The sequence below is a fragment of the Megascapheus bottae genome, chromosome 9, assembly GCF_031878675.1.
Source record: "Megascapheus bottae isolate mThoBot1 chromosome 9, mThoBot2.hap1, whole genome shotgun sequence".
NCBI classification, from domain to species: Eukaryota; Metazoa; Chordata; class Mammalia; order Rodentia; family Geomyidae; genus Megascapheus; species Megascapheus bottae.
Window position 1 is genome coordinate 5498707 of NC_143517.1, and position 144179 is coordinate 5642885.

The window sequence follows — 144179 nt, forward strand, 5'->3', positions numbered from 1 at the left end:
AAATAGGCTTAATAGAATATTTTGGGTAAATTTTTCTTTATGGGGAATTTAACTTTTTTTTGCCTTACTGAATTTTCTTGACTATTTTCATTTTTGAAAAGCGTAGCTTAAAAAGCTCCTATTTATAAGTAAAATTGTGTAGTTAAGTCTTTTTATCAGTTTGTATGTATTTATATTTTTGTGCTGGCACTAGGGCTTGAAGTCAGAGCCCCTTTAGGTTTTTTTTGTTGTTGTTATTTGTTTGTTTTTTGTTTTTTCATTCAAGGATCTTCCAGCTCTACTTTCAGCTTTTTCCTAAATAGAGATAAGAGCGTCGGGGACTTTTCTGCCAGGGCTGGCTTTGAACTGTGGTACTCATCCTCCTAATAGCCTTATGATTATAGGCATTAGCCGTTGGGGGCTGGTGAGATAACAGTTATTCTGAAAGTCACCTGTCTGACAGTAAGTAGTCAAGTAAGATCATTGGATTAACTCATCCCAGCATGCTACAACTAGCTATAGAAACAAAAGCAGAGCTTTGGCAAGGTCAGTGTCAGATATGGTGAGGAATATCCCAGAAGTCTCCAAATCTGAGTTAGGAAGCAGCCAGGCTCCCTTATGGCTTGATATCTGAGGGCCTCCTGTGTCTGATCCAGCGTTGGATACAGTAGTCCAGGAGGCTGGATGATGAAATGGTGAATGTACATCTTCTTTGGAGAAGTCTTTGAGTAGAACAGGATAGAAATGTCTAGTAAATAAATCTCAACAGCTAGATACTTATCCAGCATGCAAAAAGGGAAAGCTTAATGAGTTGTTCTTAGAGACAAACCTTGCCCATAAGGACAGTTATTTGCTCTGGTTGAACTTAATTATAAACAATATTTAAAACAAAATTATAAGTGCTCTTCGATATTGTATTGATTGTATATGCCTTTAAAATATGGTTTTTATAGTCTGTCATTATAAAGTGGTCCAATTTAAGTTTGTAACGATTTTGAAAATAATTTCCTTTTCAGAGGAGTGATGTTTTAGCTCATGGTAGTGCTTTTTTTTAAATTGGAAATAGGCTTACCTATTCTGCCACATAAATTAAATATTTATTAGAAGAACATTTCTAAAACTTAAGGATCTTCCAGTTATTTTCATGACAAACTGTCTCCTGAGACTGTCAGGTAAATGTGAAATCTCAGTGACAGAAATGTGAAAAACCAACTATTCTTGTTGGAATTGCTTAACAAGTTCAGGTAGAAAGCACTGTAACACTGACACTTTTCTTTCCATTGTAATGTGAAACAGACAAGACAGTGAAAATGGTTTATGTCACCAAATTGGACTGAGAAATTATTGGTTGTCTTTCATTAGGATGTGAAAATATTCAGATCTTATAATTTTCATCTAAATTTCACAGAAATAAAGCTTATTTGGTTACACTGAAATGACTCTGTCAGGCGACTTCATCTATGTTTGTGTGACTCTGATGTGTATGCAGTAAGAAGATTCATTTTCTGTTTCTTAACCAGAGGTGTGCTGACATGCAGGGTGATTGGAGTTTGAGGTTCCAAAGATAACCCAATCCAGCAATGTTTGATTAAGTAGTAGATCTTATTTCTATTTTTAATATGCCTATGATGATTACCAAAGGTTGGAGAATGACAGGATGATAGTTTGGAAGAATGCATCAGATTCAATATGGGGCATTTGTAAAATTATTCCCATCCTCTTCTCCAAGCACTTCCCCTTAGATCTTTCATGTGTGAATCTCTAGCTGTTGGTCAGGGAGTTTGCTTGCTTACCTCTTCCTTCCTTCCTTCCTTCCTTCCTTCCTTCCTTCCTTCCTTCCTTCCTTCCTTCCTTCCTTCTTCTTTTTTTTCTTTTTTTTGCCAATTCTGGGGATTGAATTCAGGGCCAAGGCACTGTCCCTGAGCTTCTTTTGCTCAAGGTCAGCACTCTAGCACTTGAGCCACAGTGCTGCTTTTGGAATCAACCCAGGGCTTCATGCAAACACTCTGCCACTAAGCTACATTCCCAACCTGGACTCTGCTTTCTTCTTTTTTTTTTCTTGAGTCCTGGACCTTGAACTCAGGGCCTGATCACTGTCCTTGGGCTTTCTCAAGGCTAGATCTGCTCTACCACTTGAGCCACACCACTACTTCTGACTTTTTTCTATGTATATGGTACCGAGAAATCGAACCCAGGTCTTTGTGCATGCTAGGCAAGCACTCTACCACTAGGCCAAACTCCCAGCCTATTGGACTACTTTGAAGGGTTAGCTAGTTTGGAAATGACTGGCCTTGCCCAGTCTCTATTTTTTCAAAGAGAGAACAAGGGTCAGCCAGGGCTAAGGCACACTTGTTGTAATCTTTCACTGTAAGAAAATGGGGCAGATGTTTACAGAGCTATGCTAAGTCCTAGCATTGCTATAGAATGTTTGTTTGGTTTAGCATACTCTGTGGTGTTCATACAGCAATGAAGTCACTTTTGATGTGTTTCTTGAAATGCATCCCAGTTGTTAAGTGACAAAGGACTGAACATCTTTGCTTATCTAGAAACAATCAACTACAATGGCAAAATAGCTCACAGAACAACAACTATGCATTGCATTGAGATTGCAATTTGTCTCTGGCTTCTGGGAGCTCATGCCTATAATTGTGGCTCCTTAGGAGGCTGAGATCTATGGATCATAGTTTGAAACCAGTCCACATAGTAAAGTTCATGAAGCTCTTATCTTCAATTAACCCCACCACTACCACAAAAAAAAGGAAAAAGAAATAAAAAAGGTGGAAGAGCTGTGACTGAAGTGGTAGAGCCCTAACCTGAACAAAAAAGCTCAGGGACAGCTCCTAAGTCCTAAGACTGGCCCAGACAGACAGACAGACACACACACACACACACATACACACACACACACACAATTTGTACGAATGTTATACATTCTTAGGTATAGTATTTGTTATAGCTGAATTACAGTTAATACCCAGTAATTTTTAGAAAATGACTCTAAAAGGTTAATTCTTCCACAGATATTTAATATACGTTGGAGGATAGGCTGACTTTGAAAATGTTCCCAGCAGAAAAGTTCCATAAATGCTAGGACAGTTATAGATATTTAAAAATCTACCTAAAGTCACCTTTAAGATAAAAGGTAAAGTTGCCTAGTAATTATGTAAAAAAATTGATTATCCAGATACTTAAAATATCAGTTAGAAAGCTGGTCAAGAAGGCTCACGCCTGTAATCCTAGCTTTTCAGGAGGCTGAGATCTGAGGATCAAGGTTCAAAGCCAGCCCGGGCACAAAAAGACCTGAGACTCTTACCTCCACTTAACTCCTAGAAAGCTGGAAGTGGGGCTTGGCTCAAGGGTAGGGCTGTAGTTTTCAGCTGAAGTGCTCAGATACAGTGGTCAGGCCAAGTTTAAGTGCATGACACACAAAAAAATCTGTTAGAAGGACTAGGAACGTGGCCTAGTGGTAGAGTGCTTGCCTAGCATGCATAAAGTCCTGGGTTTGATTTCTCAGTATCACGCACACACACAAAATCCGGAAGTGATGCTGTGGCTCAAGTGATAGAGTGCTAGCCTTGAGAAAGCCCAAGAACAGTTCCCAGGCCCTAAGTTCAAGCCCCAGGACTGGCCAAAAATTATGTTAGAACATAGCACTGAGATTTTGTTTTTTTCCCTTGAATGAACAATTGCATTTCTCTAAACATGAAAATGCAGAAGCAACCAAGTTGGGGCCATTGGCATCTGAATTTAGGACCTTGAGCTTCATAGGCAGGTGCTGTATCACTTAAGCATTTCTTGTTTCACTTAGGTTTCAGAGAAAGGCCCCACATTTTTGCCTTGGGACAGCCTGAGACTTCAATCCATCTACCTGTACTTTCTGCTTACTTAGAATGACAGGTGCATGGCACCATATACAGCTTATTGGTTAAAATGTGATCTCCCTAACTTTTTGCCTGGGTTGTCCTTTAACTGTGATTTTCCAATGTCTACATCCCAAGTAGTTGGGATTACAGTTTTGTGTGGTCATAACTGGCCAGATTAAAAAAAAACATCTCAAGGAAAGAATTTATCTGTATCCACCTACCTTTCAGATGATCCATCTGTAGATAGCTCATTTAACCCGAAAGCTCTATATACAAAGTATATTCGTGTGTGTGTGTGTGTGTGTGTGTGTGTAAATTTCATTAGACTTTTCAATTTTCTTCCATGATAACACATGTTTTAGCTTTCTGGTATTTATTTTGTTAAACTATATGCTATTGCAATCCTCCCCTTTGGATACCATACTTTAGTCATTACGTTCGCACATTTATGCAGTTGATGCTATGTGTGTTTCAAGGCACCTATCTTGCCACTTTCTTTCAACCAAACTTAGTGAAATTCTAGTACAGAGTAGGTGCACATAGATTTTGTTAAATAAATAAATTTGGAGAATTTAAGTTATTAAAACCACTAAATATCACTAGCATGCATAGTTGTACAAAAGTGTTTCAATTCAACAGGTCAGTTGAATTGTGATAGAAATGACTTCATATTGAAGAAATGAAAGTAGATCTCTCTTACTCTGTACAAAAAACTCAAAATTGGGCCAGGAGTTTGGCCTAGTGGTTAAAGTGCTTGCCTAGCATGCACAAAGACCCGGGTTCGATTCCTTGGTACCACATACATAGAAAAAAAAAGCCAGAGGTGGTGCTAAGGTTCAAGTGGTAGAGCTCTAACCTTGAGAAAGTCCAAGGACAGTGCTCAGGCCCTGAGCTCAAGCCCAGGACCGGCAAAAAAAAAAAAAAAAAACAAAAAACCTCAAAATTAATAGAAGAAACTTTGAAACCACCATGAGAAAATAGATAAAAACCATTTGAAAATATAGGCATAGCTACTGTCTTTCTGACTAGCATTTCAATTACTCAGGAGATAAGAATAAGAATCGACAAGAAAGTATTTAGTTAGAAGTTTCTTTGTAGCTAAGGAAACAACGACCAGAATCCTGAGATAATCTATAAAATGGGAGAAAATCTCTGGCAACTATTCACTGAATAAAGCATTAACATCTAGAATAATGAAATTATGTTGCTTGCAGGAAACGGGATAAAACTGGAAATCATCATGTTAAGTGAAATAAACCAGATGGAAAAAGACAAATACAGCATCTTATATGTGAAATCTAAACTCAAGAAAAAAGAACAAAAGAAAGAATAAGTGTAAAATGGGGAAAGATGATGAGACAGTTTGGGGATGAGAATCAGCAGAAGGGAGTGGAGGAATGGGTGAAAAGGACAAATATGATTGAAGAACTTATGCATATGAAAAGAGAATAATGAAACCAACTAAAGTTGTTTTGAAAAGGGGAAAGGGAATCTAAACATATTTGAAGTAGGCGAGAATTTGATCAAATGTATAGAAACAATCACAATGAAACTCCTTTATACAATTAATACATACTAATTCAGAAATGAAAACCAGTAGGAAATTTACAAAAGGCAGATTCCAGCAGCATTGAGAAACGTGTTGTGGTTTTGGGTTTTCTTTAAAGCACCTGAGTTGGAAGAGAAATGACAAATGAAAATGAAATGTGGGATGATTGATTGCACATTTTAGAGCACATTTATATTTACTCAAAAAATGATCAGTTTTCTTTTAGGTTCCAACTTTTTTATTGTAATATATAGAGTGGTTACAGTTACATTCGCCAGGCAGAGGGTACATCTCATACTTTGGCACCCCTTCTCATGTTTTTGCCCCCACTTCCCTCCCCCCACCCCCTCCCAATCATCTTGTTGTTCCCCCTTCCCTTTCCTATTTCAAATACATAAATAAATAAATAAACATATATACAATATCACTAGGTAACAAAGTCAGATACTGTAACAATATGAGATTAGGGGCCAAAGGGCAACAAAAGAGAAGAGAGGTAACATAATACATTAAGAACAACAATCACATAATACAAAGCTCTTGTTTCTACATCCTGAAGATCCTTTCATTTAGGCTTATCTTATATGGTCTTATGTATCTAGGTTTTGAGCTATTGTAATCCTGTGCTAGGAGAGTCTAAGGTTTGTACTAATTATGACAAATGAGGGAAACCACTGAGCCTATGTTCCTTTGAGTCTGGCTTGCTTCCCTTAATATGATTGTTTTCCAAGAATAAATGATCAGTTTGATCAAGTCAAAACTGAATGTCGAACCAGACGCTGGTGGCTCACACTTGTATCCTAACTACTGGGGAGGATAAGACCTAAGTTAGGATCTAAGTCGTCCTGGAGACTCTTACTCCAAAGAATCACAGACAAAGCCATAAGTGGTATTGTGGTTCAAGTGGTAGATACTGGCCTTGAGTAAAAGGAGCCCAGGGCCAGTGCTCAGGCTAAGAGCTGAAGTGGCAGGACCAACTAAAGCAAAATAAAAAGCAAAATAAGGGGGTGGAGGGGAGGGTAATGGGGACCAAGACATGTGAAAGGGTATCAATATATGTGAATTAATGCACCTTCTATCTGGCAAATATCATGTAACCCTTTTATTAATTACAATAAAAAATATTAAAAAAAGCAAAATAAGAAGACAATATTGACGGATGATCTATGATTTTTTCATTGATATTTATTTCTTAGGAATTTAAAAAGTAGCTTACATTAGTCATCTAGGGAGTAGATTTCATTAGTACATCTCCACACATGCTCCCACCAGAGACCAATCAAAGCAATCCATTGCTGTCATTTCGATCCTCTTCTTAGGTGGCTTTTCCCAATTGAGGAAAGTAAAATTCGTTCTCCTAAGCCATAGTGTGTTAGGTGAACAATCCTTAAACTTTCCTGTGATCCTTGGTTTCATTATACTCATCTGAAAAAGAGATGATTCTAATATTATTGGGCTATTAGGAATTTTAATGTTTTATGTGTAAAGAGTTTTCACCACTGGACAGGGATTTCTTTCATTGTATGCTAGAGAATGTAGACTGTGAGTCTTGGAATGTTTCCAGGAATTATGAAGGAAAGGGAAGGAAAGGAAAGGAAGGGAAAAAAAAGGAAAGGGCACAATTCTACATCTACTAGTCTTCTGGGTCCATCTCCTGTGAGAGAAAGCTGAGGAGGTAGGAAGGAAGACTGATTTCATCCACACAGGTTCCTACTGTCAAGCAGTTTTTTTCTTTCCTAACACTGTACCACACAGATGGAGTAGAGAGTTTTGGGTCTCTAAAACAAAAGGTGGCTTTCCTTTTGAGGGGCATCAAAGGCTAGGTTCCGTCCTAGGCATTATCCATCTGTATTGTCTAGATCACCACTTGTTGGTTTTACCAAGACCTAAGGATATCTCTGATGTTTGGGCTTGAAGAGCAAATGTGTCACTATGAACTCTAAGTGAAACCAAGCATTTTGTGCTTTGAACGCACTCAAAATCAATAGGCTACTTTAAATATATGACTTTTCTTATTAGTAGAAGTTTCACCAATAAATTCAACAGTGATAATTTTCCATCATTCATTACTGTCTCAAGTTTAATTAGTGACAGTACAGACTTTATCATCACTTCAAAACATATTGGCGAGTACTTTAGGCTTATTTACGAATCAGACCTCTATGTAGATGAGGCTAGTTAGTATTTCCAGTGTCAAACTTCTTAGGGTCATCTGGAATAATCAGTACTCACAGTGGGATTCAAATTTCCTGTTGCATGAAATAAATTTAATAAAATTACTGTTGAACAGTCTTCAGGCTTCATTGGACAGCTAGTTAAATAGCACTTCTTGCTTTCTCATTTTATTCAATTTTCACAAAGCTCCTAATTTGCATCAGTGGAACACTAAGCTGAATCAGATAGTCTCAGTAACTCCAATGTGAAATCATGGTTCAAACTCTCTCCAGGGCTAATTACACGGAACTGAGGTGCAGATCATGTCTGGTCTTCTAGGAGATGATAGCTGGTCAGGTCAGTCACCAGCACATTTGAAGCAAAAGAGTGATGAGGTAGAGACAGTTTTCTCTGTTGATGGTTCGAAATGACAGCCATAATTCTCCAGAAATACTAATGCTAATGAAAACTAAAATTAAGGAATGAGCAGGATGATAAATGAGCTGAATTAGCATCAGAGTGTAAGACGTAATAAGTTAGCATAAAGACTCAAAAATCAAGAGACAGTGTATCTGGTCTGCATACAAAAGAGACTCTTTTTCAGCCAATCTGTATAATGTTTGGGTTTCCCATTTCATTTTTCTACATAGGCTTATTCAGAAAATTTTCACTTACCTAAAAATATCTCTGATGAAACTGGAATTTAAAATTATTGCCTTTGAGATCATTAAGCTCAATTGAGGAAAGCAATAGTGACTACTAAGAATTTTCAAAGTTCAAGTTCATACTCATTTGACTTGGCAGTTTCAAAAGACAACAAAAGCCAATAGAAGGAATAATTCAGTAATGATGTTATCAGAACTAGAAAAATTTCCCTCAGGATTTTGTTAGAGACCTAAAGAGTATTGATGGAATCAGTGCTTCAGTTCTTTCCTAGCTTTGAACCACAATGATTATTCAGAAGATTAACTGTTCAGAGTAGCTATGGGTAATAGCAGGCCTTTCAAGCATATGGGACAATATTAATACAATCAATCACTCATAGGGGTTTTCAAGGATATGTCGGAGGTTCTCCAGAATCTTTTCTTAGTTATCACTTAATTATTCCAGAATTATTTAATGGGCAAAATTATAGTCTAGGCAAGTTGGGGGGCCAATTAAAAAAATGAAAGCTGGGCCAAGAGTGTGGCCTAGTGGTAGAGTGCTCACCCAGCATGCATGAAGCCCAGGCTTTGATTCCTTGATACCACATTCACAACAAATCTGGAAGTGGTGCTGTGGCTCAAGTGGTAGAGCACTGACCTTGAGAAAGCCCAGGAATAGTGTCCAGTCTCTGAGTTAAACCTCTAGGACTGGCAAGATAAAAATAAAAACTACATAAATAAATAAAAGCAGAAGCCATGGCTTCTAGCTTAAGGAAATTAGCACAAAGCTGTGAATGAAATCTTATCACACAAATTTGCTGAGACAACTAGGTAAGATCTGGTAGCCCCTCTCCAGAAGTAACAGTGATATTAAAGTAAAAAAGGGTGATATTGATTAAGAATCATTGTATTCCTCAGCTACTTTTTTGAGTGGTAACTCCTTTTCACAACTACTTAAAGATAGGAAAAAAAAATAAATTTTTAAGAAGCTAACAAAACAGGTATGACTAAAACTGCTCAGCTTTCAAAGGGATGAGACAAAATTTATGGAAAAAAGAAAAGTATAGAGAGAATCGATTATGAAACATTTTCCTAGAAGAGAAATGTAAAATATCAGTGCGTTTGAGGATACATTTAATGTAACAATAGCACATTTTCATCTTTGAAATTATCTTCTCTCAAAAGCATTAAGTCTCCATCTATGTTATCATGTTTTAGAAACTACATTTCATTTTTTCTTTTTTTTCTTTTTTGCCAGTTGTGGGACTTGAACTCTGGGCCTGGGCACTGTCCCTGAGCTCTTCAGCTCAAGCCTACTGCCCTGCCCCTGGGGCCACAGCACCACTTCCGGTTTTCTGGCAGTTAATTGGAGATAAGAGTCTCACCGACTTTAGTGTCTGGGCTGCCTTTGAACCCTGATGCTCAGATCTCAGCCTCCTGAGTAGCTAGAATTACAGGCGTGAGCCACTGCCCCTGGCCTACATTTCATTTTGAATGAAATTGTTCAATTATCAATTTTTCCCATGAGGAAGAATGGCAAACCTTGAGGACAAAGACTGGATAGTTGCTAGCTTGGAGCCCCCAAAGAGGCTTGTGCCTGCCAAAGGCTGCTCTGGAGTACTTATTCCATGAGTGGTTTTTAATTTTTTTTTCATACTCCATGGAAAGACTTTGGGCCAAAATAAAATAATAGCAAATAAATGCTTTTATTTTTAGCTTGAATTATTTAGATGATAGTTCCTACTGTCCTTTGAGTGCCAAGATATTCTTACTCATGCTTGTGTTTTGTGAAATAGGACTCAGAGACTTGTCCTTTACCCAGAATATCAGACACTAACAATTCACAAAATTTATGCAATTTAAGGTAATGATTTGCATTTTAAATTGTAGGAATTTAAGCACTGTACCAAACTGAATATTTTTCTTTCTTCTTCTTCTTCTTCTTTTTTTTTTTTCTGTCAGTCATCAGTCATGCGTCTTGAACTCTGGGCCTGGGCACTGTCCCTGAACTCTTCAGCTCAAGGTTATCATTCTACCACGTGAGCCACAGCTCCACTTCTGATTTTCTGGTGGTTAATTGGAGATAAGAGTCTTGTGATCTTTTGTGCCTGGGCTGGCTTTGAACTGTGATCCTTAGATCTCAGCCTCCAAAGTAGCTAGGATTGCTGGCATGAGCCACCAGCACCTGGCTCAAAATGAAGATTTTTCTAAGAGATACAGTGCATTATGTTTAGTTACATAATAAATCTCAGAAATAATTACTACAAGTCTCCTAGGAATGACATATAAAATAAACCACCATAGGGCTGGGTGTGTGGCCTAGTGGTATAGTGCTTGCCTAGCATGCACAAAGCCCTGTGTTCGATTCCTTGGTAGAAAAATTCTTGAGGAAATATTGACATACTGAATTCAAGAATTTTAACAAAAAATAAAACCACGACTGAGAGGAATTTGTTCCTAAAATGAACATTTGGCTCAGCATTAAAAAATAATTCATATAATTTACCTCATCAATACATTTAGAAAGGACGGGGTTACAGTTTTCTCAGTAAGTGTAGGAAGAAAATAATTTGATTCAACATCTGTCTATGTTACAAGCTCTCAACCATTAGAAATAAGAAAACTTCCCCAACCTGATAAAGTATATCTATGAAAACCTACATCTGGCATACATTTAATGGCAAAAGTTAAATGCTTTTTCTCTAAGAGAGAATAACTGTCCTTACACTTCTAGTCAATAGTTGTATTCAATAAACAAGTAAAAGAAATGAAAAAAATATTTCCTTATTTTTAGGCAAAATGACTATTTTGTAGAAGATTCTAACAAATTGAAGTTTTTTTCAAGTTGATAGAAAAGTCTTTTGTACCAGCAATAAATAATTTTAAATTGTAATATAAAACCATTTAAAAACAGCAATAAAATATGTCAATTATTTAGTGATTAAATTTAACAAAATATGTGTAAAGTTTTCATATAGAAATAAGGAACCATTACTGATGGGCATAAGATGGAGAAATATACTGTGATGATGATATGGAGGGCAAAATATTTTTAAGGAACATAAAAACTATATTCTACACAAAAAGATTCCAAATTTATCTCTAAAATTAAAGTAACCCAAGCAAAAATTCCAAAGGGCAAAAGTGTGAAATTACAGATCCTAGACTCCCTGATGCTAACTATAATGCTATCATAACTAAGCTCATGTTTTATTAATGTCTGATAATATATTAATGTCAAAATAGATATATGAATCTATGAAGAGTAAGAGAATTCAGAAACAGAGCCACAGAGTGTAGACAGCACATTTTTCATAAACATGACGTAGTGGTTAATAAGCAACAGAGTATATCATTCAACACACGTTATAGGTGCACTTAGATATTCTCTTGGAAAGAGTGAATCTTGACATCTATCTCACAACGTTTATATCTACTTTTTACACCTGCTTCTAAAAAACAAAAAAGAAAGAACCACAATCTAGTTACTTAAAATGGTTGAATTTCTTCTCTTAAGTTCTAGAAGCTTGAAGTACAGAGTCAGGGCAGATGTGCTCTAGGAATAGCTGTTCTGTGGAAATGCCAGCAGCATTTAGTGTTGCTTGACTTGCAGGTGTCTGACTTTAGTGTTTGCCTCTGTTGTCACATGACATTTTCTTTCGGGACTCCATGCCTTCTCATGATTAACTACCCTATGTCTGTGTCCTTTTATTTAAGGGCAACAGATTCCTGATTAAGGATCCACCCTATTTCAAAATGATTCATCTTAATGACATCTGCAACAACCTTATTTCCAAATGAAGTCACATTCTGAAGTATTGGAGTTATGACTTAAATATATCTTCTTTGGAGAGCACAAGACAACAACATGTAATTAGCTAAAATTAAATCACAGACCTATACCAAGAATTACAATTATACAACTTCTAGAAGAAAACATAAAGGAAAAGTTTTGTGATCATAACTATGACACCAAAGTATCACCAGTCAAATTACAAGTCTTTGATAGGTTGCATTTAAAAACTTTTATTAAAAAGTATTTTTTTGGTCAGTCCTAGGGCTTGAACTCAGGGTCTGGGCTCTGTTCTTGGACTTTCTCAAGGCTAGTGCTCTATTACTTTGAACCACAACCTTACTCCCCACCTTTTCTGTTTATGTGGTATCAGGGCATTGAATCTAGAGCTTCATGCATGTTAGGCAAGCACTCTACCACTAGGCCCAAAAAGTAATCTTTTAATGATACTGTGAAACAAATGAAAGGCAAGTTACACACTGAGAGTATATATTTGCGAAACATATACTTGAGAAATATATAAAGAACTCTTCTTGATATCAAGAAGGAAAATAATGCAATTTTTTGGTTGGCCATGGGGCTTGAACTTTGGGTCTGGGCCTGAGCTCTTCAGCTCAAGGCTATTACCCTAAATAATGCAGTTTTTAAATGTGCAAAAGCCTAAGCAAATGCTTCACCAATGGAGTTATACTAATGGAAATTATGATCATGAAAATACTCATTAGTCAGTAGAGAAATTTAAGTTGAAAAACATCAAATAGACATACAAGGAACACTCTACAATAGCTATAATCAAAAAGGTGACAAATACTAAATTAATGAAGGACATAGAATAACTGAAGCTGTAACGAAAAGCTGATGGAAATGAACAAAGCTACCATTATTTTGAAAAATATTTTGGCAGTTATAAAGCAAAACACTCACAAATTATGCAAGCCACTCTTACTTATCCCAGAAATCCTAAAATACGTATTTCCATAAAGATTAAAAATGAATATTCATAGCAAATTTTACATATAATATTGAAAAACTGGAAATGAACTAAATAAATGGTCATCGGACAGAAAATAGATAAGTAAATTCTGATACATTCATATGCTAGAATGCTGCTCAGTAATCCAAATGGATGAGATATTACTACAATATCAGTTCAAGCCATATCGAATCTTGAATTCATTATGCCAAGTGAAATACAGAAGACATTAAAAACACGGCACTCGCACAGGATTCCACTTACCTGACATTCTACAACATCCTAGACTGGCCAGAATTAAAATTTAACTCAAAAGCCCAAATCTGTGCTTGTCAGAGGTTATATGTATGTAGAAAAGTAATCTGGAAAGTAAAGGAAAATGAAGAAACATGTTAGAGTCTAAGGTGATGAGAATACTTTCATCTTGGTGGTGGCACAATGACACATGGTTGCTAAGATTTTTTTCCAATTGTACAATTAAATTTATTTATTTATTTACTTACCGCCAGTCCTGGGCTTGAACTCAGGGCCTGGCACTGTGCTCTGCCACTTGAGCCACATTGCCATTTCTGGTCTTTTCTTTGTATGTGGTACCAAGGAATTGAGCCCAGGGCTTCATGCATGCTAGCAGAGCATTCTTACCACTAGGCTATGCTCCCGGCCCAATAGTCAACCTTTTTCTGGACAACTCTCCTCTATGCAGTAATTTAGGGACTTTAACACCTATAAAATGTAATGGGGAAAGGAATAAGAAAGAATAAAGAATTTTATGGGCCATGATTCGTATTTGCACTTATCACCAAGTGCACAGTGAGTTCAATGTGTAGAATTCAGTCATTTGAACTGACATGGATTTAGGCAGGCAACTAATAGTATCTATGTATCTATTTGAAAGATCAATTTGTATCTGTTTATACCTTATATTTCACCTATATAAGGTAATCCTCTGTCTCTGTCTCTCTCTGTCTCTCTCTCTCTCCTTCTCCCTCTCCCCTCTCTCTCTTCCTCCCTCTCCCTCCCTCTCCCTCTTAGTCTCTCTTCCTCTCCCCCTGTATTCCCCCCCTCCCTCCAGTACTGGAGCTTGAACTCAGGGCCTGAGCACTGGCTTTGGGCTTTCTCAAGGCTAGAGCTCTACTACTTGAACCACAGCAGCACCACTTCTGGCTTTTTCTATGTATGTGGCACCAATGAATTGAACCCAGGTCTTTGTGCATGTTAGGCAAGCACTCTACCACCAGGCCAAACTTCTGGCCCACTCTCCTTTCTCTTTAAGAGAGAGGATTCAATTATTATACAATTGTTTTCCTCTGTTGCAATTCAAGGTGCTGTGTATGATGTGCAATCCTGAGGTACTTTCTTGCTTGCTTTGAACTGGAATCCTCAGATCTCAGCCTCCTGAGTAACTAGGATTACAGGTGTGAGCCACTACACCCAGACCAATAGTCACTTTTTTATGCATATTAAAAACATAGTATACCTTGCTAGTGCCTCATAACTGTAATCTTAGTTACTTAGGAAGTTGAGATCTGAGGATCTTACCCCAAAGCCAGTCTGGTTAAAAAAGTTAGTGAAGCTCTAATCTCCACTTCAACTTGTCTCATTCGTTTTTTAACCCTTCTCTCCAACTTTATTTTGTCTATTAATTCCTGATTGTTTGTGTCTGAGTTAATCTACATTTGGTTCCATTTGACTCAGCAAAAATAGCCCATCTTGTTATCCCTAAGGTTCAGACTATTTTATTTACTTGCTAACCATAGATCATTTCACTGGTCACAACTACATGTTATCTCCACTCCCAATCCACAACCTCCCTCTCCAAACAAAGAAAAAAGAGAGATAATTAGGGGAACACTTATCCAAGATTTCTCACCTCTAAAGTCTGTACAACTATAGGGGGTTGAGTTGGTTCCCATCCTAAAATAGCTTTCTCTCGTCATATTGGAGTGGCTTTTATTTCCAAATGGGCCGAACTAACCATAGAAGCATGAGAAACATGGCTAGCCAATGTATCTCAAGTATGACTCAAAATAAACAGGCCATCGTGCAGTCAGGGGATGACCTAGAGGATAGTTCTCAATGTAATTTAAAAACACTGCTCGTAAGTCTGCTGAATGAAAAGATTGAAACCCTGCAGAGGGCTATATATGAACTTGATAAGGCTAGCCAAAAATTAATAGAGGAATTCATGGAATCCACAAATCAAAGGATGAAGGAATTCCAACAGAAGGAAAGTGAGTCCAACAAAAATATGGATACCCAGTTAGAGGAATTGAGAGAGAACACCCCAAAACAAGTCAAGGAAGTAAACTAGTCCATACAAGTTCTAAAACAAAGCCTCAATAAAGAGATGGAAGCTATCAAAAATGACCATCAAGAAGGAAGTAAGATAAAAAGCAAAGTAGGAAGTCTAGATAGCAGATGGGATGACAAGAAGATCTAACCTTCAACATAGAAGACAGTTCAGACTTTATAGAAAAAGAACATATACTCATTCAAAAAAAATCCAAGAAACAAGTGATAGATCTCTGCAGGAGCTGTAAGATACAATCAGAAGGCTAGTAAGGCGAGTGAGTATTGATGAGGGCTTCCAGAACAAAGTAATACATCAGGTAATATATTTAATGTAATCCTAGCAGAGAACCTCCCCAATATCCAAAAGGATAGGCCCATTCAGATACAAGAAGCAGTTAGAACCCCAAACAGACCAGACTAGAACAGAACATGCCACCACCACAGTGTTATCCATACAGGATCAATAGTAATCAAGGAAAGAATCCTTAAACTCATCAGGGAGAAGAGAACAATCACCTATAAAGAAAAACTACAGAATAACTACAATCAGAATATAAATTTCTCAGCAGAGACCATGAAAGCAAGGAGAGCCTAGAATGAGGCATGCCGTGCCATAAAGTCAAATAACTGCCAAGAATAATTTACTCAGCTAAGTTCTCATTCATAGACAAGGGATAAATAGAAACTTTACACAGTAAGGAAAAATTGAATCTATATATTTCCACAAAAACAGCATTAAAGGAAATTCTCAGACATTCTACACATTGAAAACCAACAAGAACATGATCTTGGCAGTAAAACAGCCAATAAACAGAAAATCAGGCAATCATAACAAGATTTGACAAAGCACAGCCTCTAAAAATGATGGAGAAAATGGCAAGAACTAACAGATAGCTCTCAATCCTGACTCTTAAGATCCATGGTTTTAACTCTCTGCCACTGCAGCTGCCACCAATGGCATGTGCTCAAATCTGTCTTCTTAAGATGTCTGCCTGAAAAAAAAAAAGATGTCTGCCTGAATTTTTCCTCTCTGGCCAAAATTTCTGTACTATTACAGCTCATAGAGGACATATCTAAGAAGTTTTATGACTCTGAACCTCTTACTTGCTTGGATAGAAAAGCTCTGTATGACTTCTAGAAGTTAAATTTATTAGCTTATTAATTTATCAGGGAAGGCAAGCAACAAGTGTTGTTAAGCACAAATTTTAAGGCAGGTGAACTGGTGATTCACATTGATGTAATTGGTCAGAGCAAAACTAGGCCTAAATGTCCAAGACTGTTGTTTTTTTATTGTAATTAATAGAAGGGTTACATTATATTCACAAAATAGAAGGTGCATTACTTCACAAACATTGATACCCTTTCTCATGTCTTGGTCCCCATTTCCTTCCCCAAACGCCTGAGCCACATCTTGTTTTCCTTCTTCCCTATCCTATTTCAAATAAACAAATAAACATATATGCAATATACCAGATAACAAGATAAGATATTGTAACAATATGAGATAACCAAGGGACAACAAAAGAGATGAGAAATTACATAGTACATTCAGGACTTTGACTTCTGACATTTGTGAGACTGACACGCTGCATACTGCACTAAAGAGGCAGATGACTTCTGACATTTAGACTGCAATTTTTTCTTGTGATTTCTTTTCCTCTCTCTCTCTTCCCCCTTCCTCCCTCTCCCTCCCTTCCCCTTTCTCTCCATGTTCCTTTCTCTGTCTCTTTCTATCCTTTTTTTTTTGGTACCAATACTTGGGCTTGGACTCAGGCCCTCGTGTTCTCATTTTGCTTTTTTTTTTTTCTAAAGACTCGAGTTAATTGGAGATAAGAGTCTCATGGACTTTCATTCCTGGGCTGGGTTTGAACTGTGATCCTCAGATCTCAGCCTCCTGAATAGTTAGGATAATAGGTGTGAACCACAGACACTCAGCACAGATTGAAAGTCTTAAGTGGCATGGAACATTTTAATACCTACTAGCATCTGCAGATTTGAATGCAGTGAGTTGATTGCTTGTTCAATGAATTAAAACAAATCATTTATACAGTCTGGGCTGTGACTCAAGGGGCAGAGTGGGAGTCTTGAGCTCAGGGTCAGTGCCCAGACCCAGAGTTCAAGGCCCATGACAGACCAAAAAAAAGAAAAGAAAAGAAAAGAAAGTCATTTCTAAAATGGATTTTCATAAAAGTAGACATTGATAACTGCCTATATGAATTTCACAGAAAAGTACTTTTTTGAATAATATCAGAGAATAATTTACCACATGCAGTATTTCATGAATTAGGATTGAAACATTTTAATGAAAGATAAATAACATGCTCATGTGCATTATGCAGATTTTTGCATTTTATTCCACTTTGTAAAATGAATATTTCTACAAGCATTGAAATAGACTTTTAGCTTGATATGCTCACATTTCCAGGCTGGCTGTCAACACAGCTCAGCAGGCTTTCTTGCGGATATGTTATTATACACATGCAAGGGACAGAAACCCAAAGATGTAGTTACAATGTCAGGATATATTGACAACATAAATTAAAACATCAAAATAAATGTGAAAGCAATAATGAAGACCAGGATTTTATTTAATTTTTTTGCCAGCTGTGGAGCTTGAACTCAGGGCCTGAGCACTGTTCTGGGACTTTTCTCAAGGCTAGAGCTCTACCCTTGAGCCACAGCACCACTTCCAGCTATTTTCTATGTTTGTGGTGCTGAGGAATCAAGCCCTGGTCTTCATGCATGCTAGGCAAACACTCTACCACTAGGCTAATTTCCTGGCCTGAAAATGACTATTTTTATTATACACAAATCTGATTGATAAACATACTCAAGGATTCAATCTAAACATTAAAAGAAAAAGAGTATATCAAAAAAGTAAGCCATGGCTTTACCAACTTGAAACTCTGAAAATTTAAATCTTCAATGATTATGCAGTTTAATTAATTACTTAAATTAGATCGAAGGGTAACATTAGCCCATTCTTAATCCTAATTCTAAAGAATAATACCCATTATTTCCTTTTTAGTAGCACTGGGAATCAAATATAGGGATTTGTGTATATGAAATAAACTCATTACCAGTAAGCTACCTTGCCAGTTTATGTATGATTGTATTTTCTTATGTGCTTGTTTATCTACCTGTTTTCTTTAGAAGGAAAAACAGAGGCTCTATCAGGGAATTTTAAAATATTTTTATGCTGTATTTACTCAATCAAAACAAAAGTAATTTTCCTCAGTTATAATGTGAGGCCATTATAAATTTTAGCATCATGCCAAAGTGTTGACACCAAATTCATTGGAAGAAAATTAAACATTTTACTGCAAAGGACAGATTTTTGGAAGAAGTAAGATTTCCTCTATTGCTGTGGAGAAGTAATCTCTACTTTGCACCATTGTTTCTGCACCACACATACATTTTTGAAAATGTTGTTGTGTCCATATTCCTAGTTTTAGTGGGATTCCTGGAGGCAAATGGATATCACAAAGTGGAGAAATTCACACCGGGACAATAGGGCTCAGATAAAAGACATCAATAATCATTACAGGTGGCAGCTTCTCAGTTCCCCAATGAACAGAGTTTGAAAGAATGAATTCATTCTCTGTGAAACATATACTTGATCTTTCAAGAGGTAATTTGACAAGACATGATGATAATTTTCACTCTTGGCTATTTATTTGAGGATTGGCATTTCAAAGCCCTAATGTACCATTTCTAGAATATTTTAAAGTAGTGTTTTCACTTGAAATCAATAGAACTGCCTTTTTCTTGGAAACTAGCCTCCAATCCTCTTGAAGGTCTGCTCCTTATGAATCCCTGGTGATGACTGCTGACTCTGATCACACACTGTTTCTGACTGACTACTAAGTGTACTTTGCTCATTCTGGAAACCTCTAGCCAAGTGGAGTCAAATAGTTTTCCAAATAATTTGCCTGAAACAATTGCATTTGCACTCGGTGTTTCATGCAGTAAAAAGAAAAATCACCTCTGCCTGTCTGCAATGAACAATCTTTATTTTTATCTCAAGCAGAGAATTTCTGTCATTCAGTCTTAAATATATCAAGTTGTTTGCATAGCTACTGCATCATTAGACCCTGAATTTCTTAAGAATATGGGAGATCATCATTGTATCTCTGATATCTAGCACATAAGGCCTGATATGTGTTAAATATTGCTTAATTTCTGCATATTGTAGATGAAATGCCTTGGGTAATGTAAGAAGTCTGTATACATAGGCTGCTACATAGAGCTACATCAGAGTGCTTGCCTAGCATGTACGGATACCTGGGTTCAATTCCTTAGTACCACAAATATAGAAAAATCCAGAAGTGGTGTTGCGGCTCAAGTGGTAGAGCTCTAGCCTTGAGAAAGCCCAAGGACAGTACTCAGGCCCCGAGTTCAAGCCCCAGGACTGGTAAACAAAAATACATCCATCTTTTTCCTACATTATCTTGATTTTTAAAATACTTAGGATTAATGGTGTGAGTCACCAGTGCCTGACTGACAACTATTTTTCATACCATATTTCTCAAAGCTTTGAACACTGTAATTCTCTTAGCCAATATAGTGAACATGTGACATTGTGATATGAAGTATTTGCTTTTCTGTAACCAGGATTTACTAAGGATTGATGATAATGACAATGATATTTCACTTTGTAGGTAAAAAACTGAGTATGTTTTTATTTAAAATATTTTGTCTGTGTCTGTCTCTTTTTCCCCCTCTCGCGTCCTCTCTCTCTTTTTCTTTGGTGATACTGTATTTCTCTTTCACTTGAATTCAAGAATTCACTTTTGCTAGACAAGTGCTGTATCTAACATTCTGTTACTAATTGAACCAGACCCCAGTCTTTCTGCTTTTAGTTTGATGTTTCATCTAGGGCCTCAAGCTTCTGCCAAAGCTGACCTCTGATTGCAGTCTTCTTATCTCCAGCTCCTGGAGCTGAGATTATACTCATGTGCTACTATATCAGGCTTGTTTTTGTTGCAGAGTGTCTAACATTTTATGTCCAAGCTGACTTTGAGACTCAATCCTCTTATCTCTGCCTCCTATGCAGCTTTGTTATAGTCATGTACTGTGATACAAATAAATAAAACTATAAATAAAACTAAATACCTATGAATAAAACTATAGTCTCATGACCCCTACTCTGATTTCTGTTGCAATCTCTCTAGTATGTTCATTCTGTATTTCCAACATTGTACTAGGCACATTTATGGGGCAACTCCCATGTCTTAGTCTCCATCACAAAGCTCCTATCATCTTAGCTATTCAGGAAGCTGAGATCTGAGTTCAAACCCAGCTCAGGCAGACAATATTCATGACTTAGCGCCAATGAACTGGCACACAGAAACAAGACAAAGGAGAAGCAGAAAGGGGAAGAGAAACTATAGTTGTGGTTCCAGTGGTACAACAATTCCCTAGCTAGTCTAAGGTCCTGAGTTCAAATCCCAGTACCACAAAAATATAAAAAGAATGTAAATGGAAATATAAAATCAGCCCTAAATCTAAAACCAGACATCTTCTGTCTATGTCTTTCTTTCTCCTATCCTTCCTTCCTTCCTTCCTTCCTTCCTTCCTTCCTTCCTTCCTTGCTCCTTTCTCCCTCCCTCCCTCCCTCCCTCCCTTCCTCTCTCCCTCCCTCCCTCCCTCCCTCCCCCCTCCCTCCCCCTCCCTCCCCCCTCCCTCCCACTCTCTCTCTCTCTCTCTCTCTCTCTCTCTCTCTCTCTCTCTCTCTCTCTCTCTCTCTCTCTCTCTTCCCATCCATACTTCCTACTTTGGTAAGTATCTCTGCCTTTTCTCAGTTGTTTTCTGTTGTTTGTTATAAAAGTAGAAAGGTGGAGAAACTGCTGTTTAATGGATGAGAACACCTGCTATTTTCTCATCATAGCAAGACATGACAGGCTGTCTGATTTCAGAGTGAGTAAATCATTATGTACACATTTGTCTGCATCATTCACACCTCAGACTAGAAGTCAGAAAATAAATGTGGAACAGCTTCTAAAGCATCAGTCACAAGTGTTTGAAGACATTATTGTTTTATATATAAGCAGGAACAAATATTTTATGGAATATAGTAGAAACTTGAGATTATTTACGCCATATATACTTTTTATTTGTTACAGATCCTCAGGTTTATTCTAAAAGACAAGATGATTAGTCAGAAGTCAACATTTCCCAGCTTCCATCATAAGCTGAAGCTAGCATGCAAATAAATCTACTTAAAAACTCTTCAAATAGAGCATGTACAGGCTGTGTGGAGCTTGTGATTGGGTCTGGGGAAGTGCAGTGATCTTGAGAGTCGTGTAGTTCTTACTTATTAACCTCTGCACAACTCACTCCAGGTAGTGTCTTCCTTTCTCCTGTCTTGTAGGAGCAAGTACTGCTTTCCTTTTCTTTTTTTCTGAAGTTAATGGTACTTTTAGTTCATTTTAATTTTTATTTTATGGATAACGTATAGAGGGGTTACAGTTACATTCATCAGGTAATGGGTACATTACTTCTCAAACTTTGATACTTCTCATATTTTTGTCCCCCTTTCTCTCCCCTTACCTGCTCCTGATCATCTTGTTTTCCCATTTCCCTTCCCTATTCCTATTTCAAATAAACAAATAAACATATATATGACATACCAGGTAACGAAGTCAGATACAGTAACCACATGAGATGAACTATAAGTGGAAAAGAAAGATACAATGAACATGCTAGTGGATCTAGTATGTCCTTGTTTCTGGATGGTTGGGTAAATGCCAAGTAGTGGAATTGCTGGGTCATAGGGGAGTTCTATGTTTAGTCTTTTGAGGAACTGCCACACTGCTTTCCATAGTGATTGAACGAGTTTGCACTCCCACCAACAGTGTAGTAGTGATCCCTCCTGGCCACATCCCCTCCAGCATCTGTTGTTATTAATTTTCTGGATCCTGGACATTCTAACTGGAGTGAGGTGGAAACTTAGAGTTGTTTTGATTTGCATTTCTTTTATGACCAGAGATGTTGAGCATTTCTTCATGTGTCTATAGGCCATTTTTGTTTCTTCTTCAGAAAAGACTCTAAGTCTTTGGGCTATCTTTTAATGGGATGGTTGTTACTTTGGTGATTAGTTTTGGAGTGATTCAATTTTTTGAGCTGTTGATATATTTTAGATATGAGGCCTTTGTCCATTGTATGGTTGGTGAAGATCTTCTCCCACTATGTAGGCTTTCTAGTTCATTTGCTAGCTATGCCCTTTGTCATACAGAAGCTCTGCAGTTAATGCAGTCCCACTTATCCAGCCTTTCTCTGATTTGCTGTGATTCTTGGTCCTTATTAAGAAAGTTTCGACCTGTGCCAAGGAGGCCTAATGTATCTCGTATTCCTTCTTGTAAAGTTTTCAGTGTGTTGGCTTTTACCTCGAGGTCTTTGATCCATTTGGAGTTAATTTTAGTGAAGGGTTGAAATAGAATCGTAAACCCAATTTGCTGTTATATAAATATAGGTCATATTGTTGATCGATAAATCCTCTCTAGAAACTCTTCATTACTGTATGTCAATATGTTCTATTGTACATTGTATATTCAGTTGTAATGTCTTCTTGGTTTTCAGTGTTTACAAGACAATGATCCCATTCTGTATATTCAGACTTATTACTCAATATTTAGTATTTTTTCAAATAAATATGTATTGAATATTTCTATATATTCGGATCTGGGGAATCCTGGCTCCTTTCCTCAGGAAGCTTACAGCTTACATGAAATAGACATGAAGAAAGAATTACACTGAAATGGAATCGTCATTGTCTTGGTAGCACCTAAAATATTTACCAGGCCAGGTAACCTAGTTGAGTTCAGAAAGTGCTACTTAGTTACAGTGAGCTGATGCTTTATAGAAATATGTGTTTCCAGACTGGGGAGCAAAGTGTATGAGGCAGAGGAGAGTTTATGTGTAATCCCATGGTGAAAGGGCTTTCAGTGAGCTGGAAATCATCTGAACATCAGGAGTAGAGCAAGCTAGGCCCATTACTTGGCTGAGGTCAGGACCATAAGTCATATCACATGTGTAAGGCAGCGATTTCTCTGTCCTAGGATAGTATACTATTCATCCATCAGTACCCAGGATGACCTTACTTTTGTATTTCAACCTTCTATATGTTCAATAGATAGTAAGGACAGAGTTTCAAATGACAAAGATGTACAGAATTTCTTATCATCTATTTCTCATTTTCATATGGTTCTGACAAATGAGATGAAAATCTACTTAAAATGTCACAGGAACACTGTTTCTTGGACATATCAAAAGGGTGGTAAGAGTTTCTTTCCCTTGTTTTTCCTATTGAATTAGTTTGATTTTGTCATTTTTTTTGCCAGTCTTGGGCTTGGGCTCAGGGCCTGAGCACTGTCCTTGGACTTTCTCAAGGCTAGAGTTCTACTACTTAAGCCTCAGCACCACTTCCGGCTTTTTTCTATGTATGTGGTACTGAGGAATCGAACCCGGATATTCGTGCATGCTAGGCAAGCACGCTACCACTAAGCCAAACTCCCGGCTGATTTCGTCATTTTTTTTAAAAATGGTGATGTCAAAGGATACTATTCTTAGGAGAGGATCACAATCAATAGCTATGTGTATGTTATAACATAAAATAATATTTACAGAAATGAGCTCCGTTAAATGGAAATAAGAGTTTTTTTAAAAAATTCTTTGTTGCTGTTTTTGTTTTCTTTACCTTTTGTCTTGTTTGTAAGTTCATCTGTCTTTGGAAGGGTAAGGGGAGGCACAGAAAGGGTGAGACAAAGGGAGAACAAATGCAACAGTGATACTCACTAGACACTGTGTTAAAAATGAATTATCCAGCTTTTGTGTAAGGACAGGAAGGAAAACCTGGGAGAGAGCAAGGGAAGGGGTGATACTGTTCAAAAAGAAATATACTCTAGCTGACCTACTAACTGTAGCTCCTCTGAATATCACCTTTACAATAGCAATAAAATATATGTGGAAAATCTCAAAAATAATATACTCTCAAAAGCTTTCTGCAGGTTCTCCTCCAAATAAGTTAGATTGTTTGAAAATGGTATTGATTTTGCACTGACTGCAAAATCCATTTGTCTAAATAATTCCAAACCCAAACTGGACCTATTACAGGATTGATATATACTTTTACTTAATATTTTGCTTCTGAGTTTTGACAAAACTGATGCAGCTAAATAAGAAGATACCATGGTTTAACCAAGCTTTTGACAGGTAAAGTGTCAGGACTTCTAGTTCCTGAGCGTCCCTGGGGCCTGAGCTGTTTTGTCACGTATAAAGCTGAATATTAATTAAGATAATGAAAACAAACTACTCAGTCATTCTGATAGTGAGGAAAAGAATGGAGCTCTACTCTAATTTGCAACTGGTACAAAGGAGATCATGTGTTTCAAAGGAGAAGGAGACAGTAGGGAGGGGAGAGTAGTAGCTCAGTAGAGGTAGAGAAGTAAAAAAATTATGGAGGGATTGAGCCCTGGTGGCTCAATGTCTGTAATCCTAGCTACTCAGGAGGCAGAGATCTGAGGATCCCAGTTCAAAGCCAGCCAGGAGCACGGAAGTCCGTATGATTCTTATCGCCAATTAACCACTAGAAAACCAGAAGTGGCTCTGTGGCTCCAGGGGTAGGGCTTGAGCTGAAGAGCTCAGGGACAACGCTCAGGCCCAGAGTTCAAGCCCCACGACCTACCAAAAAAAAGTTATGAAGGGTCAGTCAGTGAAGATGTAATTAAGCAGCTGTTCCAACCAGCCAGTGTTACGATTCTATCTAGAAATTACGATTCTATCTTTTCCAGAGGCTAGAAGACCCTTCCTATTGGTGATTTTTTTTTGATGGGGGCGAGTTAGTAAGGTTCCATCTTAGAGCTTGATTGCTCAGCCAATGTTCTACCACTTGAACTATGCTTCCAGCTTGGCTTTTTGCTAGTTTATTAAGATGGAGTCTCATAGACCTTTTTGCTCCAAACTTTGATTCTCTGGATCTGAGCTTCATGAGTAGCTAGAAATCTTGGCAGAAGCCACTGACATTGAACTGATTCCACATATATATATAATGTATAATATAATTTATATGTGTGTGCATATATAAGTGAAATATATTTATATGTATATATCTATATGAGTGCTTATATTTAAGTTAATTTTAACTGATAGATAAAAACATAAAAGTTATATTTATGTATGAAAACCATGTGATGTTTCAATATTTGTAAACATTGGCCAATGTTATATCTCTGTCTCCTCACATGATAATCATGTGCTAGTAAAACCATTCAAAGGCTTTCTTCTAGTTTCTTGAAATATATAGTACCTATTCACAATTATGTAATAGCATACAAGACCTTCTAACTCCTACCTAACTGTAGCTTACTATCCATTGGTTACACTCTTATTTGGAAGAGCAGCCTTACGCCTAGAGTTATACAATTCTCCAGCTGGGAGTAGGGCCTAATGGTAGGGTCTTTGCCTAACACATACAAAGTCATGGGTTTGATTCCTCAGTATCATACACAGATAAAAAGCCAGCAGTGGTGCTGTGGCTCTAGTGGTAGAGCGCTAGCCTTGAGAGAAAGTCTAAGGACAGTGCTCAGGCCTTCAGTTCAAGTCCCAAGACTGGCCAAAGGAGAAAAAAAAAGAGTTATACAATTCTATATACCTTAAGCAAACCCTCATGGGTTTGCACTCATGGAAAAGAAAGCATTCTAATTTATTATAAATATAAGTTGCTTCTTATTTGAACTTAGTGTATATTATTGAGTTATCTTGATATTGTAAATAATATTGTAAGTAATATCAGTGTCTGAATACCTTTTATAAATTGCTTCTAAGAAAAGTATCTTTTTTCAGTGTTCTTATGAATGTTGAGAAAAACCACAATAAGAGTATTTTTTGCCCAGCAAATTTGCTTCCTGTGAATAATGATCCACAATGTTTATATAAAAATCCTAGTTCTTTTCATAATTTTTGATAGTCACATCAAGACCATTATTATTGGTTCAGTATACTCCTTTAAACTATTTCTTTGAAACCATTCTTCTGTCTTGTAAATTATGCTAGCCTACAAATGATTTGTAAGATTTTGTGATTAATTTTGCAGAAAACCAATCACCCCTGGAATTAGAGCAGCCCTTAGCCTGCTACCTCAGCATTATTTATTGCTCAATTAAAAGAGCCTGAGCTGGAGCCATTCTGAGCAAATGGCTCCAGAATTTTAAAATATGTTGATGATGAAAATGGTTCCCCCTGAGACAGGCTGTCAAAAGGATGACTACTACCTAAAATAAATGCTTCTCTGTGAGCATTTCAAATCACCAGACTGAGACATCGTTTCAGACATTGACTACTCCAGAGTGCAATGCTTTGGAAAAGCCATCTAGCTTCCATTTCAGGCAGCCAGAAGCTCCACATCATTTTCAGACAAGCCAAGTCTTAGGGCCCTGCCAATGATCTTTAAAGGTTCATTTGCAATCACAGACAGCAACAAATGACATTTATCTTGTAAATTAACTAGATGGTTTTATGGCCTTATGCAATGTGCCTTGAGTGTGTGTGTGTGTGTGTGTGTGTGTGTGTGTGTGGTTGTGTATTAAAGTGAAAATGAAGAAGGGGGAGGAGCAAGAGAAGAAAGAAGAAAGAAGAGGATAGGTAAGGAGGAAGAAGGAACAGTAAGAAGAAAACAAGTAAGCATTTGTGTCCTCTTTCCTACTCTCCACTTTTGTCTGCAGTTCTGCTTCCTACCTTTTTCACACTGTCCTGTTGCCCCCAACACTGATCTGTTTTCTTTCCGCTGGCTCTAGCTGAGCTAGCCATGTGCAATGCAGACAGACTAGAAGGCACTAGAAGAGAGAGATCTGTTTTCAAGCACCACCTCTGCATTAGCTGAATTTTCAGTGAAGGCCACAGCACCACTTGAGTAGCCCTCTCGTGCTGCTTCATAATTTTTCTGTCAATCCACATTTAGGATCTCACACTATGACCACAAGAGGAAAGAATGCAGACTTGTAGATAAATCTCTGATTTTAGCCAGAGTAAAGCAGGTGCTTCAAGTTTCTTTAGCTGAAAAGTGCTAACTCCCTATTCGGGCTCATGGATTAATAGAAAGCAGGGACACCCCTGTCTCCATTTTGTATGTGTCTCTATTCTAAGCTATCCTGTCTAACGTCATTTCACAACTATCTTGGGTTGCACAAAAGACAGGCCTGATCAGTAATGTCTTTATGAGAAAGGACTAGAAACTACTCTGGTGGAACAAAAGAGTATCCTCAGAACAGATCACCTGTCAGGCAAAAACTTACTTATTGGAGCCAGTAATGTCAGTGATAACAACGTCTCTGAAACCCCCCACCCCAAACACAGACTGAAATAATGACCATCCAATATTGATGCATATTTAGAGAGCTAGCTCCTCCTAGCCCCAGTTCTTTGATAGAAAACCTATAGCTCATAGACGATCTTTACTTCAGTGCGGGCCATGGTTGGTGATACAATGAGCTTCCTTTCGTTATTCTTTATCACATCTATTTCTTTGGTATTTAGGGAGCGAGCGGCTAGAACTGCCATGTGGAAGCCTGGGATTTTGGGCTCTGAAAGTCCAGCTTCAGAAGGTTAGTATTCATCTTTTCACAGAGCCATTAAAATGGTTCCTATTGTAATCCATGAATGAGAACTTATCCAGTGGGCTGGATTTGCATGGTACTTAGTGAGTTGTATAGTTAAGCATGGGGAATAAAAAGGATAAGATTGGAAGATAATGGTACCAGCTTTGTGGCTGATTCTATTGGTTGGACACAGAATGTGAAGGTTAAGTGCAGTAATGCACAGCAAGAATGTATCATAAAATGACCTTGTTAGCAAGGGACAGGTAATGAACCTCCATTGATCCCAATCCACCTGTTTCTCTTACCCTTATGTTTGCTCTCTAGATCCATGCAATATAACGAATTCAATAAAATATTTTGCAACTAGAACAGGCAGATTGATTCATACTTGTAATTCCAGCTATATAGGAGGCAAAGGGAATAGTATTCCTGCCTGAGGTTAGCCCACCCAAAAGGTCCAGACTCTCTCTGAAAAATTAAAAGTAAGAGGATTGGGGGGCAGGCTTAATCGGTAGAACACTTGCTTGGCATGACAAACTGAGTTCAAACCCCAGAATTATAAAAATAAAATGTTCACCAAAATTTTCTCTTTTTTTTGCCAGTCCTGGGGTTTGAACTCAAGGCCTGAACACTGTCCTTGGGCTTTCTCAAGGCTAGAGCTCTACCACTTGAGCCACAGCACCACTTCTGGCTTTTTCTATATATGTGGTACTGAGGAATCAAATCCGGGTCTTTGTAAATGCTAGTCAAGCACTGTACCACTAGGCCAGATTCCTGGCCCCCAAATTTTTCATTTTTAACAATATCACTTCTATAAATAATACCAGTTAGTAATGTCTTTTTACCTAAATATGTCAACTTTTGCTATTACTATTTCAGGCTTTAGATAATAATAGATCTAAACCTAACAACTGTAAATTTTGTCCTCTCTTATACATCTCCAAATTCTCTTAGGTTTCACATAATAGCTATTCACTACTTATTATAATTTATAAAACAATCAACCAGTCAAAATACAGCATCCACTTTCTAAACCTAATTTGGCTATAAGCTCCCTGGAACATCTCAAACCTTCAAGTATCAGTTTCAGAAACTATCTCTGACCCACAAGGATGAATACAATTATATTTCTTATTCTTCTGAATCTCATTTCTCTTAGCTATAATACCAATCATTTAGTTACCATGAGTGATTTCAATTACAGTAAAAATTCTAACAAGTAAAGAGCAACCAGTTATAACCATTATCAACTTCAAAAACTATATAATACAGTCAGAATCTTTCTGAAGAAGATAGGCCCCTTTATCCTCAAAGACCAGTTTCCTAGGTTCAAACAATAATTTGAAAAATCAAACAATAATTGGTATTGTGTTATATTGAATCATCCATTTTATTATAAATAGTTCCATTAAGATATAACGCACCCTTCAAGTCTGCCTTGTCAGTGAAAAGAGTAAAAGAATCAGAAAAGGTTGGAGATAAAGGATATTCAATATCCAAATAAGGAAACTGACAAAAAAAAGGAAATGCATGCTTTTTTTTGCAGTACTGAGTTTTGAACTCAGGTCCTTACACTTGCTCATCTTGTTTGTTTGGCTGATGCTCTACTGTTTAAGCCACATCTCCAGTCAGGAAATGCACAATTTTGAGTGTGTGGATGTGTTATAGTATTTTGAAGATCCTCATGTACTAACATGTTCTCACACATTTTGAAGAAACTGTTTCTTCAAGCATCTGGTAACTTCTTTTGGTTGTTGGTTGTGGGACTTGAACTCAGGCCCTGGGCACTGCCCCTGAGTGCTTTTTTTTTTCAAGGCTAGAACTGTAGTACTTTGAGTCATAGTACCACTTCTAGTTTTCTGGTGGTTAACTGGAGGTAAGAGTCTCACACTTATTCCTACCTGGTCTAGCTTTGAACCGCAATCCCCTGATCTCAGTCTCCTAAGTGGCTAAGATTGCAGGCATGAACTACCAGTGCCTGGCTGCATCTGGTAGCTTTTATATATGGACACCTTTACTAATTTCAAGTGCCTTAATTGCAGAGGTATTATTGGAATTGTTCCAACTAGTATTGAATCCTTACCTGTTAATGTTGTATTAAGGATATAACTGAAAAGTCCCAGCAAGAAGACCTACCAGATATTGTCACATGCCCTGAATACAACTATTAAACATTGATTGCTGGATAAAAGATGAGTGGTAATTGCCTCATTATTGGTGTTGACCAATTGCCGTGTTGATACGGCAATCTCGTAGATGACCTTCTGTCTGAAAGAGAAGGACATTCCATGAAGATTTCTTTTTTTTTTTTCACAAATAGGCCTTTTATTTGTCATTACTAAAACTCTGAATTTTAAACAGATTCTTGGACTGGTGATTTGCATCCATCATCTCGCTCAACTTTAGCACCAGTCTCGTCCTCAGTAGCTTTTCCAGAACTACCACCTTCACCATGAAGCTCCATGAGTTTTCCCAATTCGAACTTGGGCTTCTCCAGCATTTTCACTTTCCTAACAAAGACATCATGAAGTGGATAAATAGACTGGCAAGCCTTTTCTATGTCTTCCTCAATGCTGTCTGGAATCAACTTACTAACCACTTCTTTTCAAGTCATTGGTCTGCACTTCTCGGGTCATCATCTTCTTCCGGATGGATCTGCTGATGCTGAGCATATGAGGTCTTGCGGATCTGATTGTTGCGTTTGTTAGTAAAGCCAACACAGAACAGATGAAGCAAATAACCATCTGCAGTCATGACATCAACATGAGCTTCAATCACGGTCTGCCACTTTTTGACCATGGAGCACATTTTGTCTCGGTGAGATCCATTCCATGGAAGTTGGTCAGGCAGTTCTTGCCCTGAATGTCCTCAGTAATTAGCTTGAATTTTCTAAATGCAACTTCATCATTCTGCAGATCAGCAAGGCTCACTTCAAACACCTGACCTTTGAGGCGATGCAATTTTGGTTCCTAGAGTTCTCGTGACTAGTGTTTTCCCAATATTTCTGATATTGAACATGGCTGGAGCTTTCCCATCATACCAATCTTCCTTAGAAAGTGGGTCAACCACTTTCTTCTTGGCTCTTTTTTTCCCACCTTTTGTAAGGCGATTGTTCTTGCCGACTGCCATGGTGTTGGTCAGAGATCCATGAAGATTTCTGAAAGAACTAATGGCTGTACACTGGACATTGAAAAGATAGAAGGAAACTCTTATTCAGAGAAAATGATCCAAGGTGACAAGAAAGACATTCTTCAGCATTTTAAGGAGTGTATCGATACTAGAACAATACCAAAAAGAATTCCCTAACCTCTCTGTGATAAGGCAGCATGGGCAGTCAGGAATACACTCCACATATTGAAAAATTGAAAGACTAAAAAAGTGCAAGAGCAGGAGTATAAATTATTGACTACAACCACATCTTTACAGGAAAGATCTCCACTTACATTTCCAGAAAAAAAAATGATGATGTTCACTAACATGTACAGATGCTGAAAGAAAGACCACTTTCTGATGTCCAACTGTTGAAATTCATTCTTAGGTAAGCAAAATATTTTTCCTTTTTCTTTCTTTTTCCATATATCTTTTTATTGTAATTAATAGAAGGATTACATTATATTCACCAGAGAGAAGGTGCATTACTTCACAAACACTGATACCCTTTCTCATGTCTTGGTCCCCATTTCCCTCCTCCACCCCTGCCCCTCATCTTGTTTCCCCCCTTTCCCTAGCTGATTTCAAATAACCAAATACACATTTATCCAATATATCAGATAACAAAGTGAAATACTGTAAAAATATGAGATAACCAAGGGACAGCAAAAGAGATGAGAGATAACATAGTACATTGAGGACAACAATCACTCATTATATGGCTTTTGTTTCTATATGCTGGAGGTCTTTTCATTTAGCATCATACTATATGGCCTTATGTATCTAGGTTTTGCTCTATTGCAAATCTCTGCTAGTAGAGTCCAAGGTTTCTACTCATTATGACAAATGAGGGAAACCATTGAGCCTATGTTCCTTTGAGTCTGGCTTATTTCATTTAATATGACTTTCTCTAAGTCCTTACATTTCCATACAAATGGGGCGATGTCATTCTTTTTGACAGCAGCATAGAATTCCGTTGTGTATAAATACCACATCTTGTTGATCCACTCATCAACTGAGGGACATCCGGGTTGGTTCCATATCTCTGCTATGGTAAATAGTGCTTCAATGAACATCGTTGTGCTAGTGGATTTAGTTTGTCTTTGTCTCTGGACGATTGGGTAAATGCCAAGTACTGGAATTGCTGGATCATAGGGGAGTTCAATATTTGAGGAACTGCCATACTGCTTTCCATAGTGTTTGAACTTTGCACCCCCATCAACAGTGTAGTAATGATCCCTCCTGGCCACATCCCCTCCAGCATCTATTGTTATTAGATTTCTTGATCCTGGACATTCTAACTGGAGTGAGGTGGAAACTTAGAGTTGTTTTGATTTGCATTTCTTTTATGACCAGAGATGTTGAGCATTTCTTCATGTGTTTATAGGCCATTTTTATGTCTTCTTCAGAGAAGACTGTCTTTAAGTCTTTGGCCTATCTTTTAATGGGATGGTTTTTTCTTTGGAGGTTAGTTTTGGAGTGATTCAATTTTTTGAGTTGTTGATGTATTTTTGATATGAGGCCTTTGTCTGTTGTATGGTTAGTGAAGATCTTCTCCCCCTATGTAGGCTTTTTAATTCATTTGCTAGCTATGTCCTTTGTCATACAGAAGCCCTGCAGTTTAATGCAGTCCCACCTATCCAGATTTTCTCTGATTTGTTGTGTTTCTTGGTCCTTATTCAGAAAGTTTCAACCTGTGCCAAGGAGACCTAGTGTATCTCCTATTCCTTCTTGTGAAGTTTTCAATGTATTGGCTTTTACCTTGAGGTCTTTGATCCATTTGGAGTTAATCCTGGTTCAGGGTGCCAAAGAAGGATCCAACTTTAGTTTTCTGCAGGTGCTTAACCAGTTCTGCCAGCACCACTTGTTGAAGAGGCTGTCTTTCTTCCATTCTACTTTTTTAGCTCCCTTATCAAAGGTTAGATGGCCATAGGTCTGTGGTTTAATATCTGGGTTCTCAGTTCTATTCCATTGGTCTTCGGGCCTGTTCTTGTGCCAGTACCAAGCTGTTTTGGTCACTATAGCTCTGTAATAGAGTCTAAAGTTTGGTATTGAAATTCCTCCTGTGTTGTTCTTTCTGCTAAGAATTTTTTTTGCTTTACGGTGTCTTTTCCTATTCCATATGAAATTTTGGATTGACTCTTCTATTTGTTTTTTTTCTGCTTTATGAAACATATCAAATTTTATTTCAATAACTAGTTTCATTTTTAAGTAATAGCTTTGGACAATTACTCTTTATCAGAGGTGCAGAAAATAATATAAGCTATTAAATACTACAGTGAGTAAAATTACTGGAGCATGCATTTAGAAAAGTCATGTTTAATAGACAAAAGTTCTAGTATTACTGCTTAACTGAAAGACCTTTTAGCTCAGTATTTTTTTCTTTTCATATCTTTTTTATTGTAATTAATAGAAGGGTTACATTATATTCACCAGTAGAAGGAGCATTACTTCACATACATTAATACCCTTTCCCATGTCATGGTCCCCATTCCCCCCCCCACCACTCATGTTGTTTTCCCTCTTCCCTATCCAATTTCCAATAATCCATCAAGGATATATACAATATATCAGGTAAGAAGGTGAAATACTGTAACAATATGAGATAACCAAGGGACAGCAAAAGTGATGAGAGACAACATAATACATTAAGGACAACAATCATTCCTTATATGGCTTTTGTTTCAATATCCTGGAGGTCCTTTCATTTAGTGTCATTCTAAATGGCCTGATGTATCTAGGTTTTGTTCTATTGCAAATCTCTGCTAGGAGAGCCCAAGGTTTCTACTGATTATGTCAGATGAGAAAAACCATTGAGCCTATATTCCTTTGAGTCTGGCTTACTTCACTTAATATGATTTTTTTCCAAGTCTTTCCATTTCCTTACAAATGAGGCAATGTCGTTCTTTCTGACAGTAGCATAGAATTCCACTGTGTACAAATACCACATCTTGTTGATCCACTCATCAACTGAGGGACATCTGGGTTGGTTCCATATCTTTGCTATGGCAAGTAGGGTTGCAATGAACAACGTTGTGCTAGTGGCTTTAGTATGTCCTTGTTTCTGGATGATTGGGTCAATGCCAAGTAGTGGAATTATTAGCTTAGTATATTAATGATAGAATATCTAGTTCATACAATCACTACTGTGTCCATCAAAATTTTTCTCACTCTTATGATTTTCTGAACTGCTTAGGAAGTATGACTTAACCCCTTGGGAACTCTTTAAAAGAATCAGAATTTTTAATTTCCACAACTTGTTGATCACAAATATGTTGAAATTTGTGAGTCAAAATAGCCTTAAATAAAAGCAAGAGTACTATATGTAAACTGACAGATTATCTGATGACATTTTAACTTTTTCACAGCTCTCGTTAGCACACACAAAAAAGAAAACTGACTCTAAGCTTATCACATTTGGCATTTTAGTACAAGCTTTGGAACACCGTGTTATTCAACAACTCATCTAAGAAAATGGCAGTGTTCAAAAATATAAAATTTGTTATATCCAGTAGGTATTTTACAATAATAAATCTTTATAAAATTATGTTGAAAAATGCATGTCTTCATGATTACCATTTGTGTCAAGGACTAACTTCAGAAAAATGCAGAAAAATAGATGTTTTCATTGATTAATATCATTTTTCCCTGAAAAGGCCAGAAATGACTCTATTCCAATTAGCAATAATGATAAAAATATATGATTACTAAATACACTGTATATCCTGAAGCCAAAACAGATTTTCTAACTCAAGCAGACCAATTCTGACTTGTATCCTTGATCCAGAACAAGGCCCAATTCTAAACCTATTTAAATAGAGTGCATATATATAAAGCCATTATTCTTCTCAGGATGTTTCACTTCAGTACATCACCTGCAAAATGGCAAATCATTAATCAGTGATGAAGAATCTGTACTGCAAGTTGAGTATTCCTTTTCTGAAATGCCTGGGACCGGAAGTGTTTTATCTGAACATCAAATTCATTTACATTTCATATAGCTTGAAGGTAATTCCATATAGTATTTTTTATGTGGCTATGTCTTGAATACAACCCATTATACTTTTTCACTTGTGAATCATATCTGCACACAATTAGCTTCAGATTTTGGAACATTTATGATTTTAGATTTTCAGATTAATACAATGCATTTATAATGTCAATAGATACCAACAACTTGCACACACAAAACTATATAATTAGATTCAATTTACTAAATAATCCTATGATGAAATCCAAACACTTAATGAGTCCAAAGCTGCATAATTTTCCAAATGATTCTCCTGTATTTGCAGAGCTTGTTCATTCCTTCAGTCCTTTTTTTAGTCGTTTAGCTCTTGCAATATCTTCTTGTCATTTTTGTTTTTTCTTTTGCTCCTTCTCTCTGGTTTCAATCATCTTGGCCAATTTCCAGGATAGCACAGCACTTGCTAGGAACAGTGGAGTGAGAGCCAAAAGAACTGTCATAAGGAAACCATAAGGGTCCTTTGCAGCCCATTCAACAACATTCTCAGCCTAAGCCTTTACATCAAACATCTTGGAAGCAGTCTGAAGAGACTTATGTTTGAGTGGTAGTCTCTAATTTTGTCCTGGGATTATCAGTGAACCAATCACAATTTCAGATGACCCTTGGTTGTTGTCTTCTTTAGTTCTATCATACACTTCTGAGCAGTTTAAATTCACCAGGCCGGAAGCAGGCTGGATTGCCTCTTCAATTTCTTTAAAGAATGACACTGGGATATTGATGGGTATTGCATTGAATCTGTGGATAGCCCTTGGCAAGATTGCCATTTTCACAATGTTAATTCTTCCAATCCAGGAGCATGGGAGGTTTTTCTATTTCCTCAGTTCTGCTTTAATTTCCTTTTTCAGGGTTTTAAAGTTTTCATCAAAAAGGTTCTTTAAGTTCTTAGTTAGGAGGGAAGCAAAATATTAAAAGAAGAATGGAGAAGAATGGAACTTAGACAAATTTAAAAAGTTCTGATTTTTGAAATGAAGGGTGTCATGTTCATGGCTTGATAAGAATGAAGAAGAAATATAGATTTTTAAACTCCGATTTTAGTGATATGATATTGTTATTTTTTTACCATCACATAATAACCTTCTTAGATAAAATCACTCCAATAATTTTTTGTCAGTCTTGGAGCTTGAACTCAGGTCCTGAACACAGTCCTTGGGCTTTCTCAAGGCTAGAACTCTACGACAGCACCACTCCCAGCTTTTTCTATGTATGTGGTGCAGAGGAATGAAATCTGGGTCTTAGTTCATGCTAGGCGAACACTCTATCACTAGGCCAAACTTCCAGCCCCCACTCTAATATATTTTTTTAACCATATATAATATACTCAATCAATGTGGCCTGTAATCCACTTTGAGGGTAGAGGGAGGAGAAAAATAGGGAATTTGAAGCCAGCCTGAAGTACATATTGAGACTGGATCTCAACAATCTGAGAAAGAGAGAGAGGGAGAGATAGGCCTGGGCGTTGTCCCTGAGCTCTTTAGCTCAAGGATACTGTCCTACCACAGGTCTTGGGCGCTGTCCCTGAGCTCTACAGCTCAAGGCTACTGCCCTACCCTTGAGCTAAGCCCCACTTCTCATTTTCTAGAGGTTAATTGGAGATAAGACTCTCAGGTCCTTTTGTGCCTGGGCTGGCTTTGAACCTTGATCCTCAGATCTCAGCCTCCTGAATAGCTAGGAATACAGGTTTGAGCCACTGTGCCCTGCATGTCTATGATATTCTTAACAGGGGATCTTAATAACCCAATTGCTGAGTGCCCAGGACCATATACAATGAAGCAAATCAACATGAATCCCAACACATGGAAACAGGAGGGTCTTATCATGTCCTGTATGCAGCTGTTCTTTGTATCTCTGTTTTCTGTACTTTGTACCTTGTATATAAGAGTATTTGATATATGGAAGGGAAAGGGAATCAGAGAAACAGCAGGACAAAGGATGAACTAATATAACATTGATACTCACTTGAGTCTGTGTCAGATATGAAGAGCTTGGGGAGAGGGGAGTAGGGAGGTATAAAGTGGGAGAAAATGAGGGATGGGGTAACAGTGTTTAAAAACAAATGTAGTCATTAACTCATTTATGTAACTGTTACACCTCTGCTTATCATCTTTCCAATAAAAAGATAATCATTTTGTTTCATTTTGTTCTATTTTGGTAGTACTGAACTTCTTTTTTTTATTGTTGGTGTGATGTACAGAGGAGTGTACTTGAACTTCTTGAGGCAGTGAACCTTGCAAATATCTAGAACAGCCATATTTCCCTCCTACCCTGACACCCCATTTGCCTGAGCTACACATGCATGATTGCCTGTTTGCAATGTAGACTTGTATTTTTTTAATTGTTTGCCTGCATTTTAAATTTTCCTTCTGGAACAAATGGCAATTTCATGAGACTAGCAGGGCTGTAGAAGCTTCAGAGCCCAGAAACAAGGCAGAGCAAAACAGAGGAAGAAGACTCCAAAGACAGCAGATACTCTTTCCTCCTTACTCTGAACTAGCCCACGAATTTGTGAGAGTGTGTCCTAAGTGGCTCCTGGCATGTCCCACTTAGATGCATTCTCCAGTGTCATCAGAAGCAGCTAAGTAACAGTGAGCATATATATCTCCAGAGATAATCCTAAAACAGGGATTTTTTTTTGTTAGACTACAGCTTTACTTAAGTGCCTTCTTGCTCATCTCTTTGTTTCTTGTCACCCTCTGAGTTAAAATCTATTCTGTAGCGTTTTGTCTCTCTAATATGAAATGATGTTAGGGATACATTGGCCAAATTAAAATGGCTGGAGATCCTGCCAGAAGGCAGGAGGTCCAATTTGAAGGAGCCAATTCACTTTCTCTGGAACACATATGCACTGCCAGAATAGAGGGAGCTATCTCAGACTCTGAGCACAGCACTGAAGTAAGAAGAAGCCTTCTTAGAAAACAAGATCATCTGAATTAGTATCGCTAGTCACCAGTAGTGTGGAAACTGAAATTACTTGCAGCAAAACTATGAGCACTGATTAAGCATCCAAACGATGGTGAGCCTTGCTTTGTCTGTCCAGGTAGCAAGGAGATGGAGCAAGAGGGCCCTGCGCTTTGGTCAACCTACAGATGAAGTAAGCAGTGCCATCAAAGTGCAGCCTCAGGCTGAGTGTCCCAAGATCTCAGGGACCGTGGTGAATGCAGATGTGTTTATTGCCAGCTGTGCAAAGAACATTTACCCATTCTCCCAAATAGCCTCAATGCACAATAGACTTTCATGAAAGTAAATCGGAAACCGCCAACAGTTGACTTAATCAGCTTAACTTACAGCAGCCATCCATTTTCTGTTGCTTTATGTAAATACTTGAAACTGGATCCCGTATAAGTCAAATTGGTTAATTAGCTCACAGTTTTGGAATGTAGAAGTCCAAAATCCAACAGCCTCGTTGGCTCAGTCTCCCGTGAGGGTCCCCTTGTCTGTGTTACCACATGGCACATGCCACTATGGCAGGAGGAAGAGTTCACGGAGTGAGATGGTTCCAGAGGGGATTTAGAAGGGCCAGTTGTTTTTCCTTATCTTTCTTTTTGTTTTTAAGGCCATTCCTGGGGCTTGAGCTCAAGGCCTGTCCACTGGTCCCTGCACTTTTGTGCATAAGGCTAGTGTTCTGTCACTTGAGCCACAGCTTCACCTCCCGTTTTTTGGTGCTTAAGAGTCATACACTTTCCTTTCCAGGCTGTCTTTAAACATTTATTCTCAGATCCCATCCTCTTGAATAGTTAGGATTACAGGCAGGAGACATCATTGTCCTATATCCAGTTTCCCTTCTTATAAAAACTTGCTCGTGCTAGGCACTGGTGGCTCATGCCTGCAATCCTAGCTACTGAGGAAGCTGAGATAGGAGAATAAAGATTGGAAGCCAGCCTGGTCAGGAAAGTCTATGAGAGTCTTATCTGCTATTAAGTACCAAAGAAGCAGAAGATCGGAGCTCTAACAACTTATAGAGCATCAGCCCTCAACAAAAAATCTGAAAGGCAGTGCCAAGGCCCTGAATTCAAGCTCAAGCAAAACAAAACACAAGCGAACAAGCAAGTAAGCAAAGAAACAAAACCCCTGCACTTACAAGAGCTAACCAGTAACCTTGAGATGTATACCAATTCTCTCTGAAAACAATGTCCCTAAGTTCTGAACTACTTTTTACTACCAGTACCCCCAAAGACCTTCCACTAGGCTCCTCCTTTTAGTTCTATCACCTCAACCTGGCCAGGCGAGGGACAAAGCTTTCAGCACAGGACTTCTGGAAGAAGATAGTGACATCAAACCTTTGTAAGCCATAGCAGCTGATGAGGGTATAACAGACACGGCTCCCTGTCTATATGTTGTGATGGGGGCTTCCTGTGCTAGTGGTCTTGGGAACACTATTAGAACACATCACCATGTGTAAATGTGAAAGGATTGATTTCAATTCTCATCAACTAGAATTGGTTGTTTAGGTATCATTCTTTAGTGTTTTACATCCACCTTCACCTAGCTGCTGTCTCTAGCCAAGCAGCCAGCCTGGTTACCCACGATGAAAACACAGGTTCATCTCTGACTAATTCCTTTTTATCTGCTCTAAGCAGACTACTAATCCTTTTTTCATAGTCCCTAGTTATATCCATTTCCAATGTTATAATTTACAAACCATGGAATCAAAATAAGCTTAAACCATTACATCATTTAAAATATTTATCATAGACTCTCATTTTAAAAAAATCCCTCTTATTGTAATTCTACTCAGAAACCTCTGGGTTTCTGTTCCTCAACAGATCTTCTGCGGTGAAGCTTCAGTCTATGATCTTTTGTTATGGAGACACATCATATGTTGGCATCACGCTATTTGTGTGGCTTTGGACTCCTTATTTACACTGTTTACATCTCTCTATATCTTTGTTCATAAAGATGTGTCATTCTTTCCCTGTATCATTACTATGATGGTTCATCTCGCCCATATTCCATGGTCCATATTAAATCTTACTCCTCGCGTGGAGCCTTTCCTCATGACTCTTAGACTCACATTGCCCTGTTTTCTGAATTCAGTCAGTACACTTTGAGCCATACAATCAGAAAGTAGCTGGCAGTGTGCACTAATGGTCCCAAATTTGGGACATTAAAAAATTCTCAACAAGATTATTAGTAGCTTATTGAAAAATTCTTCTGTATCTCTTGAAACAGGCTTGCAATAGTGATTATTCCAAAGTGGAGTCAATCAATGCTTCCTGATTGAGTGATTTATTAAAATTGGGCTTCTTTTGATCTAACATGCTGCTTTTGTAGCTGGAAGCTTTCAGAATTCTTGTGCCATGTTCCCCTTTCAAAAGGCTAATGGCCATAAAACAACATATATCTTTTAAATGTTCAAACTTCTATTTCTTACATATCTATTTCTTACATATTTTTCCAGAAAGGGAGGTAAAAACAAAAGATGATGGATAATTTGTTTTGTGGAGCTTGCATTCTAATAAAAGGAAGCAAGTAAATAGAATAAATAAAAGAAGCATCTAGTATATTAGGGAGTGATAGATGCTACATAAAAATATAAAGCACGTTGATGGGACTCATATATAGATGGATGAGAAGAAGGGTGTGGTCAAATAGGGAGGTCTCATGAGAACACAGAATCAGAGGAAGGGGATGAACCAAGCTGTGAAAGTGTCGTTAACCATTGAGAATGGAGACCAAATGTGTGGCAAACGCCCTAAGTGATTTATGAGATTATTTCAACTCATCCTTATATGCAATATTGAGGCAGAGATCTGCTATTCTTGCCTTTGTAGAATGAATGTGTCTCTGTAGAGACAGAGACAACAGAGATACATTTACTTCTCCTTTTCTGATGTTTTATTTTAATCCTCATATTGTCTAACTGTTCTAGATAAAACATCAGCTATAGGCATCAGATAATAGTCTGCACTTTTCTGAAAAGTAGGGAAAAAGAATTTAAGCTATTACCATGCTCTTTTTTTTTTTCAGTTGTGGGTCTTGGGCCTCAGTGCTGTCCCTGAGCCTCTTTGTGCTCAAGGATATCTCATTCTATCATTGGAGCCACAGAGCCATTTCTGATTTTTGAGTGGTTAATTGGCGATAAGAATCTCGACTTTTCTGCCCAGGTTGACTTTGAACCGTGATCCTCAGATCCCAGCCTTCTGAGTAGCTAGCAATACAGTCATGAGACACTAATTGTCAGAGTTGCATAGTAGTTTCTTCAGTTATAAAACAAAGTAAGTAACCAACAACAAATGAAGTATAATGAAGAAAAAATAGAAATGGAAAAATAATAAAAACTCGGACTATGCTAATATCCTCCCTGTATCAGGGAGCTCTCAAAGTATACTGACTATAAAGAAAAAATCACTAAAAAAATCAGCATGAAAAATTTTTATAAAATATGCATTATACACTAGTTTAGTGGTGTCTGTAGGAGATACAAAATTTGAAAGCAAGTAAAATACATATAAGAAGATAAAATTCAACAGCTCAATAAAGTATAACATACATAGAATATGTAGATAATATATGCAGAACATAGAGAGAAAAAACACTAAAAAACTCAGTGCAGAATTCCTTATTTATTTATCTAGGGAATTAAACCCAGGACCTTGTTCTAATTTTTCAAGTCCTCTCCCAATTTAACACCTTTCTCAACTCCAGCACCCCTTTAAATATATCTCCTTCCATGATTTTGCTTTATATTTTAACCTTTGCTTGATTATGAATTACTTCCCAGGAATTTCAGGAATGTCATGTGCTCTAGATCACATGAGCAAGCTGAGCTGTTGATTGGCCTTATCCTGTTCTCTGATCAAGCCCTGGATGTTTTGAATGTTCTTGTAATTGCTGGGCACTTGTAAGTTCTGGTCGCTGCTCTTCTAGGACTGGAAGGCAGATGGCAGAAGACTGAAGCCTGCTATGTTAATGAGAGACAATCAATTTCCCCCTCTTGGAGACTGGAAGTGGATAGTTGAAGTCTTTATTTGAAAGGCCTAGGGAGAACAGTACAATTCTAAAATACCATTCTAAAGGAGGCTCATGAGCAGTTCAATTTATTAGAAAAAAACATTTTTGTTTGTTTGCTTTTTAATATATATACTCTCTTCTCCATTTTGTGGAAAACATGCAAGATCAAATTGGAAAGATTATGAATTGTAGTACATTACTATTATTATTATTATTAAACATTGATAATTGTGTGTGTGTGTGTATGTGTGTGTGTGTGTGTGTGTGTGTGTGTGTGTGTGTGTGTGTGTGTATACCAGAAATGGGGCTTGAACTCAGAGACATAGGGAAGTCTTTTGGTCTTTTCCTTCAAGGTTAGCACTTGAGGCACATTTCCACTTCCTGTCCGGATTCAGGATCCTGATATTATATGAATATCTCAGCTGAAAGTTAATGTAAACTTCAGAATAATGGCAAATCTAGAAATATACTGTGAGTTTTACTTGTCGGAGAAATGAAAATGACACAAGTTAAGCATGCCTTGATTCACTCAGCACTTTGCAAATGTGCATTTGGGAGTATAAAGTTGAATGACTCAACTTCTGTCCTTGGGCACTTCACGAACTAATGGCACCAATGAGAAAACAAGTATTTTGTTATAGGGTGATAAGTATTATGATAGATTTGGGTGAAAATGTAAGTGGACACAAGAATCAAGATACTAAAACAAATAATGAGAAAAAGAAGACATCAGTAGCACTATTTGCAACTTCAAAGAAAAATTGTAAGCAGGGCACTGGTGACTCACGTGTGTGATCATAACTATGTAGGAGATTGAGATATGAGGGTCAAGGTTCAAAGTCAGTGTGGGCAGAGGAGACTGAGAGACTCTTATCACCAATTAACCAGCAAAAAGCTGTGGATTAAAAGGAATGGCTCAAGTCATATAGTACCAGACTTGAGTGAGAGCATGAGGCCCCGAGTTTAAGCCTCAGTACTGGCACCAAACAAAACAAACCAACCTTGTCCCTGTAAAATCAAAACAAACAAACACCAGATATGACAGCTACATGAATTAGACAACTTAATTTTCATCAGAGCACATTTTCTCTTCTTTCTGTACTTTTCCCATACAGATGCTCAGACTGTTATGCATGTATTCACCTCAGAGAAAAGCAATATTAAAAACTAATGAGGCTTGGTTGCCTCAATTCTTCATTCTCCGTATACTTCAAGTAAAGCAACATATTGCAAACAATGGAATGCAGAAGCAAATATATGAGATCCCAGCTGTGATCTAGTAAACCTGGCATTGAAAAGATTTGTATTGATCTAAGACAAAGCTGCTCTTTTCACTTGCTTTTCACCCTGGGAAATAGTAACTTTTCTTTAAAAATGTTGGTGTTGTGCAATAGATTTGTTTATTATTGTCGATACTAAAGTAATTTATTTTAAAGTGAAATGAGCAAATGAGCAAAGTTTCTGGCTCACATGGATGAAAGATTTTTGGAACTCAACCTTTTATTTCAAATGTGAAGCAAAAATGATTGAATATCTCTGTTGTGCAAACAGCAAATCCTGAGTCCTTGCATCATCTTGGGAATGTAGCCGCACATCAACTATATGACTTCTCAGATTTGCTATCAGCAACACATGCTTTTGTAAAGATTGAGAACATTACTTTTGTAAATGATGTTGATTTACAAGAAGATCAAGAATGGGGAAGTATGAGCATTTGCTCACAAACTTATTCTGTGATAAGAGGAACATAACTCATAGGTTTCTCAAGTCCCAGAGATAGGTCTGTGTGTGTGTGTGTGTGTGTGTGTGTGTGTGTGTGTGTGCGTGCATACTCTAAATTACTAACAGCCATTCTTATTTCTAGATTAATTTTTTTATTTAATTGGTAATTTTTATGGAAATAAGTACCCAGAGAATCTTCAATCAAACTGAGGGTTAGAAGTGAAAGTTTAGAGAAATATATGGTGACAAGAATATTCTTAGCATTTCTAAGTGTCTGACATTAGGTAGGGAAGATTCTCTCACTGTAAGTTGTTGTTGGCTATTCTCTCTAATTGTTATGTAACTCCAGGAATATTTAGCATGCATATTAAAAGTTCAAAAATTTCTTTTAATAGATTTTTCTTACCAAATAGAACTATATTCATACATTATAAATTGTTATAATATCTTAAAATATTTCTCTTTTTTTTTTGCCAGTCCTGGGGCTTGTCCTCAGGGCCTGAACACTATACTTAGGCTTTCTCAAGGCTAGAATTCTACCACTTGAGCTTCAGCCCCACTTCCGGCTTTTATTTCTATGTATGTGATACCGAGGAATTGAACCTGGGTCTTCATGCATGCAAGGCAAGCACTCTACCACTAGGCCAAACTCCTGGCCTCTTAAAATATTTCTGAAAGATGTCATGAATATATATTTTCTATGAGAATGTTATTGTCAGTTTGAAAATATTGATTTCTGGGACTCCAGCGCAAGGTGGGGCGGGGGCGGCAGTCTCAGAGCAGGGCTGGGCTGGCCGCCCTCCGGCCTTCCCCCACCCGGGAGGCACAGGCCTCCCCACCTGGCAGTTAGGCTCTCTGGCGAGGGAAAGGGACAAAAAGAGACCTGTGAGCTGTCCATCTGCTCGCACCCCAGGGGGCATTGGCTTCTCTCCCGGAGTTTCTGGGAATCTCAAAGGAACATTGGTAGCTCTATCCAAAGACAACTTCATATCTACATAATGTAACAGGAAAGGCCAGAACCCATTATGCGCAAATGTGGAGCCCTCTAAGCAAGGTGAATGTCTCTGGAAGCAATTGTGGAAGCCCTACTTCTGCAGATGTATCTAGTGACTTCAAGGAACTTTGGACAAAACTAAAGGAGTATCATGATAAAGAAGTACAAGGTTTATAAGTAAAAGTAACCAAACTGAAAAGGAAAGAGTTTTAGATGCACAAAGACTAGAATTTTTCACTAAAAATCAACAGCTGAGAGAGCAACAGAAGGTTCTTCATGAAACCATTAAAGTTTTGGAAGATCGGTTAAGAGCAGGACTGTGGGATCGTTGTGCAGTAACTAATGAACATATGCGGAAAAAGCAGCAAGAGTTTGAAAATATCCGGCAACAGAATCTTAAACTAATTACAGAACTCATGAATAAAAAGAGCACTCTTCAGGAAGAGAATAAAAAGCTTTCTGAACAACTGCAACAGAAAATAGAGAATGATTAGCAACATCAAGCAGCTGAGCTTGAGCTTGATGATGAAGAAAATACTATTCCAGATTCACCTATAACAGCTTTTTCATTTTCTGGCATTAACCAGCTACAAAGAAAGGAGAATCTCCATGTTCGATACGTAGAGCAAACACATACTAAATCGGAACTAAAAAACATTTCTAAGACTTCAGCTCATTCACAACATAACTCTAAGGAAAATGAAATTCTAGTAGCTGACAGTTGTGATCAGAGTCATTCTCCACTGGCTAACACATGGGGAATTAACAATTTTAATCTAGCTACAGTTGTTGCTGAAACACTCGGGCTTGGTGTTCAAGGAGAATCTGAACCACAAGGTCCTGTGAACCCTCTTGGTGATGAGTTCTACCACTGTCTGGAAGAAGATCACAAGAAATAGACTTTTGACGAATGGACGAGGAATAATAAAGATAGTTCAAGATTTTCAGATCCTACTTCAAAGACTCCTCCTCAAGAAGAAATAAGTACTCGAGTGTCATCTCCTGTTTTTGGAGCTACCTCTAATTTGAAAAGTAATTTGGGCTTGAATATAAGTTTGTCCCCTTCACTTTTAGAGACTGTGAAAAAAAAAGTCTGAAAACATTCCCCTTTAGCAACATTTCTATTTCTAGATCAGAGAGTGGTAGGTCAAAATCTGAAGATAGTAGCCTTTCCACACATCATGGTCTTGGGTCTGAAATGAGCAAGATCATTAGCCAGTTATCACCTAATAAACAAATACTTAAAAATGTAAATGAATCTATAGACGAACAGGATAATACTGAGCACGTTAAAGAAGCTGTTACTGATAAACATTTCATGCCTCTGAAATCATTAGGAATTAGACTATCTAAAAGGAAGAAGATTGAGGAAGAAAATGAACATGAAATAAACTGTCCCCAAGCCTCTTTTGATAAAGAAAATACTTATCCTTTTCCAATGGTTAGTCAGTTTTCCATTAATGAAGACCACATGATGGATAAACCTCTGGGTCTGTCTGATCGATGTTCAACTATTCAGCATCAAGAGAAAAGCCAAGGAAGTGAGATTTCTAAAAGCAAATTTAAACAAGTGACTATTTATGAAGCTTTGAAGTCCATTTCAAAGGGCTCTTCCTCAAACCGTAGGGCCTTGGGTGGGAGCTGCATGTTACCCAGAGATTCTCCAGAAAAGTTTTGTGTAAAGGAGTGTATTATCCAGTCTTTGAGTAAATCCTCTCCAGACCATAAAACACCATCACAAATAAAAGAAGAGAATTCTGTCTTCAAGATCCCCCTGCGTCCACATGAAAGTTTGGAGGCAGAGAATCTTTCTGATGATGTGAAGGATGCAGGTTCTCATGAATCAAAAATGAAAACCAGATCAGTTAGGGGAGGATGTGAACTTGCATCAGTTCTACAGCTAAATCCCTGTAGACTTGCTAAAACGAACATCCTGCAAAACAACCAAGATGTGTTCTTTGAAAATATCCAATGGAGTGTAGACCCCACTGGAGTGGACCTTTCTCAGTATGAAAGGGATATTACTGTAATAGATACAAAGGATGGCAGTCAGTCAAGAGCAGGAGGAGAGACTGTACACATGGACTGTACATTGGTGAGTGACACCATGTTTTTGAAATTGAAGAAACAAGAGCAAAAAGGAGAAAAAAGTCCAAATGGAGGAAGGAAAATGAATGATAGCCTGGATGATATGTTTCATAGGACCACACATGAAGCATGTGAATCCTGCTTGGCCGATAGTTGTCCCCAGGTAGCACATGAAGAGAAGGAATTGGTGCCTGCCTCCAAGAAACCAAACCCACAGGGTGATAAGCAAGATAAGGTCAAGCAGAGAGCATTTGTGGAGCCATATTTTAAAGACGAGAGAGAAACTAGCTTGCAAAATTTCCTTCATATTGAGGTGGTTCAGAAAAAAGAAGAGAGAAGAAAATTACTTGGGCATACGTGTAAGGAATGTGAAATTTATTATGCAGATATGCCTGCAGAAGAGAGAGAAAGTTGGCTTCCTGCTCAAGGCATTGATTTTGTTACATTCCACCCAACACACCCGAGAATTTCTGGGAACTTGGTTTTCCTTCCGCTCAAACTTGCATAGACAGAGATTACGTTAAAGAAGATCTTGGTCTTTGCCCTCGTCCCAAAAGACAACAGCCTTAAAATGCAATGCTTTCTCCAAAAGGCAAGGAGCAGAACACCTAGGTGTTACAACAAAACCAGATGATTGAAGACAAGTTTTTTCATTGTAGTTATTTATAGTTCAAGGTGGTATCAAGCTTTGATTTTTTGATCTTCTGTAAATTGATTTATAAATCAGTTTTTTCTATTAAAAATATTGATTGCTTTAAAAATATGGATTTCTTAAAACATCTAGGTATTATGGACTATTGAACTACCAACTTAATACCTCCATTGTTTTATGCCAGGAAAAGTATTAGAATATCATGAAGAATAAATTCTTGGATCCTGTGTTGGGAGTGTCCTTTTGGGAATAAGTTTATAAGGAAAAATGCAAACAAGGAATTTTACCTAAGGATTTGTATTCTTTAAAGTGATTCTATTTTTCCCAAGTAGATCTGATGCAGCATTATCACATTTTAGTATCAAAGAAATGGAGGCAATTGGCTCAATAAAGCATTGCAATGATCGCTTAATGAGTACATATATTCAGATAATAAATGATTTTGTGTATTTATTTTTAATTTTCTGTAATGGTAATGTACAGAGGGATTACAGTTACAGTTCTTGTTGTTCTCAATTCCCCTCCCCCCAAATTGTAAAGTTCATTTCCAATATAGCATCTTGTGAGTATCAGTATTTCAATGGTTCACGCTTTTTCCTTTGTCTCACCATTTTGTGATTCCTCTTCCCTTCTCCAAATCAGATAAATGTATATTCAATACACAAGGTACCAAAACACAAAACAGTGACAACAGGAAATAAAGCAATGGGAGAAAATAAAAGAAGGAAAAAAACAAATAACTTCACAGAGTACATTAAAAACAAAAAGGGAACAAATACAAAAAAACCCACCTTACTTGGCTCAAGGGTAGGATGGTAGCCTTGAGCTGAAGAGCTTAGGAATAAATACTCAGGCCAAGTTCAAGCCCCATAATCCACAAAAAAAAATTCCAGGGCTGGGAGTTTGGCCTAGTGGTAGAGTGCTTGCCTAGTATGCACGAAGACCCAGGTTCAATTTCTCAATACCACATACATAGAAAAAAGCCGGAAGTGGTGCTGAGGCTCAAGTGGCAGAGATCTAGCCTTGAGAAAGTCCAAGGACAGTGCTCAGGCCTTGAGCTCAAACCCAGGACTGGCAAAAAAATTCCAACTTATTCTTCAAAATATTTGATGAAATTATTTTTTTTCATATTTGACTAAATTCTGAACCATAAGGTTTTACTTGCCATACGAATTCATGAAGTGCTTAGAAAAAACTCAACTAATTTTATGGAATGCTTTTCTTTACACAAATAGGCTCTCACTTGAGTTATAAAAGCATATATCATTTGAAAAATAAAAGACAATTTTTCTACTTCATAAAAAACCACCCAAACCTTTTGTTTCCATATCTTGGAGTTTATTGTGATTAGCATCATGTTTTTACAGACACACAATATAGATTTATTAGTGAAATGTCCTGATTAATGTCCATCTCTCCCTTTAGATCACAGGTTCATGGAAGCCAGGACTTGTAATACATAGCTGAACTTAATTGAATGATTCATGCACACAAAAAAATGTGTTAATGAATAAAGATTGTGAAAAGCAAGAATTTTGTGTTAAACATCTCCAGATTAGCATCATTTTATATTGTCATACGTACATATCTATTGAGTTATTGTGATCCTCTTCTAGGACTATCCTAAACAAATAATAATAGATGCTGGCAGGGCTGTGGCCAAATGGGAACATTATTATTTTGCTGGGAATGTAAACTTGTTCAATCAACTCTCTGAAAAGCAGTATGGAGGTTCCTCAAAAGACTAAACATAGAACTACCCAGTGATCTTTCAATACCTCTCTTGGGCATTTACCCATGGACATAAACAAAGGCCACCCTAAAGCTACCAGCATAACTATGTTTATTGCAGCATTATTTACCATAGCTAAGATATGGAACCAACCCAGATGCCCCTCAGTAGATCAAGAAAAGATCAAGAAAATACATACACAATAGATCAAGAAAATATATACACAATAGAATTCTGTGCTTTAATCAGAAAGAATGAGATCACCCCATTTGTAAGGAAATGGGAAGACTTGGAAGGAATCATATTTAGTGAAGTAAACCAGACCCAAAGTAAAGAATTTTAAAGCTTGTATTACCTATAACCATCGATACTGAGGTAGCTTACCTGCAATATATTTCTAGTATCAAAGAAATAGAGATGTTTTCCCATTTCAAAAGTCACTAGTAATTCTGGGGTATATAACTGTACTTATAGGGTTTTATTCAACTACTTTGGGGATTTACCCATGCTGAGATTTGTAGTTTTGCTCACTAAGGTCTCTGATTCACATTAAACAAATGAATATAGCACATATAAATGATCCATTTTATTAGAGGACATTTGGTTGCTTAGAAATATTGCAAATAATACTTTTGGTATATATTTTCTTTGTTCATATGTGCTTAGATTTAGACAGTGTGGGTCTTAAAGTACATATCTGTTTAGAACATGCCAAAATATCTCCTATGTGCTGAGTGTTCTCATGCCTTTGCATACTCTTCAGCAATAGATAGTGGACTACAATTTTTATTAATATATATAAACCATTATTATTATTAATAATAATAATTTATTGGTCATGGGACTTGAACTCTGGGCCTGGGCACTGTCCCTGAACTCTTCAGCTCAAAGCTAGTGCTCTACTACATCCAGTCACAGTGCCACTTCTGGTTTTCTGGTGATTAATTGGAGATAAGGATCTCATAGACTTTAGTGCCTGCTGGCTTTGTACCTTGATCCTTAGATCTCAGCCTCCTGAGTAGCTAGGATTACAGGGGTGAGCCACTAGCATTGAGCATGAACTATTATTTTTGATGAGTTTTAAAGCCTCACAGTTAGTGAGACTGAACATTTGCTTTAGTTGTTTATTTTTCTCTGAGGTTCTTTTGTTCATTGGGTTTGCCCTTAATTCTTTCTCAATGTGGTTTATCTTTTAATTCTATTATAAAGTGGCCCTTAATTATATCAAACAGGTTGTGTGTGGGGAGGAGGGCCTGGGTTCTGGATTTTGAACTTAATGCCTGGGCACTGTCTCTGAGCTTTTCATCTCAAGTCTAATGCTCTACCAATTGCACCAGAGCTTCACTTTCAGCTTTTTGGTAGTTAATTTGGTAGTTAATTGCCTGAGCTGACCTTGAACTGTGAGATTTCAAGATCTCAGCCTCCTGAATAGCTAGGATTACAGGCATGAGCCACTGGCACCCAGCTGAAATGTAAATTTTTATTAATACAAGTTAGCTATCTTTTTGGTATATTTTTTGCTTAAGAATCCTTTCCTTTGTTATAATTATTAGAAGGCCTCATACCTTCTTATAATAGTTTAAAAGTTACTTTTTGCACTTGGAATTTTAATTTTTTCAGAATTATTTCATGTACATGTGATGCACTGATTGTTAATCCCCTGCATCCTATATAGTTCCTTAATATATGTGGATATCTTTCAGGTTTAGAGTTTGTAACCCTGATGGACCTTGTGCCATATTGTACTGCTACCACAGTGTTTACTACTTTAGTGCAGCCTTACTCTCTGGGAAGAAAATCCTTCTGTGCGTGTGTGTGTGTGTGTGTGTGTGTGTGTGTGTGTGTCTGTGTGTGTGTCTGTGTGTGTGTGTGTGTGATGGGGCTTGCACTCGACCTGGGCACTGTCCCTGAGCTCTTCAGTTCAAGGCTACTGCCTTACCCCTGGGCTTGGGTGCTGTCCCTGAGCTCCTCAGCTCAAGGCTACTTCCATACCCTTGAGCCAAGCTCCATTCCCCATGTTCTAGAAGTTAATTAGAGATAAGAATTTCAAGCCCTTTTGTGCCTGGGCTGGCTTTGAACCTTGATCCTCAAATTTCAGCCTCCTGAGTATCTAGGGTTACAGGCATGTGCCACTGCCCCTGCTAAGAAAATCTTTGTTATCATTATCATTATTTTCTATATTATTATTATTATTATTATTAGCCAGTCTTGGGCATTGAACTCAGGACCTGAGCACAATCCTTGGGCTTTCTGAAGGCCAGAGCTCTACCACTTGAGCCACACCATTTCCGGCTTTTTTCTGTGTATATGGTACTGAGGAATCGAACCCAGATCTTTGTGCATGCTAAGCAAGCACTCTACCACTAGGCCAAATTCTGGACCCCTTTCCATATTATTTTGATAGTTTCTATCTCTTTGATTTTTCTAGATTGTTTAGTATATTCAATGAGAAAATTCTATTGATACATTAATTAGTACTTTCTAGGGATTTATAGATTAATTTGTGAAACATACTTTACTATGGTAGGTAATTTTATAGCTGCTCTTTTTTTTTGCCAGTCCTTGGGCTTGAATTCAGGGCCTAAGCTTGGGCTTTCTCAAGTCTAGTGCTCTACCACTTGTGCTGTAGCACCACTTCTGGCTTTTCTGAGCATGTGATCCTGAGGACTCGAACTTGGGTCTTCACACATGCTAGGCAAGCACTCTACTGTTAAGCTAAACTCCTAGCCAACTTTTGGCTTTTTTGTGTATGCAGCACCACATGTTAGGCAAGCACTTACCACTAGGCTACACTTTCAGCTTATTTTATAGTTACTTTTATAGCTTTTAAAATATTTGTTTATATCTTTTAGGTATAGAAAGACCTCAGAGACCTTAAAATTAAAAATCCAAACTGATTCACATGCATTTTTTTCAACATCAACATGCCACATGTGTGGATAACTCCACACCTTGACTCATGTGGCATGCCACAGCCAAAATAAACTTACTGTAAAAAAAAATCAATGCAATACCCATCAAAATTCTAGCAACGTTCTTCAAAGAGACAGAGAAAGCAATCCAAAAGATCACATAGATCAACAACAATAACAAAAACAAATTTAAGAACAATCTTTAACAGGAAAAGCAGTACTGAAAGAGCAACAATACCCAACTCCAAATTCTGTTACAGAGCCACAGTAATGAAAACAGCTTGGTAGTGGCACACAAGTAGCCCCAGGGATCAATGGAACAGAAGACCCAGAAATGAACCCACAGACCCATAGCCTTCAAATATTTGATAAAGAAGCAAAAAATATAGGCTGGAAGGATAGTCTTTTCAACAACTGGTGCTTGCAAAACTGGACATCTATGCACAGCAAACTGAAACTAGATATTCATATATCACCTTGCACCAGTATCAATTCAAAATGGGTCACAGATCTTAATGTAAAATCAGAAACCATGAAACATTTAAAGAAAAAGAGAAAGGAAACAGTACGGCTCCCAAGCACAGGTCAAAACTAAGTTTCTTTTTTTTTTCTTTCTTTTTTTAAAAAAATTTTTATTGTAATTAATAAAAGGGTTACATGATATTTGCCAGATAGAAGGTGCATTAACAAAACTAAGTTTCTAAAAAACAACAATCAAAGAAAGAATTGGTAGATAAGATTATATCATACTTAAAAGTTCCTGCACAGCAAAGGATATAGTTAACAAGCTGCATAGACAGATCACAGAATGGGAGGTTGGTTTTTTTTTTTTTTTTTTACCAGCTCTTCATCAGACAAGGCTCTAATGTCCAAAATATATTTAGAGCTCAAAAAATTGAACTGTCAAAAAAACAATAACCCAGTTAATAATGACTTAAAGAGAGACTTCTCAGAAGAAGTAAACATGGCCAATAGACATGAAAAACATGTTCAACATTTCTGGCCATGAAGATAATGCAAATCAATTCCATCTCGCCCCAGTTAGAATGACCATTATCACAAAAACTAACAGTAACTAATGCTAATGTGGATGTCACCAAAAAGAAACTCATTAAACAGCTGGTGGGGAATGTAGACTTGGTCAACCACTCTGGAAAGCAATATGGAGGGTCCTCAAAGAAACTACACATAGAACTACCCCATAATACAGCAATTACACATAATCCTGGTCCTCCCTTCATTTTAAACCATCAAGAGTTGATAAAATTTAAAGACATTGGAAAGTCAAGCCCAGGGAGGGTATCCCTGGTCTTGGTTTCACTCTTTGCTACTTCATGACTTTCTGCTGCTCTCATACAGGATCAGTAACCATAATTTCTAATTCAAAAATTAAATGACTTAAAGTCATATGTACCACTTTTGTAACTGAGAAGCAATGAGCCATAAAATAGTGGAAATTCTAGCATATTTTTGTTTTGTAGTGGCAATGTCCCAACATATTTAAATTTAGACTGCTCTCCACAGGGAACTTTTACTTCTTAAGTGTATAATATTAATTTCAAGTAGTATTAATTAAAAATAAAGACAATATAGGATGTAACTTATTTTTTATTAGTGTCCTTAAGTAGTGGTATAAAGGAATTTCAATTCAAATGTCAGTTTATGATTACAATGCATCTTGATTGACATTACTCCTCCTATCATTCTCCCAACCTCATCCATCCTCTCAAGTTGCCTGGTTCCATTTTCATGTGTTTATGCTGAGTAGTATGACGGTATTTACCCATCCTTTCTCCATTTGTTTGCCTCCCCTTCCTCTTGACTTGTTCCTTCAGTGCTGATAACACATGTTCCAGCTTCCTGGTATTAATTTTGTTAAGCTGTAATCTTCTGCTAGGTAGTCCATTCTTTAGTCATCTGCTTGTGTAATATGACTCCATATGTTTTATCTATGTTGTTTTGCTCTAACTTCTATATATGAGAGAAACGTGGGCCTTTTGTCTCTTTGAGTCTGACTTACTTCACTTAACATAATTTTATTCAGGTCCATCTATTTCCATGGAAATGACATAGTATTAATATTCTTCCTAATGGATGAGTAAAATTTCATTATATACCACATACACAGACATGTTGGGGGAGGGTGTGTGGGTATGTGTCACAGTTTCTTGGTCTACTAATCCACTGTAGAACACCTGGGCTGCTTCCATTACTTGGTTTTGGTGAATCTTGCACCAAGAAACATGGTTGTGGAAATGTTTTTACTGTATATAAATTATAATCTTTCAGATGATTGCCCATGAGTGATACTGCTGGATCATTTTGAAGATTCTTTAAACAAACTCTCATAGTACTAGTTTATAATCAGTTATACTTTGTACTTGGATCCATTTTAGGTCACATCTATGCAGTGTTTGTTGTTTTTACAGTTGTTATAGCTCTATTGCCTCTGATACCATAACCCAGAGTTGGGAGGAGGGTAGAGAAAAATCCGCTATAACCCTCACACTGAATGTGCCATTTTTTCCAAGCACAACTTTTCATTTCCATCATTCTCGGCTCAATTGTGATTTGAATTCTCATTTCAAATCTTTCTTCGAGGACCTTTGGTGTTTGTTAACATCATCGTCCGTGCCAAGTTTTAAGGGCTCCATCGATAAAATTCTACAGATGCCAAGCTTGCCAATGATTATCATGAAAACACCCTCTATCTATCTATCTATCTATCTATCTATCTATCTATCTATCTATCTTCCATATTTTTTATATATCTTTTTTTATTGTAATTAGTAAAAGGGTTACATGATATTTGCCAGATAGAAGGTGCATTAATTTACATACATTGATACCCTTTCACATGTCTTGGTACCCATTTCCCTCCCCCCCATACACCCCCTACCCGTCTTGGTTTTCCCCCCTTCCCTATCAAATTTCAAATATCCAAATACAAATAAATTCAATATATCAGATAACAAAGTGAGATACTATACCAATATGAGATAACCAAGGGACAGCAAAGGAGATGAGAGACAACATAGTACATTAAGGACAACAATCATTCCTTATATGGCTTTTGTTTCTATATCCTGGAGGTCCTTTCAATTAGCTTCACATTATATGGCCTTATGTATCAAGATTTTGCTCTATTGCAGATCTCTGCTAGTAGAGCCCAAGGTTTCTACTGATTATGATGAATGAGGGAAACCATTGAACCTAAGTTCCTTTGAGTCTGGCTTACTTCATTTAATATGATTTTTTCTAAGTCTTTCCATTTCCTAACAAATGAGGCGATGTCATTCTTTCTGACAGCAGCATAGAATTCCATTGTGTACAAATACCACAACTTGTTGATCCACTCATCAACTGAGGGGCATCTGGGTTGGTTCCATATCTTTGCTATGGTGAATAGTGCTGCAATGAACATTGTTGTGCTAGTGGGTTTAGTATGTCCTTGTTTCTGGATGGTTGGGTAAATGCCAAGTAGTGGAATTGCTGGGTCATAGGGGAGTTCTATGTTTAGCCTTTTGAGGCACTGCCACACTGCTTTCCATAGTGGTTGAAAGAGTTTGCACTCCCACCAACAGTGTAGTAGTGATCCCTCCTGGCCACATCCCCTCCAGCATCTGTTGTTATTCGTTTTCCTGATCCTGGCCATTCTAACTGGAGTGAGGTGGAATCTTAGAGTTGTTTTGATTTGCATTTCTTTTATGACCAGAGATGTGGAGCATTTCTTCATGTGTCTATAGGCCATTTTTGTTTCTTCTTCAGAGAAGACTCTCTTTAAGTCTTTGGCCCATTTTTTAATGGGATGGTTGTTACTTTGGAGGTTAGTTTTGGAGTGATTCAATTTTTTGAGTTGTTGATATATTTAGATATGAGGCCTTTGTCCATTGTTTGGTTGGTGAAGATCTTCTCCCACTCTGTAGGCTTCCTGATTAGTTTACTAGCTATGTCCTTTGCCATACAAAATCTCTGCAGTTTAATGCAGTCCCACTTATCCAGCCTTTGTCTGACTTGTTGTGATTCTTGGTCCTTATTAAGAAAGTTTCAACCTGTGCCAAGGAGGCCTAGTGTATCTCCTATTCCTTCCTGTAAAGTTTTCAGTGTGTCAGCTTTTACCTCCAGGTCTTTGATCCATTTGGAGTTAATTCTAGTGCAAGGTGACAAAGAAGGATCCAACTTTAGTTTTCTGCAGGTGCTTAACCAGTTCTGCCAGCACAACTTGTTGAAGAGGCTGTCTTTCTTCCATTCTATTTTTTTGGCTCCCTTGTCAAAGATTAGGTGGCCATAGGTCTGTGGTTTAATATCTGGGTCCTCAGTTCTATTCCATTGGTCTTCAGGCCTGTTCCTGTGCCAGTACCAAGCTGTTTTGATAATTATAGCTCTGTAATAGAGTCTAAAGTTTGGAATTGAAATTCCTCCAACACTGTTCTTTCTGCTAAGAAGTGTTTTTGCTATCCGGGGTCTTTTATTATTCCATATGAAATTTTGGATTGCCTCTTCTATTTCTTTAAAGAATAACATTGGGATATTGATGGGTATTGCATTGAATTTGTAGATAGCTCTTGGCAAGATTGTCATTTTCACAATGTTGATTCTTCCAATCCAGGAGCATGGGAGGTTTTTCCATTTCCTCAGTTCTGCTTTAATTTCCCTTTTTAGGGTTTTAAGGTTTTCATCAAAAAGGTCCTTTACATTCTTAGTTAAGCTAGTTCCTAGGTACTTTATTTTCTTTGAGGCTATTGTGAAAGGAGTTTCTTTCCTGATTATTGCCTCGTTCCTCTCACTGTTGGCATAAAGGAAGGCAGTTGATTTTTGAGGGTTGATTTTATAGCCTGCTACTCTTCCAAAGCTTTGGATCAGCTCAAGGAGCTTGGGAGTAGAGTCTATAGGATTCTTTAAATACAGAATCATGTCATCTGCAAAGAGGGATAGTTTTATTTTCTCTTTCCCTACTTGGATCCCTTTTATGCTTGCTTCTTGCCTTATTGCACTGACTAGGAATTCTAGTACTATGTTAAAGAGGAGTGGAGAGAGTGGGCATCCTTGTCTCGTTCCTGATTTTAGAGGGAATGGCTTTAGATTTTCACCATTAACTGTAATACTAGCAGTAGGTTTCTCATACACAGCCTTTATTACATTGAGGAATGTTCCATGGATTCCTAGTTTCTCCAGAGCTTTTAACATAAAGGGGTGTTGGATCTTGTCAAATGCCTTTTCCGCGTCTATTGAGACAATCATGTGATTTTTGTCCTTGCTCCTGTTGATGTGTTGAATTATATTAATTGATTTGTGTATGTTGAACCAGCTTTGCCTCCCAGTTTGATCACAGTGTATAATTTTTTTGATGAGTTGTTGTAGACGGTTGGCCAGCATTTTGTTGAGAAGTTTTGCATCGATGTTCATCAAAGATATAGGTCTATAGTTCTCTTTCTTTGATGAATCTCTGTCTGGTTTGGGGATGAGGGTTATACTGGCTTCATAGAATGAGTTTGGTAAGGAACCTTCATTTTCAATTTCGTTGAAGAGCTTGAGTAGTATTGGTGTGAGCTCTGCTTTGAAGACCTTATAGAATTCAGCTGTGAATCCATCTGGCCCTGGGCTTTTCTTAGGTGGAAGTTCTCTAATTGCCATTTCTATTTCAGAGCTTGAAATAGGCCTGTTGAGTTGGGTTAGTTCTTCTTGGTTCTGTGTGGGTATGTTAATATTGGCTAGGAATTCATCCATTTCATCTAGATTCTCAAATTTGTTGGCATAAAGGTTTGAGAAGTATTCCCTCATGATATTCTGGATCTTGGTAATTTCTGTCGTGATATTACCATTTTCATCTGCGATTTTGTTTATTTCGGTATGCTCTGTTCTTTTTTTGGTAAGATTTGCTAAGGGTTGTCAATTTTGTTAATTCTTTCAAAGAACCAACTCCTTGTTTTGTTGATTCTTTCTATAGTTTTTTTGGATTCAAAATCATTTAATTCTGCTTTGATTTTAATTATTTGCTTTCTTCTACTGGGATTAGGGTTGGTTTGTTGCTCCTTTTCCAGGAGCTTAAGGTGAGATATTAACTTGTTGGTTTGCAATTTTTCCAACTTGTTGTAGGCACTCAGCGCTATAAATTTTCCTCTGAGTACTGCCTTTGCTGTGTCCCAAAGGAGTTGGTATTTTGTGTGCTCCTTACTGTTAAATTTCATAAACTGTTGGATTTCTGTTCTGATCTCTTCGATGACCCATTGGTGATTCAAAAATGTGTTGTTCAGTCTCCATGAGTTACAGGGTTTTCGTTGGTGGAGATGTGTGTTCAGTTCCAATTTGATGCCTTTGTGGTCTGAGAGTGTGCATGGAATAATTTCTGTGTTTCTGAATCTGTCCAGGTTTGTTTTATGGCCTAAGATGTGATCTATTTTGGAAAATGTTCCATGTGCTGCTGAGAAAAACGTATATTGTGTTGTTGCTGGGTGGAATATTCTGCAGATGTCTGTTAGATCTAGTTGGTCTATATAGTTGTTCAGTTCTAAGGTTTCTCTGTTGAGTTTTTGCCTTGTTGATCTGTCCATAGGTGAGAGTGGTGTGTGAAAGTCACCAACAATCACTGTATTTCGATCTATGTATGGTTTCAGTGTAAGTAAAGTTTGCTTGATGAAGTTTGGAGCTCCGGGATTGGGTGTGTAAATATTTAGGATCGTTATGTCTTCCTGGAGGAAAGATCCCTTATTAGTATGTAGTAACCTTCTTTGTCTTTTCTTACTAATTTTGGTTTGAAGTCTATTTTATCTGATATGAGGATGGCAACTCCAGCTTGTTTATGGGGGCCGTTAGCTTGATAGAATTTATTCCAACCTCTCACTTTCAAAAGATGCTTGTCTTTTTGGGTAAGATTTGTCTCTTGAAGACAGCAGAACGATGACTCTTGCTTTTTGATCCAACTAGACAGCCTATGCCGTTTAATTGGAGAGTTAAGTCCATTGATATTGAGAGTTAGGATTGAGAGATATTTATTAGGTCCTACCATTTTTAAAAGCTTTTATTTGGGCCTGTGTCTTGACAGTTCTTGTGGTCCTTAGATGGTATGCTGTTTAGGTGCCATTTCTTTCCCTATATTGCATTTATTTTGGTTTTCTATGTATAGAACATCTTTCAGAATTCTCTGTAGTGTTGGTTTTGTTGTGACATATTGTTGCAGCTTTTCCCTGGAATGGAATGTTTTTATTGTTCCCTCAGTTATGAATGAGAGCTTAGCTGGGTACAGTATTCTTGGTTGGTAGTTATTTGACTTAAGGGCATGACATATATGCTTCCAGTCACTTCTTGCTTGCATGGTCTCTGCTGAGTAATCTGGGTTTATTCTGATTGGTTTTCCTTTATAGGTTACTGAACCCTTTTCCCTGGCTGCCTTTAGGATCCTTTTTTTTGGTTTCTATTGATCCAGTTCGGATTATGATGTGGCGGTGGGATGTTCTTTTCTGGTCAGGTCTGTTTGGGGTTCTAAAAGCTTCTTGTATCTAGATGGGCCTGCCCTTCTGGATGTTTGGGAAATTCTCTGAGATGATTCCCTGAAGTATATTTCCAATACCATTGACCTCTTTCTCCACGCCCTCCTCAATACCAATTAGCCTTAAATTAGGCTTCCTAATTGTATCTTGGACCTCCTGAAGCGCTCTCTCATTTTTCCTAGATTTGGATTGACTCATTTTCTGTTCTTTCTCTATAATAACTAAATTATCTTCAGCCCCGGAAATTCTTTCCTCTGCATTGTCTAACCTGCTATCAAAGCTATCTACTTTATTTTTCATCTCCCTTGCTACTAATTGCTCATTTTTGATGCCTTGCATCTCTTGTTTTAGATCATGTGTGGATTTCTTTAGCTCCTTGATTTCCATTTGAGTGGTCAGCTCAGTAGCTTTATTTTCTTTGAACATTTGCTGGAGTTCGATCACCTTTTTATTTGTGGATTCTATGAATTCATCCATCTTTCTTTGAAAAACCTTTATTATGGCCTCCTTTATGGCTTCTTCTTTTTCACTTATCACCTTGTTTATGGTTTCCTTTTGTTCAGCTATGGCTTCCTCCCTTATCTCTTTCTTTATATTTTCACATTTTTCATTAATGATGTTTATCAATTGCATTTGTACAGCACTTGGAAGACTCTCCTCTAGGTTTGCTAGTGACTGTTCCATTGGCTGTTTACATTGGGTGAGGAGGGTGGGGGATGTTGTTTCTTGATTTGACATTTTTCTTGAGTTTCTTGTTCTGCCCATTTGAAAATGGGAGCAAGATTAATACTAAACACGATTATAGTTTTTCAGATATAACCAACCTAGACCTCTGTAGCTGGCAGACTCTAGATGTTCACAAGTTTTGATTGGTGTTATCACTCTTTCTTTTTGTGCAGTTACCGACCAGTCTAATAATCCACTGATAAGCGATTTATACCCAAAACAATAAGCCTCTCAATCCAATCTCTATTGTCTTTAAGTCCCTCTGAGCCTAGAGAATAATTAAACACCTAGATATACAGTGTTGCTCAACAGCCATCAAGTGTAGATCCATGCAGTATAAGGGTTGAAAGACGAGCAGAGGTCCAGAGATAGAAAAATAGAATGAGAGAGGTCAGGGGGTAAGTAGGTAGGGTATTTGAGTACAAAGTTTGGAAAGTATTAGAATAAAACTTATGTGTTGCTGCGCGACTACCTCTTAGCCCAACCAGTGGCCTCACAGTGGACCATGGGATGGATCTGCGAGCTTCCGTCTGAGTGCGGTTGGCGGACGTTTTCCTGTGCTGCTTCCAGGGGCGGCCCCAAGCCAAGGGTCTGGGGATTGAGAGTTTCAGGGGCTCTCAGCAGGACCAGCAGGAGACCCCTCTGTTCCCAGGGGTGGGGCCCAGCTGGGGACGTGGGCTCCAAGGGCGGAGCTGCGCCTTTTTGGTTCTCAGAAGGGGAGCTTGGCTGCTGGTCGGCCCTTCAGATCCCTGCTGTGTTTCCACTGCTTTGTCAGAGTGTGTGACTGTGGGGGGCCCCTCGGTGGTGTCTTGCTCAGGATTCCCAGCTGGAGGATGCCCCGCTCAGGAATTGAGGGGGGGCAGATGCTGGCTCCTATTTTCCCGCACTGTTGTAAGGCAGGGTTCCAATGCCCTCCACTCTCCAGATCCAGCGGCCTGGGAGAGGAGCCTGGTGGGTGGGTGGGAGCTGGGACAGCTCCGCCTCCCCTGGTGGGGTGCTGAGTCTTAGGGTCCGCCCGCTTGTCAGTCTCCAGTCAGAGGGCTGGGGGTTGAGCCCGTTGGGCAGGTGGGAGTTGGGACAGCTCTGCCTCCATTGGTGGGGTGCTGGGTCTTATGGGTAGCCCGCCTGTCAATCTCCAGTCAATGGCCTGAGGGAGGGGGCTGTTGAGGGGAGGGACAGGATTCTAAATTCCTTGCCCCCCTGCTCCCGCCAGTCTTTCTCGGGCGGGGTGGAGGGGTCTGAGTTAAGTTCTATTGCTTGGCACCCGCTCAGCTTTCCCGATGTGTTTGGGGATGCGCTGTATTACTCACGCCTCTGCGCCCGTCTGCGGGTGTTCCACGGTGGTGGGGAGTCTTTCACTCCCCTCGGGTCTCCGCCGCCGCCTGTGTTCTGCGTCTGGGTTCTGCTGCTTGCTGTCTGGTTCTGCGTCTGGGTTCCGCTGCTTCCGCTGTTCGCTGGCCCGGTTCTGTGCTGGTTTCTGCAGCCTTTGGGCTCCCAGCCTGGCACCCTCCACTGCTGCTGCTTTTCGTGGATTAGATTGGGCGCCTGCAGCTTTCTCAGTGTGGAGCCTGCACCCGCGCTTTTTGCGGCTTGGTCCGAAGCCAGAGGCTTTCCGTGGCTTGGATCCGGCAGCGAGAGGTGGGGGAGGGGTCCTCGCGTTCCGAATTCTTTGAGAAAGTTGGATGTGAGCTTTATCTGGATTTCTTTTCCGGTTTGAGTCCTTCTCCGTTGCTTTTTGAGTTTGTTGTTGTGGATTTCTTTAGGTAGTTGGCTCGTGGGACTCCCTGGTTCTCTCTTTTTGTCAGAGAAAGCTAGGCAGCGTCCCTATTGTCTCGGCACCATCTTCCTTCCCCTATCTTCCATATTTTTAAAAGGTATCCAGGAGCATTTGTTGATTGATGAGCTTCCAGTAATTTTGGGCAACAATGAAATCTAAGTGCTGCCCAGAAATGACTGAAGAATCTGCAATGGGAGTCCTGGTAAACCCCATGGCAGAAGCACTGGGCTTCTGCAATGGAAATGAGTCGGTCTACTCGGTTTTGGTGGAGAGAGGATTGTGATTGGGAAAAATCCCTCTCACATTTAGCCACAAAATGTCTCCATTTTTAACAAGGTTGTTGCCCATTGCTTTCTTCCTATCACAAAATTACATATAACAAATTCCAGCTAAGAACAATCATTGAATCTCCAAAAGGGTCTAACAATGCAACCCTCAAAAAAAAATGGGGAGATTTAAGGTCATCAAGCTGATTTTGCTTGCTTAAAATTCTTTTATACAAACTTTATAATTTTCTTCTCTGTTAAAAATTCTCTTTTCTGTTTATTATACATTTTCTCTGTTTTTATAAAGAAACAATTGCAATATGAGTGTGGCACATTAATTTTAGCTTATTGAATACTATTTATCAAGGCTGAGTTCTAAATATAGCCTACTTGGAAGAAAACATCCTTAAGATTTTTCTATGACTTATCTGACAAGTAATTATCACCTTAAAAAAAATCATCTAATTTAGTCCAAGAGCGTAGCCTAGTGGTACAGTGCTCACCGAGCATGAACAAAGTCCTGGATTTGATTCATTGGTACCACATACACAGAAAAAGCCAGAAATGGTATTGTGGCTCAAGTGGCAGAGCACTAGCCTTGAGCAAAAGTGTCCAAAGGAAGTGCCCAAGCCCTGAGTCCAAGACACAGGACTGTCAAAAAAAATCATCAAGTTTTATGCCTCGCATGCTGACAGGGCTTTCAGACCAACAGACTAAAATATATCAGAGATTAATGAAAACATGGAAGGTTTTAGAAAATGATGTACCAAGTTAAGCTATTTTTTAACTCTGTTTTCTCTTCTAAAGGTTTATACCAATTTGACCAGATGTGAGACATGAATAAACAGTTGCAAAGATGATAGATCATGTTATCTGGGAATAAAGAAGGCTGATCAATTCTGGGGACAACGAATCTACCAGTGTATAAATTTCAGGTTCCATCTCTTTCATAATGAAGGGAGACAAATCTGTAGAGAAGTGTTCAGAAGCATTTTACTTTTCTGGAGCTACTAAAATTAATTTGATTTAAAAATTGAAATGATTAAATCTGTAAGCATTGCAACTTTGCCCACTATGAATATGTCATTCAGCCCTCTAGGTTATAATGTCACAGTATTCCTGGTTATACCAATGAGGTCACAATGACACCCAGAAATCTCAATTCTTATGTAAAATGTATTTTTGGAGGGGGAAAAACAGATTATAGTCTTGTGAACTCAGTTTATTCAATGCTATCATTACTTCATCTTCTCAGACCCTGAGAAAGCTTACACACAAAAAGAAATGAAATAATCAGAATAAAACCAACTTATTTTCAAAAACAGTAAAGATATCAAGTATTAGTCTAAGGTGTGATTCTGTGACAGAATATTTGTCTAGCTTGTGTGAAGCCCTGAATTTGGTCCCTAGCATGGAAACAATAATATTAAATCTTTAAAAAAAATTGCTATACCAAACTTTAGACTTTATTACACAACTATAGTGACCAAAACAGCTTGGTACTGGCACAAGAACAGGCCCGAAGACCAATGGAATAGAACTGAGGACCCAGATATTAACCCACAGACCCATGGCCACCTAAACTTTGATAAAAATAGAATGGAAGAAAGACAGCCTCTTCAACAAGTGGTGCTGGCAGAACTGGTTAAGCACCTGCAGAAAACTAAAGTTGGATCCTTCTTTGTCACCCTGAACCAGGATTAACTCCAAATGGATCAAAGACCTCAAGGTAAAAGCAGATACACTGAAAACTTTACAAGAAGAAATAGGAGATACACTAGGTCTCCTTGGCACAGGTTGAAACTTTCTTAATAAGGACCAAGAATCACAACAAGTTAAAGAAAATCCAGATAAGTGGGACTGCAATAAACTGCAGAGCTTTTGTATGGCAAAGAACATAGTAAATTAATTAGGAAGCCTACATAGTGGGAGAAGATCTTCACTAACCATACAATGGACAAGGCCTCATATCAAAAATATATCAACAGCTCAAAAAATTGAATCACTCCAAAACTAATCTCCGAAGAAACAACCATCCCATTAAAAGATGGGCCAAAGCCTTAAAGAGAGTCTTCTCTGAAGAAGAAAGAAAAATGGCCTATAGAGGGCTGGGAGTTTGGCCTAGTGGTTAAAGTGCTTGCCTAGCGTGCACAAAGACCCGGGTTCGATTCCTTGGTACCACATACATAGAAAAAAGCTGGAAGTGGTGCTGAGGCTCAAGTGGTAGAGCTCTAGCCTTGAGAAAGTCCAAGGACAGTGCTCAGGCCCTGAGCCAAAGCCCAGGACTGGCAAAAAAAAATGGCCTATAGACACATGAAGAAATGCTTGACATCTCTGGTCATAAAAGAAATGCAAATCAAAACAACTCTAAGATTCCACCTCATTCCAGTTAGAATAGCCAGGATCAAGAAATCTAATAACAATAGATGCTGGAGGGGATGTGGCCAGGAGGGATCATTACTACACTGTTGGTGGGAGTGCAAAATTCAACCACTATGGAAAGCAGTATGGCAGTTCCTCAAAAGACTAAACATAGAGCTACCCTATGATCCAGCAATTCCACTACTTGGCATTTACCCAATCATCCAGAGACAAGGACAAACTAAACCCACTAGCACAACGATCTTCATTGCAGCACTATTCACCATAGCAAAGATATGGAACCAACCCAGATGTCCCTCAGTTGATGAGTGGATCAACAAGATGTGGTATTTATACACAATGGAATTCTTATGCTGCTGTCAGAAAGAACAACATCACCCCATTTGTAAGGAAATGGAAAGACTTAGAAAAAATCATATTAAGTGAAGTAAGCCAGACTCAAAGGAACTTAGGCTCAATGGTTTCCCTCATTTGTCCTAATCAGTAGAAACCTTGGGCTCTCATAGCAGAGATTTTCAATAGAACAAAACCTAGATACATAAGGCCATATAGTATGACACTAAATGAAAGGACCTCCAGGATATAGAAACAAAAGCCATATAATGAGTGATTGTTGTCCTTAATGTGCTATGTTATCTCTCATTTCTTTTGCTCTCCCTTGGCGATCTCATATTGTTACAGTATTTTACCTTGTTATCTGATATATATATTATATATATGTGTATTTGGTTATTTGAAATTGGAGAGGGAAGGGGGAAAACAAAATGAGGGGATGGGGGGAAGGAAAATGAGGACCAAGACATGAGAAAGGGTATCAATGTTTGTGAAGTAATGCACCTTCTATCTGGTGAATATATTGTAACCCTTCTATTAATTACAATAAAATATATGCAATAAAATAAAATAAAATTATTAGATGGAAAATACTTAATTGTCCTCTTCTCTGTCCACTTTACTTCTGATCTTTGTAACTTGGTCATGTATTAGGTGAGTCTTAATGGCCTGGGAGAAGAAATAAGATATGAAGATAAAATTATATGATTCTGGTTGTTGTTTTTTCATTGTTTGTATTTTGTTTTGCTACGTTTTGACAAATTCTCCTTTCCATATACTTCACATTTTTGTCCATTTACCATTATATAGCCTAATCCACATAGCTCTCTTTCCCTATATACGAGCTTTATTAAATCAGGGACCATAAAATACTTGCAAACAGAGGCCCAGTGTATTAGTACTTGTTCACTTACCTAGAGACTTAAATTTTTTTTTTGCCATGCTCCCACCCTCCCCCCTTCTTTCTTTTTTATTTTCTAAATAGAATCTTACTTTTTGCCTCAGCCATCCTGAATCACAATCCTATTTATGTTTCGTACATGGCTGAGATGAAAAGATGTGTTCCACTGGGTTCCATGGAATTTCATGAACTCTTTAACCAGGTCATGAACTGCTTGCTCAGACTGGCTGTCAACCATGATCCTACTGCTCTCAGCCTCCTGAATAGCTTGAATGACTGGCATGAGCTATCACATCTGGCTTACAGTGCTATTAAAAGGAAAAAGAAAAGGAAGGAAGGAAGGAAGGAAGGAAGGAAGGAAGGAAGGAAGAACGGACTGAGTTACAAGTAAATTATCAGTAGAAATGGAATAAGCTCAACTGCAGGGCAACAAACACCATGAAGGACAGGTTATAAGAAAAGGTGCACTAGCTGGTGCTGGTGACTCACGTTTGTAATCCCAGCTATTCAGGAAGCTGAAATCTGAGGATCATAAGCCAGCCGGGGCATTAAAGTCCATCAGACCCTTATCTCTAGTTAACCACCAGAAAACCGGAAGTGGTGCTGTGATTCAAAGTGGTAGAGCACTATCCTTGAGCTGAAGTGTTCAGGAACAGTGTCCAGGCCCAAAGTTCAAGCCCCATGATAGCCTCTGTGTGTTTGTGGGTGCCAGTCTTGGGGCTTGAGCTCAGGGCCTGAGCACTGTCCTTGAGCTTTTTCAAGGCTAGAGCTCTACCACTTGAACCACAGCACCACTTCTGGCTTTTTTCTATGTATGTGGTACAAAGGAATTGAACCCTGGTCTTTGTGCATGCTAGGCAAGCATTCTATCACTAGGCCAAACTCCTGGCCCTAGCTATTTTTTTTTTTACAGTGGAAACTATAGAGTCCCAGGCCTTAACATGCTATATAGCCTAGTATGGAGGTTGTCATATAGAAAGAAATATATATATTCAGTCTTAGCTGGAGTTCCTGGCACATAGATTCTAAAATCCTTGGAATATTAGAAGTGATAAAAGTGGCCATTTATTGATTTGTTTGTTGGGTTTGGGAGGGATTAGTTTCTTGACTTCCCTGTAGATATTAGATATTAAGCATTTGTCTGATGTATTATTGGTAAATATCTTTTCCCAGTTGGTTGGCTATCTTTCTATTTTAGGAGCTATGCTTTTATCTGTGCAGAAAGTGTTTATTTTTAGGTAGTTCCATTTGTCGAGTCTCTTTCCAATCTGTTGTGACCCCTGGGACTCTGTTCAGGAAGTTTTTGCCTGTGTCTCTGAATTCCAGTGTCTCTCCTACTCTATTATGTAACAGTTTCTAGGTTTCAGGTCTGATATTGAGGTCATTGATTCATTTTGAGTTAATGCGTGTGCATGGCAAAAGGCTAGGATCAATTTTTTTATTTATTTATTTTTTTATTGTAATTAGTAAAAGCATTACATGATATTTGCCAGATAGAAGGTGCATTAATTCACATACATTGATACCCTTTCACATGTCTTGGTACCCGTTTCCCTCCCCCCCCACACCCCCCACCCGTCTTGGTTTTCCCCCCTTCCCTATCAAATTTCAAATATAGGATCAATTTTTTTTTCTGCATGTGGCTGCCCAGTTTTGCCAGCACCAACAATTGAATAGACTGTGTTTGTTTGTGTATCTTTGGCTCCTTTGTCAAATACGACTTGATTATAGATATGTGGTTTTATTTCTGGATCTTCTATTCTGTTCCATTGATCTTGTTGTCTATTTTTGTGCCAATACCATGCTTTATTTTTTATTATGGCTCTATAGTAGAGTTTGAAGTCTGGTATTGTGATACCACCTGCATTGCTCTTTTTGCCTAGCATTGATTTGGTTATTCTAGGTCTTTTCTTATTCCATATGAACCTTTGGATTGTACTTTCTATTTCAGTAAAGAATGTCTTTGGGATTTTGATGGAGATTACATTGAATTTGTATATCAATTTTGGCAGTATAGTCATTTTCACTATGTTGGTTTTTCCCTACCCATGAGCATGGGATATCTTTCTATTTCCTGGTGTCCTCTTTAATTTCTTTTGTTAGGTTTTTATTGTTTTCATTAAATAATTCCTTTTCATCTTTGGTTAATTGCTAAATATTTTATTCTTTTGCAGGCTATTACAAATGGGATCATTTTCTTGATTTCTCCTTCTGTTTGCATATAACAATATGCATACAGAAAGGCTATTAACTTTTGCCGGTTGATTCTGTATTCTGCCACTTTGCTAAAGTGATTTATTAGTTCTATCAGTTTGAGAGTGGAGTTTATTGGGTCGTTCAGGTATAGGATCATGTCATCTGCAAATAGGGATAGTTTAATTTCTTCTTTCCCTATGTGGATCCCTTTGATGTCCTTTTCTTGCCTTATTGCTCTGGCTAAGAGTTCCAGCACTATATTGAAGAGAAGTGGAGAGAGTGGGCAGCCCTCTCTGGTTCCTGATTTTAAGATAAATGGTTCTAGTCTTTCTCCATTTAGAATGATACTGGCTGTAGGTTTGCCATATATGGCTTTAATTGTTTTAGGGAATGTATCTCCTATTCCTATTTTTTTCTAGTGTTTTCTACCTGAATGGTATTTTTTTATTTATTGAAGGGACTCCTTCCTCCTCCTCCTCCTCCTCCTCCTCCTCCTCCTCTTCAGCCTCCTTTTTCTCCTCCTCCTATTCTTTTTCCTCCTCCTCCCTCTCTTCCTTCTCCTCCTTCCTGTTTTTCAACTGGGTTATTTGTCCTTATTGATGATCTCTAGACACAAGTTATAGGGCTGTTTTTAAATATAGTCCTTTTTTAGATATACCATATTCTCCATATGTTTCTCCTTTCAAGACTTTGTGTTTCCCATGCCTGAAAAAAATACTATTGGGAATGGAACCCAAGGCTTCATGTATCTATGTTTGCTAGGCATGTGCACTCACTCCACCACTGAGCTATATTCTCAAGCCCTGAAGATGTTCTTTTCTCTATGGAATTATTTTGTTTTCTGGGTTAAATTATGTAATTTTGTGATGGATTTAGGGATTTGGTGATATAAAAAAGACATTCACACCCTGTACTTTTTTGTACTCAATCTGAGGCTCCTTTCACTGGCTGCTGGCACCATGCAGATGGTAATAACTGTGGGAACCTGTAAATACTGAGCTGTGAGGTTTGACAAAGTAAATTGAAATGCCAATCTCTGACTCTTGGAAAGCTTGAAGTAGACCAAAAAAGATCAATCACTCTTAGCATTGAAGAGACCCAAGTTTCTGCCCTAAATGAGAGTTAATCAGAATCAAAACTTCCTTGGATGTTGGAGTTAGGTAAAGGCCTATACAAATTGTGGTTGTTTGTTGCTCACCTCTGCATCCTGAGAGTATTTTACATGCTGATGTCTGTAACTTCAAAGAGACCTTACTTTCTGCACATACTCTCTTGTTTGACAATCAGCGAAGTTTTTGTCAAGGGACCTTGGGTGTCCATTGCTGGAGAGAGGCACAGTCCCCCAAAACAGTTTCATGGTCTGATTTTCATCACTGCCTTGCTCCTTATCTTGGCTCTTGTGGAAGTTTGCAGCAATCACTATCTAGTCAGCAGCAGGCTCAGGATTGGCTGCTTGGAGATGGCAAATGATGTTACTTTCAAGCGTAATGAAAAGCAGAGGAGTCTTTGACTCTTGAAGTCTCATGCTTCTCAGGCTCCAGTTTTCAGGATGGGAAAGAATTCCTCACGCATTCTCTTTCCTCTGGATTTTGTATGTAAGATAGGTTAAGTAATGTCACACTTGTTAACACAAAACTTTCTCCCTTCAAGATCCCCAGGGAGTTAAACACTGAACTGTTTCAGAGGTTTACAAGCATCATACCCACGACATGGAATCCCTGCTATGTCTCTCAAAATAGTTTGTCTTCTTTTTGCCCCCATGCCTTCAGAGTTATCTTGTGAATGGCAGTAGCTTCCAGCTAAGAAAAAGCAAGTGGTTGGAAGCTTTGATACAGGATTAGGAGTAAGACATTCTTACAAATGTGCAAACTAATAGAGAGCATGAAGCTTTATGTGTTGAGACTTTCTCTCCAGAAATCTAGTTTGCCATTTTACGCTTAACTGTTCACTTTTGTCTAATTTGGGCAGTTAGAATTTATTCTTATAGGTCTTGAACATCTATTGCTGATTTCCAAATAATTTATTTATTACTGAATATATGTCTAAGATGCTGTGAGGTATTAGCTTCTAGTGTAAGGTTGTTGTTATGATTTTTATTTTATTTAAGAGAGCTTTTTAGGGGATTTTAAGGTACATCTTAAGTTTATTTATAAATAAAATATGCTTCTCTTGATTGTGGCTTTAATGAATTGCTTCCATTCTTTCCCCATATAAGGCTTAGTAGACATTTATGATCTGATACAAAAGATTTCCAACTATTTACGCTACAATAGTTTCAGTATTTGTTTCCTCTCCAATATTTATGTTGAAACTTAAATCTATAACAGAACAATGTTATAAAGTAGGTATCAGACAAGGGTGCCGCACACTTGTAATCTCAACTACTTTTGAAGTAGAAATCAGGAAGATTGTTGTTCGAGGCCACCTAAGATAAAAAGTTACAGAGATTCTTTTCAAAGAAGCAAACCTAGTATGGTGGTTCCCATCTGTAATTTCAGCTACATAGGAGGAGGTCTATCTAAGTCTGTCCCTTTACAAATATATGATATTAGCTGAAAATTAAGTATAAAAGAAAAGGAATGGTATGGCTCATGTGGTGGAACTCAAGGGCCTGAATACAAACTCCAGTACCATGAAAAGGGAGATTTTAGTAGCCAATTAAGTTCTGATTATTCCTGATGAATGCAATTACAAACTATAGGTAAAGGTTGATATCCTGTATTTTTTCCACCTTGTGAAGACCCAGTGTTTGTCCCCCTTCCTCCACCCAGAGGGAACAGTAGATTTTCCAAGGAAAAACCTTGGAAGAAGAAAGCAAGCCCTCACTAAGAAGTGAAATCTTGACCTTGTACACAGAACTAAGACCATACACCTCTATTTTTTGTAAATTACCCACTCTCAGATGCTTTAGTAAACATTAGGCTCAGATTGACACACAGATGTGAATAAAACATGTTAAATTAAGAGATGCAATAGATACATTAAAGTAGTCATTTAAATATGGACTTTCCTGGCTTTCTTCCTATTTAATGACATGGCAAATCTTTACAGTAGATTTTTTTTTGGCAGTATTAGGGTTCGAATTCAGTGCCTCACAATACTCTACCTCTTGAGCCATGTCTTCTTCCCTAATGATACTTTTAAAATTGAAATATCTTGATTTTTTTTTTTTAGAAAAAAGCAATTTGGTTTTTGGTATCTCATTTTTAAAATATAGTTTGGGCTTTCTTTGTTGGGTTTATTTAGAAATTTTGGTGTGCAATCCTGAAAAATGTTCATGTTATATTTGTGATTACTTATTATCCAGATCTCCTAGAGGAGTACGAAAGTAGAGTGTAGTGGTAGAGTGCTTGACTAGCATGCATGAAGACCTGGGTTAGATTCCACAACCACAGAAAAAGCTGGAAGTGGTACTATGGCTCAAGTGGCAGAGCTCTAGCCTTGAGAAAGCCCCAAAACAATGCTCAGCATCTGAGTTCAAGCCCCAGGATTAGCAAAAATGCAAATCAAATCAACATTGAGATTCCCCACTTCACACTAGTTAGAATGGCCATTATCAAGCAAACTTATAATAACAGGTGTTGGCAGTGTTGTGGCCAAAAGAGAACACTACTACGCTGCTGGTGGCAATGTAAACTGGTTGAACCACTCTGGAAAGCAGTATGGACGTTTCTCAAAAGACTAAACATAGAGCTTCCCTATGACTCAGCAATCTCATTCCTGGACATTTACACAAATGACCACAAAGGCCACAATAAAGCTATCAGTACAACCATGTTCACAGCATTATTTAATATAGTTAAGATAGGAAATGATTCCAGATGCCCCTCAGTTGATGAATGTATCAGAAAAGGTGGTATATATATACACAATGATATTCTATGCTTCTATCAGAAAGAATGGCATGCCCAATTGGTAAGGAAATGGAAAGACTTGGAAAAAAATATACATGAAGTAAGCCAGACCCCAGGAAACACAGGCTGTACTTTTTCCCTCATTTGTAATAATCGAATATGTCTAGGATAGTCTTAGCAGAGGTTCATAATAGCTTAAGAGCTAGTGAATAAAACATATATGGCCAGGATCAAGAAAACAGGATCAATAACAACAGATGCTGGAGGGGATGTGGCCAGGAGGGATCACTACTACACTGTTGGTGGGAGTGCAAACTCGTTCAACCACTATGGAAAGCAGTATGGCAGTTCCTCAAAAGAGCTCCCCTGTGACCCAGCAATTCCACTACTTGGCATTTACCCAATCATCCAGAAACAAGGACATACTAAATCCACTATCACAACAATGTTCATTGTAGCACTATTTACCATAGCAAAGATATGGAACCAACCCAGATGTCCCTCAGTTGATGAGTGGATCAACAAGATGTGATATTTGTACACAATGGAATTCTATGCTGCTGTCAGAAAGAATGACATCGACCCATTTGTTAGGAAATGGAAAGACTTAGAAAAAGTCATATTAAGTGAAGTAAGCCAGACTCAAAGGAACTTAGGCTCAATGGTTTCCCTTATTCGTCATAATCAGTAGAAACCTTGGGCTCTACTAGCAGAGATCTGCAATAGAGGAAAATCTTGATACATAAGGCCATATAATGTGAAGCTAATTGAAAGGACCTCCAGGATATTGAAACAGAAGCCATATAATGAATGATTGTTGTCCTTAATGTACTATGTTGTCTCTCATCTCCTTTGCTATCCCTTGGTTATCTCATATTGTTATAGTATCTCACTTTGTTATCTTATATATTGAATGTATTTGTATTTTGATATTTGAAATTTGATAGGGAAGGGGGGAAAACCAAGATGGGAGGGAGGTGTGGGGGGGGAGGGAACTGGGTACCAAGACATGTGAAAGGGTATCAATGTATGTGAATTAATGCACCTTCTATCTGGCAAATATCATGTAACCCTTTTACTAATTACAATAAAAAAAAGAAAGAAAAAAAACATATATACTGCTGCTTTTAGAAATGAGCTCCAAGAAATGGAAACAAAAGTTTTTTTTAATAATATAATGTTTGTAGTTATTTGTTTCTTTTCTCCTTTAGTTAATTTCCTGTTGTCACTGTTTTTCTCTACCCGTTGTCTTGTGTATTAATTTATCTGATTTGGGGAAGGGAAGAGAAATCACAGAAATGGTGGGATAAAGGGTTAACCAATGCAAAAGTGATACTAGTCACTATATTGGAAATAAACTTTACAACTTAGGGAATTTGGGAGTTCCCCAACTCAGTAGAAAATGGGGGAGGAAGTAACACGGTTCAAAAATAAATATATTCATTACATTACTTATATACTGTAACCTCTCTGTACATCACCCTATAATAAAATGTACTGGCCAGTATAATCTGACAGGAGAGAATGTGTTAATTTCAGACGGGAAATGAAGAAGCCTTGCATACTTGTCTTTCTCATTGAAGTCCCAATCTATATTGCAAAAGTGTATAGAAACTAGTCTTTTGGAGAATGTAAGAATATTGGGGGCATGTAAGAGCATTCTTATTTTCTAGGGGAACCATCAGCTAACCTCAAATAAATAAATAAATAAGCCCAAACAATATAGATAAAGCCTGAGATAGAGACAAGAGACTCACTTATGTTACACATTAACAAGACATTGTAAATTCTAAATGACTAGAGCACAGGTATTTTGATGAATGCCGTTAGATGAGTGAATTCTCTTTTTCAATAGTCATTTTTAATAAAAAGTTATTGACTTACACAATCTTCCTGTTTCTTGCATATCCATTCATAATGGTCAGTGCCATGCCACCCAACCATTTCCTATGACCCTTCCCTTCCTTCACCCTGCACATACACACATTTTTCACTAGGGCCATTTCTTTCATATCTAGGGGTTTTTATTTGGTTGCTCATGATTGTTTGAGCCAAGATAACAAATGGTTGTCAAAAGTTTGACTTAGTGATTAACCTTTCTTCAAGGTTTTCTGTACCTGCCATGTTACCAGCATGAAGTTGCCACAATTTCCCTGCATGCTGTATAGAAATTAAATATCAAAGGTGAGGAAATGTTAGTAGTTGTAACTATACTTTCAGCATTTTGTGCTTGAAACTAAATTTCATTCCCAAGAAAAATCATAGCATTTGTAAATTATGATACCATTTTGTGTAATACAGCATGAACTTTTTATGAGTTTATATTTCTGGATTTGATTATTATTATTTACCAAAACTAAATTACTGGAATTACCAAAAGTTTTGTATTTGCCAGTTATCAAAGCTTCTGTCCCTATGTAGGCATAGTCTATATTTCACAAGGGTCCAAGTAACATTCAGGTGTTGTTTAAAGTCTTCTTGACCCAAGTGGAATTGAGTACTTAACATATAAAAGTCCTAAAAAGACTTAGGGAGCTCTTGTGTTTTCAAGCAATGCATTTGTATTTTTTTTTTTTTGCCAGTCCTGGGCTTGACCTCAGGGCCTGAGCACTGTCCTTGGACTTTCTCAAGGCTTGAGCCTCAGCACCATTTCTGGCTTTTTTCTATTTATGTGGTACCAAGGAATTGAACCCAGGTCTTCATGCATGCTAGGCAAGCACTCTACCACTAGGCCAAACTCCCGGCCCTGTATTTGTATTTTGTGTTAAATAAGATTTGTGTTGCCTACAAGCACAGCTATGTTTTACATTGAAAATCCTCTCCTGTGGGAAACAGTTTTAGGTAGGACACAGTAGTCACAAAATTGTTCTTATTTAATTCCTTGCTGCAGTTTTCCTAGATATTTATAGGCATTGCTAATATATAACATACAAACAGGAAACTCAGTTTTTGAAAATAACACTCATTCTAGGTTGCAAATGCTATTAGCCCATGGTGTCAGGGACTAGCATAGCCCGAACTTTTTTGGAAAAATTACAATGTGTGAGCTTTAATCATGTATTACGAAAAAATATCAGAATAAAGTTGGTAGAAAATGTTGGTAAATAACACATTCATTTTTCTAAATATTTGAACAGATGCAGTCTGGGGAAATGCAAGAATATAAGCAAGATTGCAACTAAAGCACTAAAGGAAATCTATATTTAGATGAATAATTTGGCCAGTTTGCTGGATTCTGCGGATGGAAGGGACAAAAGCTACAATACAGGCCACCGTAGAAGTGCCAGTTGAGTTGCTTCCACCTATACTCTTTTTTTTGGTTTGTTTACTTTTAAATACATTTATTTACCTCATTAATCTTTCTTTTCAAATTTATTTTCTTTTCTGTTTACTTTTTCTTTTTTAAATTATAATTAATAGAAGGGTTACTGTTATATTTGCCAGATAGAATGTGCATTACATTACATACTTTGAGACCCATTTTCATGTTTTTGTCCCCATTTCCCTCCCCCTCTCCTGCCCCTCATCTTGTTTTCCCTCCTTCCCTATTTCAAATAAACATGTATACAATATATCAGATAACAAGGTAAGATACTATAACAATATCAAGAGACAACAAAAGAGATGAGAAATAACATAGTACATTAAAAACAACAGTTACGCACTATATGGCTCTTGTTTCCATATCCTGGAGTTCACCTATATTCTTTAAAAACATATTTTTTGCCAGTCCTGGGGCTTGAACTCAGTATCTGAGCATTGTCCTTGGGCTTCCTCAAGGCTAGCACTCTATCCTGGAGCCACAGCACCACTTCCAGCTTGTTCTGTGTATGTGGTACTGAGGAATTGAACTCAGGGCTTCATGCATACTAGACAAGCACTCTACCAGTAGGCCACTCTCCCAGACCCCTATCTATCTATCTATCTATCTATCTATCTATCTATCTATCTATCTATCTATCTATCTATCTCTATCTCTCTCTATATATATTTTAAAGTATTCTTTAACCATGGTCACATGGTAGTTTTAGATTTTTGCATATGTTTTGGAAACAATCATTGTTGGTAAGTTTTCTATGAAAAAATGACTTGCACATCCTAAATTGAGTTTTCAAAGAAGTTTGGCCAATTTCTTTATCAGTTAGGTAAACATATTCACATTAGTAGGTAGATTCATAATAACAGGTAGAATTTTAGGATATGAAAGAAAATTAATTGTAGAAAAGTCCTTTCACAGTCAAACTTTCTATTAAACTTCCCAGTGAAGCTTTTCTTCTTAAAATGCCTGTTATTACCCCAGTTAAGTAACTATATATAGGAGCTCAAATTTATATAACATTGAGCAATGTCATCTTACTCAGAGACCGTATTTTCAGTACTAGGACATTTAAAAAATGCATGATGTACAAATAAAAAATAAAAAAATAAAGATATACCCAGTGGCTAGCCAGGCATGGTGGCTCAAATTTATAATCCCTGGGAATGAAAGAAGGCAAAGTTTGTGGGCTCAAGCATTAAGGCTGAATGCCATGGTATGCAAATACTGTCCAGACCAAGTTGGAGGACCACAGCCCAGGCCAGCCTAAGCATGAAGACATATTCTACCTTAAAAATGACAGCAGCAGGCTGAGGAAGGGACCCAGAGCAGCTCATCTTTATATGGATTACAGATGGGTGGAAATTCTGTCCTTGACACCAAATCTGGGAAAGAGCTGTGGAGGGAAGATGGATTGATGGGAAAAGAGTATTCAGAAAATACCGTGGAGAAAAAGTAATTATCATAATGGGTTTAAAGAAATCAGGCTGTCCTCAAATACTTTTCCTCAAACAATGAAGTCTATCACTCATGAAAAATTATGTTCCTAGTTTAAGGGTGTGACAGACACCCTATGTGTTCCACAGCCCACATCCCCTTCCCAGGAAACAATCTCTTTGTCTCTGACGACCAGTGATCAGGTCCCTCTGTAGCCCTGTCACAGGATGACAGGGAAAGGACTGCTGGAGAGACTGACAGCCACACTTCCCCAGATTAGAGACTCCCATTGCTCTCCCACTGATCTGGGTGAATCCACAAACTTTAAAGCTAAAGAAACTTTGTGAGACAGAACTTCCACTTTGGGACTCATTAAACATTACTGACAAATGACCCTAGGTGAAATGACAGCAAGAGAAATGAGTGAATTTACCATTCAGGATACTTGGAGAAAGCAGTGTTTGAGAGTGGCTGAGGAAGTAGGAGGAAACAATGCCAAGCCTCGACGTCGTAAGTCAGCCTCCAGCTCTGAAAGCTGCTTGCCTGGGGTCCACCTGGGCAACTAGCAGGTTGTCAAGGAAGCGTCAAGCTGATGGAGGCCTTGACCCAGAACATGAAGCTCTGTCCCTTATCCAGAAGCCTCCTCAAGCTGGAGATGAGGATTCATTTCCCCCTACTTCTTGTTTTATCTAAATAGCCATAGAAATCCTGCCCTGAAATGACAAAGAGCAGCATGGACAGCTGGCTTTGAACCTTGATCCTCAACTCTCAACCTCCTGAGTAGCTATTATTATAGGCATGAGCCACCACACTTAGGATTACAAGTGTGAGCCATGAGTGTCTGACCTATATTTTTCAACTTAAAAAAAATTATTGTCAGGGAATGTATAGAGGGATTAAAGTTCCTTTTGTCAGGTAGTGGGTGCATTACTTCTTGCAAATTGATACCCCTGACTTTTAAACTTCTTGAAAACATTTTCCCACTAATTTTTGATTCTCTCTATCTCACTTATTGACCAAATTCCACCAAGGTATTGGGGTGGACTAAACATTGTCCTAGGCAGTGAGGACCCACAAATATCTGCTCTCATAATATTACAGAGAGGCAATACACAAAACAAATACTTTGGAAAGTTTTAAACAGAAGAGTAGGATACTCTGCCTTCTCTTTTAAAAGAATAACTCTGGGGGCTGTGTGGGAAGGCAGGGAGTCAAAGATGAATCCAGGATTCCAAGTTGTCAAAGAAGGATTACACTACTTTCATTTGAGGTGACAAAGCCAAAGAAAGAAGTAGAGATTCTGTGCTGGGCGTTGAGGACTCACACTTGTAATCCTTAAGATGCTGAGATCTGAGGATTGAGGTTCAAAGTCAGCTTGGGGAAGAAAAGTCTGTGACACTCTTATCTCCAATAAAGCACCAGAAAACAGGAAGTGGTGCTGTGGCTCTAAGTGGTAGAGCTAAAGAGCTCAAGGACAGTGCGCAGACCCAAAGTTCAACAAAGAACAACAATAAAGCCCAGCTGGGGAGAAGTCTATGTACAGGAAGATGGAGAGCTCAGAGAGACCAGGCACTCAGCCTCAAGATTTTTCATAGAAAACACCATATCCTTCCTTTCTTATCTTGAAAACAAGGAAGCTGTGTTGAAATGCAGACGAGGACTGCTAAGGACAGTCAAAGACTTGGTACTAGTGTAAGAGATTTGGATTTCAAAGGCACCAGACCCGAGAGAGCTCCAAACCTACAACATGAAACAGAATTTCATTAACCCTCCTCTGGCTGTGTCTTATTCATTCTGTTCCTCCTCAATTCACTTATTTACTCAATTGCTCATTTGTGAAATTAAGAGGAAAATAAGGCACACTTTTTGCCGGAATGTACAGAGAAGCAAACAAAAATAATTTCCCTCTTTCAGTTTATTGGATTGTATAATGTAAAATAGACTGAAAATGAAGTCATAAAAATCAGTGCATGAGCTGGGAGTGTAATCAGGTGGTAGAGTGCTCGCCTAGCATGCATAAAGCCTTGGGTTTGATTCCTCAATTCCATATATTCAGAAAAAAGCTGGAAGAGGCGCTGTGGCTCAAGTGGCAGAGTGCTAGCCTTGAGCAAAAAGAACAGTGCCCAGGCCTTGAGTTCAAGCCCCAAGACTGGCAAAACACAAATTCAATTCCCATCCTACAAAATGAGGAAAATTGAAGGAAGGGTTAAGGTTAGGAGGGATGGGAAGAATGGTGAAAGGCGTAACATTGATGAAGATACATTGTATTCATAGACTGCTTTATGGAATAGTAACTTCTTTGTATGACTATGTAAAGATAAAAATATATTTAATAAGCTATTACAGAAAAGAGAATGGTAAAGACACTATTCTTTATTATAGAGAGCAGTATTTCCTTCTGTAATAAAGAAAATTAATGTTTTCAAGAAATATGCTCTATAAATATTTCCTACATAAAATTTAAATTTGAAGCAGAGAAATGACTTTGCCCTTTTTTAAAGGACATTGGCTGCTCAATATTAATTAATATTTGCCTGCTCATTCTAAAACACAACATTCGGTGCTGGAGACTTACTTTTGCTTATTAGTCTGAAATTGAAAGATAAAATGATTCACATTTACAGTCTCTGGGGACACTTTTTATTTCTAAAAATCCATTTGTCATTGCTGTGGGGAGCTGCGAAGAATCACTCGGTCATTGGCCCGTGCTAATGCTTTGCCCTTTTTTTTTTTGAGAAATGTAGATAAAACTCTACTGACCTAAGGTGGAGTCTGCATAGTCAAAAGAGTCACATCTTTCTAGCAATAGCACATATAATAGGAGGCCTTTCCTTTTATCTTGGGAAGCAGATGTTAGTGCAGTTGGGGGTGGAGTGGAGTTCACAGAAATTAACAACCACCAGTATAAACAAGAGGAATGCATTTTGAAATAACCTGTTTCAAGACAAGCCTGTAACTTCTTGAGTAGTCTCCTGAGTTGTCATTATGTTGATGATTGTAGTCTCTGCCTGACACCTCCCCCAAGTATGTGAAGGATCACACAAATCAGAATGCTCTCCAAGACTGGGACTTAGGGCAATCCTGAGGCCAAATACCCTTCTGTCAACGTGTGTCTCCAAGTTTTCATGCTTTGGGTAAATTCTGGGTCTGTACATATCAATGCCAAATGTTTTCTGCATTCATGGAAACCTGACCTGTACAATAAAGGCAAAGTTACTTCACCTGACATTGGCTATGTTCAACTGACCTCAGACGCTCACGCTCTTGTCAGATGATACACTCAGTAAAACTCAAGATCACATGCACATCCTCGTGTGTGCCAGTTTTACTCGACAGAATGACTGACAGAAAAACTGGGAATTTTTTTCATAAATGAGCAAAGTGATCCTATCACTACAAGGAAAGCAATAATTCAGTATTTTTCCCAGTGGTAAAAGCATGAGCTTTCAAATTGACACAAGACTTTTGAAAAGCTCTTTAAAAGCAGTATAATTATAATAGCTTTCTAATAAAGATTTATCTGGCATAATTTGTGGTGATATTAACTAGCATGATTTCTTCATATTGTATGATAAAATGTGTCAATATTTGGAATATTTGTATGATTCAATGGACTAGCACTTGTCTGTGTCTAGTACATGATATAGCCATATTATTCTGGTCCATTTTTTATGACTATCAGAAAATATTCAACTCCATGTGTCTTATAGAGGAAAGAGGTCTATTTTGGCTTTTGATGATGAAAACTAAAAATCCAAGAGCTTGTCACTAGCATTTGCTTGGCTTCTGCTAGTCTCTGAATGGCTTCGTCTCACGGCAGAAAGCTGAAAAATAAGCAAGCATGTGCAGAAGAATTATCTACATTTATGTTAATTAATCCAGTCCTGAGATGCAAAAACTCACATGAAGAATTATTCGTCGATTCAAGATGACTTCATCCTCATGATATAAATACTTCCCACATTCACCAACACCCAACACGGCCACACTGAGGAGTTAAACACCCAACACTTTGGACTCTGAAGGGCAGATAAAAGTCACAGGATATATGATGTTGGATAAAAGACTCATTCAAAATGGATATATTTTTAGTATTAGAGAATTAGCTAGGATTAGATGATAAACATATCAAGTACATTATGTGACATGCCAGTGTATATAAATGTATTTTAGTTAATACTCAAGGGAGAACTCAAATAATAAAATTCCTTAGAAAGACACTGTCAAAGTTCAAGAAATGGGTGGCTTCAAAGGGGTGGGGTGGGTCAAGAGGAAAGAGACAATGGAGAGTACAGGCAAGGATTCAATGAACATCATTTAATTAAAAACTTAATTCGAAATTAATTCAAAAATCACAAACTTAATTACAAAATTTAAAAAAAGCAATGAAGGGCTGGGTAGGGAGGGATAGGTAAGAATTTTGAAAGGGGCATTTATCAAGATGCATTGTACTCATACACTACTTTATTAAATAGCACCTCCTTTGTACAACTACTTAAAGATACTTTAAAAGTTCATTGAAATCATTTCAAATTCCACATCGAAATAACATTTTTTAAAAGTACTACTTGTTCAAATTAGGTAGAGTATCAAAGAAGTTTCAGTTATCTGAAATGGTTATTAAAATACTCTTTCCTTTACCATCTGATTCTATGCAATTGGATTATTTACCTGTATGTCAACTAAAACAATATAAATGACAACCATTTAAATGGAGAGTAAGGGAAAAAATTTTGTCAAACTAGAAATTAAAAAGACACAAAAATTTGAAATAATTCCACTCTATTGTCATTTGATTTGCTTTAGAAAGTCTAATTACACTGTCTTGTTCTTTCTTTCTTTCTTTCTTTCTTTCTTTCTTTCTTTCTTTCTTTTCTTTTCTTTTCTTTTCTTTCTGACAATCCTAGGGCTTGAACTCAGGGCCTAGACACTGATCTTGGGCTTTCTCAAGGCTAGCAGTATACCACTTGAGCCACAGTACCATTTCCGTTTTTTCTGTGTATGTGGTACTGATACCAAGGAATCAAACCCTGGACTTAATGCATGCTAGGCAAGCACGCTACCCCTGGGCCACACTCCAAGCCCTAATTATGCTGTATTTAACCTGTTCTGTTCATATTAACAATTAATGTATCTGTTAGCATTCAAGACTAACAAAAGATTTAAAATTCATCTGTTCTATTTTCTAATGTAGTAAGCATTATTATTGGCAATCTATATAAATTAAGATTCTTAGATATCATTAGTAAATTTTGAAAGAATAGGAGTCCATAAAACAAAAACAAAGAAAGGAACCAAACTTCAAAAAGTAGAGAATTGTATTGTTTCTGTAGCATAAGAATTGAGAATTATGCACTAGTAAAGTAGGGAATATTTATTTATCTATCTATATTTATATGTATCTACAGCTATACATGTATATATATGCATGCATATGTAAAACATGCATATATGTGTATATATGCTATATATGCATATGTACCTAGGTGTACATATGTATATACCTATATCTATATGTGTGTATATTTTCAATAGATTGTACATGTTTAAAATAAAAGATCTACTCTCAGGTGGCTGGTTCTTTCAGTTATGATAGATTTTATAACTGAATGATATAAAATTATCTTTATTTAATATTTAGTTCTTGCTTAGAAGTAAGTAGGTGTATGTGTGCCTGCTGGACCTTGAACTCAAGGCCTGTACTCTTGCTTAGCCTTTTCTGTTTCTCTGACTTCTAATTGGTCATTTTTGATGGTTTCTATCTCTGTTGAAGTTGTCTTTTAGGTCTTATATGGACTTCTTTATATCTTTGATTTGTTGACCTGTTGTGTCTTCTCTCTTGTTCTTCAGCTGATTTACTATCTTTCCATTGGGGTACCTTTCCTTCTCTTGGAATTCATTTAGCTTTCTGTCACAGCCGCACACTTGTGCAAGTTCTGGAGACATCAAGCAAGAAAGCCAGCAACCTTCCCCCTTCTCTGGGGGCCTGGATAATCTTGGAACAGGCTGATATATGACAAGGAATTTTGCTGCTTAGCGTTTTCTGCTCAAAGCTACTTCTTTGTCATTTGAGCCTATCAACACTTTTGGATTTTGCTGGTTAATTGGATATATAGCTCTCATGGATTTTTGTCCTATGTTATATTGGCATCCAATTGTCTATTATTTATGAAATAAAATAATTCTCAAGTTATGTAAAGATAGGTATAAAGCTATTCGTTGTCTTAGGACTCAAGCCAGAATTAACAATTGAAAAGATGTCAGATCTGTGTCCTGTCATTATCAGTCTTAAATCATCAAAAGACATAAAAATTTTGATGTAGTTTAGGACACTGCCCAGAACTAAGATTTGGCAGTTTCTCATTAGCCTCCTTTCTAATCATTGTTTTCTGGTTCTTTACTCTTGTTATTTCTGCAATGTTCCACACTCTTAGAGAGTGTTGTTTTCATTGGATCGTCTGAGATTCAGCACAGCATTTAGATAGACGCATTTTATTGCTTTTAACAACTTACATTATAAAGTTATTTAAGAGGGGGTGAATTTAGAAAATTGTACTACTATGTTTTACTTTTATGATGGGATTTTATTGTGACCTTTCCATATACGCCTATAAGATACTTAAATCATAATCACTCACTCTATTATTCTTTTCTTTTTAAATTTTTTATTGTGATTAATAGATGGGTTACATTATATTCACCGGATAGAAGGTGCATAACTTCACAAACATTGATACCCTTTCTTATGTCTATTATTCTTTTCTATAGACTATTTTGTACATGTCTTTTAAATCTATTTCTTCTGTGCTGGAGTCTATTTTGTTTTTTGGGTTTTTTTTGTTTTTTTTATTTTTTAGTTTAATCATCTTTATTTCAAGTATATTTTAAAAATCATAAATGGGGCTTTGTAATTCAACATTGAAACATTTTTTTCTTCATCACTTTAGAATCTGGCAAGCAATTCCAGACCATGCTTTCTAAATCCAGACTTCCACTGTTATTTTGCAGACTTCTGAGACCTAGAATTTAAGCTAATCCATTCTAAATGTGCATAAGCATTGTATACTTCTTGATAAGATTCTTTTTGGAAAAACATCCATCAAATACAAATAGTTTCTGTTGAAGGATCAGCAAGAGGGAATACTAATAAAATACTTAAAGAAATCACTTATTCTTTTTAAAAATAACAGAACCAGTGCTTTCTCTTCCATAAAAAAGAAAATGTAAAATTAAGTATTTGCAGATTCTGGTAAAATCATATTTCCTACGTAGGGCTCAATTGTATTTTTCTTTTATACTAAGTTACCATTGGGATTTCATGAATAAAACTCCCAAATGTTATTCCAAAGAGGAACCAGTTACTGTAGGGGAGGGAGAGGGGAAAATAAATGCCTTGGTAATTTGTCAAATGTTTATTTTAAATAAAAAGTTCATGAAAATATAGGCTTATTTTTAAACTAACTTTGGGCACTACATGGATACTATTCATTATATTAAAAAAAGTTAAGGGGGAGGGAAATGGGTACCAAGACATGTGAAAGGGTATCAATGTATGTGAATTAATGCACCTTCTATCTGGCAAATATCTGGCAATTACAATAAAATAAAAAATAAAAAATAAAAAAAAAGTTAAAACTTACTTTCCTTTTTTGGAGAATTTTTTTACTTTGACTTTTAAGATCAACATTTGCTTTACTAATTTGATTATGACTAATTCAATATGTAAGTATTCAATAAGCAAAAATTTTAATTCTATATTTCAGTGTATGAGTTCTTTTTCAAATAATCTCCACCCCTCAGGACAGAGACCAGAGCAACACTCTCAGATAACATTACCTGAATTACAATAAAGAAATGAAATGGACGGAGAGCTGAAGACAGGTATTCCCTCTGCCTGACAGTGAGGATACTTTGAACAACTTCATTCCTCTAAAGCTCCTCAAACTCAGAATGTTTCCATTTAACAAGTCCATATATTATTTTAAAAAATAAAAGTTTGGTCACTAGAAAAAGACGGGACAAAAGGTATTCCTTCTTCAACCCCAAACGACAACCAAAACAGCTCCAATCATTCCCTCCACTCCCCACAGAAACAGGGAAGTGGCAAGGGCTGAATTCTTTAATCTGAAATCTCAGCTCCTAAAACATGGCTGCTATTTGCTCCGAGTCGCAGATTTGTGTACTTCGTTCTGACACTCCCCCATTTATAAGTTTATTTCCATGCGCATACACACACACACACACACACACACGCTCTCTCATTCACTCTTAAGTAAGACACTTTTTTGTGTTTGTTGATAAATTATGAGGAATATGAACTAGGTGAATGCAGGGTTTCATAGGTGCTTTGTAAACATCAGAGTCACTTGAGTCCTTTTCTCCAAAAGCCTGAAGTAAAATTGCGCAACCAGGGATCATTATTTTCCCAGACGCTGTTCACAGGCTGCATACTGACGAAGGGCAGAGAAAAAGTCCTCATAGCTGATGTTTAAGTGGGAAGGCAAAGAGACCATTTCAGTCAATCTGATTTGCCAGGGAAGAAAGCCTAATGTGCTGTCCACAGAACCAAACTTCAATACCAAATCAGGATCAGGGAAACCATTCGTACTAAGTAAACTGTCTAACATATCTACATCCAAGTCTGTGGATCTCTTTTGCTGCTTGGCTACAAACTGGCAGAAGTCTTGAGCAGCTCTCACAGTATCTGCTTTTCCATCTTTTGGGGACAGCACCTTCACTGCCCTATGGCAATTTAAAACTTGATCATCTTTTTCATTACTATTTGCAAACTCTGTTGAATATTTGGAACAATCTAGGCCCAGAAGTTCCTGCTGCTGTTTTAAAATTTCATCCATCAATCTGGAATTATTTCTTTTGAAAATTCCTCGCCCCCGCCGCCATCTTCCTGGAGTCTATTTTGTTTATTTTGTGTATGGGTAATCTATCTTTTGCTAATAGTGAAGTAATGAAGTCATTCACTACTATGTCTGGATTTACTTGTCCCTTTTAATTTGATAGTGTTGCAGGCGCACATGAATTTATAATCATTTAATCTTGTTGTTAGAATTTTTCCTTTATTAATATATAGTGACTTTAGTATCTCTCCTAATTTTGGCTAACAGTCTAGTTTGTCAGATATAAGCACAGCTAATCCTGCTTGTTTTTGTTTTCTACTTGCTTGGTTTATTGATTTCTGTCTGTTCATTTTCAGCTTACATGTCTTTGTCAGTATGTATGTCCCTTTCAGACCACAAATAGCTGGAAGTTGTGTTCCTACTATTCAGTCAATTGGTGTCTTTTAACTGTTAAGACCATTCCCATCTCGGGTTATCATTGAGGGACATTTGCTGATTCCTGCAATATTGTTGTGTTTCTTTCCCCTCACACCATGAATGCAAGTACCTGTTGTTTCTTTATTCTTTCCCTTCAGTTTTTCTTGCAAATTTGATGCTTTCCTCCTTTTATTTTCTAGTTTTCTGCTGAAAGTTTCTTTTCTTCAGTTATTGTATTTGTGAATATCTTTCTTATAAGGACCTTATGCAATGCTTGCTTAGAGTCATGAACTGGTTTAGTTTTTATTTATTTTGACAGGTCTTTACTTCTCCACAGATTTTAAGGGAGAAATTTGCTAGTATAGTAAAATCTTTACCAGAGATTTACTTTCAGAGCTGGAAATATATGTTGTCCTGACTTTTGTAGTCTCTGAGAAATCTAATGTAATTCTAATAAATTCGTCTTTATAAGTAAGTTGACATTTTTCTTATGTAGATTTCAATATAATTTTTTCTAGAATCTTAGCATTTTTTTGCCAGTCCTGGGGCTTGAACTGAAGGCCTTGGCACTATCCTTGGACATTTTATGCTCAAGACTAGCGCTCTGCCACTTGAACCACAGAACCACTTCCAGCTTTTTTTTAGTATGTGGTGCTGAGGAATCGAGCCCAGGGCTTCATGAATGCTAGGTGAGCATTCTACCACTAGGCTATGCTCCCAGCCTTAATCTTAGCATTTTTGACACTACTGTTATATATAATATTTCTCATCACCTATTTGGGCCTCTAAGGTGACTTCTGTATTTCTTGGCCGATTTTGAGAAGTTTTATGTTTTGTTTTATTGATTGGGCTTCAATGTTCTTATAGTTTGTACTTCATTTCTGTCTTCTATGCATGGATTCCTAGAGTTTATGTACCACAGCTCTACAAGGTTGTAGTCATGCACATTATCTTTTGTCTCCTCCTTGTCCCCAACCCTGTCTTGCTATTTCTGTCCTTTATTGTTTCCCTTCATACTGCTTTAAATTCACAATATTCTATTTTTCTAGTCTGTGTATTCTATTAATAAGGCTTTCCACTGTGTTTCTTATTTGATTTATTGATTTTTTTTCACTTCCAATATTTCTTTTTCAGAATCTCAGGATCCTTCCTATATTTCTTATCCAGTTTGAACAGATGTCCTTCCTTCATTCAAATATTTGTTTGAATACTTTTTGTGCTCTTTGATCAATTTTAAAAGCAGACTTTGGAGCCAGCACCAGTGGCTCACACCTTTAACTCTGACTAGCTAACTCTAGGTAGCATCTGAGGATCATGGTTCAAAGCCAACCATGACAGAAAAGTCCATGAGACTCTTATCTCCAATAAACTACTCAGGAAAAGCCAGAATTGGTGCTGTGGGTCAAGTGATAGAGCACAAATAGGCTCAGAGGAAGTGCCCAGGCCTTGGGTTCAAGTCCCAGGACTGGACCAAAAAAACTTTCGGATTCTTTGTATGATGTTTCAGCCATTGTCACTATATTTTAATCCAGTAAAGACTTATGAAATTTTACAAGAGTCATACTGACTAATTTTCCATACTCGTGTCTATAGCTTGTGGTTTATTCATTTGTTGAGATGGCTATCTCATTCAACACAGTCTTTTTAGTGAGCTATCTTCTCTTGAGGGCTTAATTTTTAGTATCAAAAAAAAAAACCAACAACAAAAAACAAAACTGCTGTAACAGCAACAACTAGATTCCACTTAGAAGGTCCTTTCAGTGTTTGTGGACTAAGAGCTGCTGCTGGCTGAAAGGAGATTTTTCCATGTAGGTTTGCAGGCTCTCAACTGCTCCAAAGGCATCCAGTTTGAACTTCTTGGACAGAAGATGTCCAATAGTAGGGTGAAAGGTTTATCAAAGCGTAAAGGAAGCAAGCAGATTCTACACTGAGTTCTACACTGTCTGGGGAGAAATGAGGAAATCAGGCACTCTGTGCCCCAGACTGAGCACTTGCAGACTCTCCTACTAGATAACCATCCTGTAAGAGAGGGCTGATTAAACTAAGTGATCCACAGTACTTGAGCTCAGAGCTCCCAGTCCTGCTTGTCAGATGCTCCCCTTGTATCTAGGAGGCATTTTTTTCCTTTCTTTCCTTTCTTTTCTTCCTTCCTTTCCTTCCTTCCTTCCTTCCTTCCTTCCTTCTTTCTTTTCTTTCTTTCTTTTCTTTCTTTCTTCCTTCCTTTCTTTCTTTCTTTTGCCAGTCCTAGTGCTTGAACTCAGAGTCTGAGCACTGTCCTTGGACATTCTCAAGGCTAGAGCTCTACCACTTTAGCCTCAGCACCATTTCCATCTTTTTTCTGTGTATGTGGTACTTAGGAATCGAACCCTGGTCTTCATGCATGCTAGGCAAGCACCTACCACTAGGCCAAACTCCTTGCCCCTCGGAGGCCTTGTCTAGATCAAACAATTGACCAGTCCACAATGATTGGTGACATTTACTCTTTGTCATCCTAGCTCACTATGGTTTAAATTTGTTAGTAGTCCTATGTCCAATTCTTTTTTGCTCTCCACAACTAAATTTTTTAAAATATTTCTTATTGTGATTAATGGAAGGGTTACATTATATTCACCAGATAGAAGGTGCATAACTTCACAAACATTGATACCCTTTCTCATGATATGGTCCCCATTTCCCTCCCACCCTCCTCCCACTTATCTTGATTTCCCCCCTTCCCTATCCAATTTCAAATAACCAATTAAGGACATATAAAATATATCAGATAACAAGGGGAAAAATTATAACAATATGAGATAACCAAGGGATAGCAAAAGAGATGAGAGATAACAAAGTATATTAAGGACAACAATCATTTATTATATGGTTTTTGTTTCCTTATCCTGGAGGTCCTTACATTTAGTGTCATACCATTTGGCCTAATGTCTCTAGATTTTGTTCTATTATAAATCTCTGCTAGGAGAGCCCAAGGTTTCTACTCCACAACTAAATTTTATGGCCATATGGGACTCGGTCACTATGACCTGGTGCTCTAGGTTCCCTGCTTGTGTGTTTTTGTGTTTTATTTTAGAAGTAAAATACGTCTTTAATGAATAAGTAGCAAGAAAATCCAAGACATAACATTTTACGAAGATATCAATTTTTAGCAAACTGTTTTTAACTATGAGTAAGGAAAAGTTTGATTATCTCAAGACCACATTATTTGATATAATCCAGTTATAATTTATAATTTAAGATCCAGACTCCTAAAGGCTAGATATTATCCTAACAGATCACTTATTTTTTTCAGGTGAAAAGATTGATAATTCCTCTCTAATCTTCTGATGAAACTTTTGTGATAGATAGTTCTTTTTTTTTCTTTATTTTTTTTATTGTAGTGTATAGAAGGGTTACATTTATATTCGCCAGGTAGTAGGTACATTACTTCTCACACATTGATACCCCTTCTCATGTTTTTGTCTCCATTTCCCTTCCCCCACCCCTCCCAATCATCTTGTTTTTCCCCCTTCCTTTTCCTATTTTAAATAAACAAATAAATGTGTATGCAATATGTCAGGTAACAAAGTCAGATACTGTAACAATATGAGATTAACCAAAGGGCAACAAAAGAGATGAGAAGTAACATAGTACATTAACAATAACAATCGTACAAGATAAAGCTCTTGATTCCTATCCTGGATATCTTTTCATTTAGCCTCATCCTACATGACCTTATGTATGTGGTAGATAGTTCTTTGCACTAATGTGGCCTGAAATATGTTGATTTGTATCTAATATTTACAGCCTTGTAACTGCTTTTTGTTGTTGTTATTGTTGCTGTTAGTCATGGGACTTGAACACTGGGCCTCAGAGCTGTCCCTGAGCTCTTCAGCTAAAGGCAAGCATTCTACAGCACTCGAATCACAGCACCACTTCTGGTTTTCTGGTGGCTAATTAAAGTTAAGAGTCTCACAGACTTTAGTGCCTGGGCTGGCTTTGAACAGTGATTCTCAGATCTCAGCTTCCTGAGTATGTAGGATTACAGGAGTGAGTGATAGGTGCCTGGCTTGTAAATGTTTTATTACTGCTATTTTTAACTATTTTAGAGTTCAGATAATAGGATTAACTTTCACTTTTTATGTTGTATTTCTGTATTATGCAATCATTTTTCTTTATTGTTCATATTAGACAAGAAAATAAGCTTGATGCTGAGAGCGATAGAGAACTTTACTGACTTGATACAACTTCCTAATTTCAGCTCTTCCATATCCTTATGCTCTTAACAGTTACAGTACTGAATTTATGTATTACTTTTATGTCTATTGAAAACTTTAAGGAGCTATTTGGCTAGATTTTTATAAAACTGAAAAGCTCAATGATAACATTATTATCTTCACATCCCATAAAACAGAGCTATGGTCCTCATTATTAAAGCACTGTGACCAATGTGTCAAAAATAATCATGAATATAACAAAAAATGAAAAAATGGTTCAGTACCACTAAAAATAAAAAGCATGGTAATGATGACAATGTGGTAAATTTGTTTTGTGGATGAAAGCTCCTGCTAATGGTGTTTATATACATATGATTTATTGAATGAATATGGTTCCCACTAGTCAGTACCTAAGTTTTAAAAAATTGTTTTAAGAATAAACCTTCTGGCTGGGAATGTAGCTTATTGGTAGAGTAATTGCCTAGAATGCATGAAGCCCTGGGCTCCATTTCTCAATATCACATAAAGAGAAACAGCTGAAAGTAGCAATGTGGCTCAAGTGGTTGAGTGATAGCTTTGAACAAAAGAAGCTCAGGAACAGAGCCCAGGCTCTGAATTCAAGCTCCAGGTCTGGCAAAAAGGAATAAATTTCTATATAAATATGGAATTTTAGAAAGAAGTCTAACAACTAATGATTATTTTGGTGATTTGTATAGGAATTAAGTATGAAAGGCAATGCCAGATAAAGATTCTCAGTTCACAAATTTAATGCAATCAGGATGTGTTATATGAAGCTACATTATAAAAAAAATCACCCTAAAAGTATTTAAAATGTAGAATAAATGTTGTAGCTTAAGGGAAATACCAGACTGTCAGAAAGCAATGTCCTGGTGCATGGAGATTCATAAAGATTTTTGACTTCAGCACTGATGTCCTTCTCATGTTTGAGATAGGAAAAAAATGAGAATAAATGTTAGAAGTAGACTGGGAATGTAAAACATAATCTTTATTCTACAGCCTTTTGTTATTGGTAAAAGAAAGCTGCCATTTCAAATACCAAAATATATACCTTCAGTTAATCTCTCTTTCACTTTTACTCCAAGTACCCTATAAATAATTAGTAGGTAACATAACTTGGCTTCCCTGAAACGTTTATTTCTTACTTCTTGTTTAAATTTCTCCTCATGTACACTTACAGGCTTACATCTTTCCTGAAAGGGCAGAGTTATACAAAGCGGCATTCCATTACCGGCTTTTTATCATTTGAAATGAAGGAATCATCTATCTTCTAGATTCTAAGTAAACAATAAAACAATGGCCTTAAATAACCCCCTGCTACACATAACTGCTCCTACTGACAGGTATGCTCATAAAACAAACACTGAAATCTGTATTTATTCATTGAAGATAACGCTGGATGAATGTGGATTTTTAAACTGAGATATCAGCTACATTTGGAAATGCATATTTTTAAATTATATACATTTTTGTAGTTCATGTTTTGATGTTTGGCTGGATTTATTGACTAAGCAGCATGTGCAGTCATAGAAAACAATAAAAATGAGTTGTCAAAGTATCTAAAATTCTAGCAGGTATGCTCCACACTTGACATGAATTAGAATCAGCCATAACAAATTCTGGAAACATGTTTATGAAGATTTATTAATAGCTTGTAGTTTTAGAATCTGCACACATTCCACCTTTGATCTGAATAGGGTACAGTTTGAGAGATAGATTCACAGTTGACTTTGACTATTGCTGGAGAATGTGGGATGGATTCATGGGATTCAAGGACACTTTGACTCCAAACATAGCTTAGCATATGATTCTTGGTCTGAAATTGTACCATAAAATATTTATTTCTTCGTGCTAGTCTTCCTTACTTAATTACAATATATATGCTTTTTCTAGGAGATAACAACCCATTACTAGATACAACCAACAAGTAGATTCTCAAATTCAGATACTCTTTCAGGATATTATTGATTGATTGGTGAAATTACTTGTTCTAAACATAGCTCTTCTAACTCTTGTCTTCCTGATTTTTAAAGGTGAACATTGGGGGAGCCACAAGTCCTTTAATTTTAGGTTGCCTAAATTTAAATTCATCTTCTTTCCCATAAAGGTATTTCAGTAACTAAAGGCCAGGAATTCTCTTGTCTGAGCCAGCATCTGCCACTTGTTGCTTATTTGGTATATTCTTAGCCAATCTGTTCCTTGGTTCTTTAATAGATAAAATAGGTGTACTAGCACCTATTCTCATGGTTGTAGAAACCACTGAAAGGTACATCTGTGACTGTAAATGCTTATGCAGTACTCAACACATAGCATACTAAGTACCTATGTAATTCATACTAAGTAGCTATGCAATTCAATTTCTCCTCTTACTTCACCCCTTTTAATTAAAAAAATTTAAGACATGAAACTATAGGTTCTAGGTTGAAATCTGTCCTTTTCTTCCAGTGTGTCATTCTAATTATTTGCGAAACCTTATACCTGCGGAATACTTTCAGAACAAGAGTAAGAGCTTTCAAAATGTTTTTCCTCTATGAAATTAATGTGAATACTGAAAAATCAGCTAGCTTGGAATTCTGAAAATTAATGAAAGATTTTCAGCAACCTTATGAAAAGATATATAGGAAAAAATAGTGGAATCTCAGTAACGAGAGTGGACTTTGTGGCAATCTTTCAGGAAAATCACTCAAAAATGAACAACAGCAACAAATAATAATCCTCAGGGAACAGGTCTGATTTTTAGAATTGCCACATAATATTCTTTGAAGCAGTGAGTTTTCACAAAGCATATCACACATACAAATAAATAAGAAGGCATGAAACATCATCAATAGGCACTATCATGGAAAATGCCAGATGTTGGACCTGACTCAATGAAGAGTTTATTTTGACCATTATAAATATAGTCAAAAGATTAAAGGGAATTCTACCTAGAGAACTGAACTATGACAACAAAAAGTCATAAAAATACAAGCACCAGAAATAGAATTAAATTCTAAAATGGAAACTCAACATGGTAATAACACAATATTCACTATTAAGATGCAACACATTTGGGCTGGTAGAGGGCAGAATCATTAATTTTTAAAATAGGACAATTGAGATTATCCATTTTGAGAAAGAGAAGAGCATGAATGGACCCTCAAAGACCTGTGCAATCTCATCAATTTTATCAATTTAAACAAAAACAGTTCCATCTGACTGGAGAGACAGAAAGAGGCAGAGAAACTATTTTAAGAAGGAAAGACTAAAACTGTTTCCATTTGGAGGAAAAACACAAACTTCAAATCCAAAATTTTCCCACAAATTCCAAATAGGGCCAATTCATAGAGATTGTCCTGAGACACATCATGAATGAAGCTAAAGCCAAAAAGAGAAGTTGAAAGAGAATTGAAAGAGAAAAAAAATGACATGTACAAATTGTTCCTCACCAAGATCAACAGACGATATCATCTCAGGAATCACAGAAGTCAAAAGGCATTGTGATGGCAGGTTCAAATCTATGGGAATTATATGGAAGATGGTGAACTGCCTTCCAATTTTCCTTCTGCTTGGATCTTTGTTGATACTGACAATTCTAATAGCTATGCATCATTTATCTCTCCAGTTTTTCCTGTTTCAGTTATGAAACATTTACTTGGGGGAGTGATTTTTTTTCTGAAAGTCTATTCATGTCATTACATTAATGAATGTAAAATATTTGCTAATATTTCAATAATTATTCATATAACCCATTACAGGTATTATTGGATACATTATTGCCAGGCTTCTTTTATTTTTTAAACAATGTGAAGGATCGGTTTATTTAATATATGTAAATAAAATTTATTATTTCTAACATCCATCTGACATTCTTTAATATGCATATAACATAATTAGCCATTCTCCCTGTAAAATACATTATTCTTTACTTTTCCAGTAGTATATGTAGGTCTGTGGCAACCAAACTTTGTAATTTGAATTCTTATTATTTCTAAAAGGATAATTTGAAAGGCTATATTCATTAAATTGTTTTTTTATTTAGTGGCCAATTGCTTTCCCAAGGTTTTTTTTATCATCTTTACTAGGAATACATGTAGCAATACCAACCATAGTATAAATGAAGAACTTGTTATAATTTCATTTTGCAGACAGAGACACAGGCTGAGGGTACCAAGTGAGTCTTTGTGGGGGGAGTAATGTGTGGTATGATAAAAATATTGTGAGCACGTTTTTATGTTTACATAGTGTATTTTTCAAAACCTGGTCATGGTGAAAGGGGTAACATAGATCAAGATGCATTGTCTTCATAAATTCTTTTGTTGGGTGACAGCTCCTTTGTATAACTGAAGATCATTAAAGAATCAATCATAATTAATGATTGAGCACTTTTCTGTATTGGTCACATGAGCATGCCATGTTATTGTGGGATACAGGAGGTGTTGTCCTGTGTCAGACGAGGTAGATGAGACTCAAAGAGTCACATCAGTATAATAGAGAAAGCTGGTGGTCACTCAGCTCTGACAGCTCCTTTTCATCACTGTCATAGTCATTCATTATGCAAGACCCCCAGCCTCTTGTATAGCTTGGGGAATGCTGTCATACGAGATAATTTTTTTGGATAGTTTTTATCTCTCTCCCCAAAAGGTATTGCAAGAGTAGACCACTTATGAATATTTTGCAGAGCCATATTCAGGCCTACTTGTAGAATATGCATTTCTCTCTTAGAGTTTAAATTCTGTGAGGTACAATAGCTCCTTCATTATCTTGGGCAAGCTTCAATTCTCTCTGTTTTTTTATTGTTCAGAAAGGAAATAGTGATATTAAGAATAATAATACTTACAAAAATAATACTTAGAATACCATGGCTTTTAGGTGAAAGTGTTTGAATCTAACTAATGATAATGTCTTATTCAATTCTAACTACATTTCTCTGACATGATTTTCTAAATACTTAATTTGTATAAATCATACCCTGAAAAATAACTTTCATTTTATAAGATTTCATTGTATAAGCTTTCTGTCACTATAACCTAACACCTGGGATAATTCTACAAATAAAGTTTTAGGTTTTTGGTTTTGCTTTTTTTTTTTTTCCAGTCCTGGGAGTAGGTTCAGGACCTGAGCACTGTCTTTGGGCTTTTCCAAGGCTAGAGCTCTACCACTTGAGCCACAGCACCATTCTGGCTTTTTTCTATGTATGCGGTACTGAGGAATTGAACCATGGTCTTCATGAATACTAGGCAAGCAACTCTACCACTAGGCTAAATTCCCAGCCCCATAAATAAAGTTATATTCTGAGTCACAAGCAAACAAGAGATGCCATGTGATGAAATTGTTGTATACCTTTAAGTGTCTAGCCGCCTCTCCTTCTTCTTGCCCCATGTATCAGTTCTCCAATATCCATATTGGCTGTTTTTCCCCTAGAAACACAGATGGGTAACTAGATCACTACTATCTCTTGTGGCTATTCTGTCACATAGAAGGGGGAGACATATCACATACACACACACACACACACACACACACACACACACACACACACACACACACACACACACAACGTAAGGCCACAGACAAGATGTTCAAATATGGGGCTGGGAGTTTGGCCTAGTGGTTAAAGTGCTTGCCTAGCATGCACGAAGACCCGGGTTCGATTCCTCGGTACCACATACATAGAAAAAAGCCAGAAGTGGTGCTGAGGCTCAAGTGGTAGAGCTCTAGCCTTGAGAAAGTCCAAGGACAGTGCTCAGGCCCTGAGCTCAAGCCCAGGACTGGCAAAAAAAAAAAGATGTTCAAATATCCCAATGTTCCATTCAAGATTCAGAAGACAAGTGAAGTTCTTCACAGTCCTCCTGTTAATTATCTCACTAAAGATGTGGTGCAGAATATAATGGCAAATTATCCGCCACTGACTGGGCAAAGAGTGGGTCAATGCAACATAGAGCACTCAGCCCAAAATTGAAAACCGGGGCTCGGCATCAGGAGAGATCATTATTGTGACGTGAATACTAGACAAGTCCTCTTCAGAGCGTGTGGACATACAGGCAAGACTTTTGTGAGGCGTAGGGACATGATGTCCATCTCAGATTTATCACTATCAATTTAAAAAGATAAATAAATTGACAAATATCTACCTGGATGACAGTAGCAAAATAAGTAAGAAGGAAGCGTTCTTGTCCCTCAAAGTAGTGGGGGATTTATACCAGAACCCCTGTGAATACTAAAATCTGTGAGTGTTCAAGTCCCTTATATAAACATCAGGATATTTGCATTTAACCTACTTACACCCTCCTGTATGCTACATTTCTCCTACTACCTAATCTAATACAAATGCTCTATAAATAGTTGATCTATTGTTTGGGAAATAATGACAAGAAATAAGTGTAAGTGTTCCATAAATATGAAGTTTCTTGAAAACTATTTTTGATTTGTGATTGGTGGAATCTTCCAATATGGAATCAGTGGGGCATGTGGTTATTAATAAATGAAAGAGACTCTAAAACTGAGTTTAGAAATTGAATACATATTTCAACTCATTCTATTTACACATAAATGTAATTATTCAGTCAAACTTTCTAGTTACTCTTTGAGTAACTTGATCATATATATATATATATATATGTATATATAAACATAAATGATTGGTAATCCAAAGTCCTGACATGGCCCAGAGAGATAGGTGAAGTGTCTGAAATAAATGGAGAGGAAACCTTCTGAGAAGTGACAAATGACGACTATGAAGTACTGGAAAGGTAGTATTGCAGCTTCCCAGATGGATCCAGCCCCTAACCATATCTACAGTTAAACGCCATATGTTCAGATGAGAGTAAGCTCAATATGTATGAACATAGTTTAATAATATCCTCAGGCTTTCCCATTTCAACTCCTCCAACACAGTACCCAGCTTTTAAAAAGAATACAATGCAAGCTAATAGAATAAATTTAGAATAAGTTTCTAATTTAATAAGGCAAGCTACATGACAATTTTTCATTTTGCTCATATGTTTGAAACACATCCGCCAGGTGGTTAGTAGCTCTGTCTAATTAGAATCATTGCAAGCCATCCATGATGAAAAAAACCAACTTAGCGTTCACTCTTGGGCCACAGTCTCTTTGGGAGAACCTGTGTCATAGTGCTAAGGAAATGGGTGTCGATATGGATGATGGACTCTAAGCAAATGCTGTGAGGACATTATCTGTGCTTCACTGGAGGTGCCAATTTATGTTGGCTATAATGAATTTAGGCCCATGGTAGGGGTTGCTGTTCTCCATTCTAGTCTCTCGCTCTCTCTACCCTCTTAAAGAGTGTAAACCTTAATGAAACTTCCTAAAAAATTAATCCCATGAGAGAGCTAAAATGAGAATACAATGACACTGAGAATGTGTGACCAAGCCAATGGGGAGGAGATGTCTAATCAAAGCTTGCTGTATACATATAGGGACAATTCAAAATGAAACACCTTTCTGCAAGTAATTAATGTTAGTAAAATGTGGACAATACAAATAAAGAAGCTATTTTAATTACAAAAATCTTCATACTTGAATTCTCATGAACTTCTGTACTTGCTGGCCCATTTATACCCAGTATTGTTTGATATAGAACTCCTCTTTACAAACAACACATATTCTTATTTGCAAATATTTATGAATAGATCTAATAAAGGTAAAGACTGCAAACATAATTGTCATATTATGTGAACTGTAAAATTTAGGTTCGTTCTCTGATGTTATCTAAGACATAGTTGATATTCAAAATGTTCACAATTACTTTATAGTTGATTTCTAGTTAGTTGATCTAGAATCTCAATATGGAATACATATTGCAACTAGTTGATATGTCACTTAAACATCTTTCAATTAATAGATATCCACCCCCTTTTGCCGTTGAAATTTGTTTATTAACAAAGCAAACTCACTTCTCCTGACTGGATTTGGACTTTGAATTCTTGCTGTGCCTTTAAAAAAGTTATTAATATGTAAGTAAATACTTTGGGGGTGGTATCTATGTGTACATAAGTATATTAACTGAAATACAGTAGAGTCAGTGGAGAACTTAAGCCTTAGAAAGGCTAACTCACAGTTCCACAAAATAAGTATCAGGAAATGTGTACCCACAAGTAAAGGGTACTTTATGCTCAGGGCTTGAGCATAAAGTGTCCAAGGACAGTGTTTAGGCCCTGAGTTCAAGGCCCACAACTGCCCAAAAAAGGACAGCTGCTGAGATATGACTGCAGTTGTGCCACTTCTTATATACTATAATATATGCTTCCTTGTAATACATTCTTTCTTTCTTTGAGAGAGAGAGAGTGAGTGTGTGTGTGTGTATGTGTGTGTGTTAGTGTGAGAGACAGAGAGACAGAGAGAGAGATAGAGACACACACAAAGAGAGAGAGAGACAGAGACAGAGTGTCTTGGGGCTTGAATTCAGGGCTTGGGCACTTTCCCTGAGATCTTGTTCTCAAAGTTAACATTCTACCACTTGAGATACAGCTCCATTTTAGGCTTTTTGCTAATTAATTGCCAATAAGAGTCTCATGGTCTTTCTTGCCCAGACTACCTTCAAATTGCAATCCTTAGAGCTTCGCCTCAAGTAGGTAGGTTACAGATGGCAGCCACCAGCACCCGAGTATGTTCTTCAAACATCCTAACTTAACGATCTAGCGTGGTGGTCAACACAAGCTAGTCGGGAGGCACAGATGAGAGGACTGTAGTTAGTGGCTAGCCTGATCAAAATTAGCCTGAACTCTATCTGAAAAATGAACCAAATAATAAAAGAATTAGGGGCATTGTTTAAATGGTAGAGTGCTCATCCAGTAATCTCATGGGCTGCATTCCATCTCCAATACCAGACATAGACACACATATATACAAACACATTCATTGTCTATACTTTAATCATCTTATCCAACTGTAGTCCTTGTGTCATCATTATGAAGTTGTTAGGTGTGTTAATAGATATTAGCATTATTTAATATTGATTCCTTAGCTAAGAAGCCTAGATAGGATTTGTGAAGCACCCACCTGTTCTTGCATCCTCAGTGGAACCTGGAGATGGACATACACGTATCCTCCAAGCACCTCAGTTCAGGAAGGAGCTACAGTGCTGATCTTTGGCTAAGAGTTGTTCCAGGCAGCTTTACACTAATCTCCAATGATCCTTGTGTCCTGCTATTCACATTCCATGTAAAGCCTCACTGTTTAAAGCTCTCCCATCCTAAGTGTGGGATAAGCCTGATGGTTTATGCTTATACCAACACAATACAGGAAGCTGATGAGATTTTCATTCCAGGATTAGTTTACCAGAGTTTATGTCTACTGTCTTGCTAACAGATTTTAATGCCTTCTCTATGCACACCCATGGATGAAGCAAATATGGAGAGGCCAAACATATAGCAAAATGCTGAAAGCAGCTGTTGGCAACTGCTAATAGAATGGACTTGCTCCAGGAACTGAGCTCTGACAACCAGCATAAGAGATTGTAAGCAAATTCTTTTTCAGTTGAGCCTTTGGTTGAGATCATAGACCCTAGACCATAATTTCACTGAAGCCATGCTCTGGCTACTGCCCCATGGAAATTGGAGTGGAGGGGGTCACAATTATGTTTCTTTAAGCTGCTAGTTTTATAGCATTTGACTTGCAGCAATAATTAATACAAACCCACGGAGGTTTGACTCTGTTTATTTGGAATTCATTCTTAGGGCCATTTTTTAATTCAGGATTGCAAGTAGAACAAGAACATGTAATTATTTTAAAATGACGAAACCAATTCTTGGGAGATTTATCTCATTGTAAAAAGTTTGGTGTGTTTTGTAATGATTCTTTCAAGACAGTTGTTGTTTAAAAGTAAAAAACGGGATTAAAGTTTGAAAATATACCATGGGCTGATGTAAGTTGATTGTAAGATGTTAAATGAGGTTTAAAAAACAGTGATAGGAATCTAACAAGAACACACAGACTCATGACACAGCTTGGTATTTAAAACATTTCTTGTTTCCTTCTAACAATTCTCCTTAATAAACTCCTTAGTATTTCATGATTGGTTTGTTTTATTACAAGTAGGATTTAAAATAGTGAAATAACACTACTAGATTTCCAATAAGAAGGACAACCTCCCAAAATTCATTTTGCAGACACCCCAAAACAAGGAGAATGCAAGAAAGAAATGACAAATAACATACAGGTCACCCAGAAAGACATGGAGAGAAAAATGGAAATGCTACACATCTCATTAAAACATGAAGTTAACATCAGGAGAACTGATCTCAATGAAGAACTTGGAAGCATAAAAGGCTCATTATCTCTATTGGAAAAGCCCAGTTGAATGCCTAGGCAATAAAATAAATGAAATGGAAAACAGGGTATCAGGAGGTTAAAAGAGAGGAATTAAAACAAAAAAAATCAAAGACATGGTAAAAGCACTCAGAATATGCCAAAGGGAAATCTAAGAAATGGCATAAGCAGTCAAAAGATCAAATTTATGCTTGGTTGGGAGTGATGAGGGGCAAGAATTCAAAACTAAAAACACTGAAAACTACTCAACTAACTAATAATAGAACCCTTCCCCCATCTCAAAAGAGAAAATCTCCCACCTGACAGAGGTATACAGAATTCCCAGTAGATAGGATCCAAAAACAAGTACTTCTAGAGACATCATAGTGAAAACACTGCACCTTAAAAACAGAATTTAGGTTAAAGGCAGCAAAATCAAGCAAGGAACAACATTATAACAGGAAGAAAACCAGAATCACTGCAGATCTCTCCACACAAGTCTCAATGAAAGGTGAGTCTGGGATGATATAACTCAAGTCCTGCAGATCAACAACTACTACCCAAGCTGGTGTAGCCAGCAAAGCTTTCATTCACAATTGACTACGAAACTAAAACCTTTCATGGTAAACACATGAACACTAAACTGGCATTACAAAGAATACTAAAGGGAAACATACAAGTTGAAGAAAACAATCAAAGCCAAGGAAACATATTAGAGAAAAATCACTAGAAGACTAGTTTAATCAGCACAGAAAGAGGAAAGAACAAATACAGTAAATCAAGAAACTGGCAGGAAGCATAAAAATAACCCAAGCAATTCTAGGCAAAATAAATAAATAAATAAAAAGCCAGGGACAGTGGCTCATGGTATAATCCTACCTACTCAGGAGGCTGAGATCTGAGGACAAAGGTTCAAAGCAGCCTGAGCACAATAGGACCTGAGACTCTTATCTCCAATTAGCCTCTAGAAAATGAGAAGTGGGGCTTGGTTCCAAGCCTTGAGTTGAAGAGCTCAGGGACAGAGCCCAGGCTGAGTTCAAGCCCCATGATGCACAAAATAAAAAAAGAAAAAAAGAAAAGAAAAAGCAATGCAGGTGATATTATAATATCAGACCTCAAACTCTACTACAGAGCCATAATAACAGAAACAGTCTGGGATTAGAACAAAAATAATCCCCAAAGATCAATGGAATAGATTAGAAAACCCAGAAAAAAATATACATTTCAATTATTTGATATTTGATAAAAAGAACCAAAGACATACCGTGCGGGGGGGCAATAACCACTTCAGTAATTGATGTTGGGTAAACTGGGCATTCATATGCAGAAAACTAAAAATGGATTCCTGTTTTTTTTTTTTTACCATGCCAAAATATCAACTCATAGTGGATCAAAGACCTCAACTGATGTCTGATGACCCTAAACTTTGAAACTATTGCAAGAGAGTGTAGGATAAACTTGTATAGGTATATGTAGAAACTTCTTGAATACAGTCCCAGGGGCACAAGAGATATGAGACAGATTTGAAAATTGATAGTACATAAAAATGTTTTTGTACAACTAAGGTCATAGATCACTGAACTAGAAAGACAGTCAACAAAAAAAGATCTTTACCAATAATATATCAAAGGCCTAATATCCAATATATGCAAGATACTCAAGAAACTAACCTGTCCCAAACCTAATAAACCAAGCTGTAAATGAGCAAGGGAGCCAAGGAGAGATTTCGCAGAAGAGGTAAGAATAACAAAGAAACACAAGAGAAAATGCTCATCACCCCTGACCATAAAGGAAATGCAAAGCAAGAATACTCTGAGATACCATCTCACCCAATAAAATTACCCAACATTGTAAATTCAAACAACAAAAAATGTTGGAAGGGATGTAAGGAAAAAAGGAACCTGGCTGCACTGTTTGTGGGAATGTAAAATTAGCACAACCACTCTGGACAGCAGTCTGGAGGTTCCTGAGAAAACTAACTATAGACCTTCCCCCAAACCCTGGGCATCTACACTGATCATAGTGAACAAAGATATGGTAAGGACACCTGCACATCCATATCACATTGAAGAACTATTCACAACAACCAAGATATGGAAACAGCCCAGAACCCCCACAACAGATGACTGTATCAACAAAATATGCTACCTGTATAGAATGAAATCTTACACAACCATCACTGGCACAAAAATGGATGAAACTAGAATAAATCATGTTAAGTGAAGTAACATGTGTGGAACTCAGTAGACATGAATGAAAGTAAACCATGCAACTTGTGGGTGAAGGCAGGACAGAGAGACTGGGAGAGAAAGAGGGAACCAAAGACACTGTATGATTTCCTGACTCATGTAAGTGCAATCCCTCTTGTACATCACTGTTGTAATAACAAGAATATGTTAATAAAATTAAAAAGTGAAAAGAAACTTGACAAGAACACACAGATTCATGGCAGAGTTGCTTGGTATTTGAAAGCATTCTTCTAACAATTCTCTTTAATGAATTTTATGGTATGTTTGTTTAATTACAAGCTGTATTATTAGTAATGAAATAACATTACTAGATTTCCAAAAAGACAAATCCCACAAATACATTTATTTACCTTTATAATGTCCTATGTACTTCTAGATAATTCATACATCTGCATTTCCCAAAAGGTATTTAATAGCCTTTACAACCTTTGAACATATGCAAATAAAAAATAGAATTAAATTATGCATTTGTTGATACTCAGGCAATATGATGACTATTCAATTAACTCTATTGAAAGAAGAGAATGTTTCATTCACTGTGTAACCTGTGTTTGTTCCATCTTAGCACATCCTGGTCCATCCTGAGATGGTATCTGGTATGCAGATACTTGATGAATGAGATTCCCTGCTACTTGAAATGTCCCCATTCTATAGCTGTGCAAGTAGCAGGGAATCGCATTCATCAAGTGTCTGCATACCAGATATAGAAACAAAAGGTTTATACTTATATCTCTATTACTCAGAGTGAACCTGAAAGGTAGGTATTATTCTTATTTTAAGAGTGAGGAGAGAGAGAGGGAGAAAAAGGAAAGGATATTGAAAGGTGAAGATGAACAAAGTCTATATTTAAAAGGCTATAGAGATTGCATGGTAAGACTTTGATTTGCTAAATATTTCTGAGATCTCAAGATCTTTGCATAAAAGCTCTGAAATTCAATCTCTTCATTGAATGAGGACAATAAGTAGCATTTTAGCATCAGACTTTGAAATTCAAGATAATGCATGGAAATTTTTCTAACAGTTGTATGGTTTATTTTAAATATAGTTGTGTGCATTTTTTCTTTCCTAGATATGGAATCATGCAGTGTATCCAAAATAAACAATGAAAATTCAGCACTAACCTTTCATCAATGTGAGATTAAGTATGGGATCTGTTTATTTGTGTTTCCAAACAAGCCATTGTAATTAAAAATGGTTTTCCTTCCTTAATTGAAGATTGTTCTTTTTCAATTAAGTGAACTTCATTCTGTATAGACTCATTGTGCTATGCAGAAATATTGAAATAGGATGGTAGTTCTCTCCATATTTCCAAACTACAAGGGGTCTGCAACCTAGTGATAGAGTGTCCCATACCGATTTCTTTTTCTTTTCTTTTCTTTTTTTCTTGTCAGTCCTGGGGCTTGAACTCAGGGCTTCGGCACTGTCCTTGAACTTTCTCAAAGCTAGTGCTCTACCACTAGAGCCACAGTACCACTTAAGCTTTTGACGTTTGTGTTTGTGTATGTAGTACCAAGGAATCAAACTCAAGGGTTCATGCATGGTAGGCAAGCACGCTACCACTAGGCCACACTAGGCTCCATCCATGCTGAATTTTGGTGCATCTGCTTGCTAAAGAGATCCTCTATGCACAGTTGTTCTGAAATAAATTCATGTTATTTTCAGCTATCAAAATGTCTGTCTACTTATAACTGTTCTTATCTAGTAAAGAGAATCAACAAAAAATGTTGCATTATAATTATTTTTATTTCTCATTTTGTCATGATAACCAAGTTAAGTTGACTGTTAAACTTTGACTGAGTGCTGATTTATATAATTCAGTTACTGTGATGTCAAAAACCCTGAATTAAATCAAGTGGTTGATTTAATGATACAGTATTCTTGGGTTGACATAACCTCTCTTTAAAATGATAAAGAGAGAAGACAGAACAGAAAATTTTAAATGATAGGCATTTATACCAAATTAAGGTTCTTTTAATTTCAGGAAAGTATTGATGATAGTGCAGAGCTACAACGAATTACAATGTCAATAAAGAAAAACAGTGAAGAGCTTTTCTCTCCTTTATTGTCCAGCTTTATAGAATAAAATTTACAAGATTTAAGTTATTATATTTTTTCTAGTTGATGACTTTTTACCAAAGTGGTGCAAAAGTTTTCATTCAGAAATCAATACATAGCAGTACACTTTTGGTACCTTCTGCTATAGTAGACTTGGAATACTGGTTACTATGGCATAAAAGTTTATTTCTCCTTCTTATTTGAATTACATGGTATAAATAATCTAGCAATTTTTCTACTTAGCAATTTAAAATGGGAATTAGAATCACAATTTATAACTTGCAGATGATTTATAAGAACATATGCTTCCCCTGCCCTTTTTACCATAAATTTGAAGAATTTAGACACTGTTTCTCTCCCCCTTCACTTGATCATATTTATATAGATGTAGGTCTCTGGTTTAGAGACTTGAAATTTAGGAGCTCCTTAAGACACTGAGTTACCACTTGGAAGAGAGAAATTCAAGCAATACACATGAGCCCAATTTGATAGTACACTAAAAAGAAAGACCTTACTATGAAAAATTTCTGAGATTAGAATGGTGGACAAGAGCAATGATCACCAAATATCCAGGCTCTCTTTCACCCTTGCAGTTCTGATGGAGCCAGTGGTTGAGTTTGGTCATGGTAAATGTATGGGCCATCTGGTCTAAGGGTATTATCATTAGAGAACTTAAGTCATTGAGGTGCTCTGTAATAGCTTTAGAGTCATGCTAAGAATAACTATTATTTTCTTATAATGTAATTTGTGAATATTTTTACCAGGATAAGAGTGCTTCTAATAGAATGTAGACCATTTCTGGATAGGATATCTCTGACTCAAAACCAATATCTACTAAATGATGAAAGCTTATGTGCTATTTAACTTTATATATCACCCTTGACTGGGTCTTATGATGCTTAGCTATCTGGTACCATAATTTCTGAGTGTTTCCATGAGTGCGTTCCTCAGTGAGATTAACTTTCAGATTGGTGGAGTCCTCAATGCAGGCTATAGCCATCTAATCCACTGAGGACCAGAATAGAACAAAAATGTGGTAAGCTGTTGAATTGTCTCTTTCTTTTCTTTCTTTTTCCTCTTCCTCCTCTTCTCCATCTCTTTTACTCTCTGTTTGAGCTTAGACATTATCTCTTAGCGTGCTCTTGGATAAGGCACTTTTGGTTCTCAGGCCTTTGGACACAGGTTGTAACTATATACAACTTTCCTTGGCTTTTTAGTTGAAAATGATAATAGGGATATGTTAGCACCCACAATCACATGAGCCATTTTCTTAATTGTTTATCCCATTTGCTTCATTCTAGAGAATCCTGACTAATATATCTTAGGAGGGATTTGGCTGTCTTCAGAAGAGTTGGAGTCCTACCACCATAGAAACAGTCTCTAACCTTTCTCTTCTGACAAAATAATGTATGTCATATAGGTAAGCAAGGACTCTGTTGAGGATAATAAAAGAATTAGACTACATGATATCTGATTAATATAGATATTTCACCCACGTGTGTTTTATGATACTTCTATGTGGGACAAAACAAGAATCATGAAGAAAAATAGTATTGTAGAGAGCTAATAAAACTTTTTCATAGCACTTATATTTATAATTGGATGCGATGGTAAATCAATCATCATTACTTTCTCTAGAAGGAATTCTCCTGAAGGAACTTTAGAGTTGATTAATAACAGACTAATTATGGTTCCTAATTATGCCAGAGACATATATCATCCAGTTGAGAAGTCTATAGATATACGAGGGGAAAGAATTATAAAATGAGTACTATAACTTATCAAAATTTATACTGCTATATTTAGATGTTACAGCTACCTAAATTTATAATCCCAAATTACTTAGCTTAAAAGTTTGAAGTATGTACATTTCATGAAAATACAGTATTTCAAGATCAGTAATGAACATTAAACTATATATATGATCGCTTTACTTTTGAGTCCAAGTTCAGAGGGCAAATCACAAAGAAGGGGTCATTCCAGCATGCCTGGGCCTACCTTAAGCTGTTTTGCTAAAATGAGAGCTTTTTCCTTATTTTCCTGCTTCTTCATCAAGAGGTAAAATCTGCTGATTAACAGGGTTCTGCAGCCATGGTTCCACAGTAAGTTTCAAGTAGCATAACAGCTTCCCAGCACTGTTCCTTGACTTGGATGGCATCTAATGACAGCTCAAAGGCTGTACTGAGGGAGCTGGCTACCCAGCCTGACTGTGCTACATGAATAGCATGGAAGTAGAAGGGGCTCTGTGCTTCCAAGGTGCTTGGGTCTGACAGGTCCTGATCTGAAAGATGGACACACACACACACACACACACACACACACACACACACACACACACCCTAGGATGACCCTTTAAAGAGAACACATTGGTATTCAGCCTGCCCTTCATTCTCTCCTGACCCCTGACCCCTGGCTGCAAAACAGCCCATCTTTCCTCAGTATTTTTACCATATTGGACTTTTTCCTATCATCGTAGTTCTTTTTTTTTTTTTAAGCTATTGAATCTGGTTTAATTGTCACCCTTACTATAGGTTTTCTCTCCTCAGAGCATGGTATGATAGGGAAATCAGTTACCAAATAGGACCTCTATACCTTTATTTTGTAGGGAAAGAATTAAAAATGGTTTAGATAGATAGCAGCCAATATAACTAAGTTACACGGGTTATGGAATAAAGACAGACTGAAATGGTAGAAGAGAATCGTTGTTTATAAATATCATTAGTGCTTAATTTTAACAGCTGAGCTAACTGAGTACCCATTTTGTAACCAATGCTGGACCAAAAAATTCTTTTTCATTTAGTATTTTTCAGAAATCAGTTGGTTGCCTGCATGTGAAGCAAGTAATGCTCAGACCTGAGTTTTTTATCTCTCCGTCCCACTGTGAGTGATAACACAACTGATCTAAATTGAAGAGCACATGATTAGTAGAATCCAGAGAAACTCCATGAACTTGGCCCTCTCTCTGAGTTTTACTCTCTTCAAAATTATGACTAGTGTCTTCGGCAAGATGAGCACAATTAATGTTACCCCGTCTAGCTCAAAAGGAAACTGGCCAAGGAGCAAATGAAATGATACAGACTGAAATGCTTTGCAAACTGTGAAAAAATTTTTATATAGAAAGCGTTATTATTACTTGCCAAAGGAGCCTTTTTTTTTTTTTTTTTAGTGGGTCATGGGGCTTGATCTTGGCCAGAGTGCCTCTTCAGCTCAAGGCTACTGTCCTACCCTTGAGTCAAGCCCCACTTCCCATTTTCTAAAGGTTAATTGGCGATAAGAGTCTCAGCTCCTTTTGTTCCCGAGCTGGCTTTGAACCTTGATCCTCAGATCTTAGCCTCCTGAGTAGCTAGGATTACAGGTGTGAGTTACCATGCCAGGCTCCAAGGGAGCCTTTTGCAATACAAAATAAGTAAAATAGTTCCTATTTTTTCATTTTCTTTTTGCTTTTTTAAAGAATCAGTGGCAAGCCAGGCCCCATTGCTCAAGCCTGTCATCGTGGGTAACTGGGAGGTAGAGATAGAGTAAGAATGTTTATGCTATCCCAAGCATAAAATTTTGTAAGACTCCATCTCAACCTACAAACCACTGGGCATTGTGATATACCTCTGTTTCCACAGCTGTAGAGGAAGCACAATGGTTGGGTATAGTGGTGTCACAATAGGAGGCTCATATTCCAGTCTATATCTGGTGTAAAGTGAGGTGCTACTTTGAAAATAACCAATGCAAAAGAGAGGCCTGTCTCAAATAAGAGTCCTGTCTAGGAAGCTTGAAGCTTCTTAGTACTAAAGATGAATTCAGTCCTCAGTACTGCCAATAAGTAAAAAAAAAACTAGAGGCATCAAATTTGAAAGACATCCTGAGTAACATAAATATCTGTTCCATGAACAATATTTTGAACCCAAGTGTCCATGTCTCCATTGCTTCCCAGGAGATGGAGAGATATAAGCACAACACAGAACCATACCCAGGGTAGATTTTTCCCAACACAGAACACCAAAGCTCTTGATCATTATCTTGCAGTTATATTCTGTATTTTGACCTTAAAAGAATCATGAGTCATGGTGATAGGTTTTAAACATCATGACTCTGCCCTAAGGCAGAAAATTGAATTTAATGATTTTCTGAATCCCTCTGCCAGACTTAGAATTGTGTTGTCTGTAAATGTTTTCTGAACTAATTATAGAAGAGCATCTACCAGAAATGAAAAAAATGAGTTAAAAAATGTAGAATGAGAGGCCGGGAGTGTGGCCTAATGGTAACATGCTCTCCTAGCACGCATGAAGCCCTGGGTTCGATTCCCCAGAACCACACACACAGAAAAAGCAGGAAGTGACACTGAGGCTCAAGGGGCAGAGTGCTAGCCTTGAGAGAAAAGTGTCCAAGGACAGTGCCCAAGCCCTGAGTTCAAGCCCCAGGACTGGCGGGAAAAAATAAAATAAAATGACTACACCCACAGTTAAAGGCACTAAAGTGTTTTGACTATTTCTCTAGCAGACGACTTGAATTTAGACAAATAATATTTGCAAGTTACAGAGTAGCTTAAAGCCTATATAATAACAATTACTGTATAGTTGAAAGTCAGATGGTTGTTGGTCATAAATGTCAAGAAAATGACTCCTGTCTTGATGGACAGTTCTTAGGAGGCATCCATCAGCCTTGGGAATGGGCATACTGCTTTGAGTTGTAGGAGATTCTCTTATCTGGACACCATTTAATTCAAGATGCAGTACACATTGTTTCAAACTATTTCAGGCCTTTGCATAAAGCTTCAGAAATTTAGCTAGGAATGAGGGAACACAATGTTTGGAAAAGAAATAGTCATCCTTAATATGGCATTTTTGCAGTCTCAGTTTAATTTTTCTTTATATTCTGAACTGTTGCTACTGGTGAGCTTAATTATGGAGGGGACACTCACCAAGCACCTAACAGGAACTTAGTGGTGTCAGGTAATATTACCTGTTAGTAGGTTGTTATGGGTTGAATTTTGCTACTTGTGAACAATCAGCTTGAAGTTCTCACTGCCAGTACCTCTGCATATAATTCTGTTTGGAAATGAGGCCTTTACAAATGTAGTCACATTAAAATGAAATTATTATGTTGAGTATAATCCAATGTGACCTCATTCTAATAGTAATTATACATATCAAGACAGACTCAGATATAGTAGAAACTATGTAACATTCATATAAAAGGACACCAGGAGGGTGTCAGTTGATACTTGAGTGAGGTTGTCACAGCACAATGAATATCTTAGGCTAGTATGGTTCAGACTTCAGAAGCACAGTCATGTTGACCCTTCAAGAATCCAGAAGCACTAAACAACATGTTTCCATTGTTTTAAGGCAATTAATGGTGTCTTTTACAAATGAATAGAAGAATCTTCAGGAGGAAATCTGTTCACTGAAGTCATAAAGAGGATGGGAAAGATGAGAGTTAAAATGGAAAGGAAAAGGCCCTGACCCTTAGCCTCTCTGGGGGAAATGGCCTTGAACAGCTGGAGATCAGCTTCACTTGGAAGTGTGGGAATGTGGAACATGATCGGATTTCAGTAATGAACAGAAAGAACCAAATTTCAGAAAGGGAGAAGGCTTTGGTAGGTAGAACTCAGCCCTCTTCAGTGTGGCCAGAATACCCAGCATGCGCCAGATGCAGTGAACAAGTATTGGGGAAAAACAAAGAACAACAGCTTCCACAAAATTGATGCATCATGCTTTCAGTTGCAATATTAGGAATGGCTCAGAATGTTGGGGTATTTCAAGGCAATAAGGACATCATCTGAAAAGGAACAAGGTAAGGTAAAATTTATTTCTGCAGAAGGATGCACCATCAGTCAAAAATCTGACAAGCAAGCACAAAACAGGGGCCGTTTGTTCTCTATATAATTTCCATGACAGACTTTGCCTCCTTGCTCACATTGGCTGAGCTTAAATTCACAATCTGATCATGATTGTCTAATTTGAAGAAGGTAAGATATATTTAAATAAAAGGATGAGTAAAGACTTTGAGGTGAGAATAACAGTACACAGCGATCTCAAGACATACTCATACTTTCTGCTATTTTCTTTTTTCTTTTCATTATATTTTTGTCAGTTGTCCTGCCTTATCCTAACACATATCTTCTTTCCTGTTCATTATTTGTTGATACTATCTTAGCAGAAAAATCAACAAGAGCCAAGCCACCAGGCCAAACTAGGAATTTTTTTTATTAACGTTTATTTTTACATCATATTTTAAATGACAGGTTTAACAAACGAGTGTTCAAGAAGGGAATCTCTATAAACTAGGAATTTTTAAGCAACCCACTTTGCTAGAAAAGATAGCTTTTCTCATAGTAAGCAGAAAGAATCTTACCATATTTTTAAGTGGACTTGGGGAGAAGGAATGGGAGTTAAAGAGAGAATCTTTCAGCAAGTGGTCTGGGTAAAAGAGACCCAGCAGGGAGTAAAAGAGAGCAGAGATTGCTTGTAAAACATGTAACTACTTACTACCACAAATGTGTTATGGTAAATCATCATAAGTCTGTAATGGTGCATCTATAATAATGATTCTCTTCAGGACAGATTAAAATCTCATAGACTGGGTTAATTGAAGATAAGAATCCGATGGATTTTTTACTGTTTTTTTTTTTTTTTGCCTATGATGGCTTCAAACCATAATGCTTAGATCTCAGTCAGCCTTCTGAGTAGTTAGGATTATCAGAGTGAGTCACCAGTGCCCAGCTCACACCACAGAATTTTTTTGCACTTTTTTTCATATATTTTTATTGTAATTAATAGAAGGGTTACATTATATTCAACAGATAGAAGGTACATTACTTCACAAATATTGATATCCTTTCTCATGTCATGGTCCCCATTTCCCTCCCCCACCCCGCACAACTTGATTTTCCCCCTACTCTCTCCTATTTCAAATAACCAATTAAGCATATGTAAAATATATCAGATAACAAGGTGAAATATTGTAACAATATGAGATAACCAAGGGACAGTAAAAGAGATGAGAGATAGCATAGTATGTTAAGGACAACAATCACTCATTATATGGCTTTTGTTTCTTTATACTGGAGGTCCTTATTTAGCGTCATACTATATGGCCTTATGTATCTAGATTTTGTTCTATTGTGAATCTCTGCTAGGAGAGCCCAAGGTTTCTACTGATTATGTCAGATGGGGGAAACCATTGAGTCTATGTTCCTTTGAGTCTGGCTTACTTCACTTAATATGATTTTTTTCCAAGTCTTTCCATTTCCTTAAAATGGGGCAATGTCATTCTTTCTGACAGCAGCATAGAATTCCATTGTGTACAAATATCACATCTTGTTGATCCACTCATAAACTGAGGGACATCTGGGTTGGTTCCATATCTTAGCTATAGTAAATAGTGCTGCAATGAACATCGTTGTGCTAGTGGATTTAGTACGTCCTTGTTTCTGGATAATTGGGTAAATGCCAAGTAGTGGAATTATATTTTTTAAATCCATAGTATTGCTTATATTCAGCATCTATTCCTTTTCATGGCTAATTAAGAGTCTAGGAATATTATTTTGTCTGCTCAAGTCCTGTTAATTGGTTTATTAGTCTATTATTAATTTATAAAGGATTATTTATATATCCTATCCATAAATTATCAGATGGAACATTGTGAATTCATTGCCAAAGTCCATTTTATTCATGATGTTGATGGTATAAGCACAAATCTAAAGTTTTACCAAGTCTAAAACATTGCTATTTCTTTTACTATTTGTGCATTTTGGATTACTGTAAGCAATCTTTTTTCAGGTTTTTTAATGGTTATTATAAAGGTGATATACAGAGAAGTTACAGGTACATTAGTCAGGTAATGAGTATATTTCTATCCAGGTGCTGGTGGCCCATTACAGTAATCCTAGTACTAAGGAGGCTGAGATCTGAGGATCACAGTTTGAAGCCAGCTCAGGGCAGGAAAGTCTAGAGACTCTTATATCCAATTCATCACAGAAAAAGCAAGAAGTGAAGCTGTGTCACAAAGTGGTAGACCACTATTCTTGAAGAAAAGGAGCCTAGGGACATTGCCCAGAATAAAATCTCTAGGACTGGCAGGAAAAAAAGAATACATTTATTTTTGAACATCAATACCTCTTCTCTTGCTGTCTCTCCATTTTTCCCTGCCATGTCCTCCCACAAGTTCCACAGTTCATTTTCAATATAGTGTCCAGTGCTATCACTGTTGCATTTGTTCACCTTTTCTCCCTCCATGTCTGCTTCCTTCACCCTCCTGAAGACAGATAAACCAACAAAGAAGACAAAAGGAGAAGAAAACAATAGCAACAAAGAAAAAAAAACCTCTTCTTTTCCATTTCTTGAAGTTTATTTTGATAAATAGTATTTTATATGACTGATGCACATAAGTATGTAGCCTTTGTGGTCCTCTCCTAAGAATATCCTCCTTTGGTCTCACTTTGTGTAAATGCCCAGAGATCTGTGTAATTTCTTATGTCCCAGTGTATTTTTTTAACCATCCAGTATAATTACTTGTAGATTTATAGGCACATTGTAGTTACCACAAGTGAGGGAAACCATGCAACCTATATTTCTCTGGGTCTGACTTCCTTACTTTTTTATTTCTAAGCCTTTCCATTTCCTTACAAATGATACAATATTATTCTATTGGATATGTAGAATTCTATGTAAGCAATCTTTGACTATTCTGTGCTTAAAAATATTCTTTATATTTCCTTTTATATAGTAAAAAGCCTAAGGTTCTAACTTTTACCTTTAAACCTATTTATGAATTTTTACAAACAGAATAAGGTTGAAGGACCATTGGTCAGACTCATCAAGATGCAATTTATCTGCAAAATTTTCACTTTTCAAATGTACTTGATGAGTATACATATGGCTTCCCACACAGCTGAGAAATAGAACATAGTCAGAAACACAAGTAGTTTTCTGGTGCCTTTTTGTCAGTCCTTCTGTTTCCCCTACTCCTGCAGACTACTGATGTATATTCTGTGTTGCTTTCGTTTTGCCCTTTCTCAATGCCATGTAAGTGGCATTGGGAAATCTGTACTTGTTCTATGTGACTTTTTCTTCTTTTTGTAAAGCACGTTACTTTTGACATCTGTCCTCACTGTTGCATGTATTAATAGTTCAATCTTCCTGTTGCTGAGCAGAATTCAAATGCATGGTTTGACCACAATCTCAGTTGCTGCACATCTGGATTGTCCCTAACTTGAGACTCTTGCATGCATTTATATTCATGCCTTTCTGCACACTATTTCTATTTCCATAACAATGAACTAATTGGATATGTATGTTTAAATTAATATGTAATTTTTCAATTGTTTTCCAAAAATGTCTTTAGTGATTTTGCCTTCCTATGGGCAGTATATGAGTGCTTCAGTTGCTCATATCATTGCCAATGTTTGGCATTTCTTAGTCTTTTGAAACTTTTAGCATGCTGGTTGGTATTCATGATATCTGATTGTGGCTATAATTTGCATTTCCATGACAACTAATAACATTTAGTATCTTTTCATATGCTTCCTGGCCACTTTTGTCTATTCTCTAGTAAGTGAAATATTGTTTAAATTTGTTTGCATACTTAGCATTGACTTATAAGCATTCTTTAGAAAATTTGGGCATAAGAATTTTTTTGACTGAGCACTGTCCTTGGGCTTTCTTAAGGCTAATGATCTACCATTTGAGCCACAGCACCACTTCCTGCTTTTTTGTATGTATGTGGTACCAAGGAATTGAACCCAGGTCTTTGTGTATGCTAGGCAAGCACACTATCAGTAAGCCAAACTCCCAGCCCCTTATTTATTTATTTATTTATTGCCAGTTTTAGTGCTTGAACCCAGGGCCTGAGCACTGTCCTTGGGCTTTCTCAAGGCTGGAGCTCTACCACTTGAGTCCCAGCACCACTTCTAGCTTTTTCTATGTATGTGGTATGGAGGAATTGAACCCGGATCTTCGTGCATGCTAGGCAAGCAGTCTACCACTAGGCCAAACTTCCAGCCCCATGGCTCCATATTTTTTTAAATCAACTCTCACATAAAATTTTCTCTGACTCTGTATGGTTTGTTTGTTTTTTTCTTTTTTGCCAGTCCTGGGCCTTGCACTCAGGGCCTGGGCACTGTCCTTGGGCTTTCTCAAGGTTAGAACTCTACCATTTGAGCCACAGCACCATTTCTGGCCTTTATTCAATGTACGTTGTACCAAGGAATCAAACCTTGGTCTTTGGTGCATGCTAGACAAGCACTCTACCACTAGGCTACACTCTAGGCCCCTGACTGTATGTTTTAATTTGCTCATGTTTTGGTGCCAATTTGGGCTTGGATAGTATCTCTGCGCTTGTTTTTGCTAAAGGCTAATGTTCTACCACTTGGAGCCACAGGGCCATTTTGGACTTTTTAGTAATTAATTGGAAATAAGAGTTTCAAGAACTTTCCTGCCTGGGCTGGCTTTGAATCTCAATCCTCTGATCTCAGCCTTCTGAATAGTTAGGATTACAAGCATGAGGTACCAACACCAGACTGATTTCCCTTTTTTTTATCTTGCTGAAATGGTGACTTACTTTGCCTGAGTTTTTAATATTAAACAAACTGTTCTTTCCTACTATAAACCTCAATTGGTGATGATGATATTGTCTAGTTGCAAAATTTGTTGAAAATTTTATATTGATGTTCATGGAAGTAATTGGACTACTATAATAATCTCTCTCTCCCTTCCTTCCTTCTTTCCTTCTTTCCTTCCTTTCTTCCTTCCTTCCTTCCTTCCTTCCTTCCTTCCTTCCTTCCTTCCTTCCTTCCTTCCTTCCTTCCTTTCTTCCTTCCTTTCCTTCTTTCTTTCTTCAAGGTCTTGCTATGTAAATTAGGCTGGCTTTGAACTCACGGTCCTCTTGCCTCCATCTCATACACTACCACCTAAGGCACTAATTTTATTGGATTCATTTTCTGGGTTTGGAATCAGTATAATGCTACTTTCATAAAATAAGTAGGAAACTTTTTCTGTCTTCTGAAAGAGTTTTTGTAATGGTATGCAACTGTAGCTCCAGCACTTCAGAGGCTAAAGCAGAAGACCATGTGTTTAGAGCCAGCCTTGGCTATGGTAAAACTATCTAAAGGAAAAAGAAAGGGGCCAGGAGCATACCTTTGTGGTAGAGTGCTTGCCTAGCATGCATGAAGCCCTGGGTTCAATTCCTCAGTACCATATACACACACAAAAAGCTGGAAGTGGTGCTGTGGTAGAGCACTAGCCTTGAGAAAGCCCATGGGCAGTGCCCAGGCCCTGAGTTCAAGCCCTATGACTGGCAAAAGAAAGAAAGAGAGAGGGGGGGGGGAGGGAGAGAGAGAGGGAGGAAGGAAGAAAAGGAAGGAAGAAAGGAAGAAAGAAGCAAGGAAGGTAAGAATTCACATTGAGCCAGTATTGTGACTAATGTACTATTGTGACTAATTGTATTTGTCTCATGTAGGATATATTTTGAAAAATCTTGTAAGTCCTCCACGAAATGTTTACCAGCTCTAAAAGTTTGAATTGTACTTTGGAGTAAGACTGCTGATTTTAATTAAGATTGCTTAATTTTAAAATGATTCTCAAAATGAACAACATAGATTTTTATGGGGTTTGATTCCTTATAGCCAATAAATTTACTCAAAATTCTTCACCTTTGAAGGATTTATTAAGCAGTGAGTGCAGTGACTTGATATTACCCATACCTTTTATTTTACAATATTAGCTCCAAGACTAACTGATCTACTGTGAATTATTTAAGTTTTTATTTGTGAAATAAATAAACAATTATTTGTTCATTTCATTAAACTGTACATTTTTTCTATTCTGTACAGCTTTGTCTTTTTAAAATATGAAATACTTAAATGTATTACTTTGATAGGAAATATGTGTGCCTTCTAGGACTGTGAAATGGTCTCATGTGCTTTAAGAAATTTGTTATAGTTTTCCCTATCCTAACTCAGTAACAAAGGGTTTCTCTTGCTATAGAACTGTAGTTTGAGAAAGTGAATTTTACTATGTACTGAGTCTAGAGGTTAAGAATATTGTTCTCTTTTATTCATAGAAAATGATAAATTGTTCAATAAATGATCATTAGCAAGTAAAAAAAGAATTCACATAGAGCTAGTATTGTGACATCTTTAAATATTTGACAGAAATAATCAATTGATTTGATTGTGAATCAAATTTCTTTAATAAAAGAACTCTTTCCATTTACCTGTTTCTAATGAATAAGTTTTAGTATATTTTGCCTTCCAAAAATTGTGTTCTTTATTTTCTTTCTTGTTAGAAGGTTATAATATTTTTCACCATTTCAAATAATCAGCATTTTATTTCATTGATTCATGTTTTCCAGTACTATAACTTATATCAGCACTTAGCAAATTATAGTCTATTATCATTTTTGTCCATCCACTAGAGCAAAGAGTGATTTTTTTATTTTGGATGTTCATAAACATATACAAACAGAAGCAAAGGGTACTGAATAAAAAAACATAGAGAACCCATAAACTTGAAGTATTGCAGTCTCACAGTTCTTAGCTTACATAGTTGATGAGCTTTTGGGACTTTTTTGAAATTTTTTTCATATATTTTTTATTGTAATTAATAGAAGGGTTACACAATATTTGACAGATAGATAGTGCATTAATTCCCATACATTGATACCCATTCACATGTCTTGGTCCCCATTTCCCACCCCCCCATCCCCACCCCTCATCTTGTTTTCTCCCCTTCCCTATCCAATTTCAAATAACCAAATACAAATATATCCGATATATGGTAACAAAGTGAGATACTGTAACAATATGAGATAACCAAGGGACAGCAAAAGAGATGAGAGATGACATAGTACCTTAAGAACAGCAATCATTCATTATATGGCTTATGTTTCTATATCCTAGAGATCCTTTCATTTAGCGTCCTACTATATGGCCTTTTGTATCAAGGTTTTGCTCTACTGCAAGTCTCTGCTAGGAGAGCCCAAGGTTTCTACTGATTATGACAAATGAGGGAAACCATTGAGCCTAAGTTCCTTTGAGTCTGGCTTACTTCACTTAATATGATCTTTTCTAAGTCTTTCCATTTCCTAACAAATGGGGCAATGTCATTCTTTCTGACAGCAACATAGAATTCCATTGTGTATAAATACCACATCTTGTTGATCCACTCATCAACTGAGGGACATCTAGGTTGGTTCCATATGTTTGCTTTGATAAATAGTGCTGCAATGAACATTGTTGTGTTAGTGGATTTAGTATGTCCTTGTTTCTGGATGATTGGGTAAATGCCAAGTAGTGGAATTGCTGGGTCACAGGGGAGCTCTATGTTTATGAGGAACCGCCATACTGCTTTCCATAGTGGTTGAATGAGTTTGCACTCCCACCAACAGTGTAGTAGTGATCCCTCCTGGCCACATCCCCTCCAGCATCTGTGGTTATTAGTTTTCTTGATCCTGGCCATTTTAACTAATTTATTTTCTCTATTAATTATATCATTCTCATTTAATCAATTCCAGCTATATTTATTTGTTTCTTCTTCATTTTGTTGGTACTGCTCCAGTGGCTTGACTTTGGGGGCTAGGTGCCATCTCTAAGCTTATTTGCTCAAAGTTAGCATTCTATCATTTTAGTCACAATTGCACTTCAGTTTTTTTGGTATATAATTATAGATCAAAGTCTCAAAACCTTCCCTGCCTGAGCTGGCTTTGAACTGCAATCCTAGATCTCAGCCTTTTGATTACAGGTCTGAACCACAGGTATCCAGCATGCTGTGTATATTTCCTTTTTTTTTTTTTTTTGCAAGTCTTGGGCTTGAGCTCAGGGCCTGAGCACTGTCCTTGGACTTTCTCAAGGCTAGAGCTCTACCACTTCAGCCTCAGCACCACTTCTGACTTTTTTCTATGTATGTGGTACCGAGGAATTAAACCCGGGTCTTCATGTATGATGGGCAAGCACTCTACCACTAGGCCAAACTCCCGGCCCCGTATATTTACTTTTATATGTACTGTCTTATTCATTTTGTTTCAGAAGGTAATATCTAGATGATTTACTTAAGACCATTATGTCAAATACTAAATTTTCTCTAAGTCTTGGCTACATTCCTGATAAACTTGGGTGAATATCACAATTAATCAAACAGAAGCCGCCCCTCCAAAAAAACATGACTTTGCCACTAATATAAAGTATAAACTTGGGTCTTGTTATTTGTGTGTCTCAGATTCATGTGTAAAATGAAATAGAGAAACAATTAGTACCTGAGATCTCTTTTAGCTTTGATATTCTATTCCCTTTCTACAAACCAGGCAAAACAGAAAACTTAAATTTGGGTGAGTTTCGTAGTGTTCCTATACTGTTCAACAAAGGCAATGTAGTATGATACACATCAAACCAATGGCTCTGATATGTCAAGGTTTTCTTCAAGGACTTCTGAAAGAACAATAAAGCAAGGAAAAGTAAATAAGTAAGACTCAAGGCTAAAAGTAAAAAAAAGAGTAGGTGGCAGAAAATATAATTGTGTAAGAGTTTGAGAAATATGAAGATTAACTAATGAATTTAATGTCAAGGGTGAAAGAAAGAGTATTGGTTAATTGAAGGTCAAGCATAAACTAGGAAATCTGAGACTGTGTAAGCTAAAAATATTCAAAACAGGAAATATAGGCAATAAACATCTATTAAAATATTTATTTAAACAAATGGAGTATATAAAACTCTTGACAACAAAATAAAACCTAAGAAAAATAGCAGTTATTGAGTATTTAGTATCAGGCACTGGGCCGGATTGTTTACCTTCTCTTTAATTTATGAATTCATTGACGAATTACCTAAAGAAACTTAGACCATAAATAAATAACTCTTCTCTTTCTATGGTGGTACTGGTGTTTGAACTCAGGCCTTTGTACAGACTAAGAGGATGTTCTACCAGTTGGACCACTCCATCAACCTACAGATACTTATTTTATGGTAACTAAGTGATGATGAGAGGACAAAGCTTTGGTCTTCCTCTGTGAATTTGTAAGTGGCCACTTAAAAAATGCTTTTACTGGGTTCTGGGAATTAACTAAACTTCTTCAACTTTATACCTATGTCTTTCTTTCTTCCTTCCTTCCTTTCTTCTGTTCTTTCTTTCTTTCTTTCTTTCTTGCTTTCTTGCTTTCTTGCTTTCTTGCTTTCTTGCTTTCTTGCTTTCTTGCTTGCTTGCTTGCTTGCTTGCTTACTTGCTTGCTTTTTTGGTCATGGGGCTTGAACTCTGGGCCTGGAAGCTGTTCTTGAGCTTTTCAACTCAAGGCTAGTGCTTTACCATATGAGTCATAGCACCACTTCCTGTACGTATATCTTTTGATCTGAGCTAGTCTCTACTACAGTCCCTATGTAATCACCTTGTGCTCCAGGACAAGAGAGAATATTTACTGATAAATATCTTGTGCGCATGGCAAATTGCCCCTCAAAAGGCAATGCCTTCTTTTTACCATCTTAAAAAACAAACAGTGAATTCCAGGATCTAGGTGACTCATGCTTGTAATGCTACTTAGGAGTCTAAGAATGGGACCTGAATTAGCCTGAGAGAGGGTGGGGATGGACAAAGCGAAAGACAGGAGTAGACAGGCTGGCCAGTCCAGGATCCCTGGGAGATCTGGGTTAGTAGGTTTGTGATTGAGAAACAGAGTACAGATCATATGGATCTTAATTAGGAAAAGGTCAGAGAGGAAGAAACTGTCCTAACTGGCCCATCCTAAGTAGTAATCAGGATAATACTTGAACTCACAAAACAAAGCTGGAGACTCATGGAACTCTCAGGAGAATTCCAAGTACAGGTCAGTATATAAAGCTCCACTCAGGCTCAGACCTCAAAATCTGTGAGAATTAAGAGCAGCCACATCAGGTGGGTCCCAGATTGAGTTCTGACAGAAGTCCATAGCTGATGCTCAGGTATTAATTTGTAGAGAGAATGTGAGAGAAAGAACATTCTCTTGAGGTTCCCACACCAATGTCCTTAAATTACAAGCTGCAACCCAATGTTATTTGGAGGTAGGGGACCCTTTTGGTATCTGTTGTTGTCCCTTTTACTTGTGTGAACTCGGCCAGGCTACTTAATCTCCTTTTTACTTGGCAGTGCTGGATATCAAGCCAAAAGCTTCGTACAATCTAGCCAAGCACCTTATCAACGGAGCTATATTCCCAGCCCTAAGTTGTTCAACTTCTATGGACTTTAATTTTCTCTGTGAGATAGGACTCATGATAATAGTATTTATTAATGTAATAGCACAGAGACTTCTTGTTAAGATTCACTGAAGATAATAATAACCTGGCTCTTAGAAAAGGTACCAAAGGGTTAGCCACGGTAGGTAACTGATCATGGCTGCTGAGTTTCTTTAGAAGGGTTAGAGGAAGATACCTTAGGTAGGCAGTCATACAGAAATGAGGGACTGAACTAGGAAAAGGTAACCAAAAGGCAAGATTTGAGTCACGTTGCTTGTTGAATAGGTGTGGAAAAAGCATTAGACATGCCAAAGATGTCACAAAGACTGAGCTGATGATCAGAATAATTATAGTAATCAGGACACAAAGGAAGAGAGAGCTAATTATCTCATAATGAACCCAGAAGACTAAGAGATATATGGATTTGAACCAAAAATAGGCTATACCAAACTCTAGGTTAAGGCAGTAGCACTCTCAGTACTGGCCAGGTAAGAATTTTTTTTAGGTGGGGATGTTTGAGAAAGGAGACACCACAAGAGATCAGAAGGGATCAAAGACCTAATGGAGTACAGAAGAAGCCAAGGATGTAATATCTGAGAAGCCATAGAACGGAAGTCTCCGTTTACTAGGGACCATGAGTACGAGAAGCTATCTCCTCTTTCCCTGGTAAAAAAAAAAAGTGGGTTAGTGAATGATCCCCTTGGTTTCTTCCTTCCACAGAAGCAAAGCTTGGGTGGTGGATCTGTAGACAGAGTGCTGTGGCAGGGAGGCGGCAAACAAACACAATCTTGTCACAGTTTTTAAAGGTGAAAGAAACTTGTTTAACAGCCCCAAGGAAGTTCAACTTTAGAAAAAAGGACTCTAGTAATAAATGTAGAGAGAACTGTATTGTACTCCAGGGGAAAAAGGGATCAGGCTGAATGAATGCACAAAACAGAATAGCCCAACAATGGATGTTGATCGGATCTCTTGAAATATCCTTGTTCTTATAAATGGAATCCACTTATGAGAGCCAATACCATGAGTGCCAGGAAAAAATCAAGGAAGTCCTTTGGGGAGTATGCAAGAACAGTAAAATGCTCTGGCATTTGGATTAATTACTCATGATATTCTATGGAATAGTCTCAGGATGATATTCTCACAAAGTTATAGTCTGTTAACCTTGTGATTATGAAGTGGTCATCATGAGTGAATATGCAGTCTGTCTTGTATGTACAGTGGGCTCAAGACTTCAGATGAAAAAGCTGAAGATGAAAAGGGAAGGAGTAAGAAAATGCAACATGTGTTGTTGGAATGAGGTCAAGGAGATGAGGGGCAGACCATGAGAGAGAAGAAGGGAGCGCAAATGCAGTTATATATTCAATATACACATGTGTAAATTAAAGGGAAGGATCAGGTTGGGAATGATGGGAGAGAGGGCTAGAAGGGGTGACATTGGCCAAAATACATTGTACCCACATACTGATTATTGAAACATCTGTATAACTACATAAAGATCATTTTTTAAATATAGGTAAAACTGAACATTGAATGGCAAAACAGAAGAAAATGGAAGGGGAGGGTACGTTGGATGAAGTCTACAATAGTGCAACATGAGGAGAGTTATATATTGTGATCTACCCCCTAGAGATAAGATTTTAGGCTCTATTACAACAAGAGACAGGAAAAAAACAGAAAAGAACATATATAGAAGTTAATAACACAAGGTAAGTAGGTCAGTTTGCTTGATTGCAGAAATTATTTTCTATGTAGGCATACAACAAGGTATCTCCCAACGTCAATATTTTAGACCTTAAATATGTTATGACAAAAAGATGGGATTAAATTTAATTGACCAACAAAATCCCAGAATTATTATTGTATGTTGTTAAGGATAGCAGCTTCTTTCTTTTAGTGATCTATTCCTCTATAAAATCATTTTGGACAAAAGTAACCTTACTCTAAGGTTTCAAATATATGAAAGACCCATTTAAAGCAAAGTAGTTTAGAAAAGTCTTCCTCCTTATAATTATTCATATCAGTAAGTGGATGAGCCTTTAACAATAAACAGGAGGTTTTTTCCAAAGGAACCTTTTCTCAGAAAAAGCAGAGTGCTTTCTTCATGGATGATAACATCATTAAGAAATGTTTTGTGCTCTAGAATGAGAACCTTGGCCTTAACAAAAATCCTTTGAGTTCTAACCCAGAAAATCTGTTTGCATTTTGATTTAATATTTACCAAAAGTGTCTGGCATATTCAAGTAACTATTCTGAACTAACGCATGTCCTCAGGTTACACAGACTTCACTTTAAGCAGCAGGCCCTAGAAAGCCCCCTTGAAATACTATACAACCAATACAAGGAAGTGTTTTAATATGTGATTCAGGAAAGATTCCAGGTTGCTAACCTGCATATCATTATTTATCAGCTTAATACTCATATTAATATAAATTGGAAGAGATTTGTTGCTTATAAATTATCTCAATATAAATGATCTCATTATTTCTTTATAACTATCCTGGAGTTATTCACATCTTCTAAGACAGGACATGCTGACTAATTTAAAGGTGTTCAGTTAGTACTGAAAAAAAAAGACAAAAAAGAAAAGAAGGGGGGAAAAGAAAAAAGAAAAGAAGTTTAAGAATTATTATGTCCAAGAATTATTTATCATCAAATTTAAGTGTCTATTCTCTAATGCTAACATGATGGCAGTAAGAATTAGTCCACTTCCTTTCATTTGTTTTCTCATTGGACACTCTGCCAGCTTCCATGGGACAACTATGCTAAACATGGTCTCAGAAGCTAGTAGTTACTTATCAGCCCTGAACACATAGATGTGAAGTATGGGTATTAATGTAAGACTTGTAACTGAAATTACTTGAGAGGTTATTTTTTTTTGCCAGTCCTGGGGCTTGAACTCAGGGCCTGAGCACTGTCCTTGGGCTTTCCTCAAGGCAAGTGTTCTACCACCTGAGCCATAGCAGGCTTTTCTATATATATGATACCAAGGAATCGAACCCAGGTCTTCATGCATTCTAGGCAAGCACTCTACCAACAGGCCAAACTCCCGGTCCAGGAGGTTAATTTTTTATACTCTAATAAGTAATTTTCTTTAGGATATAGAGCCTATTGAAAATGCAAGGTTAAATGTTTATTATCTTCACTCAACAAATACAATTTTCCTATATTCTATGAATTTACCATAGTGGTACAATTTGAGAGTATGCATATGATTCTGATACCCAGCAGCCAATATAAAAACACTAGTTTGTGAATATTTTTCTTGAGATTTCTTCCTTTATGTTTCTCATAAAATGAAATATAACCCTACCAATGGTCCAGAAATGTTACTCCTACAGAGTCACTCCAAATAAATACTCTCAAAGACATATGTCTATAAAAGGGCTTGTATAAGAGAGCTCGTATTCTTTTATGTGTAATACTTTTGTGTGCAACAATAGAAAAACAGAGGGGAGTGAGTTGGGAGATTTTGTATACTTATAAAATGGATTACCACTTATCAGTTATAATGATTAGCTACTATATAAACATGACCAAAGCCCTAAAACTTTACCCTAAAGGAGGAAGATGTATTTAAAACTGAATATTGTATACTATGTTTAATAAATTCTAGAGCAAGAATATGTAAATCTCAGAGTGGTAGTGGTCTTGGGTAGGAGTTGGGGGGAAGGAAGGTTGTGGTGGGTGAATAAAATTCCCAAGCTCCAAGAGAGCTTTAGAGATATGGTCACCTGCTGTGACTCTTACCAAAATCCACAGAATGCTATAGTTATAACTTGTGCATTGAGTTTTATGTAATAACACTTCAAAAGAAACAACCACAAACAAATATTCATGATATTTATATTGGAGTATTTAACCAAAAATGTTCCAAAACCATTTTATTTGAATAAATTAGGAGCACTGACAGATGAGAGCAGGATGGATAGATGGATGGATAGATACACAAGCAGGCAGATAGACAGATGGTAATGCAATAAAGCTAACAGAGCAAAACCTGGGTGTAGAATCTAGGTGGAAGTTACTGTAATACTCATTGTAAAATTGGTTTGATTGTATTTGTAATCTGCCATAATAAATATAAGAAAGCATTTAAAACGTGCATAATTTTGAGGTACTTAGTATTATTTTGTGTTCTTTATGTATGTTTACCTACCAATCCATTCATTTCAAGTCATTTATTTTGAATAAACTTTGTGAGGTCAGGCTCCAAGCAGGTTTGAGTTTACACTTAAGATACCATCATTTCTGAATTCACAGTTAAAAGGAATAACAAGGAAAACAGGAATACACGTGAGCTTGTCAATCCAAAGCAGAATCCAGGAGAATGCCTATGAGTGAATTCCATTGGATTCTGCTTTGGATTGACAAGCCCAGTGTATTCCTATTTTCTTTGCTATTCTCTTTAACTGTGAATTACAACATCACAGTTAAATATGTATGCATATATGTATATTATATGAAGATCAAAAATAAAATGATAAAATAAATGGAAAAAATCAGATATAATTATTAGTATTCTGTTGTCAACAATTGATTACTTGTAAAGTCTACTGTAATATGAAAATGTGTGTATTTATTTTCATATTCAGTGACTTGAGAACATACCTGGGAAAAGGGCATGAGTTGATGTTACTTAGCACATCCATGATCTTATCTACCTTTTAAAGCTTTAATTTCATTCGTTATACTTAGTAAACAATAGTAAACATCATATAATAATTTCAATTTATGGACATTAATATGTAAGAAAAACACTTCGATATTAGATGTCTCACCAAAATACTTTATTAATGGCACTTGTTTTTAATCCCAAATGTTCCAGGATAGAGATCTGAGGTTCACAATTCAAAGCCAATCCAAGCACACACACACACACATACACACACACACACACACACACACACACACACATACACACACACACACACACACACATCAGAGATAAAAGTGAATATCAGTGCTTATATAGCAAATGTAGTTATGACTTTGGCATTTAGACTCAATCCATGAAAATTAGAAAAATTACGTAGTATTACTCATGGCCAAAAATTTTGCAGTATTCAAGTAAAACTCAGTAAGAGATGTTTTCCATTGCTTTGTCATATACCAAGTATGAAAACACTTTCTTTTCTTCTTTCTTTCTTTTTTATTGTAATTAATAGAAGGATTACATGATATTTGCCAGATAAATGGTGCTTTAATTCCCATACATTGATACCCTTTCACATGTCTTGGCCCCATTTCCCTGCCCCCCACCCCTACCCCTCATCTTGTTTTCCCCCCTTCCCTATCCAATTTCAAATAACCAAATACAAATATATCCGATATATCAGGTAACAAAGTGAGATACTGTAACAATATGAGATAACCAAGGGACAGGAAAAGAGATGAGAGATAACATAGTACCTTAAGAACAACAATCATTCATTATATGGCTTTTGTTTCTATACCCTAGAAATCCTTTCATTTAGCGTCCTACTATATGGCCTTTTGTATCAAGGTTTTGCTCTATTGCAAATCTCTGCTAGGAGAGCCCAAGGTTTCTACTGATTATGACAAATGAGGGAAACCATTGAGCCTAAATTCCTTTGAGTCTGGCTTACTTCACTTAATATGATTTTTTCTAAGTCTTCCCATTTCCTAACAAATGGGGAGATGTCGTTCTTTCTGACAGCAGCATAGAATTCCATTGTGTATAAATACCACAACTTGTCGATCCACTCAACAACTGAGGGACATCTAGGATGGTTCCATATCTTTGCTATGGTAAATAGTGCTATAATGAACATTGTTGTGCTGGTGGATTTAGTATGTCCTTGTTTCTGGATGATTGGGTAAATGCCAAGTAGTGGAATTGCTGGGTCATAAGGGAGCTCTATGTTTAGTTTTTTGAGGAACTGCCATACTGCTTTCCATACTGGTTGAACGAGTTTGCACTCATAGTAGTGATCCCTCCTGGCCACATCCCCTCCAGCATCTGTTGTTATTAGTTTTCTTGATCCTGGCCATTCTAACTGGAGTGAGGTGGAATCTTAGAGTTGTTTTGATTTGTATTTCTTTTATGACCAGAGATGTGGAGCATTTCTTCATATGTCTATAGGCCATTTTTGTTTCTTCTTCAGAGAAGACTCTCTTTAAGTCTTTGGCCCATCTTTTAATGGGATGGTTGTTACTTTGGAGATTAGTTTTGGATTGATTCAATTTTTTGAGTTGTTGATATATTTTAGATATGAGGCCTTTGTCTGTTGTATGGTTGGTGAAGATCTTCTTCCACTCTGTAGGCTTCCTAATTAGTTTACTAGCTATGTCCTTTGCCATACAAAAGCTCTGCAGTTTAATGCAGTCCCATTTATCCAGCCTTTCTCTGATTTGTTGTGATTATTGGTCCTTATTAAGAAAGTTTCGACCTGTGCCAAGGAGGCCTAGTGTATCTCCTATTCCTTCTTGAAAAGTTTTCAGTGTATCTGGTTTTTCCTCGAGGTCTTTGATCCATTTGGAGTTAATCCTGGTGCAGAGTGCCAAAGAAGGATCCAACTTTAGTTTTCTGCAGGTGCTTAACCAGTTCTGCCAGCACCACTTGTTGAAGAGGCTGTCTTTCTTTCATTCTATTTTTTTGGCTCCCTTGTCAAAGATTAGGTGGCCATAGGTCTGTGGTTTAATATCTGGATCTTCAGTTCTAGTCCATTGGTCTTCAGGCCTGTTCCTGTGCCAGTACCAAGCTGTTTTGATAATTATAGCTCTGTAATAGAGTCTAAAGTTTGGTATTGAAATTCCTCCAGCGCTGTTCTTTCTGCTAAGAAGTGTTTTTGCTATACGGGGTCTTTTATTATTCCATATGAAATTTTGGATTACCTCTTCTATTTCTTTAAAGAATAACATTGGGATATTGATGGGTATTGCATTGAATTTGTAGATAACCCTTGGCAAGATTGTCATTTTCATGACATTGATTCTTCCAATCCAGGAGCATGGGAGGTTTTCCCATTTCCTCAGTTTTGCTTTAATTTCCTTTATCAGAGTTTTACAGTTTTCATCAAAAAGGTCCTTTACATTCTTAGTTAAGGTAATTCCTAGGTATTTATTTTCTTTGAGGCTATTGAGAACGGAGTTGCTTTCCTGATTATTGCCTCGTTCCTCTCACTGTTGGCGTAGAGGAAGGCAGTTGATTTTTGAGGGTTAATTTTATAGCCTGCTACCCTTCCAAAGTTTTGAATCAGCTCAAGGAGCTTGGGAGTAGAGTCTATAGGATTCTTTAAATACAGGATAATGTCATCTGCAAAGAGGGATAGTTTTACTTCCTCTTTCCCTATTTGGATCCCCTTTATGCTTGCTTCTTGCCTTATTGCACTGGCTAGGAATTCTAGTACTATGTTAAAGAGTAGTGGAGAGAGTGGGCATCCTTGTCTCGTTCCTGATTTTAGAGGGAATGGCTTTAGGTTTTCACCATTAAGTGTAATACTAGCAGTAGGTTTCTCATACACAGCCTTTATTACATTGAGGAATGTTCCATGGATTCCTAGTTTCTCCAGAGCTTTTAACATAAAGGGGTGTTGGATCTTGTCAAATGCCTTTTCCACATCTATTGAGGCAATCATGTGATTTTTGTCCTTGCTCCTGTTGATGTGTTGAATTATATTAATTGATTTGTGTATGTTGAACCAGCTTTGCCTTCCTGTGATGAATCCTGTTTGATCATAGTGTATAATTTTTTTGATGAGTTGTTGTAGACGGTTGGCCAGTATTTTGTTGAGAAGTTTTACATCGATGTTCATCAAAGAAATAGGTCTATAGTTCTCTTTCTTTGATGAATCTCTGTCTGTTTTGGGGATGAGGGTTATACTGGCTTCATAGAATGAGTTTGGTAAAGAGCCTTCATTTTCAATTTCGTTGAAGAGCTTGAGGAGTATTGGTGTGAGCTCTGCTTTGAAGACCTTATAGAATTCAGCTGTGAATCCATCTGGCCCTGGGCTTTTCTTAGGTGAAAGTTCTCTTATTGCCATTTCTATTTCAGAGCTTGAAATAGGTCTGTTTAGTTGGGTTAGTTCTTCTTGGTTCAGTGTGGGTATGTTAATATTGGCTAGGAATTCATCCATTTCATCTAGATTCTCAAATTTGTTGGCATAAAGTTTTGAGAAGTATTCCCTCATGATATTCTGGATCTTGGTAATTTCTGTTGTGATATTACCATTTTCATCTGCGATTTTGTTTATTTCGGTATGCTCCCTTCTTTTTTCTTGGTAAGATTTGCTAAAGGTTTGTCAATTTTGTTAATTCTTTGAAAGAACCAACTCCTTGTTTTGTTGATTCTTTCTATAGTTTTTTTTTGGATTCCAATTCATTTAATTCTGCTTTGTTTTAATAATTTGCTTCCTTCTAGTGGGATTAGGGTTGGTTTGTTGCTCTTTTTCCAGGAGCTTAAGGTGAGACATTAACTTATTGGTTTGCGATTTTTCCAACTTGTTGTTGTAGTCACTCAGCGCTATAAATTTTCCTCTGAGTACTGCCTTTGCCGTGTCCCAAAGGAGTTGGTATTTTGTGTGCTCCTTTCTGTTAAATTTCATAAACTGTTGGATTTCTGTTCTGATCTCTTCAATGACCCATTGGTGATTCAACAATGTGTTGTTCAGTCTCCATGAGTTACAGGGTTTTCGTTGGTGGAGTTGTGTGTTCAGTTCCAATTTGATGCCCTTCTGGTCTGAGAGAGTGCAAGGAATAATTTCAGTGTTTCTGAATCTGTCCAGGTTTGTTTTATGGCCTAAAATGTGGTCTACTTTGGAAAATGTTCCATGTGCTGCTGAGAGAAATGTATATTGTGTTGTTGCTGGTGGAATAATCTGCAGATGTCTGTTAGATCTAGTTGGTCTATACAGTTGTTCAATTCTAAGGTTTCTCTGTTGAGTTTTTGCCTTGTTTATCTGTCCAAAGTTGAGAGTGGTGTGTTAAAGTCACCAACAATCACTGTGTTTCGGTCTATGTATGGTTTCAGTGAAAGTGAAGTTTGCTTGATGAAGTTTGGAGCTCCGGGATTCAGTGTGTAGATATTTTAAATGGTTATGTCCTCCTGGAGGAAAGATCCCTTTAGTAGTATGTAGTAACTTTCTTTGTCTTTTCTCACTAGTTTTAGTTTGAAGTCTATTTTATCTGATATGAGGATGGCAACTCCAGCCTGTTTATGGGGGCCGTTAGTTTGATAGAGTTTGTTCCAACCTCTCATTTTCAAAAGATGTTTGTTTTTTGGGGTAAGATGTGTCTCTTGAAGACAGCAGAACGATGGATCTTGTTTATTCATCCAACTAGATAAATCTATGCCGTTTAAGTCCATTGATATTGAGAGTCAGGATTGAGAAATATTTATTAGCTCCTGCCATTTTTACAAGCTTTCATTAGGGCCTGTGTCTTGATAGTTCTTGTAGTACTTAGATGTTTTAAGTTTTAGGTGCCATGTCTTTCTCTGTATTACATTTGTGTTGGTTTTTCATGTGTAGAACATCTTTGAGAATTTTCTGTAGTGTTGGTTTTGTTGCTACATAATGTTTAAGCTTTTCCTTAGAATGGAATGTTTTTATTGTTCCCTCAGTTATGAATGAGAGCTTAGCTGGGTGCATTATTCTTGGTTGGTAGTTATTTGACTTCAGGGCATGGTATATATCATTCCAATCTCTTCTTGCTTGCATGGTCTCTGCTGAGAAATCTGGTGTTATTCTGATTGTTTTGCCTTTATAGGTGATTATTCTCTTCTCCCTGACTGCTTTTAGGATCCTATCTTTGGCCTTTATTGATTCAGTTCAGATTATAATGTGGCGGTCTGGTCAGGTCTGTTTGGGGTTCTAAAAGCTTCTTGTATCTGAATGGGTCTGCCCTTCTGGATATTTGGGAAGTTTTCTGAGATGATTCCCTGAAGTATATTTCCAATACCATGGACCTCTTTCTCTAGACACTCCTCAATACCAATTAGCCTTAAATTAGGCTTCCTAATTGTATCTTGGACCTCCTGTAGCGTTTTCTCATATTTCCTAGATTTGAATTGACTCATTTTCTGTTCTTTTTCTATAACAACTAAATTATCTTCAACCCCGGAAATTCTCTCTTCTGCATTGTCTAACCTGCTATCAAAGCTATCTACTTTATTCTTCATCTCCCTTGCTTCTAATTGCTCATTTTTGATGGCTGCATCTCTTGTTTTAGATCATGTATGGATTTCTTTATCTCCTTGATTTCCATTTGAGTGGTTAGCTCAGCAGCTTTATTCTCTTTGGACATTTGTTGGAGTTCAGTCCACCTTTTTGTTTGTGGATTCTATGAATTCGTCCATTTTTCTTTTAAAAACCTTTATTATGGCTTCCTTTATGGCTTCCCCTTTTTCACCTATCACCTTGTTTATGGTTTCCTCTTGTTTAGCTGTTGCTTCCCCCCTTATGTCTTTCTTTATGTTTTCACATTTTTCACTAATGATGTTTATCAGTTGCATTTGTATAGCACGTGGAAGGCTCTCCTCTAGATTTGCCACTGACTGCTCCATTGCCTGTTTATGTTGGGTGGGAGATGCTATTCCTTGATTTGACATTTTTCTTGACTTTCTTGTTCTGCCCATTTGAGGATGGGAGCAAGATTAATACTAAACAAGATTATAATTTTTCAGATATAACCAACCTAGGCCTTTTTAGTTGGCTGACAATAGATATTAGCTCTTTTAGATTGGTAATAACACTCTCTCTTTCTTTTTGTACACTTACATACAAATCTAATACAATGACCAATTTATGACCAAAACAATAAGCCCCTCAATCCAATCTCTATTGTATTCAAGTCCCTCTAGACCTAGAGTATAATTGAAGACAGCATTGCTCAACAACTATCAAATGTAGATCCATGCATTATAAGAGTTGAAGGATGAACAGAGGACCAGAGATAGAAAAATAATATGAAAGATGACAAGGGAGGTAGGAAAAGAATAATACAGGAGTGTAAGAATACTATAGTAATGAAGAAAGGGTATCGTGTAAGGATAACTGACCTAAGGTGATAGACAGGTAGAGTATTTGTGTAGAAAGTTTAGATAAACTTAGATAAAACTTATCAAAATAAGAAGAGTAATAAGAAGAATATATAGAGAAAAGAGAGAGGTTGATATGGGAGATTTCAATGATACCGATTTAAGAAAGAAAAGAAAAAAAGAAAAAAGAAACAGTAATAAAATAAAAGAAAACAGAACACACACACACACACACACACACACGCACACACAATGAAAACAAAAAAAAAAAGAAAGAAAAAAGTTGGGGGGAGATTCCTCACTGTTCTGAGTTCTTACCCAAGAGATACTAGGGTTGAGAACCTGGAGTTTAAAAAGCAGGTGACTGTATCAATATGGATATCATTTTTATTCAAACTGTACCCAGAGGTGTCACTGTGTTTCTAGGAATGACCACAGTGACAGCAGGATTGCGGGAAAAGAGAGGAGAAAAAAAGAAAAAGAAAAAAAAAGGAATGAATCATAACATTAGAAAAAAAGGTATAGGTTAAATGGCAAAGAGAAAAATAAGATCATTTAAAAATGCAAATGAAATGGGGTAAAAAAATTAAAAAAGGGTATTGTTCAGGTTTTTTTTTTTTGGTGGGGGGAGAGGTTAGGAAACTTGTGTCTCCACTAAATTCGGGATCTAAACACTTCACAAAGTCTTTTTCTCTTGTGATTTGGCTTTGCGGTTTTTCGGATGAGATTGCTTATTTGGTAAAACAAAGCTGAAAGATTCTCGGGCGGCTTTGTTTACCAGGTCTGCGGGGGATGGACTTCAGCAGGGCTGGGACCGGATTTCTGGCTAAGGGATCTCTGGGAAATCCTTTGCCCTATAGGTTGGTGGCGCTGTCAGCAACACCTCTCAGGCTCCATTTGCTTTGGCCTGGGTCTTTGCCAGCAGTCAAGATGGCGCTGCTCTCAGCTGGAGGGGGAGGGGCTCCCTCCCAATGCCATTCCCCGAGAAGTGGAAACTTCTCCTCGGAGGTACTCACAAATTGCTGGATTGTCCAGTTCCGTGAAGCTGGCAGGTCCGTGCACAGCTGGGTATCGGCTCTGGGCTCGCACAGGCTCTGTGTGGCTCTGTCTGCCGCCGGCGGGTCTGCGCTGCTGTGGAGCGCTTTCTCTGCTCTGATTCAGAAGAGCCTTTGTCTCCCAGGCCGCTCTGCGGTGGAGCTCCACGCTCCTTTTTGTGCTGGTATTCTTCCTTTTTTTTTTTCCCAGCACTTTCTTTTAGAAGAATTCAATATAGAGGTTATCTTAACTGAGAGACGTTTCATTTGTCTTCTGTTTCCAAATGCTTGCAAGTGTTAATATGTTTCCAGTTACAGAAACATCAGTTGTTATAAGGTAGCTAGCTGTCTTTCTGTTAAATAGTTTTATGTCCTTTGGCATAATCTGTATCCAAAGATTTCAGATAACAATGATATCATTTTTTCCATTATAATAAAACCTTTTTCCTTTCACTTTCTTGAACTATGCAGGCAGAGTATTTACCATTGATCAAAGCTCAGAACCAATGTTAAATGACACAATGGCGATGACACCAAGTGTTCCTCCTGTGACAGAGGACTTCAATTTCACAGGCATCTGATATGGCTGGAAGGACATGTCTCTCAGAAAACACAACGGTATTTGCTGACCATTTCATCTGTCTGGAATAACTAACTATTCATGGCTTTCTGATTCCCCCTTATTATCACACGGTGTTTATTCCCAGTCACCCAGTTGAGATACACTAGCTAGCTCTTTATCATATGTACACATGAACTTTGTTAACCAGACTTTCATTTCTTTCAGCTCTCTATTGACTTGCTTGCTCTGAGTTTACAGTAATGAACAAGATAGTAAAAGATGAATGATGCCATATTTCCTCTGGTTCATTTATATCACAGTCAAGTCAAAGTCACAGAACTTCAGACATTGCTTCTGTTGATTATGCTGATGTTCATAATGCATACTTCTTGAGTATTCTGGAGACTGTCTTTTCAATTTTTCTCCTTCTCTGGTCTGCTTATCTATATTTTTTCATATATTTTATTGTAATTAATAGAAGGATTATATTATATTTGCCAGATAGAAGGTATATTAATTCACGTACATTGATACCCTTTCTCATGTCTTGGTCCCCATTTCCCTTCCCTCCACCCTCACCCCTCATCTTGTTTTCCCCCCTTCCCTATCCAATTTCAAATAACCAAATACAAATATATCCAATATATCAGATAACAAAGTATGATACTGTAACAATATGAGATAATCAAGGGATAGCAAAAGAGATGAGAGATAACATAGTACATTAAGGACAACAATCACTCATTATATATATATATATATATATATATATATATATTTTACCTTGCTGCAAAGTTGAGTTAGTATTTGTGAGCATAGGAAGATCAAGCAAGTGCCATTATTGCAATATCATGCTAAGTATATACCATCAACATGACTTATCACTTTTTTTTTTAGCCCTTCTAAGAGCAAGGCCTCAAAAATTTGGGTTAAGACTCAGAATTGTTCCTCTCCATGGAAATCTTTAGTAAAAGGTGAAATATTTATATGATCTGAAGAGAAACCAGAGTATGACTTATCACTTTTGATGTTGACTTTGGCTGCCTATCTGACGGAATGTCAGGCTTCTCTTCTGAAAAGTTACTGTGCCTTCTTTCCACACTGCATGTTCTGAAAGGCTTTCAGGATGCACAGTGCATACTCAAGGAGTGGGAAACTAAGTGCTATTTCATTGAGGGAGAAATATCTGCCTAAAGTATTTGGAATTCATCAGTTCTTTGCATTTATTTACATATTTATTCAGAGATTTATTTGTGTCACTTTGTGCCCATGGCTGTTTCTATTATACTTTTATTTATAACAATGCTACCAGTTTGGTGATTCCTCAAAGGACTAAACATAGAGCTCACATTAATCATAGGGATAATGCAGACATAAATCATAGGGATGATGAAGACATAAACCATAGAGATTATGCAGAAATCCTTCTGCTGGCATTTACCCAGATGACCACAAACCAGCCCACACTAATGCCACAAGCACAATTTTGTTCATTTCAGCATTATTTACTATAGAGAAGGTATGGAGTCAACCCCCATGCTTCTCAGTAGATGAATGGATCAAGAAAATGTGGTATATATACACAATGGAATTCTAGGCTTCCATCAGGAAGAACGACATTGGCCAGTTCATAAAGAAATGGAAAGACTGAAAAAATTACAGTGAATGAAGTAAGCTAGATCCAAAGAAACATAGGTTCCATGATTTCCTTCATCTGTATTAACTAGAATATGTCTATAAATCTACAAGTTAATCCAATGGATAATAACAGACAAATAACTGTATTTGGACATGATTAATTAAACAATACTCTAAGCATTTGCAAAGTGAGAACATCAGAAAATATTCTTAGGAAAGGATCACATGGCTCAGTAGCTATGCATATATGACTATATAAAATAAAGCTTATCGAAATGAACGCCAAGAAATGGGAAAAGGAAGAGTTTTTAAAATTGTACTGTTTTCAGTTTTTTCTTTTTTCCCTTTGGTTTATTTTCTGATTCTTTGATTTCTTCACCCCTTGTTTTGTATGTAAATTTACTGATCTGGGGACGGAAAGTAGAATTACAGAAACATTGGGACAAAGGTTGAACTAATTCAACAGTGATATTCACTAGACATTATGTTGGAAATGAACTTTACAACTTAAGGAGAGTAGAAAATGAAAGAACATGAGGGAGGTGGTAGCACTGCTTAAAAAGCAATGTAAGGATTGGGAGTGTAACCCAGTGGTAGAGTGCTTGCCTAGCATGCACAAAGCCTTGGGTTTGATTCCTTGGTACCACATATACAGAAAAAGCCCAAGTGACACTGTGGCTCAAGTGGTAGAGTGATAGCCTTGAGAAAGCTCTAGAACAGTGCCCAGGCCCAGAATTCAAGCCCAAGTACTTGCAAAATATAGAAAGAAAAAGAGAAAGAAGTGTACTTACTACCTTACTTATGTAACTGTAACTGCTCTGTATATCACCTATACAATAAAATTTAAATTAAAAAACATTGATATATTATTTTATTGTTCAAATTGTTCCAGCTTTGGCCATTGACAATCCTTAACATGTCTTCTGTGTTTCTTTAACATCTCCAAAGAATTATGGTTTCATTTACTTATGTTGAGCACACCCTCCATTTCTACACTATAAAATGTTCCAGGATAATCTTTTAGATTATATATACACTTACTTGCTCAAATCTTTGATGTATGTGCCATGATATCATGTAGCCATCATTGCAATAGCAAGAAAATTATCTCATTCCCCTAAAAACATTGGTGCTTCACCTTTTAAATCTCTTCTCATTCCTTTAAAATTTCTGGCCAACAACTATGTGTGTGTGTGTGTGTGTGTGTGTGTGTGTAGGTGGCATACAGATGGTTGTTTTGGTGATTCTGAGATTTGGGGGATTAAATTAAGGGCCAAATGATTGCTAAACAGACTCTCTAAAGTCGAGCTGGATGCCTCTGGCCTGATTTTGCATGGGTTTTTTAAAGGTAAGGTCTAGCTTTATGCTCTAGCTGGCTTGGGCTCTAGTCTTCCTACTTGTCCTTACTTGTGTTACTAGAGATGACATGTGTTCATCTCCATGCATCGTCACTGTGCTTTGTGCATAGCTGAGATAACAGACACATGTTACTAAATCCAGTTATTGGTTGAGATGCAGTCTCATACATTTTTATGTCTGGGCTTGTCTCAAAATGTGATCCTCAAATCTCTGCTTTCTAAGTAGCTTGGATTACAGGCTTGAGTCACTCCATCCAGCAATAATAATAGTTTTTTTAAGGGGGGGAACAGATGTATTTATTTGAATTATTCTTCATTTACCTTTTTAAATTTTTTTAATTTTTTTATTGTTGGGGTAATGTATAGAGGGGTTACAGTTCATTCACCAGGTAGTAGGTGCATTACTTTTCACACATTGTTACCCCTTCTCATGTTTTTGTCCCCATTTCTTTCCCCCCACCCAATCCCAATCATCTTCTTTTCCCCCTTCCTTTTCCTATTTCAACAATACTCTGCCCAATCAGTCGAGTTTCTCTAGTAACATACTATAGAAATGATACCTGAAAGTATAGTCTTAACAACAATATTTTTTTGTGTGTGGGTGGGCCATGAGTCTTGAATTTGGCCTAGGCAATGTCCCTGAGCAATTCAGGCTATGACTCTACCCTTGAACCAAGCCCCATTTCCAGTTTTCTAAAGGTTAACTGGAGATAAGACTCTCAGGTCCTTTTGTGTCCGGGCTGGCTTTGAACCTTATTTCTCAGATCTGGCCTTCTGAGTAGCTAGCATTACGGATGTGATCCACCGTGCCCAACCAACAACAATATATGTTTGTTTGTTTGTTTTTTTTATCGTTGCTTTAGTTTGGTCTTTTCTAGATTGCCATGACACTGGAATCATATAATAACATAGATTTTTTTTGTGTGCCAGTCCTAGGGCTTGAACTCAGGGCCTGAGCTTTTTGCTCAAAGCCAATGTTACCTATATCTCCACTTCCTCTTTTCTGGTGGTCAAGTGGAGCTAAGAGTCCCATGGGGACTTTTCTACCCAGGCTGACTCTGAATGAAGATTTTCAGATCTCAGGCTCCTGAGTAGCCAGGATTACAGGAGTGAGCCTGCAGTGCCTGGGTTGAATATTGCTTTATAAGAAAGGGATTATTTTAAAATCATTTTGAGTACCAGTATTCTATGATTCTACAAAAGATAGAAAATACCATATTCTGTACCAGCAATCAATTATTATAAATTGCAGCAATATGCAGAGAAGTATACTATATTAGCATTATTCTTTCCTCTAGAATATTCTTTGCAGTGAATGAATAATTTTTCTTACCCAGCTCATTTAGGATTAATGACCAACCCATGCAGATTATAGATGCTACTCTGATTACCATTGCCCTAGAAATTGCTAATATGTCATTGTGTTGGGTTAAAAGCCTTTGGGAAGTCCCTTTTGGTTTCAGTGTTCCATGGCATATTCATTGTTGTATCCTGACTATCGGTGGGGTGTGTCCTTATCAGAAATTACACTGGGAAATAATCACATGGCACCAGTCCCATGATTTATAAACTCAGACAAAACGCAACAGCTTAAAATGGAGACATTTCATTGAAGAGAATCATAAAAGTTGGAATTTTCTGAAAATACTTTAGCTCGCATAATCAAATTTAAGTTTTAAAGAATGCTATCTCTCTGGTACAGGTGGCTCATGCCTGTAATCCTAGCTACTTGGAAGGCTATTGAAGGATTTTGTTTAGAAGTCAGTTCATTTGACTCTCCTGAGTTTAAGCGCTAGTACCAGCACCAAAGTAAGTATGTAAATAAATAAATAAGAACTGCAACTCTTAGGCTAATTTTTGTTTGTTTTGTTTTTTTCCACTTCAAGAATGCACTCAGAGGAGCTTGGCATGGCCACATAGCTTTCTAGACAGGGCTATGACACTATTTCCTACTTCACTATTTCAAACCAGCCTTGGTGTGAGAAAAATACCTGATTTTACCAAGACCAATGACTCCAGGGAGGAAACCCCATGATCATCATTCCCTTCCCTCAGGGTGTCTAAATAATCTGCAGGCAGTAAGTCCTAGGTAAACAGCCTTACTCAGAATGGCCTTCTTCTTGTACAGAGGAAAGTTGCATAGTGGAAGGCTAATATCTCAGTTAGTAAAAAGTGGGGCCTGGGCTCCACATTCTTAACCCCCACCATTTCTTATTCTTGAAAGAATGATTATAGGCAAGTGGTTAATGGGAATGAGTTCCCAAATATTTCTACATAACTGAGCAAGTGTTATGTGAATGCACAGAGAGGATAAAGACATGGCTTCCTGATGGAGTGACCATTGAGGTTAAGATTTCTACAACTGGGGCTGATAATTTGGTCTAGTGGTGAGAGTGCTTGCCTAACATACACAAAGATCTGGGTTCGATTCCTTGGTATCACAAACATAGAAAAAGCTGGAAGTGGGGATGTGGCTCAAGTAGCAGAGCACTAGCTTTGAGAAAGCCCAAGGACAGTGCTCAGGCCCTGAGTTCAAGCCCCAGGACCGGCAAAAAAAGACTTCAATATCAAGAGACTTATGTTTATCAATAAAAGCCATAGAAAATTGCCAGAGCCACCCGGCCAAGGGTCCTCGAAGAGTGGGGCTAAGAGGCTAAAAGGAAAATAAGACAGAGACAGAGGGGTTTGGGAGGGCCAGAGCAATTGCTGCATCTGACAAGTTTATTAAACAGCTTGTCTATTTTATACCTTAGTACAAGAGAACAGAAAGCAATTGCTTATGTTGGCAATCAAGCTACAGTTCCATACTTGAATAACAAGAATTTTCAGAAGACTTATTGTTTGTATAAAGAATCATCTAGTCTCAAATATCAAGTTATTCTCAATAAATCTATCTCCTGGAGGGAGAGGGTAACCAAACAAGTCTGGGAATACTATCAAAGCACACTGTCATGACCCGTGAGAATTTAGGCAAAAAGGTCACTCCACCCTTGCACGAAGGCAGGCAGATTGTACTCTTCACCCTTTGTCCTCAATATAGGCTTTTCGAGTATAACTTTGATAGACCCCAGACTCATATTGTTTTCCCACAGAAAATCAATAATTATTTCAATCCTACTAGAAAAGGGGCTAGGATACACTAAATATTCAGTTGGCACTGTTAGGTATTATAAGATACCATGCTAAATGACTCACTACAAAGAAATAACCTTATTAGTTATCTATCAACTAGGGAATGCTACCAATCAGGTGACATTTTTATTAGCATTCTGTTAGTATTAGTAGCTGCCCATGAATACATGTGTGCTTATATATGGTATATACATAAATGCAGGGGCATTACTAAGAAATATTTATGAAAATTAATGTAAATTATTTTATAAACATACATTTTTAAACATTTTTAAGTACTTTCGGGCCGGGAGTTTGACCTAGTGATAGAATGCTTGTCTGGCATGCACGAAGACCCGAGTTCGATTCCTCGGTACCATATACATAGAAAAAAGCCAGGAATGGTGCTGAGGCTCACGTGGTACAGTTCTAGCATTGAGAAAGTCCAAGGACAATGCTCAGGCCCTGAGCTCAAGCCCAGGACTGGCAAAAATAAAAAATTAAAAAAAATTTAAGTACTTTTTTTCCTTTTTTTTTTGCCAGCTGTGGGGTTTGAACTCAGGACCTGAGCACTGTCCTTGGACTTTTTCTCAAGGCTAGAGCTCTATCACTTGAGCCATAGCACTACTTCCAGCTTTTTTCTATGTATGTGGTACCGAGGAATCAAACCCAAGTCTTCATGCATGCTAGGCAAGCACTCTACCATTAGGCCAAACTCCAGGCCCCAGTACTTTCTTTTTCTAAATAAACTCTATTTTATGGATGAATGCCTGCATATGTGAGTGTGTGTGTGTGTGTGTGTGTGTGTGTGTGTGTGTGTGTGTGTGTGTGTATGTGTGTGTGTATGTGTATAAACTTACAAGTGATACAAGTTCAGATCATTTGGTACATTTCCAAATTACTGACTTTTAGAATTCCTTTTCCATGTTGCCTAGTGCATTGCTTGGCTCCTGATGGCTTACTGATGCATACTGCTTCTGATAATAGAATGGCTGTCTGGACAAGAAGATTGGTTTTGTGAGCCCAGAATCTCCCAAGGCCCCTTGCCACTTTGTTTCATAGCTGTGGCTTTCCATCCCTTTCATTGTCCCTGACGACAGGAGGATAAGGTAGAGGCAGTGTTCCAGTGTCTCTTCTCCTATTTCCACCTCTGTAGTATCCATAACCCTGGGAACTGCCTACATTTGTGCTGTCTCTCACTCTTAGGATGCTACCTCATGATCTTTGCCATGTGGTATGGAAGTATTTAAAATGCATGAACTACACTGGAGCTGTATTTTCAGTGTGAGTGGGTGTGTGTATGTGTGCAGAAATAATAGGCGTGTATGTATATTAAATGAATCAATGAATGTAAGTGTATGTATATTAAATGAATCAATGAATGTAAGTTACCTGTAGTCTCCTTCTGGGAAATAATAGAAGCAAGAGTACCCATCTTCCCAAACACATACTTTTTATCTTGGATTTTCATACAATCCATTATTGGTCTTTAAGGAGTCAGTCTAAACTACACTCTAAACAGTTTGATTTTTATAAAGCTGACTCTCAGCCTCTTAGTTATTCTCTTTTGGAAAGCTTTAATGAACTTGCTTTTTTATTTGGTCATATAATCTAAAATCTCCACCTGCCAGTAACTCAGAATAAATTGCCATTATTCTGAGAAGAAATAATTATTAAATCCTTGATGCTTTGTTCAACTTATTAAAATATAATTTGTCTTTGGGAAATGCATTTTTAGCACAATACAAACAGTACATATCTGTTTATATGTTTGATTTCTCTCTCCAAACGTCAATCTATTTGATAACAATATCAAAGTATTTTTGTGTCTTTTCTTTTTTATTTTTAGCACATTAAGAAATGAAATATGAGAACTGTTAAATAACACTTTTTAGATAGGGACCAGTGGCTCATGTTCTTAATTCTAACTACTTTGGAGGTTGATATCTGAGAATCATAGTTAGAGGCCATTTCCACCAAAAAAAACCCTACAAGATTTCATCTTTACTTAATCAACAAAAGGCTACAATGGTGATACGGCTCAAGTGGTAAAGAGAAGCCATCAACAAGAAAGCAAAGCAAGTATGAAGCCCTAAGTTTAAAATATAGTCTCTCTCTTTTTCCCTCTTTCTCTCCCTGTCTCCCTCTCCCAGCTCCCTCACACATACATAGACTCATATCACAATCCAAATCCAAAGCCAGTAAACGGATATGAGCTCAAATCCAATTTGGGTCTGGTTCCTAAAAATATGATCTTTCTTCTTTACTATGATAAGATCAGTGATATTTGTATAAATTTGGTACAAAATCATTTAGGAATCTGAAATAATATACAATGACAAACTTAATTTTCTTGTGAATTCTGTTATATCACTCCTTTTTTATTCAATAATCGTGTTTATTGAATGGATTAAGAATGAATGACTCCACTTAGAGAAAAGTACATCTAAGAAGTCGAAAAGGGTATCAATGTATGTGAAGTAATGCACTGTTATGTCACTCTTATCTAAGAGAACTTGTTTCTGCCTTGACAAAGTGAGTAGAGCCATTGTTTTTAAATTTGTTGATAATGTGTTCTCACCCAGCCATAATTTTAGCTGTCTGCTGCTTGTGGTCCAGAAGTTGCTGAAAGGATAGGTTTTAGGAAAGTTTCTTAGATGCCTTGGCATGTTGTTATTCTTTAAAAAATGATTTGAATTAGTGAGTAAATAGGATTCTGAAAAAAATGTCTCTGAGATGTTTATTTTATCACAAAACATAGATAATATGCTTGTTTGTACAATATGTAGCTATAAGAAGTAAGATTTTGAGTGATGGGATGTGGTAAAACTTGCCTGCTATCTATGTAAGTTCTAGCCCTTGTTGCCTAACAAAACACTGAACAACATAGCATAACATAGCCTTTTATTATTCTCACTGATTCTGTGGGTGAAGGATGGCTTGATCCTCACATTTCAGGGTCTTCACTGCCTGAGAAGGGGCCAGTATCCTAGGGAGATACCTTTATTCACTGGCTTGATAGTTGATGCCATATGCTAGCTGGGTTTCTGGTTGAGCTGTACCATGTGGCCTCTCTGAAAGGGATTATTTAGGCTTTTTCACAAGGTGAAAACTGATTTTATCCTGGAGCAAACCTTCCAAGAAATGCAGAAGTGCATGATGTATTTTGATTTGAATTGCCATACTTTGTCATACTTAGGCACTGACACTGTTATATCCAGATTCAAGAGAAGGACATAGACACAGGGCTACATAAAAAATTTTCCAAAGTTACCTTATGTAAAGATAACTTACAGGGAAAGATATTGTAACATTTTGGAATACATAGTTTGTCACAATAGGTCAGAGCTTTAAAATTTATTTCTATTATTTTATTATTTGTGTGATTTTTTTCCAATGGCAGAAATATGTATAAAAAGGATAAATGCTCTGGGATAATTTTCAAGTTAAATTATTCACATCATGATCCTAGAAGCCAGTGAAAAGTGATTGCACATTTTTTCTTTACAAGACTGAATCTTGGCTACTTATGTATTCCTATGATCCAGCAAGTGTGACGTGAGACAGACAATATGTATTCATTGACTGCCAGTCCCTAGAATCTGTTCCATGAGAATGTTGAGCAAAGTCTGCTCAAGAAGTGGATAGAAAAAAGTTTTCACACACAACTGAGTTGCAAGTCAAAAACTATACTTCAAAATATGGCCAGAACAACTCAGAAGCAAAGAAAATAGTGACTCAAGTTTTTTTTTTAACAAATGTATGTCACGTTTTCTCTCTCTACTTCTCTCTGTCTCTCTCTGTGTTAGATGACTGCAGGGGGTATTATTTATGTCTAACTTTTTAATACGAAGGGATTTTTCCATAAATCAAAGTAAGTTTTCTCCAAGTACTATTCTAAGTGGAGTATTCTCCACCATTAATTGACAATTGTTTAGAAGAGAAAGTTTTTGTACAGAGTAATCGTGTTTTCTTCTGAAGCTTTCTTTCACTGTGATAAAACACCTGAAAGAATGAAGAAAGGAAGAAGAGGTTGATGTTGCTTATAGTTTCTGAAGTCTATGGTCACTTGACCACACTGTTTTCTAAATGCATTTTTTATTAACTTCAACTACTTTTCCAAAGGTGTTGCCACTCAACAAAGCAGTTAGTAAATGCAATGCATCTTGGTCAATGTCACTTTTACATCATTCTCCCCGTCTCTCCCCAAACTCTATGTTGTGTACCTACAGTAAGGCAACAGAGAACAGAACTTCCCAGCTGCTTCAGGAAGCAAGGAAGCAAATAGAGATAAGGGGCTAGGATTCTAGTGTTCCTTTCTATGGTATACTCTCAACAACCTAACTTTCTCCCATTGAGCCTTTCCTTCTTTTTGAAGAACCCTGGTAATCAAGGCCCCAGCATCTGAACCTTTGAGGAACATTTAACACACCAGAACATTTTCAAAATCTGACTTCAAGATGGAGAATTATGTTTACAGTTGAAAATAAATTTGCAGGAAAGGATCATAGACTGAAGCTCA

General features: G+C 37.3%; 1 non-coding gene and 5 pseudogenes across 1 annotated transcript; 1 reads left to right on the forward strand and 5 right to left on the reverse strand.

Moving 5' to 3' along the window:
• Positions 1-30193: 30193 nt before the first annotated feature.
• On the reverse strand, positions 30194-30969 carry LOC150058716 (small ribosomal subunit protein eS1 pseudogene; annotated as a pseudogene).
• Positions 30970-35292: 4323 nt separating this feature from the next.
• Positions 35293-35526, reverse strand: LOC150058717 (small integral membrane protein 15-like; annotated as a pseudogene).
• Positions 35527-44720: 9194 nt separating this feature from the next.
• Positions 44721-77306, forward strand: LOC150058718 (DNA endonuclease RBBP8-like; annotated as a pseudogene).
• A 7711-nt stretch (positions 77307-85017) lies between these two features.
• Positions 85018-91443, reverse strand: LOC150058719 (dehydrodolichyl diphosphate synthase complex subunit NUS1 pseudogene; annotated as a pseudogene).
• A 43002-nt stretch (positions 91444-134445) lies between these two features.
• On the reverse strand, positions 134446-134562 carry LOC150058720 (U5 spliceosomal RNA). Its single transcript, XR_016536744.1, has one exon. It is a non-coding gene; the product is annotated as a U5 spliceosomal RNA (small nuclear RNA).
• A 2482-nt stretch (positions 134563-137044) lies between these two features.
• Positions 137045-137122, reverse strand: LOC150058721 (small nucleolar RNA U3; annotated as a pseudogene).
• Between the last annotated feature and the right edge of the window lie 7057 nt (positions 137123-144179).